The sequence below is a fragment of the Hoplias malabaricus genome, chromosome 3, assembly GCF_029633855.1.
Source record: "Hoplias malabaricus isolate fHopMal1 chromosome 3, fHopMal1.hap1, whole genome shotgun sequence".
In the NCBI taxonomy this organism is placed as follows: domain Eukaryota; kingdom Metazoa; phylum Chordata; class Actinopteri; order Characiformes; family Erythrinidae; genus Hoplias; species Hoplias malabaricus.
The window spans coordinates 13,420,933-13,544,258 of record NC_089802.1 but is presented as its reverse complement, the minus strand read 5'-3'; the positions used below and the strand labels follow the sequence as shown (position 1 = coordinate 13,544,258).

At 38.7% G+C, this 123,326-nt stretch overlaps 8 protein-coding genes across 18 annotated transcripts; 5 read left to right on the top strand and 3 right to left on the bottom strand.

Annotated features, from left to right (window-relative positions):
- Positions 1-24,886: 24,886 nt before the first annotated feature.
- slc38a10 (solute carrier family 38 member 10) lies at positions 24,887-53,703 on the top strand. Of its 5 annotated transcripts, none has more exons than XM_066663029.1 (18): positions 24,887-25,066; positions 25,279-25,489; positions 26,898-27,015; positions 27,177-27,222; positions 27,307-27,400; positions 27,559-27,702; positions 30,142-30,266; positions 34,308-34,410; positions 36,498-36,680; positions 38,786-38,897; positions 40,307-40,413; positions 41,704-41,854; positions 43,419-43,613; positions 43,878-44,294; positions 44,467-44,586; positions 47,589-47,609; positions 48,907-49,071; positions 49,252-53,703. In XM_066663029.1, exons 2-18 carry the CDS (start codon positions 25,400-25,402, stop codon positions 50,337-50,339), a joined length of 3,279 nt encoding a protein of 1,092 aa, XP_066519126.1. In that variant the 5' UTR covers positions 24,887-25,066; positions 25,279-25,399; the 3' UTR covers positions 50,340-53,703. The 5 variants fall into 5 exon arrangements, with proteins under 5 accessions (XP_066519126.1, XP_066519128.1, XP_066519127.1 ...); XM_066663031.1 differs by lacking the exon at positions 30,142-30,266 and adding an exon at positions 29,206-29,330; XM_066663030.1 differs by having other exon boundaries at positions 24,887-25,087.
- An 800-nt stretch (positions 53,704-54,503) lies between these two features.
- On the bottom strand, positions 54,504-57,944 carry ndufaf8 (NADH:ubiquinone oxidoreductase complex assembly factor 8). Its single transcript, XM_066663035.1, has 3 exons — positions 57,572-57,944; positions 56,951-57,061; positions 54,504-56,147 (listed from the first exon to the last, which is right to left on the bottom strand). The coding sequence occupies exons 1-3, from the start codon at positions 57,650-57,652 to the stop codon at positions 56,127-56,129; spliced, it is 213 nt and encodes a 70-aa protein (XP_066519132.1). The 5' UTR covers positions 57,653-57,944; the 3' UTR covers positions 54,504-56,126.
- An 861-nt stretch (positions 57,945-58,805) lies between these two features.
- On the top strand, positions 58,806-65,448 carry tepsin (TEPSIN adaptor related protein complex 4 accessory protein). Of its 4 annotated transcripts, none has more exons than XM_066664761.1 (13): positions 58,806-58,942; positions 59,571-59,643; positions 59,722-59,822; positions 59,928-60,021; positions 60,323-60,390; positions 60,695-60,776; positions 61,290-61,358; positions 61,526-61,714; positions 61,840-62,026; positions 62,566-62,679; positions 62,802-62,880; positions 62,992-63,126; positions 63,545-65,448. In XM_066664761.1, exons 1-13 carry the CDS (start codon positions 58,904-58,906, stop codon positions 64,112-64,114), a joined length of 1,800 nt encoding a protein of 599 aa, XP_066520858.1. In that variant the 5' UTR covers positions 58,806-58,903; the 3' UTR covers positions 64,115-65,448. The 4 variants fall into 4 exon arrangements, with proteins under 4 accessions (XP_066520858.1, XP_066520859.1, XP_066520860.1 ...); XM_066664762.1 differs by having other exon boundaries at positions 59,731-59,822; positions 63,545-65,446; XM_066664763.1 differs by lacking the exon at positions 58,806-58,942 and adding an exon at positions 59,366-59,474 and having other exon boundaries at positions 63,545-65,447.
- Positions 65,449-65,648: 200 nt separating this feature from the next.
- si:dkey-21c1.1 (uncharacterized protein LOC100150256 homolog) lies at positions 65,649-70,150 on the bottom strand. 3 transcript variants are annotated; one of them, XM_066664767.1, is made up of 4 exons: positions 69,832-69,887; positions 69,281-69,392; positions 68,365-68,479; positions 65,649-68,264 (listed from the first exon to the last, which is right to left on the bottom strand). In XM_066664767.1, the coding sequence occupies exons 2-4, from the start codon at positions 69,295-69,297 to the stop codon at positions 68,001-68,003; spliced, it is 396 nt and encodes a 131-aa protein (XP_066520864.1). In that variant the 5' UTR covers positions 69,298-69,392; positions 69,832-69,887; the 3' UTR covers positions 65,649-68,000. The 3 variants fall into 3 exon arrangements, with proteins under 3 accessions (XP_066520864.1, XP_066520865.1, XP_066520862.1); XM_066664768.1 differs by lacking the exon at positions 69,832-69,887 and adding an exon at positions 70,014-70,150 and having other exon boundaries at positions 65,650-68,264; positions 68,365-68,476; XM_066664765.1 differs by lacking the exon at positions 69,832-69,887 and adding an exon at positions 70,014-70,150 and having other exon boundaries at positions 65,651-68,264.
- A 1,270-nt stretch (positions 70,151-71,420) lies between these two features.
- Positions 71,421-74,844, top strand: si:dkey-21c1.4 (uncharacterized). Its single transcript, XM_066666014.1, has 5 exons — positions 71,421-71,711; positions 72,411-73,493; positions 73,690-73,800; positions 74,368-74,484; positions 74,653-74,844. Exons 1-5 carry the CDS (start codon positions 71,702-71,704, stop codon positions 74,679-74,681), a joined length of 1,350 nt encoding a protein of 449 aa, XP_066522111.1. The 5' UTR covers positions 71,421-71,701; the 3' UTR covers positions 74,682-74,844.
- Positions 74,845-76,010: 1,166 nt separating this feature from the next.
- On the bottom strand, positions 76,011-87,426 carry bicral (BICRA like chromatin remodeling complex associated protein). 2 transcript variants are annotated; one of them, XM_066666110.1, is made up of 11 exons: positions 87,276-87,426; positions 84,847-84,892; positions 84,488-84,536; positions 84,183-84,248; positions 82,692-84,086; positions 82,518-82,578; positions 82,336-82,426; positions 79,661-79,806; positions 79,489-79,583; positions 79,272-79,374; positions 76,011-78,705 (listed from the first exon to the last, which is right to left on the bottom strand). In XM_066666110.1, the coding sequence occupies exons 1-11, from the start codon at positions 87,391-87,393 to the stop codon at positions 78,227-78,229; spliced, it is 2,649 nt and encodes an 882-aa protein (XP_066522207.1). In that variant the 5' UTR covers positions 87,394-87,426; the 3' UTR covers positions 76,011-78,226. The 2 variants fall into 2 exon arrangements, with proteins under 2 accessions (XP_066522207.1, XP_066522208.1); XM_066666111.1 differs by lacking the exon at positions 87,276-87,426 and adding an exon at positions 87,004-87,101.
- A 1,294-nt stretch (positions 87,427-88,720) lies between these two features.
- Positions 88,721-90,168, top strand: tbcc (tubulin folding cofactor C). The gene has a single exon (XM_066665788.1). It carries the CDS (start codon positions 88,813-88,815, stop codon positions 89,821-89,823), a length of 1,011 nt encoding a protein of 336 aa, XP_066521885.1. The 5' UTR covers positions 88,721-88,812; the 3' UTR covers positions 89,824-90,168.
- Positions 90,169-93,488: 3,320 nt separating this feature from the next.
- Positions 93,489-95,766, top strand: prph2a (peripherin 2a (retinal degeneration, slow)). Its single transcript, XM_066666550.1, has 3 exons — positions 93,489-94,069; positions 94,641-94,887; positions 95,557-95,766. Exons 1-3 carry the CDS (start codon positions 93,489-93,491, stop codon positions 95,764-95,766), a joined length of 1,038 nt encoding a protein of 345 aa, XP_066522647.1.
- The last annotated feature ends 27,560 nt before the right edge of the window (positions 95,767-123,326 follow it).

Below are 123,326 nucleotides of genomic sequence, written 5' to 3'. Positions count from 1 at the left end.
TCTGTGTCATAAATGTAGTGAAAATGCAGGCTGTGACACGAAGAGAGACTAACGAAGTGTTTTTGCTGGACAGAAAAAAAGTTAGCATGCTACTTTTCAGCATGTCTCAGTTATTTAAAGAATACAAATAACATAATTGAGATCCAGCTTGTTTTTTATTTTATTTTTATTAATTAAATATATTTATTTATGTATTTATTTATTTTATTTATGTGTGAGGTTTGTGATTTTTTATTCAGGTTTAGGGCAAAGTTTGCATAACACGTGACCTGTAAACGTGGATTGTAGTAGCCTACGCACAGATAAATAATTCAACACAGTCAGATTCATTATAGAATTAACCTTTATGGGCATGCTTTATTTTATGGTCAGGTAACCTGTCCACAACTGAAAACTTGCTTCTAGGCAACAATAAACTACATTTTCTAGTTATATTAAAACTCTTTTAAATCAATATGTCCATGCCTTCTTTGAGCGACACCGCGAAGCACTAAAAAGGCCTGCTTGAAAATACGATTTCTGAACAACCGTTAAGCTCTACCTTAAAAACGTCTTAAAACATAACAAGGCCATTTCCTCTCACACGACCAGTTTAGACAATGCATAGAATTTCGGGGGCATGTGCATATCATGATATTATACTGTTAGCAAAGCACTGTATTAGCAATGACGTAGCCTGATCGCTCATTAATAATTTGAAGATTTCTCAATATATTTGCCAAAACTACTTACTTAAATGCAGATTGTGATACTGGCGGACGTAGCAGCTGTTGTCATAACAGTAATTTAGACCATACAGAAATGCATATATTAATATAATTTAGGCATTTTGTTTATGTTACATCCTCTTATGACATTTGTAACCCCAAGCAGATTCACCAGTGTGTGCAGATTAAATTATTATGTTTCACTGCTGTTAACTTAATTTTTGAGGTTAAGTTTGCATATTTCAAGGCAACAACTACATCATCCTTACAGTGTATACAGCCAAGTTATAAATAAAATAAAAACATTCATATATTCAACCTACAGATTTTCTTAAGTTTAAATATGACTTCACATTTCTTATATCTGTAGCAGTCTATAGAGTGTGCAAATAAAATATGAATGAATAGAACAATATCATATTGATTTAATGACCTGGGTTTCACCCATAATCCTCAGATACAGTTTGGAAGATAAATCAAAGGATATCTTCTTGAGGTTTGGGTCTCAACTTTCATTTAATTCATGAAACCAGTGTTGTTATGGGTTTTATATGAAAACAATACTGTTGTATAAAACTGCGCATATATATATATATATATATATATATATATATATATATATATATACACACACACACACACACACAAATTAAGACCCTTGTACTCAACCTCAGTGCAGATGTATAGCCAGGATATGAAACAATTCCTGATGTAATGCCCTAGAACCACCATGTGTCAGCCCTGTCCTCAGGTGGGATGATAGGATGCTTGTTTTCCCCTGCTGCACTTCAAATATCTACTTATTTAATATGGATTAGAAAAGGTCAAACTGATTCCGGAACTCAGGCCTCAAGTCTTTTCAAGTAAAATAGAGATGCTGAGTATTCACCACTCTTTTTTCACTATATGCATAGCAGATTTTGCCCGTGATTACGTGTCTGGAAGGTAAAGTTTCAATATACTCTTTAAATTAAAAATGCCAGTTGGAACCAAAAACAGTTCTATGAAGCAACACTATTTAAGTAAAGAATTTTTTGTCCTCTAAAGAATCATTCAATAGACACTTTCTCTTAAAACATTTTTTGAAACAGAGTGTGCAAGTAGGAAGCCTTTTAAAAGTTAAAATAACTTCCATATAATGTAAGGGTTTAATTTATTTCAAGGACAATATACAGATGAATTCCACTGATTTTTCAAAGTGTGTGCCTTTTTAATTTGCTAAGATGTTAAGCAAGTCATGTAGAATGACTAACCATGGGTAAGGTGTTCAGAATTCAGAAAAGTGTCGATAGAGTTGGACACATTACATGCCCCTTAAATCTATTTCTCGGGAAGTTATTTCATAAAATGATGACCAATACACGTCCTGATGTCTGATGCATTGTTTTAAGACAAGACCTTGGGCTGACATCTGTTTATGGCACTGAAGTATATATTGGTTTTTAAGACAGAAAGGTCTCTTGAAATTGTGTAAAAGTTTTAGAAATGTAAGAAATTGCCATGATCCTTTCATGCTGATGTTATTGTGGTAAGGAAAAAAAAAGTCCATCCTCAGCTCCTCCCTAACAGCTGGTAGGAAGGTAGATGGTCAGCCCTGTGATTTAAAGGGCTCTGGGCTAAACTGTGCTCTCTGGGCTCTTTGCAGACAATACCCTACTGATGTGTAGGCTACTGGCCATATCTGAAGTCTCAGCCCCCTTTCCTCTGCTCTTTGGTCTACTCGCTCCACCTCCAGTGGCCCATGGCTATGAGTGGCAGACAGGCACATGAGATTTCAGTAGAAAATTTCTCCTCTCTCTCTCTCTCTCTCTCTCTCTCTCTCTCTCTCTCTCTCTCTCTCTCTCTCTCTCTCTCTCTCTCCTTCTCTCTCTCTGAGGAATGAGTATTGAATAGGGGTGGAACGGAAAGCTTGTGAGTGCAGGATATGTGGGGGTAGGGAGGAGTTGGATTGGTGCTTATTTAATTGGCTGTCGGACCTCCTGGAGTTTCAGCATTTCCACAAAATAGGATGAGCCCCCTCCCTTACACACACTTACCCCCAACATCTTTTCCACCTAATGTAATTACGATTCCTGAGGTTGTATCACAACGCATCGACTCAACATGCATGCGAAGAATAAAAAACAGTGCAGCACAGAACACAGCAAACCCAGGTTTAACCCTCCCTCTTTTCAGCGTTATGACATTTAGGCCAAGCAGAGGTAACATTACCATCTAAAGTGCCCTCAGTCCTGAGGCTGTTGAAAAAATAAACCCTTCAAAACCAAAGGGCCATGTCTCAGACCAATACCTGCACGACCTTTGGACTGACTGGTTTGCATTATATAAAAATGGTAACTTAATTTGTGGTTGCTGTAGTAGTGAGGGAGCCAAGATAGAGATTACAGGGGAAAGACACTCTTCCAGCTCGTACCGTTCCAACCACAAGATTTCTTAATCATCTCTCAGTCAACTTCCAGTGAGGTATAAGCACATTCATTAGTGCTTTGTTGAGATGGTTAATTCTCTGCATCTTTACATTTTAAAGTAATTATGACAGGATTTCTGTTCTACGTCAGGAAATTACATTTTATTATTAATAATAATACCTCAATGGGAATTGGTGTTTAAATTAAGTTTTAGCTAATTACCACACATAATCTGTGATTTCAGACCGCAGAGAGTCACCTCCTTGCCACTTGAGTTTCTACAAATGTGAAGAGGATGGAAGAAGCAGTTTCTAATATAACAAACCAATCAGCACAACACTGAACAACCTCATTGTTTAAATGTTCATTTGATCATCTGCACTCACCATAAAGGTGCACTTTATATTTCTAAAATTACAGACTGTAGTCCATGTGTTGCTGTACATACTTCATTACCTTGTTCTTTCAAGGTGAGGACCACATCAGGACAACCACAAGTTGGGTATTATTTGAGTAATGGATTACTCTGAGAGCTGCAGTGACAGTGATGTGGTGATGATGTGTTATTGTGTTTTGCGCTGGTACAAGGGCATCAGACACAGCAGTGCTGCTGGAGTTTCACTGTCAGACTGAAAAAAGTCCACTAATCAGAAATATCATTAAGGATTTGGAATAAGTGACAAAACATATACAGGAAAAGACGAGCTACTGTCTCTGACATTAAATCTATTAGGTGGATTTACATGTTAGGTGTGTCTACCAGAGTGTCCAGTTAAAACTCAAGCAGCACTGCTGTGTCTCATCCAGTCATACCAGAGCAACACAAAGTAACACACCACCACCGTGTCAGTGTCTCTGCAGCACTGACAATTATCCACCCTCCAAGTATTATCTGCTCTGTGGTAGACCTGTGGGGTCCTGATCATTGTAGAACAGAGTGGTAGGAGGCAAACAAAGTATGCAGAGCATCAGCTGGATGGCAAGTGGAAAATTAATAAGGAATCAATCATTTTAATGTTTCGGCTCAAGCTGTGTATCACATAAAGCATCTAATACACATCATAAAAGTGGACAAATATCAGATGTAGTTTTAACCTAAACACTTTACTGACACAGATTCTCACATATTGTTGTGGAGGAGAACCACTTCTCCTAAATAGTAATTATTTTTATTATTATGATTTTAGTTAGTGTTAAAATATTTTATTCCAATTTCTCATAATCAGTTCCTCATAAATTGTAAAGAATAGCTACCATCTTCAAATGATGTAGGAATAAAATGGAGATGCATGTTGCTTTTTGGATGATAATGTACTGAGGACTCAGATTTACTGACCTTCTGGACTGACTGGTGATATATGTGTATTTCTCTGTGCTTTAATCCTTCTTTACCAATGAGTGCACTGAAACCCCTACATAAGACAAACAGGAATCTTTTTCACAGGCAGTGGTATGGTAATGTCATTTTATCTAAACATTGTCATTGCACTCATGTGTCTAATGGAAATCAGGCTGCATCTATTGAAGCAACATTTTTCTGTTGGCAGCTACAATAGCAGATATAAATGTATCTTAATGGCTCTTAAACACCCAAATTTCCACAATATTATGAGACACACACTGAATGGGGGGAGGCACACTAGGGGGCAGAGTGTTTTTTCATGGACATTTTCTCTAAGCTCTCTCCCAGACACTGCAAATAAAAGGTTGGAAAAGTCTTGCCTGTGAAGTGCTGGAAGAGATCAAGGGGCAGGTGTGTCAGCCCAAGAGGAAGGAAGGGCTTTGGGGAAATCGGTGAGGTTATTCACAGAGGGACAGACGAAACGGAGATTGGAAGGGAACATGTACGCTATTAAAAATGGGGGTTTCTAAAAAAAAAAAAAAAAAAAAAAACTTTTGGCTTGGCTGGATTTGTTTGGCGTTACCACTGTTCCATCAAACTCAGCATTACATATAGAAGCCCACAAGACATGGGGATGTTCACTGCTCTTTTTACACTGAAATGAAATGGCTTTTTCACATCATCATCACATTGTAAAAATCCAAGGTAGTAAATTTCTCTGCAATGCGCCACTTCTATTCATGCTGCTCTGAACTGACCTTATTTATTCACAATCTGCTAGAACTCTGCAAAATTATTGAAAACTTGATAGAATTGGGTTGGGTTTTTGTTATTTAATTTAATTAATTAATTAATTACTTTTTTATAAATGCATATTCATGGAAAGCATTTCTCCAAAGAACTATTGCAATGATTGGGCCTGGTACTGATCATTTATATCATTTTCACGTCTCTTACTCTAAGGAGTTTAGGGAGTGTGAGAGAGTGTATCCTTTGTTCATTAAAAGGATGTGTGGCGTCATTGTTAAAACAAAACCTAACGTCTCCAAAATGTAACTTTACAGGAGAATCTTCCTAAATGTATGTGTCTCTAATAGTGTTCCTCCAAGTACGTCTATATGATTTCTATTGACACTTTCATCCTGAAATGTTGAGACAATACATAGTTTGTCAGTGTTTTCAAAATCCATAAAAAAAATTTAAAAATGCAAAATTAGAGATACAAAATTCGTATGGATAAAAGTAGTAGAAGAAGCCTAAGGATGGACAAAGCAGATGTTATAGCAGGAGGGGAGGGGGTGAGGAAGGTCATACAGGCTTCCTCTCTTGTCCTTTGAGTTTTTAGACTCATCTCATTCTCCACCCTCTCTGCCGCCTATACACATTCTGTAATGTTTATGTGTGTGTGTGTGGTCTAAATATACAGCACAACGTAGTGGGGACCAAAACCTGCTTACACAGTCACATTGTGGGGACTTGTTCTTATAGGTACAAAAATCATGTCCCCATGACATAAATCATTACATTTTAAGGTATCGATGTACTAAGGTGTTGGTTAGAGTTAGAGTAATAGTTAGGGTTAAGGTCAGGGTACGTTTCCACAAAATGAATAGAAATGTAATATTCCCTTAAACCACAGAGACAAGACTGTGTGTGTTTGTGTCTCTGTGTGTGTGTGCAGTGCCTCAAAGCTCACAGTATCCACAGTTACACATGCGTGTGAAGACATGCTCTTATGACTGGAGTCTGTTCAGCTGCTGGGGTTGAACACGGGCTGTTGACTGAGGGTATATTCACACTCACTGAAGATAGTTCCACCTTTTGTACATGTTACAAGAGTCAGATAAGGATAGAGCAAAGCTGTATCTGCCAAACCCAGTGCTATTGCACCTTACAGCGTGTGAGCTGAAACCTAAAAAATATGTTTAATTATGTATAATTACTCGTAGCGAAAGACTTCTGGGAAAAAGGAGTGAGTAAGTGCGGCTGTGGAGGAAGAGAAGGGAAGAAATAAGGTGGGTGCAGGTAAACGTCTGTATAGACTCTTTGTGTTTTCTCCCTCATGGTAAGACAGACATTGATATTATCTCAATATTTAAAGACTAATAAAGACTCAGTTGTGCTCCAGTTTTGGTTTCGGTGGAGGTAACAAAAAATTTGTTAATTAAATAGATTTACATATCAGGGCTTTTTTACCAAACCTTTTCAACATGGCAGCTGTCCTTCACATTGTGTGAATATTTTAACATGAATGGACGAAAAGAAATGCTACAGAATTACTTGGAATAAAAATGACTTTTTCCATAGACTCCCATTGGAATATAATGGGTTTTTTTCTTTCTTCTGCAAAGTTACTATTTTGTGAGATATGTTCTGTGATATGTGATGTTTTTCAATGGACAGCGATGATATTCAGCCTACAGCAGTTGAAGTCTCCCCATTCAACCCAGACTGCTTTTTGAATGAGCAACACACATACAGCAGGACAGAGGAGGTTTAACAGGATGTTTAAGGATCAAGAGCGGTTTTATGTGCATAAATCCAAACAACCATGACTATTGGATAAAAATAAAAAGATAAACAAAGATGGGAAAACTGACATTTTGTCCAAAAAGAGTTTTTACAAGCTGAGAAACATTAATTTTACAGACCGTAGGTATCACTGGTACAACATGGAAAAGAAAGGAAGCGGAGAATCTGGACAGAGCTTTTTTATCTAGCAGGGACTGCAAAGGTTTTACTACAATCTTAGTAATGGCAGACCTTTGAAGGCTCCCCCTACTGGTGTGATAGCACAGTGCAAGCTTATCAAACACTGAACCACAGTTGATCATCAGATGGAAAGCTGCAGGAGGTCTAAATTTGTGTCTCTTCTGCCCCCAGAAAATTTCATCTGGCCAGCAGTAAAGAGAAGACATTGGTGGAAGCCCCCTTTGGGGCTAAGGAACACATGGGATGAATGGGATATCATATGCTTAAGGAGCTGGAATAGGCTGTTTGAAATGCTAGATATGGTCTGAATGAACAAGGTCTTTATTAAGCCTAGCTGAACCATGTGCAGGGCATAGATAACTGCTGAGGAAAAGAAAACCAAATTCCTATACAAATTTATGATTATAAAAAGGTGATTGTGCTGAATGGTACGATTTTGGAATTGTTTTAAAAATGTAATCAACACACATATTTTCAGACATTTACTCTTATTATGTGTAAGTGATATTTAAAGGATAATTAGGCAGTTGGTTCCTGATTGTGTATGTGGGTTTTGATGTTGATATTCCGTTTTCATGTGCACTAGCAAGTGGTCAACCATTGGCAAATGATCTGCACAGTAGACTCAGCCCAGGTTTTACACCAGATTGCAATTCTTACACAACCCTCCAATTTCACTCAGGCATGGGACTGGCACCAGGAGCGGGAACAAGATTAAACTCTACACAGTCAATAACCTATGATGAAGTTCAAACCCTTTTATATTAGGAAACAAACAAAAAAAAAGTTGTTAAAGATTTATTTTACCCTTTAATTTAACCATAAAAGTTTGTATCTACAATGGATGCCTTATTTTAACTCATTTTGACTGTTTTATCTATCATATTATTTATTTATATGAAAAAAATATTTAATATATGTTTATTTATTTATTTATTTTTGCAGCTTATGTTCGGGGACGTCTTGCTTACATTTTGGAAGGTAGATGTCTAAACCGAGCGGAGCATGCCACATAGAGGCTGAGCTCTGCAGTAAAGAGTAACACCTGCTGTATGTATAATTCATACAAGACACGCATACACCCCAGATGCACATACAAAGACACACATCCATACGTACTTATACGGAAGACACAAACATCTGCAAGGGATTTGTACTGTGAATTGATACCCAATCATAAATAACATGAACATTCGAAACTCATTTGGTTGGCTGGCAGTGACCTCAGAAGGGTTGGGAGGAGTGGGGGCTTCTTAAATGGAACAGAGAGGTATAAATAAGAGGGAGGAGGACCTTCTGAGCAGAGCTGAGTGACTCCAAATGAAATGGAAGATGATCTTTATATGGCAGCTGGTTTGTTTAGAACTGGAGGGAACTGTTCCCCTCCCCCGCCCATTCATGAAAGCAATCACGAATACAGAATGCAGTATTCTAACCGGCCTGCTAGTTTCTATCCAATTAAGGATTCTGATAGCAGGGGCTTGGAAAAAGAGAGAGATATCTGCAAGTCATTAACTTGAGGGTCATTATGAAGCATCTCTTAATATAGCTGCATTTGTTTTTCAGTAAGGATTAAAAGGAATGCCAAAGGAATGCTATCCCAGTCCCTGTTTATCAACAAGTATTAGGTCGGTCTCAGAAGAAGTTAGGATTGCTCCTCTGTAGGCTGATCGTATGTCCGTGTACAGAACACACTTTATGGTGAAGTTGGAAAAGTAAATTCAGTGGGAATGCTTATGTATCTTGCAATTTCCAACAAGTTTCCAAAAACCTTTCGAGCTGTGTGTAATGTTGTTTGTTTATCCAAACCTGGCAACAGTTTAAAATGTTGCTTTCACAAACTCAGCTCACAAATAAAGCTATTTCTGTTCCTATAGTTATATCATATACTGTTTGATACAAGAGACACTGCATTTTGGAAAAGTACAATAAGTACAATAAACCTAGTGCAATATTTCAGCTGCTGTAATGAATGTATTTTTTTAATCCAATATTTACATTTGCCAGTACTTCACATTGCATTATTATAATGTATATGTTTCTTCTTTCACAGTTATTTGCTTCATGTGAATGAATCATCATAACTACAATTGCTCAATGACAATAAAGGAATCTATACTTTTTATATTTATATTATAACTAAGGTATTTACGCTGAAAAAAATACACCTCAATAAAGAGTTACACTGCAGGTTGCAAATGAATTCATTACACTACATTAACACAGTTTTGATGATTGCATTAATACCAGGGTACAAATTTGATCTCTGGAAATTACTTCAGGGTAGTTGTGGTACAAACTGTCAACTCTCAGGCGTTAAATGTGCTTAAAGTATAACGTTCACCATGGGAAAGAGAAAGTAATTTTTCTTTAAAGCTCGTTTAAGGCACACAGTCAGACCTTAAGAAGCAAGTTGTACCTTTGATGGAACATTTCCATAGTTTGTAACATTTACCTGGTTAGAATCCTTATTTCGGAAATAAGTTATTAAATACATTGTGCACATATTTTAATCAGAATTACAGTAATGAGTAAATGAGTAAAATGGTACATTTTACTCATGAAAAACAATGATAATGATAGTGATGCACTATTTAGTAGATATAAGCAGAAGACTATCACAGCAGGTCAACAGTAAATGGGACAAAACACGATTGACTGGGATCTCACACATAGCCATTTTGTTTTTTGATTTTAAGCTGTATGTTGCTGCTATTAGCAGCAAACGCAGACCTTTTTTCTTTTCTTTTACAAGTTCACTTTACGTCCTTTGAGCATTTTATAGCTCAGGGATCAAATAATGAACCCTAAACACCTTGAGGTTATGTGATAATTAGCCCAAACCGAGTAACAGCAAGGTGTTTTTCTTCCATTTTAAAAAAAGGGGTGGTTATGCAGAGCATTTCTCACAACAGCAATGATATTAAGCCTATATTTATATACTTTGGATAATGACACGATTCAGGTTGTCCTGATACTGAGAGATTTGGCTGATAGAAATCTTCCTGCTGTCTCACCTGTCTCCCTAATTAAGTCTTTTGGCCTGTTTGAAAATAGATTTTGTTGCTTGCTTCAGTTGCATCATCAAAGTTTTCTTTCTTGTCAAGCGTTTAGGCAGGTATCTCATGGGGCAGCAGTCATATTCCTGTGGATTTTAGTTCAGCCTGGGCTGTGTGGGCTTAAATATTTTGACAAAGTGCTCTTTAATCTGAATCAGCTTGTTTATGTTCTCGCCTCTGCAAAGGGAAACATACAAGAGGAGTCTCTTTGACCAGATTGCATGTGTTTCTTATCAAGGCATCCAGACACACACATGTCCAAACTGCTCAGAGGGCCAGACATTGCTGCTCCCCCTGCCTGTGATAGGTGGAGCTGTGGCTATAACTATATACTAGGCCAGTTTTGTCAGACCCTGCGCTGGAGGCCCCTCTTGCCAGTACAGTTTAGGGCTTTCCCTGCTTGAACACACTGAACTTATAACCTCATAAACTTTTCTTGTGTTTTACAGCTGGGATAATACAAAAATGTGGAAGGCACAGAATTTCCAGCACAAGAACAACTGCCACAGCATGTTGTAATCTACAAAATACATCGGCTTTGGAGGCTGAAAGAAAATGACACTTTATCTTGTTGTACATTTTCTTTGGTGATTTTGGCTCAATTTGTTGTTAAGACGTAATCAAAGGCATTCACTGCAATTTGTTGTGAAATACTTAATTGTAAAGAAAAAATTCCATATTTCTTTACAATTTTGGTGATGGGAATGAGGGGTTGTGATGTCTACAATGCAAATACTGCTGTTTTAAATGCTATTCAGAATGGCCGGGGAACCTACATGGTTCTGTGTTTACACATAATATGGATGATGACAAAATAGCAACAAACAATGAAATATACAACAGTCTCCATGTGCCATAAATTAATAAAAACAAATAAAATTAAATTAAAACAAATCACTGTCCAAAGAAAAACATGTTTTCCAATTTTGGTCGGTTTTTAGTTTAATACACTGTTGTAACACAGCAGCTGCCATTTCATACATTTCAACATTATTTGGAATTAAATCTTTTTATATTGACTTCTGTTGAAAGCTAATAAGCATTTTCCTTCTGTTGTAAAGTTACTATTATTACTATTAGATATATGTTGTTGTTTGGACAGCGACAATATTAAGATTAGTAATGTCTCGAATAATCTCTTTTTTAATCTCTGCCTTGACCAAATACCAACCCTTGGAAGTCTTTCCCGTTCTGCTTTTATTTTCCACTCCATACCATCCTCTTCCTCTGCTGGTGAGTGAAGCTTTTGCTGTGTTTCTGTCAGTAGCTGACTGGAGGCAGGTGGAGGGGAGGCCATGTGCTTTCCATTTGCACAGGGGGGGCTGAAACAGCCACAATTAAAACCAAATGCGCAACCTGTGGCTCGTGCATGCAGCAGGCAGCAAACCAGCACACACTCACTTTACACAGCCACGCACACACATGGGCAAACTAATGTGAACGAAAGCACTTCAGATTTATTGCTTGGAAATGAAATGATTGCTTGAACTCTCAGAGTAGACGCAGGCAAAAGCTCTGCGCAGAAAGCTGGACTCTTTGAGGAGAGAAGCACAGAATGTTAAAGTTGTTTTTGTCCGGTGCTGGAAGCTCAGGGGCCAGGGTGAGCGAAGGGCCAGGTTGAGGTCACCAATAGAGGTTCAGTTAAAAAAAAAAAAGATAGAAGTTTATACAAGCGAGTGAAGTTTCTGCACTGCAGCCAGAATGTCTACTGACCACACTGCGTAGCTTGAGGACATGGAGGCTGTGATTAGAGCAGAGCTGCTGGGGCAGGGCCGGAGGTGAGGCTGGTTAGGTCGTGTATAAGTACACCCACATGTTCCTGTGCTGCATGTCCATCTGCCCGGTGGGCAAATTCACCCTACATCTGACATCCCACAAGCCCTCTCTCACCCAACACTCTGACCTCACACTGCTCATAATCATGCTTGATCCTCAGCCGCCATCAACCCTAAACAGCCCCACTGTTTTACTGAGATTCACTCTCCTCACCATTAGTGAAAAATGCTAAAAGTGGCATATGTAGACTGGGGCAATTAACTTAACTTTAAATGTGTAGAGGGTGGACAGCAGGGGAGCAGTTGGTAATGGATTCCACAAGAGAAGCAATGTTACATACTGAAAGATGCAGTCTTAGCAGAGGGCCACAAGGCTTTTTTTGTCCCGTAAGGTTATTCTCAATAGCAGTTTTTTTGGGGCCAGTAAACATAAATCTCATCTGTTCAGAGAGAACGTGTTGAGCCAGGTGTGTAAAAGTTTGTAATGTAGTTCACTGCAGTTAACTCCAGGTGGCCTGAGATACTGTACCCTGTGTCTGATTCCCTTACTGCCAAAACAACAGTGGTCTCAACAGACAGTGAATAAGGCTTGTGAGATTTTATTCTTAATCATTAGGTTAACAGAGGGCATGTTTATCACCTTTAAATACCACATTTGGAATGGAACTGAGTTCTGATTTTTCCTTTACTCGGTTCAGCTTTTAGACGGTCCTTTTGGCACCATAGTGTTGAGCTGCCTTCTCACAGAGGTACAATGGGCAGGAACAGTTAATGAAAGCCTGACAGATTTAGTGGTTTCACAGTATTATTGCTTTTTTCTTTCTTCTCCTTCCCTCATTAGCTGTATCATATATTGGTTCCTGAGTGATAGTTGTTTGAAGAGGTACTTTGACTTCTACTCATGCTTATTCATTTTGAAGGTGCAGCACTTCTACCAAACTATAGTTTCGCACTATTGTTTTGTTTGCCTACTTGGAGTGAATTTTAGACAAATGTGGTAGTTGCTTTTATTTGTTTTGTGGCCATCTGTGGTCAATTACCTCTTCAGTAGTTAACCAGTAAAGGTGTTGTTGGTAAAGATGCATGATTCAGATGACGCTGGAGAAAATGACTCTGTCTCTTTGTACCCATGGCAATGCCTGCTCCTTGTCAGTGACAGAGAGGGCCACCCACACTTAACCCAGCACCTAAATATTTACACTCACTGTGGGCATTTTTCCTCCATTGTGTGGTTTTGAGCTCAAAGCCATGCTGAAAATGTGGCCTTGGCGCAGGCTGCACACAGCAAAGCAAATAACTACCATTACAGAAAACAAAAGAGCTGGCAGCCTGTTTCAGGACACTTCAAAAAACAGGGCAGGGAGGACAGTGTAATGACAAAGGGAAGGCAGTTTTATTCTGTAACCGCACTGGTCACCTCTGCCACGCTCCGACCCAGAGCTCTTTACCCTGTCCCAGCTCCTTCCGACAGCCTATCTTCCTCAACAACCAGCAGACATCACACAGCTCCGTTCACACTCCTCACTCAGCCCAAAGAAATCACTAAAGGGCTAGGTTTCAGACAGAGGAGAAGAAAGGAAGAAGAAACTAAGAAACTAATTCAAATATACCATTGAATGTGGGTCCAGGGAGTCCACAAAGACTGCCCTTGATCAGGCCACTGTAAGAACAAAGAGCAGATTGGGAAAACAGTAGTCTTTTATGTGGATGGCTGCTGTCTGTGTGCAGGGCATTCACTTGTGTATACAGTGAATCCAGGGCCATTTACGGCACACAAGCAAGTGGAAATCAACCATTTACAACATATGGATATGTACAGTAAATTACTGTTTGGTAGAGAGTAGTGCAGGGTTCCCCAATAGGCAGCCCATGGGCCTAATGCGGGCCTAAAACCTTTGGCACAGTCACGGTCACATTGGGTTTGTGTCCTCAAATTCTTTTGCCGCTGCTGCTAGAATACCAGCACTCTTCAGATGTGGAACTGCTGAGACAAAAAGCAAAATGGTTTCCAGAACTGTTTTTGGGGGCCTCACACTCATGCACAGCCATTTCACCAGGCTAAAGCTGTCTCTCAGTATGCGTTATTGTGTGTTCTTACATTCTCATGTTCTAGGGAAACGTCATCAGTCGCAGCCCAAGTCCCGTTCTGTTTAAAAGTCCACATCTAGTCAAGCGGAGTCCAAATACCTGAGAGTGTTCTTGCTCCACCCGTATGATCGAGAATGCACTAGGACGAGACTTCTTTAGTAAAAAAGTAAACCAATCAATAAGCACCGCCCCAATTTCAGGTCTCATAAGATGTCTCAATAGTTTCAACTCCTTGCTGCCACTTCTCTCATTGAATGGTGAGTAAAATGAAATAACTGTAGTTAGTTAGGCCTACATATTTACATGGACATAATAATGATTATAATTGTTATTATAATAATATGATTACAGAAATAAAAACTCTGTCCCTTCCTGTATGAAATAGTATGAGAATGACACACTAGTCTTTGACTTTGCAATGTTGGCTGGATGTGTCCCTTTGAGGAAAAGTAATTGGGGACCCCTGGAGTAGTGGCTAACACTGCTACCCTCCATGTGGCCGATTATAGTTTGAATCCTCACTTGGACCAGAACTTCCCACTTCATTCCCACTACAGTTCACATTCTCCAACTTCTATTTGTGTTTTTTACCATTTCTTTTAACATATCCCTCACTTCTGTTCACATTTTATCCCACCCTTATTTACATTTGTTTCTGTGAATGCTGTTTACATTTATTCCCAACATGTTTCAGGGTTTTAGATTTTTCTCCCCACTGTTTGGGGATTTTTCCCACCATGGTTCAGTATTTATTCCAATTGGTGTTTTGTTTTTTCCATCTTTCAAAGTTCAGGTCTGCATACTATTATGTCCCCACTTTGATTTGCTTTTTGTTCCACCTCGGGGTGTATTTTTCCCGCCTTGGTTCAAGTTTTCTTCTGCTATGTTTGAGTTTGAGTTTGAGTTTTTCCCCCACAATTGTTATGGAATTGTTATGGAATTCATTAATATTGTTTGTTACATAGCCCTGGTTTTTTAAATATCTAAAACCACTGTCTATGTGTACATTCAAAATCTGAAACACACACAGCATTCACAGCATTTTTGTGTCTTTGTATTCTTTTGGCTTTTAGGCAAATGCAACTTGAAACTAATTCATGCAATGAATTAAACTAATTCTGTAGTTTAGTTAATAAGAGATAGTAAGCTATCTTTACACAACAGTATACATTTATATAGCTAGGTTACACATGCTCAATGCAATATGCACGTGTTCTCTAGGCAAAATATTTGTAAATACAAATTTTATGGTGAAATATTAGGTTTTACGTATCATAGTGCATTCAATTGTTTTTTTTTTTGTTTTTTTTTTTTGAAGAAGAAGAACTGTACTCATTATAAGGTCAATGAATTATAAACCTAACAAAATAAAATACTTGGTTGATAGGACATTTTGAACATAATTATTTTTGTTACAAATACAAAACATGTTCAGCTTTGTACTAGAAACAAGTGAAATATTAGATAAAACTTTTAAGTATGTATAGCATACTGTAAACCTTTGGGAGAATGAAGTCATATGATGGGTAAGTGTGGGTTGAATGTGTCCCAAACTGTAAGAAATGATCATGAAAAATTCACAGCTGATTTCTTTGACATATCTTTGCAATATCATGTATTCTCAATGTCTGATTATTCTATAAATACTATAATAGAACTGCAATTTATGAAAAGAACTATTTGTCCGCTCATATCAACCTTCCAAGGAAAATGGGGTCGCCGTATCAAACAGACTCCTGGGTTAATAACTGTTTTCTGTATATTATATTTGTGGATGCTCACAATCTTGTATGCCTTCCAGACTAATAAAATACTTATGCCTTAACTGGTTAAAGTTATCCTTTGTTTGTGGTGGATTTATCTGAGCTTTGTTAAACTGTGAGATTCTGTTCCCCGAATTTCTGGACACTTTGAATTTTTTCATCTGTTTTAATTGCATGGGCACTAAATGTGAAGTATGCAACAATACGTGTTTAAGTCCACTGAATTTAACTGATGATGAACAACTTCTTTTGTGATCTGCAGTGCCAGATCATAGCTATTTAAATCATCACAGCTATTTATGATCACATAGAAAATAGAAATAAATAGTATAAATAGTATAAATAGTAAATAGAAAATGTAATATTTGATGCTTGCAAAATATTAAAAATAAGTTGGAACAGAGTAAAATAACAGTGAAAAGCTTATAGAATATTCAACGTACACAGTTTTGAAATATCCCACTATATGCAGGTGAATATAAAATGTATGAGAAACAAACAAAGGCTGAATATGCATAGCTCACCACTTTGTGCCAAACCTTGTGAGAAAAAATTCAGGCAATTCAAAAGAATATCTGTAAATGCAAGATTGCAAAGAATTCAATTTATTTCCTTCACTAATCAAGTATTGTGAAATGACTCAAGACATATGAAATACAATAGTATTCTCTGCTAGACAATGATGAATGTGTATGACCTTCAAGCACTTCATGGCTTTACATGAGAAACTGAGAAAATGTCCTGTAATATATATATTTTACATCTCTATCTAATCTCTATCTAACCAACTGTCTAATATTCATGTTCATTTGAAATGTGATTTTAGGTAACACCCATTCTACTAAAAACTGTACTTCCAAATGAAATTACCAACAATTCACCAACAATTGTGACTTCATAGTTAAAACAATCAACCAAATAACGATCCACTAATCGCTTAATTATCTTGCAATAAATATTGTAACCACATTACAGTTTTACGTAGATTACAGCTAACACATAAACATTCCAAATGATGTGGTGCATTTAAAACAAATCAATTTTTTTTTTTTCTAATCTAAGTGTGAAGCCAGATTTCTGCATACAACATTTGGAAACTAAATATCCAAAAGACTTTTCAAGCCAAATAATTTAGAGTGAAAGTGTTCAGCTGACACAACAGTTTCTGAACCCTGCATTACACTTTACAGGGTTAAACAGTTTTATGTGTGCATAATATATACACTGATTTTACCAGGAAGTTTAAAAGTAGCAACTTCATAAAAATTAATTGCCATGTCAAAATTGTATTTATTGCTATTTTATTTTTTTAAAGACATTTCCTGTTTAGTGTAGTATAATGTGTTTTTCTTTGGCTAACCCCAAACCACTAGCCGCCAGCTGTCCTATAGCAATCTCCTCACATTTCTGAACGACAGAACGAGGGAGGAGGAGGACACAGCAATAAAAAGTGAGAGTGAGAGAATGAGGGAGCATAAGGAGGGGGTCTTAGATTCCAGTGAATCGAGAGAGAGAGAGAGAGAGAGAGAGAGAGAGAGAGAGAGAGAGAGAGAGAGAGAGAGAGAGAGAGAGAGAGAACACTTTGAAATGATGTCTTGAAAATGGATGAATGTTGATTCTAACCTGTCACCACTGTGTGGCCATTTGGGCTAATTTAAAATCCCTGATGTGTCTTTGATTCCTGCTCACTTCTACTGCTGGCTCACTGTGAATGTGGAATAGGGGGCAGGCAGAGATTACAGTGAGAGATATGTAAACTACACAGCAAAGAATAGAGCATGTTTGCCAATGTTTACATTGCAAAGAGAGGAAATGGATGGAAAGAGAGGAGAAAACGATTTATGGATGAAAGAAAGAGAGCAGTGCAGAGAAGCCTGGGCAGATGCCAGCAAAACCAGTGCTAGTACAGGAGTAGCAGATTGTGGCCATGCCAGCAGGTCTTGTTTGTTGGTAATTAAGTTAGTTGAGGTTTGTGTCATCATGTGCCAATGGGCTGTATAACAGGCCCAGAGCTATCCCAGCACACAAATAATGTTGACATAAATCTGTACAAAACCCACGCATCCAACCCATTTCTCATTGCCCTTGATTTCTATCAAGGACCTGACTGCTATTCTATTATAAGGATTTTTTTTAAGTAAACACAGTGAAGCTTCAGAGTGAATCAAAGATGGGCATGTAGTACTTTGTAAAACTCAGACATCACTCTTAATTTATTTCATATCAGTCAAAATATTAAATGTCCTACCATCCATTTACACCTTTAATTGTTACTGGTGTGTTATTGTATAAATTATATTCTTTTCTTTTTTTAGTCGATGCTAAAAATTAACAGCTTGTATTTAATGGCACAAAACATTCTGACTTGTGCACTAAAGTGTACAAGCCCTTCGGGATCATGGACGCAACATTTGTTTTGCCCAGAGTGCTGGGGACTGCAATGAGATCAAGTTCTAAGTTACAGTGCCATTAATCATATGTTTTTATTTTATTTTTGAAAGGCCTCGGTTAACCAACAAGAGAGTAGTATGGTGGCACAATAGATTGAAACAGTACCACATAGCTACAGGGTCCTGGGTTTAATTCTTGCCTCAGGTCACTCTCTGTGAGGAATTTATGTTCTCTCTGTGTCTGTATGGGTTTCCTCTAGGTGCTCTTGTTTAATCTCACAGTCTGGTTAGTAGGTCAGTTGGACAAGCAAAATTGTCCACAGATGTGAGTTTGTGAGTGAAAGGGTGAGAGTGTGATGTCCTGATGCACTAATGCCCTGTTCAGGGTGTGTTCCTGCCTTGTGCTCAATGATTATAGACACTTTACCCACTACAACCTTTATTAGGATGAAACAGTTACAGAAGATGAATGAATGAATGACACAACCAAAGTGAAACCAACGTCACACTGTATTATAATTGGTTTTTATAACCAACAGTTAAATAGAACACATTCCCTACAGTTATGTCTCATTAGAGAAACAGCATAGATAAAGCATAGCTAACAATTGCTCCCTCTGTTAGCCCAGTAAATATAAACACAAATCAGGAAATTCCTAATTCATTGTCATTGCACTTTTTAGCTGTCAGAGCATCATATAAATTTAGTCATGAGGTATGACAGAAGACATCCACTAACATGGTCTAAACTTATTACATATAATACTTTCAAAATATCACACCTGCAAGAGACATGGGGAACAAATTGTGCTTTTAAAAACATGCTTCACACATAAATTACACCACTGATATTAATCCATGTATCTCTCTTCCTAGAATGAGAAAACATACTTAGCAGCCCTTAAAAGTTTAGGAGCGTGATATGCAAATGAAACTGATGGACACACTGAGTGAAAAGGAAAGGGGAAGAGTGCATTACCCCTGAGCTCCATCTGTTCCACTCAGTCAGAATGAAGGAGAGTCAGATCTCAGGGCAGCACAGCTATAGACACCATTCCAAAGAAATGTATTGTATCTGTAGTGTGAACACAGGGAGCAGTAGATGTCGACATCGCTTCTGACCAGCTGTAGGCCATGTTTCATGTTAAAGAGATGCTAAGCCTCACTATGTAAAGGTCATGACAGTGTGTCTGTTCGCTCACAGTAATTGCCAGTGCTCTGGGCCTCCCTCACCTGATGGTCACTTCCTGCACTTGATTACATTCATGGTAATTTTTGAGTGACTAAAAAATTACTTGGGAACCAAAGCCCAGAAGAGTGTAACTAACTACAAAATAGCTCTAGTGATGAGTGGAAATGAGGATTCTTCCATGGTAAATTAATGGGTAAACTGAGCTGAAATCAAAGAAACTTTATAGTAACATATTGCTTCTAAAAATTTTCACTCATAAAGTCCTCAAAGATCTCTTATTTCCAAGCAATCCAATACCTCCTCCGCATACCACCCTTGCACAGTCATGAGATGCCGCCTTTCTTTACGAAAGCCCCCCACCAAGGTCGTATATCAAAAAATCAGTCGGGTGTTGGCATTCAAACACACAACCATGCTTCATGGAAGGATTTTAATAGGAGCGACTCAGCAGGACTCTACACAGGGGCTCTTTTTGAGCTGGCTCCAGGTAACAGGCTCTGCCATTGACGCCACTTTGCATCCCAAGTGGCTGATATATGGTGGGTTTGAGGAGCTAGCTGTATGGAGGCTAGGGTTGAGAAGCTATATAGGTCAGCCCATCAGCACAGCTCTTGTCACCACACCTTGTTTATTAGTTTGTCTTATCCTTCAAAAAATTCACAGTTAGAATTTTTCCTACTTCATGGGTGTTTGAGTGGAGTTTAAGCCTAATTCAGTACGGCGACCCAATTGAAATGCCCACACAGTCCTTATAGTTAAAGAATATGAGAGGGTGGGAAAAGGAGGGAAAAAGTGAGTTAGAAGAGAGCGTAAGTAGCGCTTTGGGTCTGTAAAATAGCTGTCTGTCAGGGGCAGACGCCTGCCATTTTTTGTGTAGAGAGTCCTTTAATGAAGAGAGACACATCTGTTTTCTCATGAAACACTAACTTTCAGCTGCACTTTCTCACACCACTCATGAGTAAACAAGTGATACATGAATATAAAAACTAATCTGAAAAGAAAACTGCTCTATGTGGCAGCCAGAATTATCCTTGTCAAACATTGCATCGGAATACACTTCTTTCCCCAGACAATTATCATCTTGCTTTTAGACTGACCAGGTTTGCAGCAGTGTGAATGATGCAGAGGATTGAGTTGTACCAAATGACGCAAATGTCACGCTGACACTTTTACTGTCCAGTCACACATGCCATGGAGATGTGCAATGCCTGTGTGGGACTTTGGGAAGACAAAATCATGTCAACCGCCTGAACCTTTGTGACTGCGTGGCTTAGTTCTGTTCATGAATATTTGATCTGACTGAATCACATGAAATTAAACATTAAAAATTAAATCAATAAATCAATAAATAAATTAATAAATAAATAAACATGAACAGTCCCTTAGTGCTTAAACATTAAAGCGCCTTTTCCTCATTTTTATATTTTGTGTATTTATAAACAGGCTGTTGTTATTAATAATAATTTAAAATTAATATATGTAAATAATTAGTTAATCTACTTTGTATCTTTGTGTAAAGAAGCTGATGAAAGTTGTATCATTCTATATAACCTCAGTTCAGGATATTAAACTTTAGAATTAGTACTATGTGCATTTATGTATTTAAGTGCATTGGTTTTTCATGAAAAAAATTGGTTTAAAACAGAACACATTTACAGCCTAATTTCTTTACACTGTAGAAATCAAAAATTCAACAACCCCTTAGATTTTCCTAAATTTACAAGTCACTGCTCATCATGACATCAAGCATAGTTCTTAAGTTAAGAATATTCTATATCACAATATAAAAAAGCTGTGCTCATAATAAAATAATAGGATTTAGTGAAGCAGTAAAGAAGCTTACAAATAAAATGGTTACAGCTTTCAGAGAGTAGGATTTGTATAAGCCAGTGTTTTTGAAAGATTCAGCACATCTGCACCTGCAGGACATCACCAATTTTTCACACTGTTTGGGTTTGATTTTGTTTCGCCTTTCTTCCAGGTTTTTCCCTAATCTGGTAACTACAGTGGGTTTCTGAGCTATAACATAGTCATCTGTGATCCTCCAGAGATTCTCTATTGGCTTCAGATCCGTACACTGGGTTGACCATGTTCTTATTTCAGCATTAAAATATCCAGTTACACTCCTTAAATATTTCGTAATTTGAAAAGCAGCATGGTCTTGCATATAAAATGCTTGCTGATTGGGAGATGTTAGCAGGGAAATAACCACGTTACAAAATGATGTTCTGATATGCACTAACAGTTTAAATATTTAAATGCAGTGACTTTTCTTCTCTGACTCTACTGTATGGATTTTATCGAATGCGTGTATAACAATGAAGGTGTCATACCTTGTAAGGCAAAATCAGAAAGTCAACAATCTGGTTTATGTGGACAATTTTTGGGCATAAAACCGTTGTTTCTTTTGTAGGCCTTTACTCATCAGGACCTTGACTAAGGTTATATTGCTTTTGATTGAATTTGTTGCTAACATTCTCTCAGGCTTCCATAATAAATCGTACCGACCTTTGGTTGAATGACATACCACTCTTGTTTAAAAAAAAAAAAGCCTTTGTTCCTTTTATTCATGATTATCAACATAATAGCCGTTATCTGAAGCCCTTTAGTACTGCTGATGGTTACGAGAGAATGCTTTAATAGATTGAGGAGGACAAAGGTAGGCAATGTTTAGCTGGACATGTCAGTCTTTTTTGTGTGCTGAGAAGTCCTGCATTAAAAACCCTTTCACAGTCCTGGTTGATGTGTAATTAAATGTGATTACTGAGGCAGTTTGTGTGTGTCCTTTCTGAGGTCACACACACACACAAATACACTCAAGGGTTGCAGTAGGTTTCATCCCCCTTCCTTCGGTTCCTGAGGGAGTCTGCAAGGTTTGGTGGCTGATGGGAAATTTTGTGCATGCCTGAGCTCACAAAGACTCCCTTTCAGTCGTGCGCATGCTTGACCTCTCACAGTTCAGCACTCCGCTTTGTGCTGGCGTGACCTCGCACTGACCAGGGGTTTCCCTTGGAGGTCAGCAGTTCAATCGAGAGCCTGTGTCTAATTTCATCTCGGCTAGAGTGTACCCCTTAAATCTGCGCAGCAATCTGCCCCACTGGTCTGCAGTCTTGCCCTCTGTCTCCCCTTCTGCTGCAGGGACCTAATTCCAATCTTCAGGGATTAGGTGTGGAGTGACAAGACCCTCCAGCCAATAAGCTGAATTGTCAGTTTGGTTTGGAGGCCGGCAGTACACAATAGCCAGACTTTTCCTGTCTCCCATCTAAACCTGCCTCCTAAAAACAGCCAGTCTCAAATCTTGTCCTCAGAGACTATGTTAATGCGTGGTTGGTGTACACTGGTCACAACCCTGCTCCTCCGGCCGAACCACTAACAGCACAAGAGGAGCCTGTGGGCCGGATTCCACAGAGCTCCTGTTGCAGATCAACATCCCTTATTCCTGCTTCCCTTTTCCTGCTCAAATCTCTGTCCAAATAAAATAACATCATGTTTGATCTGTACAGGGTTGAGGCAATGACTGACAGAGGCTTAGATACTATGACTGCATTTATAAAATCTACATTATATGTATCAGTGGTAAGGTCACAAACTTATAGAGGTACTGACTTAGTGAAGAAAACAACCGCTACTGCAGCATTTCTGAAAATAAAAAAGTGAATAATTAAGTTAGATACTAGATCTAGATTCCGAATCCTAATGAGCAAGTGACAGGAAAAACTCCCACAGAGTATGAAGGAGACTTAAAACGTGTGTGCATCCTTGAGAATGTGCACAACTTAACTAGAAATAGTTTTATGAAGTAGTGCCATAAAATAATTATTTCTGGTCTCTAAGATCCATTCAGCCTATGCTTATTGCAAAGTTATAGTAAATTAAGAACTTTGGTTTGTTCGTCTTGACCTTTGTCTGGGATAGACCCCATAAAATTGTCAAGGAAATATTATACAATTATTACAAGGAGATATTAATAAAATGCATATCTGACATTTGTTCATGATTATGCTGTTAAAAATGTAACTAAATCCCATTTATTAATTGCCCACCAAAAAAGCATTCAGATAACTATGTGGTGTTTCACATGATTAACAAAACACAAGAGTATGGCTTCTCCTTGGGATATTATAGTATTAGACTGCTATCCATGATAGGTGTATTTGCTGGCAGTTGGATTAGTTCTCTGATATCAGCTAAAACACAGTACACTAACGTCAGTGGATGCCAACAACATTCCATGCTACTGGTTATAGGCAACAGTAATGTTTGGCTGAAGATTCAGAAAAATGCATGATTTTGCATCCCCTGTCCAGGCTTGATAGGCAAATCTTGGGAATAGTAAACCATATCACATGTGATTTTTGGTTATGCAGTCTACAAACATTTGCAATGTAGTATGTTAAACCTATCACAAACTTAGAATTTAAAAGTGTAATAGCATAGCACTCAGAACTGGTTACAGGATCGAGTTGAGGCCAGAATCATGGAAAATATATATAATAACTTTTACAACTAGGGCGGCACAGTGGCGCAGCAGGTAGTGTCACAGTGACACAACTCCAGGGACTTGGATGTGGGTTCGATTCCCGCTCCGGGTGACTGTCTGCGAGGAGTTGGTGTGTTCTCCCCGTGTCCGCGTGGGTTTCCTCCCACTGTCCAAAAACATATGTAGGTAGGTGGATTGGCGACTCAAAAAAAGTGTCCGTGAGTGTGTGTGTCTGTGTTGCCCTGTGAAGGACTGGCGACCCCTCCAGGGTGTATTCACGCCTTGCGCCCAATGATTCCAGCTAGGCTCTGGACCCACTGCGACCCTGAATTGGATAAGCGCTTACAGATAATGAATGAATGAACGGACTTTTACAACTTTTAAATGATTAAATTAAAGGTTATGTTGGCTAAAGGTTTTAAAATAGTTTATTTAAATAAATAAGCAATTTTTAAGCACAAAGGAAAAAGAAATACTGGAATTTTATCACAAGTGCAAGCTTAATTGTTTCTCAACAAATATTTATCATTAATGTTTTGTGTATTTATTTATTCACTTTTATTTGCAAGAATATCATTTTTTGACTTCAGTAGCTGTAAATTATTTGTGAAGTACCATGAATCTAATATGGTTATCCAAGCAAAGTGAATCAAATTTTGGTATACCACGCTTCAATATTTTGATGCTAGGCTAATGGTAATTTTATTAATTTTTTTGGGGGGTGGGGATTATTCACTATGGTAAAGATTTGTTGGCACCTTTCCCTCAAAGAGCAATACAGTATAAAATATAGGATGCCTCTATTTTACTTATATAATGTTTTGAGTGGTGAGAATGAAAGTTGTTGACTGACACACATCAGGATTTTAGAGTTAGACTGTGGAGTTTGTTTTGCCTCCTGCCCACAGGAGGCAGCAGATAATAGGGGACTGTTTGGCCGTTTTTCTGTATACTTCCTGCTTTCGTGTTGGTGAGCTTATGTTTGACAGGGAAGCGTGAATATTTCAGAGATTGTTTATTATCTTGGAATACCTGTTCGGGCTGGGTCATATTCTGGAGCGGAGTGAAGACATTAGCGCTACTGATGGTGACATGACAACTGAGAGAGTGATGACGCACCACGAGCTCAAACTGTGGCGGTAACGTTAAGGTCTGTCCTCGAGACAAAGTGGTAACGTTTTATCACAATACCTTTACACACAAAACCTAAAAATACTCGGTAAAACTGAGCCGTTTTCAAGCTGTACATGTATGAAAAGTTATAGTGAACGTCCGCTCTCTAGAGGTTAAAATGTAGGTTGTACTGTGTCACTGTGACTGAGTGTGTGAGAACCTTGTGTGTTTTGTGATTTGTTTCCACAGAGCGCCACGTCACTAATCTGTTGGGACCAAACTAAAAAAGGGAGACCACGTATTACTCCAGTTTAAACATTACTGACGCTGGGTTTTTCTCACTAAAATTTCTTACTTACGAAAAGACAAAATGACGTCGTCCAACTGGGGTCTGATCATGAACGTTGTAAACAGCATTGTGGGAGTCAGCGTGCTGACCATGCCCTTCTGTTTCAAACAGGTAAATAACACATGCTGGGTTTTCATGTGCTCAAGATAGCTGGACAATATGAGTGGCCATATAAATATTTTTTTTACTGTATTGGGTTACCCTCTGTGTGTAAAGGATAGTAATGATATTCGTTGTCCTCCAAGAGGAGTGCGCAGACAAAGTCATATAAAATTTAAAGTGAATTGTACTGAAAATGGACGCCAATCATTGAGATATGAATATTTTTATTTATATGGTGGTTAACAAAATGCAGATAAAGTCATATGTGAACCTACACTTTGTCTGAGATATGTTAATGTTAAAAGTGGGCGGCATGTTGGTGTTGGCTGGCACACAGCTCCAGGTTTCTGGGGTTGTGTGTTCAATCCCTGCCGTAGGACACTGTCTATGGGGAGTTTGGTGTGTTCTCTCCATGTGTGTGTCGGGATGTGTTGCTATGTCTCACAGTCAAAAACACATGTTCGTACGTTGATTGGCTGTGTGAGATTGCCTATGTGTGTGAGTGTAAGTTGAATGTGAATGTATGAGTGTGTGATTGCCTGTGACAGACTTTCAAGGACATCCTCTCCAAGGGTTGCGGCCTCTTTGAACTTAGTGTTTGGGAGGTTCTTAAGGCACCCCTACACTGAACAGGGTGAAGCATTCATTCATTCATTCATTATCTGTAAGCGCTTATCCAGTTCAGGATCGCGGTGGGTCCAGAGCCTACCTGGGCGCAAGGCGGGAATACACCCTGGAGGGGGCGCCAGTCCTTCACAGGGCAACACATACACACACATATTCACTCACACACTCACACCTATGGACACATTTTGAGTCACCAATCCACCTACCAACGTGTGTTTTTGGACTGTGGGAGGAAACCGGAGCACCCAGAGGAAACCCACGTGGACACGGGGAGAACACACCTACTCCTCACCGCAGGGTGAAACAATTACAGAAAATTTAATTAATTATTGATAAGTATTTGTAAAAATTTCTTTGGGCAAAAGCTCACCATAAAATTTAAATCAACCAGTGTCTCAGGCATGAAGGAGCATATGCATAAGTATTTAATAGCTTCTGTGGGACAGCTTTTAAGAAACTGTAGTAACAGGATAAAAATATATATACCAGCGCAACATAAGTGTGACTGTGCAGCACTGAGACTGATCCACCAACCATTTCAAATCTGCTCTGTGGCTGTCCTCTGGGAGTCCTGACCATTGAAGAACATGGTGAAAGTGGGCGAATGAAGTATGCTGAGCAACAGATGGACTGCAGTCTGTAATTGTAAAAATACAAAGTGCTTTTCCATGGTTAGTGGAGCTGAGAGAATGGACAGTGAATGTAGAAACAAGGAGGTGTTCTTGATACTGTAGCTGATCTGAATATAATAATAGTCTAGTTTACTCTCGTCTATTTTTTTTTTTTATAGTGTGGAATAGTTTTAGGCACTCTGCTGCTTTTCTTCTGCTCATGGATGACCCACCAGTCCTGTATGTTCCTGGTCCACACAGCCAGTAATACCAAGCGCAGGACTTACGCCGGACTGGGTGAGATTGACAGATGCGTTGTTGACCTTTAGAATATGACATTTAGCAAAATGACTGTGTTGGTGTGTCTAGTGCAACTGTTGCTCTGCTTGTTTCTTTTTTTGCCCAGACTGAAATGATACAATAGGTATTTAATAAATGTTTTCTCCATTCTGCTTCAGCATTCCATGCTTTTGGCAAGCCAGGGAAGGCCCTTGTGGAATTGAGGTAAAATATTTAATTAGAAATAGTCATGAGTTTTCCTTGTCTGGTATAGATGTGACTACTAATTATCCCTTTCTTTTATTCTAGTATGATAGGATTAATGCTGGGAACATGCATTGCCTTCTATGTTGTCATCGCAGACCTGGGATCCAACTTCTTTGCTCAGCTACTAGGTCTGCAGGTAAGCAGCCCTTTGATACTCGAATGAAAATGAAAAGTTAAATTGGTTAAGTTGGTATCTGATGATAATTATAAAGGTGGCTTAAATAAATTTTTTTGGCATGAAATTCAGTAAAAATAATGTTTCAGATTTGCATGTAATTCTGCTTGTTCACTTAGGTAACAGGAAGCTTCCGTGTAGTGCTGCTTATAGCAGTTTCTCTTTTCATTGTGCTCCCTCTGAGCCTGCAGAGGAACATGATGTCATCGATCCAGTCATTTTCAGCTATGGCACTGATATTTTACACACTCTTCATGTTCACGGTGAGTCGCCTATTTTTTAGCCTCCACAAAAACCGCCTTTAGAGCATCCATATGAAAAAGACATGGAAATTTACATTACCTGCCCTTTTTAAGTTTAACCAGTTACTGGAAGTTTATAACTTTATAATTAAGTTGTTCTGATGCTAGTACATTTGTGTTATTAAAAATGGCATTGTGTCATTATTTTGATTGATTCGCTATGATATTTACAGCCGTTCTGTTTCTATTCTCAATGGTTCCATCCTGGGTCCAAGTGTGTTTTGAGAAAAGGCACCTGTTGTGTTTTCTTGAATGTGGTTTGTGAATTTGCTAAAATAATCTTTAAATCTTTTGCAGATCATAGATATATTCCTTCATAGAAAGCTTTAATTCAAAGAACATTTATCACTGTCAAAGTAGTTGGTCTTTTAAAAGTGGTTGATGTATAATAGTGTTCTTAGTCTTTGTGTTCAAAGGCCTGTTTTACACACACTACTGCTGTATGGTGTCTGTTCCATAAAATATGTAGCTTTACAGAATGGGTGTTGTGTGAATTTAATGTGTTGTATTTTGCTAAAATAATAAAATTAATAATAAATAACAAACAAACATTATACAATTAATTTCCAGTCCCAAGCCAAATAGTAGTTAAATATTTTGCACATTTCTTTCAAAGATCTACAAGCCTGAAACTACTGCCCAATCAGAAAACTGTATCATGCTCTATAAATATAAATCGTGCCAAATTAGTAAGTTTGAAATGGGGCTTACACCTCAACGTTTCAACCATTCCATGCACAGCAGAATCTTAGTTTCCTAAGATAGATTACTGTTTAGAGATGTGCTTCTTTTTAAAATGACCCTTTCTCTGTAGCAGAGTCATTTCAAAAACAGAATTCACCTTCAGCTCCAAAGCTGGATCCTTATGCTTTGAGAAGCCTATTGCCCCTTTTACTCCCACTCCCCCTCAACCACGCAAACCTTTCTAGTGAAAAACATTATGCATGTGTTAGTGCAAGTTACTCTAATTTTCAGCTAAATCCATCACAAGCTAATGAATGTTTCTCTGTCACAGCTAATGCATCTGTTTCATTTAATGTAATGGCCTGGCCTAGCATAAAAGACTCATAATTCAGTCTTGATAATGGTTTAAAACTGCTGTAATGTGCCCCGGCGGTGCTGCCAACTGCAATAACGGCACTGCTACACTATTTTTACAGAGTTGTATTTGATACTTAATGTTAATGTCGTAACATTTTTACGTCTTCAACATAACTGTCACAGAATAATTTGACAGGTTTTTAGTGTATTAAGTATTAATGCGTAGATTCAAACTGCTCGTAGTTGCCTTGTAATGTGCAGGCACTTGAGCCTGTTTTTGTGGGCCATTGAACCCTTCTAGGCCTCTGTTGGCCTGGCTTTTAACCCTCTAACCATAATGTGTCTTCCCTTTGCCCCCCTTTCTGAACCGCCCCTACCCTCGTGCTCCATCTCCCTGACGGGTGCTTCCTTGGCTACTTCTAGATAGTGTTGTCTTCCCTGCGTTACGGCATTATCAGTGGGTCATGGGTGGAGCGAGTGCACCTGTGGCGCCTCAAGGGTGTGGTGCAGTGTCTGCCAATTATCGCCACTACCTTCTGCTGCCACCCGTAAGTAGCCCACGACCTGGACTGGAGCGCATTACCGTCATGGACTCAACCCGATCACTACATTACCTCAGTTCTTCTCTCTTCACCCTCACCCAATCAAATGTGTGTCTGTGATAGTTTCATCTGTTTGTGTAAGGCGTGTGAGTGTGTGTGAGGAACATTCAGGGTGTTCTGACTTTTCTTACCACAGCAAGGGCCTATGGCTTGGTAAACAGGGCATTTGGTTGTGGTTCAGCAGACAGTGCATATTCTGGGAAACTGGTTACCCACTACAAATGGTTAATTCTTCATTTCTTCTGACTACTTTCATTTTCATCTTGTGTTTTTTTTTGTTTGTTTGTTTTGTCCCCTCTGACTTTGACATCCTGAAGAGACTGTGAACCACTGTGTTCCTTTCTCGGAGACCACATTATATTGTCCTCATGTTTGTGTCATTTAGGTTTTAGGCAATATAGTCTATAGTCCTTAGAGTATGTTAAAAGAATCCAAGGCTTTTATTTATTTATTTTTTTACTACTCTTGGCAGATCCACAGCTGACCATCAGTATATGAAGCCTAAAGGTACAGGCTCATTTGTTTGTGAGCCTTGGGGAGTTGCAATGCAGTCTCTGTGGTCAGCATTGCATCATTGGTCATAGTGTGGAGCATTATTTCACCAGCTTGCCATGTCTTTTAGCTTCTCTTTTTTCACTAGGGTACTCCTTTATTTTCATTGGCCAACCTGATGGCCTGGTCAGAGTTCCTTCTCCCTCTCGGCCTTTCTCACTTTATGGGATGCGCTGTAACCCTGCTGCTCTCCCCTCCACCACAGATGGTGCTCTCCTCCTTCAAACATGGCCTCCTCAGTGGCCTGTGGCTCGACAGGGTCATTTACGTACGCTGGGACGGCGTCTTTCGCTGCATCCCTATCTGTGGCATGGCATTCGCCTGTCAGTCGTAAGTACTCCCCCGCCCCCCACCCCCTATTGCTCCATTTTCCTCTGCCTGTCTCACTGTTGGTTTGTCAGGTTTTTTGTGCCTTAAACAGAGAGACAGATAGAAAATCATTATGGTTAGCCAAAAGAGGGGCTCCATTTTCTTTGTGCAGGATGGCCCATGTCTTTGAAGTTGTTAGGTTAAAAAAACATTGTAGAATTAATTTTGAGTATGATCTCAGAATTTACTAAAGATATGACATTATATGGTTAGCTGACACTGTCAGGTGTTTGTACTGAGAAAATGGACCCCGTGTTATAGCTGGGACTGTGCTGATCTCTTGCAAAATTCATTCCTGTTGTCCTCTCTCTCTTTCTGTGGGATAATCTGGTGTTGCACTAATGGTACTAACTTTCCGAATTCGGTAAATCATTTTTGCAAATATTGATTTTTGACATACTCCCACAAACTACCTTTTGTTAGATATTAAACAGTGGTCTAGGTTCATTTGATTTTGAAGAAAGGAACCAGAACATCTGAAAAGGTTTTCTTTGAAGCTGCTTAATGATGACTTACATATTCAATGCTCAAATTGCACATTGCACTTGTGGCTAATTATAATATTTTTCAGTAAACAGGGGAGTAACAGTTCATTGTGACACTGACATAGCAATGCAAGACAGTGACTGTGTGCAATGTGAAGAATAAATATTCAGTTATGCCATTTGCTGTTGATACATTTCTTGGAAACCAGAGTTTGCAAAGTATCATGACTAATCCATTACATTTGTAGCATTTGTTTCAGATGCTGTTATCAAGAGTGATTTTAGAAACTTTCTTTATTGTCTTAGTTCTTGAAAAAATCCTAGCCAGTAAAAATGGGATTAGAGTCCAAAGTACTGTTGAACTAATATACTACTAGATACAGGTGGCAGTGCTAATACTTTAAAAGACAGAAAAAACAAATAAACTTAAGTGCAATACAATAAAGCAGTAATTGCTGTGAAGTTCAGAAGATTGAAGACCAGATGATGTTTTACTTGTGTTGAAGTTTCAGTAGTCAAGCACTGAGATGATTAGACTGAACAAATATTTTCCAAGATGTAGATGAGGAATCTACGTTGCCTAGTTAAGTTTGAAATGAGTCAGGAGCAATAATTGGTCATTCAGAGTTACACCATGGCTATGTGCATGTTTCGAAGGAGACTTTGAGGTCATGCTGAGGACCAATAGGTCCCCGAGATGTACAGGAACAAGGTCTTGCTGGGATTCAGTTTCAAGTGCTAGGCTCTTATTCTTAAAGCAGTGTTAGCCAGGCATGCCAAGATGTGACTGGAAACTTGAGAGGCAGAATGTGAGGAGGAAAAATATTTGTTGAGTGTCGTTGGTTTAGCAGTGGTTGGAGAAACCATGAGAAAATAAGGACATTGCCAAGAGAGTGAGTGTGAAAAGAAAAGGGCAGAAGCCCCAGCACTGATCCTTGAGGGACACCACTGGCGAAGTCTACATTCAGTACTACTCAGTGATACTTTCAAAATTACCTGATAGGATTTCCAGATATGACAGAAAACATTTACAAGGAGAGCCAGGCATTCAGAGTTTGAAGAGAATGATCATGCAGTTGAAAGAGGTTCCGAGGTTGCAGAGTGATCCTTTAGAATCAGGACAGATGAATTTAGCTGCTCTGGCAGCATGAGTCTGGTCCGTCAATGCTTTATAGGCATCACTGTCCAGCACTTTATTTATATCATATAAGTAAATGTAATAATGGTTAAATAGTTGTTTTTGCCTGTTATATGCTACTGAAATTTAAATATTTAGTAGGAACATCTTTTGATTTACAGAGAAAATAGCTTCTGATATCTGTATCTGCCACAAAAAGCTATTATTTATCATTTATTTTATTGGCACAAATAATCCATCTGCACATCTGTCTACTAAAATCAGAATACACTCCCATTGGTAATAACTGCAGTTTATAGTTTTGAATGCTTCCACAAGGCCCTGTTCATCAGCTGGTTGATCATGACTTAATATTTATCTTTATCATGGAGCAACAGTTTTTGTTTGAATGGGATTTACATCTGTGAAATTAAGGTAATTGATGTCAGTGTAAATCAGCATTCTTAGAAATTGTGCTGTCTAGCAAAATTGTCAGATGTATTCACATCTTTTTTTTTTTAAATGTTAGTGTGAACATTTTGTTGAGTAGAGTTTGAGTCTGTGGTTATCTAAGTTACTTAATATATAGCTGTTCATTTATTCTTTTGTCCCTTGCTCCTATTCTCCATCTGCATGTATTTTCACAGCCAGCTTGCCTCTGTCAACATGAGGGTATGTGAGTGCCTGCTGCTGGGAGAGTGTTTGGGTGTGAAAGGTGTGTGTCAGAGTTTTTGGATGCTGGGGGAGTGCGTGTGGGTGTACGTGTTTGAGAGTTGGGGTGGAGGAAGTGTAAATAGTGGATTACAGTGTTAATGAGTACAGTGATGAAGTAATGCAGCTGACTGTTACCTTCTTATGCTCACTCAGAGGGTGATGAGTGATGCTTGGCTCTGGCTCTTTGGACAGTGGTCAGAAAGTGTGTCACACGATGCCACTTAAGCCAAATCATTAGAAGAGTGGGGAGCTTCCACTATGTGAGGACATTCGACTCTGAGCTGACCACAAAACGGCCCTTTCAGCACCTTTTGCATATACATTCAATTAGATTCACTTTTACTAATACACCCTGTGCCCCACATAAAAAAAAAATCAAACCTCTTCTAATGAAACAAATTCCATGACCCTACTTTGTTTGGCTTTAGTGATCAGGTGTCAATAAACCTTAACTTTTTCTTTTAATATATATATATATATATATATATATAAAGATTTTAAGTACTATGAGGTGTTACACGGGCACATAGAAATGTGTGAGTAATGTGTAAACACAGTAATGGTGTTATTTCTGTCATAAAACTGTCATGACAGGTTATGTTAAGCCTCAAGTAACACTTTCTTTTAGAACAGGTGTCATGATCATTTTAATTGTATCCAAAAATTAGTAGTGTCAACACTTTTCCTGATTTTGTAATATAGACACTCTTAGTTCATTTGGTATTTCAGTGTATGTAATCATTGCTGAAATGCGTAGATCCAGCCCACAGCCTGTAATTCTGTAAAGGGGGGTTTTACTAGGTCATTCACCATGTCTCATAAGAGATAGTGAGTGTCTGAATGCTGTGCTTGTAGCATGGCTGTAAAAGCTATTGATTGTCAGTCCTGCTCCGTCTAAAGCCAGTCTCTCTTCTCCTTCTCCTCCCTCCCCTGGTTTTTATTGCTAGTGGGCTCCAGCTACGAGATTGGCTGGCCTTTGGCTCCAGACCAGGCTTTGGCTAAAAAGCACATAACACAGTGCTGTATATTCCAATAAAACCGAGAATGGGCTCAGACTGTGTCTGAGAGAGAGCAGTGAGTGGGTGAGAGAAAGAAGGCCCAAACAAAAGCCCAGGCTGCCAAGAAACTTTATAACGTTCTAAAATCCGACTAGCACTTGTCGCTAATATATAGCCATTGTAAATTCCCCATTTAATGTTTCATTGGCCTCCAGTTTTATTGGTTGTCCTGATGACACATATGGATTTTTTGTTCTTTTTGTGACTTTTTTTCCCCTGTTTCTCACAGATAGTATGCTGTTCATCATTTATCTGTTCTATGTTGTCCTCCATTTCTTCATCTGTTCTACAGATCCTTCGTGATCTGCATTACTCCATCATTCCTTCTGTTTATCTGAAATATATGATGAGCTTCTCTAGCACATTCTTGCTTCACATAGTTTCTTGCATGTTTTTCTTCCCACCAAATGCTTGAGCTCACTATTTACTAAGTAGATACTCTTTTGTATAAAGTAGATATATGTTTGGATTATTGTTATTATATATATTTTATCTAATTATGGTATTTATATTATTTCTAAATGTAAATTTGTTTGCTTGCCAAATGAAACTTCTTTTAGGTTTTGTAGTTCAGTAGTGTTTGTGATGGTGTGTGCTTGTCTGGTATAAAAGCTCCTCTGTTTTATAGGCAAGTGCTGCCAACCTATGACAGTCTGGATGAACCTTCAGTCAAGAGAATGAGCACCATCTTCACCTCCTCTCTCAATGTTGTCACTACCTTTTACATCACTGTAAGTATATGTGCATGTATGTGTGAGTGATTGAGAGCGGAATGATTGCTTATTGTTTTTATGTCATTTGACATTTCAACTATGACACGGTAAAAAAACAAATATATAATTTAGTTCTACAGTAAATGATTGATGAACATTTATTAATGTTATTTATTAAATGTGAGGATTACTACAGTACAAGATTATTACAGTTTAAAACACCACAACCACATCAACCACAACATTGAAAGGTGGCATCAGTAATATTCATAATTTTTTTTACAGTGGCACAGGTTTTGTGGGGTGTTTATAGTGGTCATTCCCTACCAAAGGCGACCAACTGGCGAACCAATCATGGCAGCGCCAAGGCGCTTTGGTTCACCTGGGGAGTGAAGCCATAGTGGTAGAAGAGATAATGTTTAAAAAAAAATAATAATAATAAAGAATTCAAAATTGATGAGGAATGGGGAATTTAAAGGGACCATCTATGATTGTGGCCAATCTCTGTTTCTTTATGTTCAGAAGCTCTGGGTCTTTTAAATTGGAATGATATGTTTGAGGAAGAAAACGTATGCTGTTTTTACATGTCTAAAAAAGCCCCAGATGCTTTTTCTATGCCAGGCAGAGAGAGAAAAAGCCTAGCAAACCAGACCAAGACACTTTGTTTTTAATTTTGAATGTTGCCTTTAAGAAACATGACAGAGTGTTCATAGTGTGGACTTTGCTTTCAAAATCTCAGTATGATTGAGACTTAAAGGAACTGCTGATGGCTTTTGAACGGCTTTGGCACCAAAGCCTGCTTGAAACCTTCAGAGTTCTTGGAGTCTTTGCTAAGGGTCAGGGCCTTTATTCGCACCCTTAAAGAGAACTAAGCTATAGTAAACAAGTTAAAGATAATATAAGTAAATGTGTTTTTGTGACATCACAAAAACTGATTTTTAAGGTGGCTGGGGGGGTTTCAGCTTGTTCTCTATTTGTACACTAGCAATTAATGCTATATTTAAAACTTGAACAGTGTTCACATAATATGTCAATGTTTTTATTAAAAAACATGAAGTATATTTTTTCTAACCTTATTTTAATACTTGAAAACATATACATTCAAGTCCACTTAGGAGCCCAAATGAACATTTTGTCTCTGTATCACGTTTGGTACCTTACTAAAGGAGAAAGAGAGGAGCAGACATGTATTCACCTCTTGTGTCCAGTGATTTCCATCTAGCCCTTCAGGTGATTAGTCTTCCCAGGCTGTGTGTGGCAACTTCATAGTGCACACTGTCTCTTCGAAACACACAGCTGTTATTTCAGGGTAAACAGAGAGAAATAGGTAGAATGAAGATGGCTGGATGAGTCTAAATGGCACTGTCTCCCACCACAAACATCAAGCCACTTCATCAGTCTCAGGTGCCACCTTCATTTAGTCCTTCATAAATATTTTCAGGAGAGCTGTATGTGCAATGCTATTTAAGACACTGCTGGATTGTTCTTTGTTCCTTTCTTCTTTCCAAACGGCAGAGTATAAATGTTACCTTGAGAGCTAATAGTGCTTTCATGTGTTTTCAGCTGTTCCTGCATTCCCACTTTTGTATTTCATTGCCTCTCGCTTTCTTTCCTTGAACAAATGCAGAGGATAGGGGAGGGGGCTGTGTTTAGAGCAGCGAGGCAGCTTTGTGGTGCTCTCAAGGACTTCTGTCTGGTGTTGTTCCTGGAGGATCCCTCTATTTGCCTCTCTGGGTAGATCAAGGCCAATTTGAGGAGGGAGATTTCTACTGCTTTTTCTCTTTAATGTGGGTGTGCAGAGGCTAGTGGGATCAAAAAGACTTTGGAAAAACGTGTGATTCTTGCATAGTTCTTCTCTATTGTTTTGACAAAAACACACATCATTGTACCATCTGTAGAGTTTATAAGGTCATCAAAGAGATATAGCAAAGTGAAGATTATGACATTGGGTCTTTAGCGTGTTTTTTAGCAAGGCCAATATTCTACTACCAATCTGTAATCATTCAGGGAATTTTTTTTTTAATGTAGAATGTGGGTTTGAGTATGGGATTTTTTTCCCCTCTCTCTGCATTCCTTATATTCTGCCTCTTTTTTTTTAAATGCAGGTTGGGTTTTTCGGCTATGTGAGCTTCACAGACACCATAGCTGGAAATGTTCTCATGAATTTCCCCTCTAACCTGGTGACAGAGATGATCCGAGTGGGCTTCATGATGTCCGTGGCAGTCGGCTTCCCCATGATGATCTTACCCTGCAGACAAGCTATCAACACCATGCTGTTTGAACAGCAGGTGAGACTGGGCCTCATCATTGGCTCCATCACCATCTGGATTTTTCTTGCTACTGAAGCAGCCTGTTTTACAAATGATTTTAAGCTTGTTGGCTAAACCTTCGCTTCTCTTCTGATTGAATGCACCTGCCTTGACTTCTACATCAAAACAGAAGGCACAGGTCTACAAATGGACTCTGTTCTTAACATTAGGGTATACATAAATTATGCTGGGATCTGTCTCGAAAAGCAGGAATTTTTGCATAACCTACTGAATTTAAACTTTGTTTATTCAAATTATAGTCAGCAGATTAATTTACTTGATGAATTTCAGTGGCCCTTTGTGCCATAATGCTATTTGAAACGCAGATAATGGTAGGTTTTCTAAATTAAAAAGAAAATTCTTAAGGTATTTAACAGAGACAGACCTTAAAACTGATAATCGTGGAAGATCACGTTTTCTGATCCCTACTTTTTCAGACAGTCTTACCAGGGGCCTCATTTATAAAACTCGTGTGGATTCTGGAGTGAAAGTGTGCGTGCGCCCAAAGCCAGAAAATAGCATATGGCCAAAGAAATTTAGATTTATAAAACGGTGCGTATGCACACCTGAATGCTGTTTTGCCTTTATAAATCACAACCACCTTCAAAACATACGCAGATGAACCAGGTTCATGTTCCGCCTCCGTAACGCCCTTGTGAATATTTAAATATGGGCTTCTTCCTTTCATTTTCACATGAGATAGTGGTGTAGAAAGTATTGTTTCAGAGGTTGAGGCGAGGTAAAATGTGGGCTTTGTGGCCTCAGTTGTGGCGTTACACACAAACGCAAGTTAGTTGAGTGACAACACTGCAGCAGCAAACAGTGTTATATCGGCTTATTAACAAGTCTACATCATCCGCAAAAAATCTTCATGATCTCTGAAAACGTGGTCGCCTTATTTGTCAGTTAGCTAGGTTTTAGTAGTGGCAAAAAAGCCATTAAGACACAGTGTATCAGCCTCTTGCCTGTTTATATAGACCTGTCATTCTGTGTTACAGCTGTTTAAGCTTGTAATTATCTGCAGCTATAACCAGCGATTAACAAATTACTGTGTAACTATTATGGAGCTTAATTTCTTATAATAATAATAAAAATAATTATAAACATATGACACTTATCAAAACAGAGTTTAAAAAGCACCTTGCAAATGAATTTAATGCAGTGAAATAAAACAAAATAATTTAAATGAATAAATCTGGAAAAAATAGTGAACTAAAACAAGCCAGAAAACTACAAATAAAGTAGAATGAAATACAGCAAGCAATGTAACTTTAGCTATTTTTTTATATTCTGCATTTTTTAAAGTTATTTTAAACAAGTGAGTGTTAATCTTCCTTAATTCTTTAATATTCGTTTTTTTTACCTATATTAATTATAGACGGATATGTGAGTATGGTTTGCACATGTACTTGCAATTCTCTATTTTACCACATGGTGTCACTAATTTGCGCTCTCTCCGCAAAGTCTTTTGGCTACACATGGGTCAAACCTTGGTTAAATATACGCTCATTTGTACTCAAAATGTTTCTTTATAAATCACAGTTTCTGCGTGAGATGTTACGTATGCGTGTTTCAGACCCGTTTTTGTGCGTATTCACCCTTAATATATGAGGTCTCTGGTACAGTATCCTGTTAGAAGAACAAGGTAGGCACAAGCACTTGTGTGGCTCCAGACAGCACGTGGCCTGCCAGGCTCAGGGCAGTGATATAAGCAGTTAGACAGCCGCTACATAGCAGACAGATTCAGGAGGGAAATAAAAGCATGGAATTGATGATGAGGGGGAGAAAGCTCCTCCATAAAGCTGCCGAGACATTGGCTCTCAGTCTTGCTGCTGCTGTGCTGAATCAGCTCAGATGCCAACACAAAGATCCAGGCTGCCACGCAAACATGTGGAAAGGTTTTGTCCAATTCAGATAGTTGTTACTCTTAAGATAATAATTCAAGATTATCATTCATATTAAATATACTAGCCTCTTGTACTTTTCAGATCAGTGTTTTTTACCACATATCTAAATCTTTATTTAAGTCCTTGATAAATAGCTTCTCCCTCCTTTGGCAGTTTATCATTTTTGGTGTTTTTCAGCAAAAGGATGGCACATTTGCTGCTGGAGGGTACATGCCACCCCTTCGTTTCAAGAGCATTACTCTCTGCATCGTCTTTGGGACCATGTTAGGGGGTATCCTTATCCCTAATGGTTAGTATCTGCCTGTGTCAGTATGAATTTGTCTTTGTCTTTGTGCCTGTCTGCTTGTTTAGATTTCTGTTCTTCAAGTTTGTCAGTTTGACCTTGTTTCCCTGTCTCTTATATTATTGTCACACTACTTTATTCCATTCATTAAAATAGCTCTACATCAGATACTCCGTCACACATTCTTCGTTCTCTCAGCATTCATTCATTATCACTAAAGCGGGATAATAAAGACGTGCATTTTTAGGCAGAAGATGGCTCTATATTTTATTCATACTTTGGAGATTGGCTGTTGTTGGCATGGGTTCTGCTTGGCTCTGTGGACCCAATTAGGCTAATAGAGTGGGAGAGGGTAAGAGGCACAAAGGAGATTGAAAGGGGAGGCATAGCTCTGTCCTCCATGATGGCTCCACTGCCCGCCAGTGTCCTCATGGCCACAAATCCAGCCATAGGGAAACATACACTGCAGGGCATAAATTTGAGTGAAACAATATGGCTGCTCTTAGGATGAAAGATTCACTATGGGCCCTGTGCCCAGCAGTGTGAGGGCAGCAGAAGAATAGATGGCAAGGGGTTTGTAAAGAAAGCAATAAAACCATGGTAGAATGTATCAGAAGATTAGATTATTTTCTTTCCTTATAGAGTACTGAATCCTGAATTTAATTTTACAGTAAAGTTATTTAAGAAAGTAAGTCACCACACTTAATTTAATAAAAGTCGTTTTCTTTATTGTTTTCATGCAACAGAAAGAAAACAAAGCTATGTTTAGCAGAAAATGAAACTGAATCTTCAAATGAAAGTTAAATCACAAATGTCTGTATATCGTGCCCATCATCACAGCTTCGTTTTATGAAACCTTGTAGAAATATTATTCCACACGTCCAAAGTACAGGCTTCGTTTACTTGTTTTTAAGATCTCAAACTCCTATAATGAAAACTGAGGTTTGGACTCTGAGGTGGCCAGTCTATTGTTCAGCAAACATCAGCAGTTCCTTGGTGTCCATCATGGATTAAGCAATAGGCATCAGGACACATGACACTTGTGGATTATTTAAGTAAAGAAAGCTTTAAGAACGATGTATTAATTAGAGAGGGTTTAATGTTTGAACATATAAACAAACAGTGATTATAATGTCTGAACATTTTTCACTGCACTCAAAATTAGACTGTGACATTCCTCATCTCTCACTAATGGGGACCTGGTCTTGCATGGTTGTTAAGTGTCCTGAATTTTTACCCATCTGTCTATATATCTGTCTTGCATGGTTATTAGGATTTCTTTATTTGTGTCTGTTTGGCTGGCTGTCTGACTGATCTGGAAATCAGATAAACAAATGGTAGCCTCTGGCTTATGCACAGTAGTGTATATTTATAACATAATGTGTAAAAAATAAAATTCTCTATGTGTATTCTAGTGGAGACTATCCTGGGTCTGACAGGGGCCACTATGGGCAGCTTGATCTGTTTTATCTGTCCTGCTCTAATCTACAGGAAAATCATGAAGAATGGCCTTACAGCTCAGGTATATCACACACAAGATCTGATTTGTGCTCATATATTTGTCTCACGTTAGATAAGCAAAGTGATAACAAGTGTATCCTGGTTTTAGATTGATTGTTTAGCTACATCTTAACTGTAATCAATCAATACAGGCTTTATTGAAACTAGAAGCATCAAAACATTGCTGTCTCCTGCACTGCTCTGTAGGAGTTGGAGTAAGACAGTTTGGGTTTTCATCCCATAGTTAACTCACATGCATGTTGCTATCAGCTCAATGCGACAGGGGCAGAATATAAAATGAGATTTTATGTAGATGAGTTTAATGTATCTGCATGATCTCTGCTATTGGAGTGATGAAACTGTGAGTGCACAAGTCTTGAGAAATTAATTTACCTACATACATCAGCTACTTTTTTTTTTTTTTTTTTTTTTTTTTTTTTGGTAGGTTGTCATTAGTTTAGAAGTGCCCACAGTCTTTGACTTGTGTTTGTGTGAGACTCATGGTCGGTCTTATTCAGTGCCTGGAGCTGTTCATTCTCCAATTATTAGCTTTAATAATTCTCAAGTCCATTATAACGGTAAATACAACCCCTTGTATTTAACATACGCTATGCTAAATAAATGGCATTGTATCTTCCAATCTCAACCCTTTTTATTTTTTATTTTCTCTCCCCCCATTGCCTATATTTTGCTCAGGGAGTATGGTCACTGAACAGACAGCACCATGGCATTCATCGTTATTCAGGGCAGGCATGCCAATGTGACAGCACCGTGCCACGAGCGTCACAGGCTGATGGTCACTCTCTGTGCCTCCGAGAATGCCCAGCCGGTAGAGTCTGCCCAAAAGGGTGGTTCTCCTAATTTGGGGAATGCACAAAAGAGAACTGGCAATTGTTTTTTTTTTTTTTTCTCTGCTCCCCCCCCCCCTCCATAATGGCCACAGCAGATGTTTGGGTTGGCATGAGAGAATAATGCCCCCCTGCCAGGATAGAGCCCCTTTTTTATGCCAAGTGGCCTGAAGCGTCTTGTGCCACTGGTGCTGAAAGAATGCCCACAGAGCTTGGGATAGTAGGCCAGGCAAACCTTATTTTAATAGTTTCACTGTTGTGTTCTTAATACTTTAAATGAATATAAATGAAATCAGTGGCTTGGGCCTGTATCTGATAGTGTTTACCATTTATAGATAAAGGATTATTGTTTAGGTTTTTCTTACCTTTTATTAGAATGTTTTATGTTTCATCAGCTTGTTCTGATCTTGTAAATCTATCCATCTCTCTCTCTCTCTCTCTCTCTCTCTCTCTCTCTCTCTCAGCTAGTTTTGTGGGTTGGGCTTGGGATTCTCCTCTTGAGCACCGTCACAACTCTATCCATCTCCAGTGAGCCACTACAAGTAGGACCGCCTGCTGCAAAAATGAACGACAAGCAGCCTGGCTTTGTTGTGCCAGAGTTGCCCAGACACCTTGGTACGTATGTTATGCTCAGAATGTGAGTGAATAACAGAGCAATGGGACAAACATCGAGAAATAAAGAAAGGACTAGAAGGTGACAAAAAGAACATAGCCCATAGAGAGAGCCGGCTGAGCAGAAGTAGGCCTTTCAGCGGCACTGTGACCTGAATGATGCCCTTCAAACCTGAGCGCACGCTGTCCCACAGCAGCAGCGAGACGGCCGCCGGCATTTTCCCGTTGTAGCTCCAGTCAGGGGAGGGGGTGTGGGAGGTCGTCCAAATACAGGAGAGGGCAAAGGAAATGACGGAGAGACTCAAATTCCCCCCACTATATAAAGGGACGAGGAGCATAAAAAAAAGTGCACAAGGGCAGTACAGACATCTTTATGTCCCTGCAACCTTTTTCTCTGCTCTCGGTTCTGTTTCAGTATGTTTCCCTCTCTCACTGTATCTTACTCTCTCACTCACTACACTCCCTCCCATCCCCCTGACTGACACTGGCATTTATCACTGAGCGGACACCCACTTCCACACCTGTTTCCTGTTTACGGCGTGCTGGTGAGGGCAGCTGTGCGGAAACGCAGGACTCAGGGAGTGAGTGAGTGTGAATGGGAGCGTGAGTAGAAAAGCCTGCAGCAAAGTGGAGGTGTTTGTCTGCAGGCACATGACTTTACAAACTCATGCTTTGCTTTTCTCTGTCTTGCTGGCTCTTGATCTTGCTCGCCCTTTCCCTTATGCCATTTTTATATTTTCTGAAACAATGCAGAACTTTTAGGGCTAGGTTTCACTTGACAGTGCACTTGTCCACAGTTCAGTTTTTAAATGATATGCGACCAACTGAAAAATGTAAGATTATTGCATTTGTATAATGGTAATTATAATGTATATTTATAATCTTCAAAATCAATGTTTTATTAGTTTTGCCTAGTGGAATTTCTTTTTCAAATCCTTTTCAAACATAGTTTAATTAATCATACAGTTCTTTTATGGCATTCCACAAGAACAATTTGTGGCACCTTTTTTGTAGGTCTTCAAAATGCGCATTAATTTGATTTATTTACTTATTTATACTTGTATATAAATGTGTATTTACTTTATTATTATTATTATAAAAACACTATCTTATACTACTTCATTGGTGTTTATTTGAAAGGTCTCTGTTTTTACATGCATCAATACACTTCATAGATGTGTTATATGTGAATCAAGCTGATGGAGAAAATATGTGCTACATTATGCTACCCCAGGATAAAGAAAGGCATGGATAGTGTAAATATTCAAAGGCTATTTTGTTCAGGACAAAAGGCAAGGTTATATGGAAAGTGCTATGCATCCATCTATCTTTTATCTCTAGTAGAATTCCAAATGCAGTGCATGTGCTCTGTGGTCATTCATACTCTGCTGCCCTCTGCTGATTGTGTGGTGTGAATAACTGGTCTCTCTCTACTCTTTGCTATGAATTTACTGTTAAAAGATTGGAAGGCCTCTGCTTAAATTTCAGCCGACTGAAATTGTGAACATAAAAAAGCAAAAGCTTTATATTTTGGAGCTGTTATATTGATTTTGCTCTCTTTGTTCAGCTGAAGAAAGCCCCGTGGCCCCTGTGCCAGCAGAAAGCCTGGACAAACTGAAGCCTGCTGTGGACCAGGAGCTGCCTGCAGAGAAGGTGGACCCAGAGGAGAAAGCCCCAGCTGAGCCACCTCAGATTAAAGGGCCCATAGAAGTGCCTGAGAGGAATAAACAAGAGGAGGTACAGCTGGATCGTCCTGAAGCAGGTACTGCAGCATAATTCAACAAATGCAAACATCTTGTAGGGCTGTTTTATTCCACCATACAGACAATTTAATACAATTCAAGAAGGCAAAAAGTATGAATTAAATCATTTAAAATAGTAACACACTTAGACCTGATCTAATATCACTTTTTCCAAAATTGATTTATTTTTTAAGTTTGAAGAACCAAGAGCAAATTTGAAAATTAAATCAAGACCCACAGCAAAAGATTAAATAAACTGATTAAAATATTTTACCCCTTTGCAGAAGTAGCAGTGCCTGATGGAGAAGCCCATCGCCATGAGCCACCCATCCCTCATGATGAAGTACAGATAGAGGAACGTAAGAACCTTCAGGAGCTTGATGAAGAAAAGAAGCAGCCTGCTATAGAGGAACAGCAGGATTTGGCCAAGCAGGAATCGGTGCAGGTACAAGAGGTCCTGCAAGAGAAGGTGGGGGATGTGCCTAAGAATCAAGAACATGTAGCAGACCATTTGGCCCAGAACGTGGTTGGTGAGGCTCAGGAAATGGAAGAACAAAAGGCAGCAGATCCAGTGGTGTTGGTGCGAAAGGATTTAGAAGAGCAATCTTTAGTGAAAGAACAACAAGCTCAGAATGTAGCAGCAGCTGATAAGAATTCAGAGGAGATTGTTAAAAGAGCAGTTGAACCTGAGGCAGCAAACAGTGAGTATAATTTGACAGCCTTTAATTAAAAGGTCCATCAAATAATGCTGATATGTGTTCTTAGAAAGTACTTGAGATCTTAACCTTTGTGGTTTGTTTGGTCTGAAATACCTCAAGCACACTAAGGGTTTGCTGCGAGTTTCTTGACCTCATTCACTGAATCCCTGTGCAGAGCCTGAAGCAGTGGTTCCTGTTGCTGAGGGGCATGATGGAGTTCCCATTCAAGAGCATAAAGAGGAAAAGAGCCAGGATCGAAAGGAGGCCAAGGAGGGAGATGGAGACAAGATGGAGGGTAAGTGATTTTGATCCAGCTGAGAGTTCTCTAAACTCAGAGCAGTAGCCAAACCTTCAGCACACCTGTGACACTCACAGACTTACATAATCTAATCTGTCCTCTATTATGCAGTACTATCCCTGACAGCAGAAAGTAAATGGGTTTAACAGTTTAACAGAAGCACTTTCATACCAAAGCAACAATAAATGTAATTCATGTATAAATGTAGCCTGCTAAACTAAGGTTTCAAGTAGGAGTATCTTCACAGAGGGTTGCAACTAGGGCTGGCCTTGACAACATTTGTGGGCTTCAAAAACTGGAATATTCATTCTCTCCTTTACAAACAGTAAATTTGGAACTTTTTAAAAAGATGTCTGCCTGGCACACATTAATCAGGTTCAACCAGTGCTTTTATGAGAATCACATTGTTTACTTATTTGTGATGATTCATTAAACCTCTTGTGTTTTTATTTCATATATTTACTCTTGTAACACTAGTTCTGCTCAAAGATCTTCTTGTTTTGTCCGAAATTTATTTATTTATTTTAAGAAGCTTCTCTAATATGAACTCTTTTACTCTATGTTCAAGCACTGCTTGGAAAGCTGTGCAATTTATTGCGGTCTGGGGCTAGGTGACATGGATGTGGATGTCAGGCATGAATTTATGATGTATTATTAACTAAACCCAGTGTAATATATTACTTTTTAACATATTCCAGATATTGGCAATAACTTAAAAATAAATTTAAAGGCCTTTGCTGATGACATGTGTTATAGTTTAGGCTATAGTTTGACTATAGTGACTTTAAAAGAACAAAGCACACAAACTAATTACATGAACGCGAATGTGCTAAAGCAAATACTACAAAATTTTATATGTTTGCATCAACCTTAAGTTCAGCAGTGTTGCGTGGGCATGGCCGTCTGTTTAAGCATGAGAGAAGGTTATTGGGAGTCCCCATTTATTTTATTTCTTGTTCCCATATGATCTTATACAAGAACATTTTGTTTCACTGTGCCACAGACTCCTTTTGTCTGAAGGAATGGAATAAGATGTGTATTTGTCTTTACTGAAGACATTTCCTCATAAATGGTAAACCATAGGCAGGCATCTATATTTCCAGTGATTCCCAGTCTGTAATGAATTATTGGCGCATCCCAAAATGGAGCCCATCATAATTAAAGATCCTGTGTCCTTGATGAGGGGAGGCTGTCTTTGTTTTAGACAGGGAAAGAGGAACAGAACCAGAATAGACTCTCACATCCTCAAACACTTTTTGCCCTTTATTGTGGGAATGTTATCAAGAGTTCAGTATCAGTTTAGGCCCAGTGTATTGTGGAACACAGTGCTGTGCAAAAGTCTGATCATTTTATTACATTTCCATTCGAAAAGTGATTAGGATAGATGAGACCTGGTAGACCACTAATGCTGTTATGATCGGATGAACAGTATTTAAGTACACCGCCAATGAATCGAATGTGCAAAATAAGTAGTCAGTGTCATGGCTGAGAATTCTCACTTTGAAAATGCAGTGGGACAGTCTCAAAGACAAGAATTCAAGCAGTCAGAGCATCACACGTTTACAAACCTAAAGAACCAGTCCTGTCATCTTTAGGATGAGGATATCCAAGTAAGCTGGAGGGGTGGATTGAGATGCTAGATGGACTGAAAGAAGGCAAATATTTAAATTTATGCCCCATGCCAGTTTGAATGCGTTAGTTGTTTTCTTACACTTAGTTTGTAAATATGTCATTTTGATGAACAAAGATGAGTTTCTGGATAATTAATTGATGGCAGGAGGGGGACTTGAAAGCAGTTTTTGAAAGCAATTAAATTCTACTGGTGTTTGTGTGCAGTCACACAGCTCCAGGAACCTGGAGGTTGTGGGGGTGACTGTCTGTGAGGAGTTTGGTGTGTTCTCCCCGTGTCCGTGTGGGTTTCCTCCGGGTGCTCCGGTTTCCTCTCACTGTCCAAAAACACACGTTGGTAGGTGGATTGATGACTCAAAAGTGTCCGTAGGTGTGACTGTGTGTATATCTGAAAACTATAAGAATGGCAAAGATCTGGCACTTTCATTCTGGCAGATTGTGGCATATATTTCGTTGTTGAAGCTTCTGTTTAATTTTCTATTAAATAAGATATCTGGGTTTTTTTTTCCTGACATTAATAATTCATAACTTGTACCTAATGTCTGTTCTAAAAGTATATTAAATAAGTGAAAAATTTTCTCTGATTATAGCACTATATTATATTGAAGAGAATTTGAAAAAATGTCTAGATATTTCACAGTGCACGCTTCAAGTACATTAGTTATTAAAATCAGTCCAGTGCACATGTTTGACAACTGAATAGCTGTGTACTGCATTAAGAAAAAAATTGCCAGTATCTAACCAGTTTTTTTTTTTTTTTTTTTTCCTTACAAATTAGAATAACTAAAAATTTTTTAAGACTGGTTTCATTCTTCAGTTTAAAATATTTCCATATTACAGACGTATTGGCCATATCCTGCTATAATTTCTGCAAAACTGTGTCCATTTATGACACCCCTGTGACCGATAATGTAAAACTAATGATTGGGTTTGGATTTGTGCTCAATAAACCCGATACCAATCAATTAAAATATGCCCTGATTGATCCTCATATAAATTTTCAGATTGGAAAAATACATGCCTCTTTGTAAGTACATGTTTAGTTATAAAATGATATAATATTAATATCATTTATTTTTAGAATTTCTCTTCCGTTAGTCAGTCTTTGCACCATGATTTCTTTAATTTGTTTTTCTTCTCCTCATACCCAAAATAATTTTTACTGCCCTAAAGTTGCGTATGATCCTGAGCATCAGCTTTTGGTTTATCTTAATGAAGTGTCGTGCAGAATTCACTGTGAATCTTATTTCTGTTTCACTTGCTTGGCTTGGTTTTTATGAAGGCACTCTTAAGGCACTCTTTGCTCTTTCTGTTTTTCTCTCTCTATTCTTTGCCCCACTGCTCTGTTGCACCATGGACTTCTGCTACAGTGATTAAAAAGATCGTTGCAGGTATGAATCTCTTTCTTTCTCTAGCTTGCTTTAGTTTTTCCTTTTGTTCCTTTTTTCTATGATCTACAGTGTGCAGTTTTGCTCTAACAGTCTGTCTTGGAACCCTGCTGTTATTAACACTCAACATCCTTCTCCTGTAGTTTTTCTCTCTGTAGGGTTGTGTGACCCTGGAAGCAAACTACAATCAAAAGTTATAATTGTGTTGCTGAGATTTTTAAGATTTTTAATTATTTTTCATATTTCAAAAATAATATTTTGGCAGAATATTTTAAATAAGCTGAGATCTTATAATTCATAATGGAATTTGTAAATAATGAAAATAAAGGCAGTTTAAATTTACATTTATGAAAAGGAGCAAGTTTAAATGTACTATATTCAATAATCTCCCAGTAGATGTTGCACTAGAGCACCAGCATTTCAGACCAAAACAAATATTTTGTGTTCAGCCACGCCTCCCCATCCAAAAACAAATAAGTACAATGGAGCTCATAATAATCACAACTCATGCCTACTCCAGCCAGTTATTAAGTCACAACATAATTTAGCCATCAAGTTACTTACACATCAAGGAGAAGGAACGCCAGTTCAGAATCATGTTGGTGGCTTTCAGTAGTACAACAAAGATAAAGTGCCAGCTGGTGTGGTTTGGGACCCAACATTGTTCAGCCAGCACAAGAAGTTCAACCATTGAACATGGAATTAAAAATTCAAATAAGAAACTCGTAAACAAACATTTAAGTGCAGAGTTCTTTAGTACACTCACTAAATTGCAGTGTTAAACCAAGCTTAATGAATCAGATGTTTACAGTGTAACGAAACAGTAAATTTGGTTCAGAGCTTTGTGTGATTTCAGTTTAGCTCTTACTGTTCTTCATCTTTGAAAAGCTAATCCAGTGTTGAGTCTCTCCTTGTTTCATTCTTTGTCAGAGGCCTTTTTTGTCTCTAGTGGAGAGCAAAACAAATCATGGGGATGGCCAAAGTTTCCATAGGGTGGGACTAACATGCACATAGATCTGGCCCAGCTATGAAAACAAGGGGAGAACAACATTCAAAGACATTGTGTGACTTTATTCTCTGCTCAGGGCACATTTACTCCACTATGTCTTTCCATTGTAAATTAGTTGTTTGTTGCTATATTAATGTTTAAAATGTGAGATATATCACCTTTTTAAGTTAAGAATAGTAAATATATTTTATCTAAAGTATCCGCTGTAGTTATGAAATCTGCTTTGACCCGTTCTAATGGATAAACATTGGCCTTTGATGACTGTAATACTTTTAATTGTTCTTTCGCCAGAGGGGGCGCTTGACCATGCCATGCTGCTGCAGGTGATCAAGGAGCAACAGGAGCAACAGAAAAGGCTCCTAGACCAGCAGGAGAAGCTTTTGGCCGTCATTGAAGAGCAACACAAAGAGATTCATCAGAAGAAGGATGAAGAGGAAGAACCCAAAGCTGTTGGGGGTCAGTCTGAAACTAAAAGCATGGTCCAGCGCCTATATTTTTAACCATTTATATCATATTCTTACACAATTTATTTTTACTAATAAATATTATAACAGTTGCAATGTATAAAAGTTTGTTTAGAAGATAAAGTAGGTTTTTATCCAATACAGCTATTATCATGTCATGTTCTGTGCTTAGGTGAGGCTGCTGCAGAAGTGGGCAAAGCTGTACAGCAGCAGCTTGATGTAATAGAGGGAGCAGGGAAAGTGAAAGATCCAGACCAAGGCTCAGAGCATCATCAGGATTCTGCACATTTAGCACCTGTAGCTGAAGCCCCAGAACAGCAAGCCCATGGTGGCAAAAGTGTAGCAGAGGATCTTGACAAACGTGTTCCGCTCAAGCCAGCAGGTGAAGCAAATATACAGGAGAAACAACCTCCTCCCAAAGTGGACAAAGTGGGAGAGGTGTTGCCTGTAGAAGGCAACCCTCAGAAAGAGCTTGGCGCGAGAGGAGTTCCACTGCGGCAACGAGAGCCTGACTCTAGCAAAGAAAAACTAGAAAAGCCCAAAGACAGTCCAGATCATCTGAATCCTGAAGATATTGCTGCAAAAGAAGAGAAAGTTAGACAGAGGTTTGTCCAGCTAAAGGCTGAGCAGGAGAGGATAGAAAAAGAAAGGCTGGAGAAAGAGCGGATTGATAAGGAAGTGCAAGCCAGAGTAGAGAAGGTACGGAAGGAGAGGGAGAGACAAGAGAACCTGGCACGGGAGCTAGAACTGGAACGCGTTCGTCAAGAGAAAGAGCGATTAGAGAAAGAGCGGCTGGAAGCAGAGAGACTGCAGAATGAGAAGGAGAAGACTGACAATGAACTGGTGAAACTGGCAGAGAAGGAGCAGAAGATGCAAGAACAGATGGAGAAGTTGGCCCAGATGCAGCAGGTTATTGACAGAAAGCAGGAAGACAGTCAGAATGAGGTCAATCCTAAACAGGGTCATGCCCCTGAACCTCTGAAGAAAGGGGGCAGGGACCTGAAGGAGAATTTGGTTCCAGAAGGGCAGGAGCCTCAGCCAGAAGAGAAGGAGAAGAAGAGCAGAGAGGAGGGAGGCATGGATCTAAGGAGGCGGCGCAGATCCCTGGGGGACAAGGAGACAGGGGTCCTAGGACTTGAGCCCTTGCTGGAGCTGGGAGGGTCAGACCTTCATGCAGCCTTAGAAGGTCAGCTACTGGCTGGAGCTGTTGTTCACTCCCGCCAAATCAAACAGACTCCAGAGAGGCAACACACAGAATAATTGACTATTGATGACTGAAGCACATACACACACGCGCACACATTTTTGGTTAATTTTTTTCCAGTTAGCAGACCCATCTTTCAAAATGCATTTTTGTTCCAAAGCCTTAAGCAGGTCCCAGTGCAATATTAAAATATATACATTAGTAGAACTGATAGGAATTTTCAGTACAGTAAAGAAAACATTTAATCCACACCTAGGCAGTGATATGAGGTACTTATACTTTTCAGGGGTTCTGAACTTCACTGGAATAAGTCTGTTTATGCTCCTGTTTAAAGGGAAGTTTAAATGTTAGTTAACAAATTGGCTGTTTCTCATTGTGGGTTCTTGCATAATTGTGTTCTTGCTTCTTCCACTGCTGTAGTTCTGTTTCATTACTCAAGAACACACACAACAAGAACGGTTAAAGTACCCAGTTGTTGTTCTCACTCTGCCCAAAATAAGGAGGATGCATTGGTTCTTGACTCGCCAACAAGTAAATGCCATCATTCACTACAGCATCAGGAATTTGCTCTATCAAGGTGAAGAACGTTAATCTGGAGGACACAAGTCAGGTCTTTGTGTTCTTCATATTGAGAAACAGCTATTCTCTTACCTGTTACATTTTACAGAACAAATTGGCTTAATTACACAATCAAATGGATATACTAATGATCTTTGTTCATTTGGACCAAAAAATCCATGCCCATATGAAGAAAATGTGATCAAACGATATTCTCTCTGGCAGAAAATGAAAGGAAGTTTTGAAAGTCAACTGTCACACCTTGTGTTCACCTGCAGTTGTCGCTGAATCCTGTGATTTAGGAGTCAAAATAATAATTGGTACATTCAAGCTTGGACTGCTATGCAGTTAACTACAATTTAAAGACTAGCAACCCAATTTTGAAGCAGGTAATCTGCTTTGGAAATAGTGTCCTTCAATTTGAGCATCTAAAGTTTTACTTAAAGCAACATTATGTAATATTTTTACCCTAAAATTCCAGCTCCAAAATCATTGTGATGCTCCACTGAGCGGTAATAGGAAGAACAGAGCATTCTGAACAGCGCAGAAACTGCACTGTGAAACATTTGCAGGAGGGTAGGATGAGTTAAAGTAGTGTTTGTGATGGAGAACATCCAGTATTAGTGTGTACCACATCTTTCTAATGTTTGTGGCTAAATGCAATCAGATCCTCTCACAGATGTTGTAACAACTGGACTTCTCCTTCACAAGAACAAATGAGTTAAATTTTATTAGAGCAACACTAGAGATGGGTAAAATCTGGTACAGTTACATAGTTTAATACCCATTTACAGCACTGTCATGAAATCAAAAGGAATGGTAGAAACTGCATCGTGCAGTTTCTGGAGGGCAGAACATGGAGTAACCACAACAAAAGCTCTATTCTCCATGTTACAGCTCAGTGGAGTGTCACAATGGTTCTGAAGCTGGAATGTTTAAGGTGAAAATATTACATAGTGATCCTTTAATATTGTTGTAATATTAGAGCTGACTGACATTCAAATGAAGCAAATACAGCTTGCTGTTATCAGCATAATTTGTAATTCAGGTGGAAGAGGAATACACAAACAACACAACATTCCAGTGTCAGATTTTGTTTACAACAGGACACTGTATATTCTGTTTTAAATTGTGTTTTTCCAGTGTAAATATTAGACCCTGAGGTTCACACATTTTTTCCCCAAATATTTCAGAATGACAAAAAATTTGAAAGGTCTCATCTTTTATGAAATGAGGTTTGTTTTCTCCCCTGCAAACATTATTGTAAAAATTACCAACTGAATAACTGTCAGTGTATATCTATGTTGCCATCAGGGATGGAACTTTCATTCACCCTAGAATGGATCAAACTGACATGAAGGTACTGACCTGAAGTTAGGAGACCTCACCTTTCCTAGAAATTAATTGGAACAGCTTGTAATTTCTTTAAAGCAAACATTCTTTGTTTTATTCAATTTAATTTTTACATAGCCAGCTGTGCTCTCTCAGACTCCTGGCTCAGATGGTTGAGGCATTACTGGAGTCAAACCAGCAATCTCCCATGAATGGGCCAATGCTTAAACTGCTGCACCGCTTGTACTCTCACCTTCTTTGATTTAGTACATGTCCCTCCACTGCAACAAAGGTTCACATGAAGATGCTGATGATGATGATGATGATAGTTACACAATGCTTTGTTAGACATTCAACGCAATGTATATTCTCTGGGACATTGGGAAGTTACCTCAACCATCACCACAGGTGGCTGCAGAAGTGTACAATACACACAGACATGTCTATTCTGCTTGTGTACAGCAGACTTTCTTCAGCAGTCCTGACCTAGAACATGTACAGCTGCTGGGACCACATTACTGTACTGTATTACTGTATTTGTCATTTGCTTTCCTTTCTCTGCTGAGCGGTTGGGGCACATTTACTCCAAAGATATGAGTCTAAATTATTAGTATTGTATCTTCATGACCTTAATTGCCTTGGGGCTCCATGTCATTTTAATGAAGCTCCAATATCTTTCTTAAAATGCAAGTTTAATTTCTTTGTTTATTTAATGACATAAGTTGCAAACGATACTTTAAAGGGAGATTTGAGTTAAACTCTATGGACATTGGTTTCATTGAGTCACATTGCCAAAGATGTATAAAGTCCAGCACCTAGCCCTGCAGTTTGCCTTTTTGAGACAATGCTGTTTATATTTTTCTCAGGGGTTGGCCCAGGCCCCTTTGTTCCTCTGAAGGAAAATCTGAATCCCTCAGCATACCAATACACTTTAGACAAGTGTATGTTTCCAAATATGTGGGAACAGTTTCTGGACGGTCCTTTTCTGTTTCAGCTTGACTGTGCCCCTGTGCACAAAGCAAGGTCAATAAAGACACGGTTGGGTGCGGAAGAACTTGACTGGCCTGCACCTCCACCCAGTCAAACATCTTTGAAATGAACTAGTGCATAGACTGAGCCTCGGTCTCAAACATTCAACATCAGTGTCTGACCTCGCAAATATTATCTTTTAGATGAATGGGCAACAATTCTCTCAAACACACTCAAAAATATTTTCGAAAGCCTTCCCAGAAAAGTGGAAGCTGTTACAGATGCAAAGGGGGACCAATTCCATATTTATTCCTATGAGATATATATATTTATTTATATGAGAGATGGAATAACTTGTGTGGGTGTCCTAATAACTCTGCCCATATAGTGTAATATTTAATAGACCTGAATTTAAAAAAAAAAAAGCCCAAGCTGCCAGTAAGAAGTAGAGTGTGCCTTTACTTCTGGATCTCTCTACATTTGGAAGAATAGAAAGCAACAACAGGTGTGTTATCATCCTGTGAAGCCACTGTTGTCTGCACATGATTCCTGAACAGAAAATTAGCCAGTAAATATGGGCTAGAGTTCTAATACACCGCTTAAAGGAAGTTTCTGTGTCCTGAGTACTTAGTGAATGTACCGTTAATGGTTGTAGAAAAAAAATATCACAAATATAATATTGTCCTTGCAATTTTTTATGAAAATTTCTATTTTTATAGCCCTAAACTTTTTAAAAATGATTTTCATCATTCCAAGATAACTATTGAAGAAAGAGTTCCAGATTAGTCAAGAATTTGTTTCATCTATGTGCTAAATGATCTGTGTTCTGTATGTTCATGGGACCTCTGTAGACTGCTATTCCATTTTTTTAAAAACCTATATTGTAATATATTTCTTGTTGTTTTGTTTGGATACAATTAGCAGTGTTTTGTTCTACATCCATTGTTTCCAGTGTCTTTTGAGTGTTTTTGCACCCAAGCTGTGTGAGAAAATTCCTCCAGGCTGTGCCTCCTAAAACTTGTAGCTTGTGGTTTGTTTCCTTCACAGTAGTGTACAGTAGTGAGTGACCCTGGATGTGGTTTTATTTTTTTTATTTTTTTGCGGTCTAGCTCATTGTAAATCTGCATCAATTTGTTGCTCTCTCTCTGCCCCATTTTATATTTATCTAAGTTGTCTTAAACTTTAAAAAGCGATGAAACTTTTCCACAATCACCCAGATCCTTTTTTATTTATTTATTTTTTTAAATATACACCTGAAGGCAGGTTTGTCCCATAATAGGTAATAGGTAAGACATGTTGCTAACGCTACAGTCCTCTATTGTAGAATACCCCTGTGCAGCTGCTGGGGCTTTGATGAGTAGGCCATGTTTGGAGAAGCAACCAACCAAAACTTTCAAATGGCATATTTCTCTCAAATCACCTGTGAGTGAAAACCTTGTCAAAAACATCCTTTTTGTTTTCCATGAATAAAGAAAAATAAGGATGTAATTTGTGTGGTGATCCAATGAACATGCATCATATCTTCTGTGGAATATCAAAACTAAAAAGACCTTCAACTAAGCAATGTTATTTGATTAAAATCTGGTCATTTTCTTGAATTTCTCTGAATGATTGTGTTAAGCAGTTCACATTTATTTGCAGTTTTAATACACATGTATACCAGTTCCAAGTATATACAGTGTAACAAACTCAAAAATTCCTACTGAATTTCAGGCAAAATAAAGGCAAATCAAAAGGGCAATTTTTTTAATAGAACAGATAAAACAGTTTTAACTTTAACTGATGCACATCAGAACATTTTAAAACTATTTATAATTTTGAAGAACAAACAAAAAAGGCAGAGAGTATGACTTAAAACTTTTTGAAATTTTTGAATGTGCACAGGTAACGAAACACTTCAATTACCATTAAGTTTTTGCAAAATGCAAAATATTTAGAAGGGAATTCAAGAGCTCTTTTATAAAGCCAAGGGCCAGGTTTGGCAGAGCACAATCACCTCCACAGGGCCAGATTCTTTTAATTAACACCTTGTACTCCGCTGAAAATGTGTGAATCAACACCACATAAGACAAGCCACAAACAGTGATTCAGTCCAAACACAGGGAGGTTCTGTAAAATTTCCATAATGTGTTTCTCCTATGAATATGTCAAGCAGAGTTACATAGCTATCCTGGTCCTTGGCTGCGAACATTTTAAACTCAAGCCTGTTGCTCATTCTCTAATTGGCTGTTTGGATTGTATGTTGATCCCAAGTCATTACTGAGTCGCCTTTATGGTCACTCCATCAATTAACATCTGGCTAACAAGGGTGTGGGATCTCCAGCAGGGCGTCAGTAATACGGCTGCAGCTTGCCTTTCCATATGTGGCGAGCTGGAGTGCATAAGCTTTTGGGGTGCCAGTGACATGAAACCCATGGCAAAACATTAATCAACTAGCTTTTTATGTCCTGTTCTGACTGAGCTAGGACCAGTTCTTCAAAGCTTTGCTTTTTAATGTATCCCCTAAAAACAGATCCAAGGGCAGCAATTAAAGCTCAGCTATGCCACCCTTAGAGCAGCAACACACCTCATCACTCATCCTGCCTCTACATCCATCCAGCTACCCCCTTTGTCTATCTGTCTAAAACAAATGAACAGTCTGGTTATGTTTAGCTCAATTCTTTCATCCATATCTTGGCCTAATCCATTAAATGAAATTGTGTGACTGTCAGAATTTATTGTGCATACTTTAGTGCAGTAGTGCAGAAATTCACCATGCAGTCAATTTCCTGACACAATTATTTATGTTCACAGAAAATGAGCCATAAAAATAGATTATATGTATGCGTGTAAGACAGTACAAACATAAGATTAATCTTCTATTCCGATGTTTATATAAAAAACAATTTTTCTGGTGAGCCTTTTTTTTAAAACATTGAGGTCCTACAGAAGCTGGTCATTGTCTCTTTGTGTACAGTTCAAACAGGAAGACAGTAGTTCTCTTTTTACTTCACACTCTGTTTTGCCTGCAAAACAAAATAATTAATTAAGAACTTCCATTTAAATGTAAATGCTAAATTGAGGTGTCTTCAAGTCAATGCCACATCTATTTTTTGTTCAGCAACTAAATATTTTGAAATGAAATAAATAAAATGGTTACAAAAAATGTATCCAGAATTTCATTCATTCATTCATTATCTGTAACCGCTTATCCAGTTCAGGGTCGCGGTGGGTCCAAAGCCAGAATCAATGGACGCAAGGTGAGAATACACCCTGGAGGGGGCCCCAGTCCTTCACAGGGCAACACACATACATTCACTCACACACGGACACTTCTGAGTCGCCAATCCACCTACCAATGTGTTTTTGGACTGTGGGAGGACACCGGAGCACCCGGAGGAAGCCCACACAGACACAGGGAGAACACACCAACTCCTCACAGACAGTCACCCGGAGTGGGAATCGAACCTACAACCTCCAGGTCCCTGGAGCTGTGTGAGTGCAACACTACCTGCTGCACCACCGCGCCGCCCTATCCAGAATTTTGTTGTCTTAAATGTACACCCAGTAATGTGAGTAAAGCTTTTAAGGCATACACTTGGCTTTTAATTATTCTTTTAATAATGGGGTAATCTGATGCTCCTCCCATGAGAGTTTGCGAAACATGGATCCCTGTACACTACAGTGCATAGGTCATGAAACTATGGTTTCTACACCTAAACAGCATAAATCTCAAGACAGCTGCATAGCTTTGGCTGAATAATAAATAAAAATAGATTTTAAACTTTTAACTATTGAGCTATTTCTATTTTAGTGAAGTTTTACTCACAGCAGAAACAAAGCAAGTCTTCAGAGCTTCAAATTCTTTTATACATAAATCCTTCTTCAGCTCCTGTTTACCAGAAGCGGTGGCCACCACGCATCTGCCATAAGCGGCTGCCTAAAAATAATAATAATAAAACAATATAATCCGAAATATGAGTCTACATATTAAAGTGGAATATCATGAATGTCCTGGATAATTCAATGCATGAAATCTCATAAAACTCAATGCACGTGTAGTTCCCCTGATTCTTATACATAGTATTGTAAACATTGTGACTTCTGCTGGCTGTTCAAGCAGGATGTGTGTGTGTTAGCTAGCGATAGATGTCATAACCCAGAGTTGAGGACTGTCCAAAAGGAATGTCCCTCAGCTTCACGGACTCTAATGACTTGAGGCTATCTTGACGCTTAACTTGATTATATCCTGCTTTGTGGAATCCCCACATGGTTCCTAACACCACAACTGCCAGTACGCATTTAGCGAACCATATCACATATAACACTCCGAATTATTTGGCTTATTTTTTCAATTATGAAATATGTGGAAACTGTAAAATTCGGTGGAACTTTCCTTTAAGTGTAAGTAAGCTAGAAATCTAAATGGGTGTGTATTTTTTTTTAATACCTCAGTGGTGCATTGGGCAAGCAAGTCGGGGAATCTCCTCATTCGCTCTCGACTACGAGTCCAAACATTTGACCCTGACATTACTCACAGTCTCAACACTGTCCAGAGCACAATGATGTTATCTCAATTTAGCTTTTTAGCTAGCTCCTAGTTAATTCACGTCCTAATCACTGACAGTGAGGATTTAACGGAAGTGTTCCGAGCAACATTTCACCGCTTTCACCCGACAACCATAAACTATCCACAAACCTCACTGCTACGATATCCTTTTAGGGGAATGACCAAAAACTTTTTACGCATAAATTCCTCGTCCTAAACCAAAGCACGCCTGTCAGTTCCCTGCACAACCGTGGGGGGAGCTCAAATGAATGAATGTTCCCTACAAAGTGCACTATGTAGGTTATGGTATAGCGCTCATATACTGAAGCCTTCATTTTATAGCAGATATAAATGCATCTAAATGCTGCATGTCTAACATTTGACCCAGTGTATGAGTGTAGAAACCCAGGTTTTAAGATCTGCATAGTGCACTACAAAGGGAGTAAAGATATATTTCAATTTCAGCCCATGTTGTGCCCGCTGTATGTCTGATACGTGGTTGGTTGAGAACGTTGTTTGGCCCCGCCCCTACTGTTTAAATCTCTTTGTTCATTCGCTATCGCTAATACTTCCGTGAAGGCAATGGACCAATAAAAATGTGCAAAACGAGGCCACCAATTTGTGTGACAGTGGATACAATAAAGTCGATTCGGTTTGGTGAATCGATTCTTTAAACTGTCACTTTAACTGAACCGAAGTTCAAAGATACATTTTCTGTTCACTCCACCTTTTGAAATCATGCGATGTAAGTTTGGGAGTCGTGGGATCGCTGTCAAAGAAAACGACACATCGGAATAGGGAAAGAGTTATCATCGATTACATAAATGTGCAGTATTCAAGCCCAACCCTATAGCTAGCATTTGTATTTGTATCATTAACGTGTTAAAATATGCAAGTTACGCCATACGATTATTTATACACAATACATTCTGTTTGTATATATATTTTATTTGCTTTTTTGTTTGTGTATTAATTACATATTTTCTCCCAAATGTGATCCCCGATTTGTCAGACCAAATTTGCACCCTTCACCGTTAATTTGTTATTTTATTGAATTTAGTTGAACCAATGAATCGGTTCTTTTCAGATTCTGAAAAGAATCTTTTTCACTGGAGAGTCGGTTCCCGGGAATGATTTTTTTAAGGAATCGGTCATCGCTAGGTGCCCTATCATCCGCCCAGTCACGTTCAGAAATGATCCACAGAGCCGCGGCCTCTCGCACAGCGGTAAGAGATGGCCACGTTAATGGAGCGACTGGCTTTCCTTCAGAAGGTGAGTGTCAGTCACTTCATCTATGTGAAGAAATGACGCGACGCCTGTCGTACTCTGGATTTTACCTTGAACATTGTAGCTATAACATGTAGAGCTGCAGCTAAGTGGCTAGCTAGCAAACTCCATGGGTGATACATAAACACCTCTTCTCCAGAAGTCCGCTCGAGTCTCGGAATCGTGAATGTAGCTACGGTGTCACTGTTCACGACACTTGGAAAATATTATCAGAGCAAATTATCAGTGTAGTATTAGGAGTTTTGTCAAAGAAGCATCACAAATTCCCAGAATTGGATTTTACCTCCAAGACAGCTCTGAGGCTGGTTTGTGATGATTAGACAGCAGCTGGAAACACCTGGAGATGTTTTTAACTGTGCTTGTCTGAGAGAACCCAGGAGAGAATTGTTACACACTACATTATATCAATAGCTAATTTGTGGAACTGGCTATTTTCACTCATAGGAAGTCAAATTCAGCTTTGCCCAAAGAATCAGTCATATTCAGTTTAACATCGTGATTCGGCTCGTAAAAAGAGGTGAATTTAATGGTGGTTAAGAGAGAGAGAGAGAGAGAGACGGAGTGAATGAAGGTAGTAAGTAAATGCTCCCTTTCCAATTTCCGGCTGTTTCAGGTGCCAACGCTTATGAAGGCAACAGCAGATGACGAAGCGCCCTGTCCTGGATACCTCTTTGAAGAAATTAACAGTATCCCTTTTCCAGTTAATGGACACTTAATTAGATATCTGTATTCAAGGCTGTCAGACAAAGTCCTTAACTTGTATGATACCTCAGAAATTTCACACGAGTCAGTGGGCTACAGTCAGTGTCTTCTTGAATACCTCCTGGAGCGTCTGCAGGTGGATTCCTGTCATGTGAAACTGAAGGTTAGACACACACATTCATCCACTCTGACACAGATTCGCCCGTGATATCCCCAAGACTTGATGTATTAATTAGTTCTCTTTCAAGCTCTCAAATCTCTCTCCTAGGTTCTGAAGATCCTCATGCACCTGTGTGGCCATGGTCCTCCTCACTTTCTGACAGAGCTGAGGAGAAACGCTACATTCATTCAGGAAGTAACTGGTAAGGAACTTGTAGTAGGGTATCAATAACTTTAGGAAAAGCAGGTCATTATTATTATTTTTTTATATATAATTATTTGACATGTCACACTCAATAAATGTTTTGTTAACACAAGGTTGTAAATTATACTTGGTAGAAATAAATCTGAAAAAAATCATCAGAATTTTATGATGTGTAAATGTATCTACCACTTGTGGCTATCTCTTAATATTAGTCTGTGATTTTCAGTTTTTCTTTCAGTGTCTAAATAGATATATATCTGAGGGAAACCAATGTATAGCAATATGTCTGTCCCATTCAGTTTACAGTGGTCCCCCAGACCCTATTCATGGCAATGCACCCTTTCAGAAAGTCAGAGCCTCAGCTCAGGTGAGATGTGAGCTCTGTTTTACAGATGTCTGATATATATATATATATATATATATATATATAATTTTTTTTTTTTTTTTTTTTTTTTTGAACAGTAAAATCCCTAAAGAGTAAAGAAAAATGACACCCAACTGTGCAAATGGTGTGTGACTCCTAGCCTGCATAGTTTTTGTGTGAAATTACTTGGAGTTGAAAATTAGTAACATCTTACTACCTTTCTTTCCATGAATGTGGCCCTATGGGCAACTTGGGGTTGAATGATATGAATTGAATGAATTGATACATAAAAATTCTGTCTTTATAGGAATTGGCCAGTGTGCTGTTCAATGATACATTGTCCACAAAAAGCGGACTTTCTCCATGCAAAGCTGCAACTATGAGCCTGGGTAAGGGAGTGTGTAAGAACTTAACTCACTTCTTATTTGCCCCTTTCTACCTCAGTTTTAACTAGAATCACAGTATATTTCATGCACTAACAATATGTTTTGTTATGAAATGTTAAAGGAAAACAAACTGGCATCATGATCTAACCTTTTAAAATAAAAATAAAAAACACCTATATGTTGTTCCACATTTAAGTTCCTCACTCATAATTACACAATTTTCATATTTAATTTAACATAGTGGCCAAATAATTAATAGTAGCTCATGTAGATTTATAACTGAATATCTAATCTGCAGATTAAAGAGTTAACCCCTTAAAACATTAGGTTTATTTGTATTAAATTATATATTTGGAAAACTATGCAAACTGGGATTTTCTAAAGTCAGTGGAAATGTGGATCTAAACATTTGCTCTTTTAAGCATGAAGAGGTATTTGATTGTTTTCATTTGATGGTTTATTCTAAGCAGAACTTACTAAACAGTTATTTCCAATATTACAATCTGTTTAATGCAGGAATGGGATCAGACTCTCTCAGGTCGGGTATGCAGGGTTTTGGAAACAGCCCTGGAAGGAAGCCATGCAGTAAGAGAGAGACTAATTTAATTTTTAAAATTGAACATACTCCAGAAAAGCCCGGCTGACCACTCTGATGTTTTAGAATGGCTGTTAAGCACTCTGCTGCTAGTGATAACGTATATTGTATACCTACATTTAGCTCATACAATGTCTCTGCTTTTTCTCATTCTAAGACAGAGCTACTCTTTTGGATAAAATTCAGAAAGCTGCAGAGGTAGTTGCCAGTGCTGTCCTTCCACCCACAGAGCAGCCTGGTATTCGTCTCCATGACAACCACTACCGAGCTGTGGTGGCGCCCTCTGCTGTTGTGGAGGTAGCTGTGCCAGCATGTGCTTACAATGGTGCCTCCCTCGGCCAGAAGAGTAAGCCAAATTCACAAGTATTCTGTACAACAGCTCTTCTGATGAGAAGCTGAAATGCTACAAAACCCTTCAGTTCAGTGATGTGTAATAATAATAGTAATGGCAATCTCTACCTCTATTCATAGTATCTTACAGGTGCCCAGGGCAGGCTGGCGGTGGTTGGGAGGAAACAGGCAGCGACCACAGCTCCTCTCATAACTCTTCTCTCGAGATTGAGCCACCGAGCCAAACTTCCAAAGGGGAGAGCAGCAAATCTGTCGAGACAGGCAGCCACTCGGGGGCCAGCCGAGAGAGCGGAGACTTAGCAGATCGGTAATTATCCTGAGTGCTTGGATATTTGTCTGTTGAACTTTAAGTTAATTATCAAAAAAACAAAGTCGTGAGTTTTTTTGGTGTATTCTCCCAGTGTCTGTATGGGATTCCTCCAGGGCCCACAGACCAAAAACACGCAGATTGGCTATTTAAAATGTCTATATGTGGAGTGTGTGTGGTGACATCTGATGAACTGGTGCCCAGCCCAGTGTAGTTCTCCCATCTGCTCAATTTTTTTTTCCATTTTTTATTTATGTATTTTGTGTTCTCCCTGTGTCCGCGTGGGTTTCCTCCAGGTGCTCCGGTTTGCTCCCACAGTCCAAAAACACACATTGGTAGGTGGATAAGCGACTCAAAAGTGTCCGTAGGTGTGAGTGAATGTGTGTGTGTGTGTCTGTGTTGCCCTGTGAAGGAATGGCGCCCCCTCCAGGGTGTTTTCCCGCCTTGCGCTCAATGATTCCAGGTAGACTCGGGACCCACTGCGACTGGATAAGCGCTTACAGATGAATGAATGAATGAATTTATGTATTTTTTTTTAGTGTCGAGGCCATGCAGTTGGAAGACTGTGGCCAGGAGATGGCGCTGATCAACCGTCTCACTAACGGTTCCAAAATCTTTCTTTCCAGAGATGAAAGCCAGCATTTCATCAAAGAGTAAGCAGATGTGTTCGAAGTTTTTTGCCATTTTTGCAAAATATAACGAAAATGAATTATATTTACTTTATATAGCATTATTGACAGCAAAGTGAATGTGTTTTATTTCTCTCTCTCCTCAGGTGTTCGATTTTAAACTGTGAAGTTGTTTTAGAACTTATTTGTCACAAACTGAATGAGCCCACACCAACAGTTAAAATGGTAGAGTTCTTCACTTTAAAACTTTGTGTGTATCATGGCCCTATTTTATCATATGGCTGTCATTTTAAAAAGCCTTTGATACAACAGAGCTCATTCCTATTTCCTCTACAGAGGGCATTATGTGGCATTGCCTGCTTGATGTCTACAGACCTTCTTTCTCTGGACCAGATCTTCTGTGTCACACATAAGCGCCTTGCCCAGCTGAGTGAGGGAGCAGCTGGACCTGTAGCGAACAAAGCAACCAAGGTATTGTAAATGATATTTAAGAGAATGCCAATGCCTTTTGTATTTTCAGTGAGAGCTGTTTACATTGAAGCATGTGGGTGGAGTGATGCATGACATTGATACTGGTGTATATTATCTTTTTAAATAAAAAATGGCATCAGATTTCTAGAGAATGTGTAGGTGACACTGGTTTACTGGGCTAAAATATCTAAAATGCATTCCTATTACTACATTTGTAACCATTTACATATAATTTAGCATGTCTCCTTCTCTGTTAGTCCAAGTCGAATTTAGTTACATTACTGATTTTTTTATTAACATCTTATATATGTTTTGATATCAGTAGTTACGCATATGAAGAATATCAGACCTGATAATGTCATTAGCCCTGAACCAGTGGTTCCCTGGTGAGACGTAAATGTATTGTCTCTCTCTGTAGCTTCTTAGGCAGTTTAAAGCTCTGTTGGGTGGCCCGTCTCCATTGACTAAACCTGATACTACACGCGATCCAGAATCATCCAGTCCTTCACTTTCAGGCCAGCCATTAAATCCCATCCTCACCAGCCCCATTCTCCCAGCACCACTGAATGCCGTAGCACCATCTAGCATTTCATCCACACGTTGCCCACAAAGTCCCTGTTCTGAACTTGGCCTGGAGCAGGAAGAAGTTGATGCTGTTGCTGGAGAGTGTCCTGATGGAGAACAGTTAGAGAAAAGAGAAGAAGGCCAGCAGACTGTTCATGAGGACAGGGACAGACCAAAAGACACATGCAAGGTCTCTGAACCACTTAGACACCACCCCACACTGTCACTGTTCAGTGGCATGGAGCTGGTAAACAGGGGGAAACCTGTGTGTCTTGTTGAGCCTGTTCTTATGGAACCAGACAACCAGAGAGGAGCAGAAGGCTATTCTGACCTGGCAGTGGAAAAACGGTCAGAAAAAACAACATCTAATGAACTCCAACACAACAGTGAACAAGTATCTGCTTTCTCCTTCCTCAACCTCTGATCTTTCAATGCCTTCTGACTGAACATGATACAGGGTGCAATATAATTTTATCATATAAAGCTGAAAGAAAATGATGTTCCCAGAACCCAGCCTACAATTTAGTGTTTTTTTTGTTGTTGCTCTTCACCAGAGTCATCAGTCCTCTCACTTGTTTGAATGAACTAACATGCAATTTCTAACTTCCAAAAGACGCACCAGAGGTAATGCCACATTAAGGTACGATTTAAAATATCCAAATGCTGCTAGTGGTTTATACCCAGGGAAAGGTTTGCCTGGCAAGAGTATAAATGATACTGTTTACAGTTTGACAGCAAGGTGCTGTACAATGTTACGTTTTTCTGCATTTTCTAATTCACTGAATAATACTGCTTTGGCAACAGTAATCTGCATCCTTCAGACTACAGCATCCTTTGGCCCAAATACAGTGCAGTGCATGAAGTTGACCTGCTCTTCAACCCACATGTATGCTATAATGCTATAATATCAGTTTTAGGTCCTTATGTACCTGGGATTATATGAAAAAAAGAGATTTTGAATCTGGTCTCTACATTTTCAAGCATGCAGCAAAAGCATTGGTTTAAAAGTGTCTTTACAGACCTTTCTGTGTTTATATACACACAAATCTTTACATCACTGTCTGAGTCATGAGTAAAAACTAGTCAAGTACCTTTTGTGTTTAAAGCTGATAAATACCTCAGGATTAGCATTACTAAGTTTGGATTTTGCACTAAGGAATTATTCCTTAAAAGCTCCTGTGTCTTCCAGTTTTGTTTGGCACCTTAAAAGGGATTTCTTTTTGAATTATAAGACGTAAACAAAGCAATTCAGAGTGGTGTAAAAAGCTCCTGTCAATTCTCAAGAAAGCAAGTCAGTGTTATTACTCAGAATGGATATTGTGTATATTCTGCCATATACATGAAACATTGTTTTCCAGTAGATTACTGAAAGAGTGAAATGGCTATTTTATATTTCATTCATAGTAGAGATTCATATCAATATTTAAGTTGTGTAGTGGTTTACTGGTCATCTAGGATTATAAATAGCTATATTTGTACTACATATTTGATTCTATGACCAGCACTATTTACCATCAAACCACTCTGAATGTATTAGTTTACATCTCAACCATTGAATTGTGCAGAAAATCTGAATTTCAATGAAATTTTCCTTTAAGACGACTCTTAAACATGTTAAAGGTACCTGTTTTGCTCAAACATAGACACACAGGTTCTCCAAGAAGGAATACTGACTGAGCACTAGATTCCTGTTTAATACTATGGCTTGTCTGAAAAGATCCTAGATGAACACTGCAGCTATGAGTCTTTCCGAATAAAGGTATTACTGAACTATTATTCAACTGCATCCATCTTTACAAACTATTCTGTTCATTTGAGTAAACACGGATCACCACGGATGTCTGTGAAAAAAACATGCTACAAGTACAAGCTCTAAAAGACACACTGTTGCTCCCATTTCTGCATTTTATGTATGACACTATAAACCAAACAATAAGTAGATAACAAAAACTCTTTTATTTTTAACATTGTTAGAACACGTCTTAAAATAACAATGATTCAGAATTTGTAAATTCACTAGCTATATGTTGTATGTACAATTTACATACAAAACATGAAAGTGATTGTAATGATTATCATCAAAATTGATAGTCTTTCACATGAACAAACCACAGTGTTTCAGAATAGTGCACGATGAGTAAAGGGCTATATCTTTTCCCTTCGTTTACAAGCCAAACTCTCAAACATTTCACTCATATTTTTAATTATGGCCTTAGTCAAAACACATTAATCACACTGTTGTTCTGCTGAATATGAATGGAGCCTGGTTTGGTCAGAATTTGCAGATGCCATCCTTATTTTTTCTCATGAGTGTAAAGTTGTTTTAAAGAAAATACACTGCAGGCCACTGCATGTCATGTCCAAACACAGAAGGCATACATCAAAAATAGCCAGTGTATATGTGGCTCAGCCAAATATACGTGAACATTTAAAGCCATAGGTACTAAAATCATTGCATACTTTGCATGACTGATGGTGTTATTGGAGCCCGTTGGTGCTATGTATTTTAGTGCTGAACGTTTCCATGGTCATATTATTACAGGGAACCCAATGACCTTATTAAGACACATTTCATTTAAGGCCCTTTAAGTTATGTGGGTTAAAACTATGACCAGGTATATTTCAAAACTTAACCAATATTTCACTGTGTAAAAGTAGCCTTTGTATTCCCCATGTCTAAGACTTTCTGAGTTCTTTACTACAGACCTGAGTCTTATGTTTACAAAGCCCATTTCTAGAAAATCTGGGACATGTAAAATACAATAAAAACATGATTCTGTGATATGTTGAGTCTAGTAAGTCTTTATTTAAATGATAAATGCGCAAAGAATCTAATTCAAATGTTTTAACTGCAATAACTAAACTGTTATGTAAAAATAAACAAATTTCAAATTTCATGCCTGTAATATACCAAAGTGGTGGCAGGGGGCAAAATAAAGAAATTTGTGTCAAATTTCATGAAAGAGAATTTCATTTGGGAAAAAAAAAAAAAACCTCAATGCGAGATTGCAATGAATGTGTGTCTTCAGCATTTACTGTACATATAGTTGAGGGGAAAAAATCCAGGTAACCTTGAGAAGTCTCAGTCCATGTAGGTCATTGTCAGAAGCATCAGGTCTCAAGCTTTCAGATAGTAATGCATGAGAAACTATTGTGAGTACAAATAACCACTGTCACTTTAACACAGTCCACTACTGCATCAAAAAAATGAAAAACAAGCCATACATTAACTTTACACAGAAACATTCTCTGAAAAGGCCTCTGTCCAAAACAATGCCTTGGTTCCAACATGAGTATTTTACAGGCATCAAATTGTCAAAAACATTGGAAATATTTTCTTTGTGCCTTTGTCCGTTAAATGTAAGTTTCAAACAATTGACAACTCGCAGATTCCTGTTTTTATTGCATTTTACAAAACATCCCAACTTTTGTGAAATGGGGTTTGTATTTCAAGATATTCATAATCCAGTAACCTAACTGCACTATATTTACAATGTGGTGCGAGTATGTTTTCGTCCGAATACTAAAATAACGTAAAACAATATATTGCACTACACTACTGACAAACCTAAACCAGATATTTGTTTGACACAGGTCTGTACCACAGCTAAACACTTGCTAGTTTGGTATGATGGCTCTCTAGGAGGAAATCCCATAGCCTGAGTTTTTAATATGCAAGACATAATTGAGCTCCAAAAGCTTCCTGAATTAATCAAAAGACTAGTAGAAACTATGGCAACACAATTATCATTCTGAAATTCATCAAATAGATTACAGCGGGTAATTATTATTGTGGAGTGATTCCACAATCTACCACAGAGACTGCAGGAATACTCATATGTGCTTAGGTTTATTTACTACATACTCCCAGAATTCCTTAGAACAAAAGGACCAAAAACATAAATGCATCATTTCCCTGTGCTCTTTCTATGCCCCACTCAGCTCTCTGCTAGTTGATCACCACAAACAAAAAAAATAGCCTACAGACTGCAATTTTCCATTATTAAATATATAATTTAAAATGTAGCACCATGTATATCTGCCTGGTTGAATAAATGGATCAATTTAAGCACAAAACATCACAAGTGCTGATTGAGGTTCTTTTTTTGTACTATAGCACCCAAGTGGAGATCATGATGAACACAAGAATAATAACTAAACTTTGCACAGTTAATGAAAAAGTGCTAGTGGACACAAAAGGAGTCAAGCCAAGATAATAGTTAAAGAGAGCCGCATGTTGTGCCTGGGCTGAAGACATACTCTGTTCCCAGTGCCCTGCTATTTTTGCCCTTGGTTTATGTCAGTGGTGGTCATGTTGGTCCAGGCTGGACACGAGTTTGTAGGCTGCTGAAGTGGGCTTCTCTAAGGATACGGTTGATATGACTATAAGAGGAATCATTTTCAATCAAGGAGAAATTTTGCTCTTCAGCTAGGTGACCAGAAGTGCAAGAGCTGCTGCCACCACAGGAATCCTTTAGGATGCATTTTCCCTTTTCGTCTGACAGCGGGCTTATGGAACTGGTTCCTGCCACACTGTCAGAACTGCTAATGCCACTGCTATCACTGCTGGAAGACTGGTGTAAAAGCAGAAACAAAATCTTTCAAATATCTGATTAAAAGTTATCTAGACTGTATACATTTAAAGATATTGCTTATATCATTTAGCATATTCACCTCAGAGTCCCAAATATCATGGCCCAGTTCAGTGAAGGAAGGTTGGCTTACCAACCGTTTAGCCTCGGGCAGATGTTGCACATCCTCAGCGTCACTTCTGTAACGCCGCTTTCTGCTGAGAGAAAAGAAAGAGATCATTTTCTGCCAAAATAAATTAAACCTATTTAGCCTAAAGCACTTTAGACTTACTCTTTAATGTAAGCAAATGATGTGAAATTATAAGGATATTTCAACCTGGACTACTTTTTAAATTAAATAATTACATGGCTGCAATTATAACAGCAAAACAAGGCAGACAATCACAACAGTGGTAGTGTACATAGGCTATATAAGATTTCAAGGCACTGTGGCACCCTTTTTAATTGAGGGACAGTGTTTACAAACTGGTCATGTTACAATATATTTGGACTCTTTGGTACTTTAAGTCACACAAGCTTTTTTTAGTGTACATCAGGAGAAAAACTTTAAATACATATAAAGCATGGTCATTTTAAACCGTTATGAATCATACTTACAGTCAATAGCTGATACAATTTGGTGATTTAAAAGGAATAAGAGTCATTATATGGCAAAAGTGCAAAATATGTTGACTAATATCCATTAGTTTTTTCACTGCAGTATTATGACTCAGCCCCTTCAACATGGAATCATTCACATATCGACATAAGCTCTCAATGATTTTGTCGCAGACACAAGAAATATTCGTTGTTGTCATGCTGCTTAAAAATCAACCTTTGAACATGGACAGGCTTAACAAACCTATCACTTGACTGAAAAACTAAAAATAGCCATATGATAGCTGTTCGTCGTTTTCAACCATCATGCACGGTGCTAGTTTAATATGCCCTGACTGATAAAGATATATCGTGAATATATAAAAAGGCAGTATTAAATCAGCTCTGGAATGTAATCTTACCTGTTTTCTGTCAGCATCGGGAAGCTGTGTATTTGGCTGAGTCTGGGTGCTAAGACTCGTATTTATCGGGTCCACAAGGTTTCAAATATGCTCCGTTGTCTCAGTTACATGTCTAATAAGAAATATTCAGCGTTACACAAACCGACAGCGTATAGTTCACTCACAACTTCGAGATTTATTAATGACACTTAGCATAAATTATTATCCGATCCAGCTTAAATGTTGCTGCATTTATCTTGAGAAAACACTGTGTTAGCTTTATCTGCTACGCCAATCGAGGTGGAACGGAAAGTCGAGTAAGCCAACTTCGCCCAGCCTCGATATTTACGCTGCATTAAAGCTTATAATGTATGAAATTCACCATAAACCGTGTTCAAATCAGAACATTCAGGTTAACCTACGCTGAGCAGTTACAGATAGTCACAGAGTTAAACCAATGTCCAGAGGGGCATCTCTGGTTAAACTTAAGATATTTTTATACACTGCTCAGTGGTTATGCTATATTGACTATACGTTAAAATACACTGTCGCTTTTATCAGACACCACTGACCTGTTCCAACAGCTCACTCTAAAAGCAGTTAACGTTAGCTTGCTGGCTAACTTGCACAGTTCTGTTACAGTCCCCTGTTCCCTGACTGATTGTTATCTAACTCATTCTTTTAATACTACAAATGACATTTGACTAGGTAACCACTGTAGCAATAATTGTCCAGTAAAGAAATAAATATGTACCACTCAATTGAACAGCTCCGACGTATAGAGTTTCACTATAAACTCACTCCTGACAGCCTTCATGTTCTCTACAGTACTGTTAGCAGGAGCACTGTCGCCCCCGATTTGCGTTCCCTGCCCGATTGGTATTGCGCGTGCGCAGGACTTTTGCGCATGCGTACACTACTGCTGTAGCTTCGCGGCGGAGACTGCTGTCCACAGAAGGAGCTTTTTCCCTAAAGGAACTTTTAAAGTTACACTATGTCAGAATGAACCTGCGTCCCAGCACAGTGTGTACTACGTACTATTGTTATTATTAAATACTAATATTAATAGTGTGAGTTCGACAGGCCAGTACACCAAATATTAACATACTACACGTTTCTTACTAACGGGAATTGATGAACCGTTGCTATGACAACGCACTTCACACCTCGTTGTCTAAAAGCCCCTTAAATGACAAAGCTCTCATAGTATTTCCACAAACATTGACTGTCGATTTAAATGATTAAACGTTACAGATTTCAGCCTGTACATTGATATGTGCATTTTGTGCTACAGAACTGCTGTCAAAGGAAAGTGAAGCACAACAGACAAGAAAGGTCGATGAAACGCTTTTAGGAAAACTATAAGTTAATAAAATTAACAGTCATCATTGCATTCTATGAGAACACCTAAATATGTTTGTGTCATTATTATTATTATTATTATTATTATTATTATTATTATTATTATTATTATTAACCGGCATTTAAAGTTATACTATTTGTTTAAATTTATGATAGAAGAGCTTTATTTATTATCAGATCTGTACATATAGGCTTATGTGATATTCAGGAAATGCGCAGTCCAAATCGAGCACCAAGGCAAATAAAGGAGCAACATTTTCCATCAGGGAGTCGAGCCTAAAATGAGTCGATTCTTCAATTCCTGACATCTGCACACCTGAAGGAGTTAACAGCGGGTAGTCGAGGACAGTTTAGCCTGACTACGCTGTTTAACCAGTCTTGCCTTCCTAAAGTCAAATATAGTTAATAAGGCCGTCTTTTGTCTTTTGTTTTAGGTTTAGTTCCATACATTTTACACAGTGTAATGATGGCAACCTATTATACGTCTAACAGAAAAAATGACATTCAGTCATATTCGTTGTGAACATAGGGTTTCATACGAAATTCACTGTATATGGAGTAAATAAAGGCGTGAGCTTGACTTTTAATGGAATCGACCATAATGTGCAGAATCGAGTCTTTGATTTGATACATTCGATTCAGTCTCATGGAATCAGAATGAGAATCGACTCTGAAGTATTTGCGTGGGATTTCAGCTGTGAGCGCGAATGACGTAGCTAACTTTATCAGATGCGCGGTTCAAGTTTTAACCTACTCTTAAACTGGCAATGGGGACTTTTAGATATTGCTAGACGTTATGCCAATATATATAAATATATATTAATATAAATATAATAAGTAGCACAAAACTTGGGTCTTTCTCATTTATACACAGGCACTGTCAGTACAACCACGCGGGTCTTTCAGAAGTCTCTGCAGAAGATAACGGCACATGAAATAAGTTAAGATGTGCATTCTAGCACTGTAATTTTTATTTTGTCAAACGATTTTAATTTACACTCGCTATTTGAGATTGTCAGAGATAAATGTAATTTAAAAATAGTCCCCCGCTCTACTAACTACCTGCGGTCTTTTTTCAGGATGACTTTAGGTGAGTAATCCCAGAAAAAGTTGTCAAAATAATGGTGGTATTTCTGTGATTAATTAAGCTGGAACAAAAGTCAAAGAAAAAACGTCTTTGCACTAATTATAATTAAAACAGGTGCATCAGAGCATTAGTCAATTCCCATAGAGTGTTATTGTAGCTCACCTGCCTTTTAAAATTTTATTAAAACTTTAAGTAAACAATTGGTCTAAACACAACGACGGAGACAAAATGACATTTTCCCCAGTTAATGGATAGTTAATGTACAGTTAGAACACACAGCTATAAATACCTCAGCTTGCAGCACATCCTGTTTGTTCAAGAAAAACTTCAATGGTGCCTCATTCCTCCAGTGTAGTCCTTCCTAGAGGTCCATTTGGTATTATATGTGTGTTGTGCTTTACCTTTATAACCAGAATATGAGCAGATCTACCTGAGAGGTTTCTTTCAAATTTTTATGTTTCTTTACTTTTTTAAGTCGCATGCAATCTTTGTCACTCTTGGCAGTCCATAAGCACTGCTTTGTTTGGTTCACTTGCAAGAGCACAAGTGGGTGGGAGGGTGGGATGGACGACAGTGTCAAGGCAGTCGCCCTAACTGTAAAGCACTATGGGAAACCCTGAAATAGATTGTCAATCATGGCTTATGGTGTTGTGTTAAATGTTCTGAACTATACTGTATTTTTCTTTTACTCTTTACCAACAGAACAATGTCCATTTTGTGGAAAGCCATTCAAAAGGCTTAAATCTCATCTTCCTCACTGTAAAATGTCCCCTGGTTCAAAGGCCACCAAAAACAATAATGTTCTAAAGCAATTAGTTTCTACTTCTAAAGACACATCTCAGAAGGACAAGAAAAACAAAGTAAATGTTTGTGACAAGAAGCTGAATAAACCTTTGTCCTTAAAAACCCATATAAAATCCAAGTCCAGTATGACGGCTGCAAAGGTAGGTAATGAAGTCTTTGAGAGCACCATTATATCAGCAGAGGGAAGCAAAACAGACACTATGAAGACCAAAAGTAAGTGGCTGGCAAAAAGAGAAAAAGAAATGGAGAAAGCTGCACTTTCGACACTAAAGGGAGCCAAGATTACCTCGGACTGTTTACCTGACACATCACAAGGTCATATCAAAGGAGAAATTTCCCAAGGTCAAAGCAAGAAAGCTCATAAATGGACCACATTGACATCATTAGTGAAATCCAGCAAGAGTGGGTTGAATGCCCTTGACATTTTGGAAGTTCCACAGATGAAAGGGTCCAAGGCTGAGCGAAGTACGCCAAACCATAAAGCAAATGTATACATTGTGGAGGATGTAGAACATGTCCCAAAACCTTTGTGCAAGGATCTCACTTTGGTTTGTAGAGTAAAAGATCAAAGAGATTTCCATTTCTTCCAAACCAAGACTTGTGTGTGGGACCATATTAAACATGCATTTTATAAAAGGAGCTCTGATAGTGTTCCAATTTTAAACCTCATAAGAGAAAAAGAAATATATGTTAATAAGTGTGAAAATACTCCATTACCTCTACATGAGCCTCATGTACTAAATTATCAGAAGGATGCTTTAGAGGCATCTTCACCTTTGTTTTCATTTGACAAAACACCCATCCACAGGCCATCTGAATACATGATTCATTTAAAGCAAAGCCAGACGGTCATGGAATGGACACCTGACATGGCCACAGGTTATTGTGGAAATCTGTTCTCATCATCTCATTCAGGAATCCCCTCTAAAGATGTTTTATTGGCACAGCATCAGTCCTCAAGCATTCCTATACCGAGACAAGGTAAATATATCAAATTTCTTTCAAGTCGGGTTTATCCTACCTTTATGATTTGAACAAACCTCAAAATTGTTATTGTTATTTTTTTCAGTTGCTCAGGGTTAGAGGTCCTTTTTTTAATCCTCACAGGCAGTTTTCTCAATATATAAATATATAATGCCTTCTCCCTTATATATAGATACTTTATCTATCTGTACAGGTGCTGGGAGAGAACAGAGTCTAGGAGATGTAAGGCTCTGTGAGCTTGCTGCCTGGCTTCGAGCTCAGATACCAAAATCACCCAGGGAGACTGCCACCATGCTGAACAAAGGTCTGATTCTAGATTAAGTTTATACTAATACAACCAGCTCCTAAAATGTTCTTAAACACAAGTTCCTCGTGGACCAATTATGAGTTTTTATTTACCCAAATCTATCATAATTATTTTAATGTCCATTTTCTGTCTTCTTTGGAATTAAACAGGCAGTGTTAATGAATGTTTCTTTAAGACATCAGTAGGATTAAAGTGGCACAAACGAGATGTTGAAAGGTGGAAGCACTTGCACTGTTTAAACAAAGGATTTTAACACGTTTTTATCCAAATGAAACATGTATCCAGGGGTTTGCCTCCATTTTGCTACAGCAACAGGTTTGGCTGCAGACATCCAGTACATGGCCTTTTCTTGTTCTTGGTGAGAGGTCTCAGGTGACATAACAGGGTCCTCCTGCTGGAGATACAAGACAGGGGCCTGTCCTGTTCTATTGCTCTGTTCTGTGGAGATTATACAAGTTGTGTGTTTCAATTGAATTCCATGTGTGTCCACAGACTTTTGGAAATACAGTCTGCCATGTTTCAGTTCTGATAAACACCTATGTTCCTCATCTTTGGTATGTTTAGGGTGGCAGTGGTATTACAGGAAGTACATTGACGTACAGAAAGGAGGAGTTGGGGGGATTGCGATGCTGATTGCTGGTTACTGTGTCCTTAGTTACATATGGAGTTATCCTCATCTCAGTGAGTTACGGTTACACACATTTATTCTTGTAGTTAACAAATTTTTTTCTGAGTGCAGTCATGGATTTTTTTTGGTCCCATATCCTGGTTTATGAGTGTATATAAAATATAAAATAACTGTAATGTTATCTAATGTCTATTATGTCTGTAATGTCTGCTATTTTACAGAGAAAGACCGCTGGAGATATTACCACTAGAGGATCTGAATATGCCAATATCTCATTTAACATGAATAAAATGTGAAGGACTGAAAGGAGAATGTAATATATTCATATGGTTATTTAATTTAGCATTTTGTAATGTTATTATTTTAAATAAACATTATACTTTTTTCCCTCAAATAAAAAACGCAAACATGTGTGAAACCAATTTAATGCTCATCACACTCGCTTTTCTAATTTATTTGGTGTTATTCATGTCTGTTATAATGTTATTATTTAAAGAACCTACGTTTAAAATGTACCAAAAGCTGTTTTATGACCAAATATAATGAATATCTTGCTTTAGTGAATCGTTAATGTTTCGTCTTTAAATTACTTAAATTACTAAGTAATAGTTTTATATCATATTTGTTTTCCTTTATTTTCCAACCTGTAATCCATTTGTTTCTCTGCATATTTTCTTGTCCTCATTTCACCCTGCTCTTCATGGTCAGGACCCCCACAGAGATTTGGGTGGGGGCTCATGCTAAATACTGCAGTGACATGCTGGTGATGTGTTAGTGTTGTGCTTGTACAAGTGGATCAGACACAGCAGGGCTACTAGTGTTTTTGAAGCCTTCAGTGTCAGTGCTGAACTGGGAATAGTCCACAAACCAAAAACATTCAGCCAACAGTGTTCTGTGTCCACTGAAGAAGGACCAGAGGACGACCAACACAATCTTTGCTACTGTCTCTAACTTTTACATATACAAGGTGGACCATCAAGGTAGGAGTGTCTAATGGAGTGGACACAGTGTTTAAAAATTTCAGCAGCACTGCTGTGTCTGATACACTTGTACCAGCACAACACAGCCACGCCAGTTCTGAGAATGATCCACCACCCAAATCATACCTGCTCTGTGGTGATCATGTGGGGTAATGACCACTGAAGAACAGGCTGAAATGGGAACAAGAATGTATGCATTTAAACAAGTGGACTACAGTATAATTATAGAACTACAAAGTGCTTGTGTATGGTTTGAGGAGCTGTTAAATAATGAATGAGTGTAGATAAAAGGTAGGTGTTCCTAATCCAGTGATTATTCATATAGCAAACTTTCAATTTTATGAAAAAAAACTTGAAACGACTGCTACTGAATTATTTTTTGCCTATGTGTATATAATGTATTTTTTCTACTGTTTCATTTAAACTCCACAAACTACATATTTACTTAATTTTGATACTTTATTGTGCAATATTTCTAGTTTAATATGAATGAGATTGAGTTTTTAATCCCATGATGTCTCTTCCTTTTAAATTATATAATGAAACAGAATTAAGCAATGATTTAAGGTTGTATTCAAAATGAATTTAATATTGATTGATCTTTGCTGTTGTAGTGAACACAAAAAAAAACCATACAGACCATATATTTCAAATATTGACAAACATGGTATTACCAACATAATAAAAATAACTTCATTTTTGTTTCATTTTTACATTCCTTTACAAAAATTATAAATATTTTGTGTTTCACTTTTACATTTTTTAATATAAAACAAATGTTACAAATAAACTTTTCAATGATGTAGAAAATGAAATGTTCAAAGCATGGGTACCCAACTTCAGTTTTTAGTGGCGTGTTAGGATTAAGTGAAGGCCACGCACACACACACACACAAGAGTAAAATAAAGAATATTCAAATTTGTGTTTTCCCATACACTCTCCTAAGGCAAAGAAGCCCTTCAAACAAAAGGTCTTCTAAATGAATCCCCTCTACACACACAAACACAGCTGAATTCACAGAGAACGTAGATAAACAGAACTTCTCTTGTCCATCATATTTGGTTGAATTGCTAGGAACGACAGGTATGTAGTGTCACTGATGAAGGAAACTTATATTTTAGATACAAACAAACGACATTTCAGCATTGAGAAGTACATAAAAATAAATTAAATCAGCCTTCATGAGATAATCTTTCACACTGCAATGGTCTGCCCATTCCTGCTCAAGTAAACAGTCTGATATTTACTTGTTGCAACCAGGATTAAAGCTAAACTCAGGAATTTCCAAGCCATAGTCTGACAGCTCCAGTACAGTTACCTAAACAATATTCTGTTTACCACCTAGAATTGCTACAGCTCTCAATTCCAAACTTTTAACATCTGTGTTTAGGGTTTATTTGATTATGTTTTTTGTTAATGTAAGAAAAGATGTAATGAATTGTAATAGGTGCTAATTATGGGAATTAACAATGTAAACGTTGCTTGGAAATTCCTGCTCGTGGCTTTAATGTTTTCTTAGAACAAAATAGTGGGAAACATGTAAAGGTTTGTAATAATTGCTGTTAAATAACCATGTTCAAGTGACTTCACCTCTAAATTTCCTAAACACTTAATCTTGATAGGTAGACAACTGGCTGCATAGAACATGGCTATTTTAAAGAGAACAAAACAAGCTGAAATGTGCAAATGCTAGTTGATACTAGTGGCTTAGACTAAAGACTAACTTTCACTAAGAGAGCATAGCCTGTCCAGCAGGGATCACCGTCCACAAGGGAAATGAAAATGTTACAGACCCTATTCTGTGGGCTCACCCAGGTTTATACAACTAGTCTTTCTGTCCAGGGCTAAGAGCAGTAAAGACAAAACGCATTAATAAAAAAAATAAATAAAAACATGAAAAAGTAACAATATACCCTCAATCTGAGGACACAAGTTCCACCTGCACAAAACCTCTCAGGATGAGCTTGTTTCTGTGAGGAGGGTGTTGCATACCTGTAAGGTACAAAACTAAATGCTAAATCAAAGAAATCTGAGCACAATGAATGCCCATACAGCAGTATTCTGTTCCTCAACCAGGACTGCACTAGTTTGTGTCTCCTCCTGATTCGCTCTTAATTCCCAAGAACTGAATCAGCAGTGAAAAGAACGTGGGACACAAATTTGCAGTAATAGGAACTTGCGGTGCTATAATTGAATACTACTGCTGAAATATCAACTAAACATGCCTATGTTTACATGCCTCTTTTGGTCAGAATCTACCAAAACAAACCATTACTAGAGGATTCATCTCCAAAAGTGCAAGAAATATCTGTAAAAAGACTGCTTTTCCAGAGGCAGATAAAGCCTAGTTTCAAAATATAAAGGATTTTCTGGGTTATTTTGTGGCACAAACGGCCAAGAAGATCTCACTCAAATGTATGCTGGCCAAACTGGGTTTCTGTTAGGTCATGCTCAGAAATCCCGAGTTTCAGTTGCCCTGCTGTAGCACCCAAAAGCATAAACAGCTGGCAGCATTTCACTGAGGAAGCACGTTAACCCTCACCGCTCCATGCTGATATTTCAGACATCACTGCCTTATATTACTGTATACACAGGTGGGTCTAGCTGTGTTAAAAAAAAGGCTTTATAACATGAAGATTTTTGTAACAATAGGCACAATAGAGCATCTCAATCAGTCTCTATTTTCTCACCCAAAGGGACGCACAAACCTGTTTTCTGAAGTGCATTCTCCAATCTCACACATCATGGAAGTCACTGTGAGACATGAAATGTGATCTGTTAAGCACACAAATAAAAAACAACAATGATATGGCACTAACATTCTAATATGCTGTTTACTGCAGCTTCAAGCACTGAGTCTGTGTCAGCCAGTGAGACATGACCATGATCTAAAGATAAAGAAGGTTCAGGTAGATAGAGCTGGGCAGTGTTGTGCTGAGACTGGATGGGAGATGTGGAGTGTTGTGCATCATGAAGGCGATGGTGGTGACTGCTGCTGCTGAAGACATTATTGGCCTTTTTTTTCTTCATGTCTATGGTGATCTTGATGGCAGTTTCTCCATGATCCCTCAGTTGCCCACCTCCTGGATCCTCAAAAGCTGAATATGATTCTGTCCTATAAGCAGGCTCCATATATATATCCCTCCCCTCTTCACTTCCTTCTATGTTTTTTAATTCTTGGCTTGGAGATGTTCCCATTAAACTAGGGAACTCATCATGGTCAAATGAATCCATGGCCCCTGAGTTTGAGATCATCTTCTTAGGTCCGCAGCAGAATTCCTCTAGGAAGCCATCTGGGCACATAATATTAACATTTATGAAAACTTCTGAACAATTGTCAACGGCAAAATGTTTAATGATGAATTGATAGGAATTCATAAGAGTAGCTTAGAAAAAGAGTTTGCACTTCTTTACATTAACATTAAAGGGAAAAATTAACACTGTTCCCTGGGGTTTTAATAAAACATCTGTAACATGCTGTGATCAAAGTTACATTTTTATTTTCAGCATAATTTATCAGTACACCTCTCTCTGTCATTCTATCATTTTGCTCTATTTAATCATGTCTTTGCACTTTCACTTAATTGTGGGTCATGAGCTCTGACTGGAGACACTCAGAGCGATTTGTTTTATCCCATGTTTTAGACTTAGGCAGAACACAAAAGAACTGACTGGGATGTTTTTTTCAGTTAGTGAGCTGGTAGATTCCCAATTTACTGAATTAATACACAGAAATTGTGATTTTTACAGTCTGTCCTGTTTTAAAAAAATATTTTTCCTTTTAAGTTATAAAGTGAGCAATACAAGGTTTTGTTACAGCAGCATCAAAATACACAGCAGTTACTGTGTTTAGAATTACCTGGGTCTACAAGTACCGTTCGTTTATCTTGAGTCAAGCTGCTCCGCTCTTCCTGGTTAAATGTCCTGTCAATCATCACTATTTCTGATGATGGGCTGGACCGCTGTGGGACAGCAAACACAGATTTGTAGTTCTTGGCTAATCAAGTTTGAATTTTTTTTTTCTTAATAAAGCTTCATAAGAAGTTTAATAAAAGAAAGCGTTGAAGTAAACCTACCTCCGCCTCCACCATGAGCAAGCGCCTGTATTTGTTCACCATGGCTTGTGTTCTCTTTAACACTTGTGTAGCAGCTGCCTGGAATTCTTCATCCACTGAAAACAGAAAGGACACTAAAAACAACAATTTTTCATTATATTTAAAATAGTGATTTAAAGTGCAGCAACTGTACCTTTGGTAAAATCCTCCTCACAAGGTGGTGCTCCTTGGAACACATGATACGGTAGTAATCTGTCAATGACATCATTTAGTGAAGTGAACGGGCCACGGTCTGTAGACATTACTCCAGTGTGATCCTTTCTTAATTGCTGCAGGATCCTGCAAACATTGTTAGGTTAATTCTGTGGTAAAACACTCATTTTGGTATATAAGTAAAAAATTCCACAATTCTTTTTATAATAAAAGCCTTATTTATCATCATCTTCATCCTTCATAGGATACAAAACAATGTTCAGGATGGTTAAGTGTGGAATATTCCATTCTAAACTAGAGGGAGAAAGTTTGTGAACAAACTTGTCACATATCATTGAAACATTAGCTTATATACTGCTTAATAGCTATAAAGTTATAATTTGTATCAATCCAATACTCCAAAACATGAAATACCACCAGCTTAAAAAGCCTGCCAATATATTTTGACTGCAACCTTAATAAAAATTCCACCACAAAAAATTTTTACCGTTTTATTTAGACTTATTAGACATTAAATAAATAACCATTTCAAATAAACATTCAATCCATAAAAACTGCCAATATATTTTAAATGCCACCTTTAATGGCCACTTCAAATAATCCTTAAAACCTTTAAAGGACTGCCAATATATGTTTAGACTACCACCTTAAAGTTCCACCTTACAACATAATAACCTTATTTAAATTGCCACACTGAAAACCATGCCACCTTAAAAGTACAGCCATTTTATTTAGAGTCTGAACCTAAAATAAACTTCCACATTAAATAAATGACCAAATTTAAAAGACTGCACATATACTTAGTCTGGCATCTTAAAATAAATTCCACCTTAAATTCACTAGTATCTTATAATGTCCCCGTCCACCAGCTGTGCGCATTCTCTCCCTGGTATGTGTGACATTTGCCACTGTGACATCATCATCCGAACATTTTGTAATGCATTTCTATGGGGTGGGATTTTGTATGATAATTGAATGAAAACCATAACTCAGATTGATCAAAAATTTGACATGGCGCATCGTCACCATCTGGAATTCCGTGGTTTTAGCATGAAAATTGACAGAGTTAGACCAGTTTGAAATTTGGCGTGATGCATTTCTATAGGAAAAATTCCTGAAATCTGTAAGTCAAACAGCTCCAAAAAGCACAAGCCACCCGAGTTGGTATAAGATCTATGATCCTGTGAAGTTTTATTTCTAATTTTCATCTCAAAACTGTAGAGGGAGAAGCATTTTACATTTTGAGTGTGGAATAATAATAAGAAGAAAAAAGAATAATAAGTTTTTGAAGAACAATAATTTGGTTTTGACAGGCCAAATGAATTAATTAGTTGAATCAAAGCTATTCTTAAAGGAGCAATCCATAATACTGACACAAAGCATTTAAAATCGGAAATATAATACAGTTTCAAAACAGTGTAAAGAGCTGTCTCACTCCTCCACATCCTCCACAGACGTGAAGCTCGCCCAGGTTGCCAGTTTGAGGTAAACTGAACAAACAAGCAAGAGATGAATTTAAGAACTTTGGACCATAATAGCTAGGAAGAATGTGCTATAATCAACATATTTACACAGAAAAGTGTTCATCATTTCACTAAAATATCTACCTATGCAAGAAAAAGGCAAAAAAGCTGAAAGAATGGCTGCCATTTCCCTGCATTTACAAGGCTTTACTGTCCAAACCCACCTTAAATATTTCAGCTAGACAAGGCTGGTGTTAATTATCGATTTTCCCTCCCACAATAACTGTCGTTTAGTAGGCACAAATTTGCTTCTTTTTCACAATTTTCATATTCAAATATTTTGTTCCACATTACATGTGTCTGTTTACGAGTATTATTGGCGTTATTCGCCAAGTTCTTGTATCCTCTGTTCCACTTTTAAGAGACACCTTAAATAGGTGAGTATGTAAAGATCTTTTTATAGAACACACTAAACACAGTCCTAACACCTTTCAAAAGTAGTACGGATGCATTTTCTTTATTTGAAACACACAACCTATGGCATTTACTCCTTTTAATCTATACATAGGCATCTGAATTTCTACATTTTTGTTTTCAGAAATTATTTACTGATACCTGTTCAGGAGAAAATTAGCCAGCTCTGGCTCTGTTCTGTAGTGATGCTGCTTCTAAACTGCCTTCACATTTCAAACACGAGGCCATTAATCCCTGTCTCTGGTCATTGAGATATTAAATGGGCAATGGGGCTTTTTGGGTCTGGTGAAATATAACATTAAATCTGTTCTCTTGGTCACTTCATGGCTGTAAGACAATACGTTTGTAGACCTGGCAGTGGTGGGGTTGGACTGTAAAATTCTTGGATAGAGGGCGGCATAAATTTCTTAATCTATGATCACACACCCTGGACATTTTATGATTAAGTATATATCTTACAGAATGCTCCTTTATCTATAGCAATGAAACCTCCAAAACATTCCCAATAAACGTATGTCACATTAAACAATGGTTAAAATACACTGTCTGATGCCTAACAAATTGTTATGACAGAATTGATAAAGGTTTTTGCATAGAATATTTTTTGTATTTTTTTAAAGCTGATTTCCAAGGCAAAAAAGTTCCCAAAGAATATTCAAATTTACCAGTTTACCACATTACCATTTCCAAAGATAATTAAATGTATTGGGTCACTCACATTGTTCCCCTAGTGAGCTGCTGAGGTGCAGGTCTTTTTGGAGTCATGGACATAAGAGGTTCGTGGGTAGCAGTACTTAGCGTTTTCATACCTGTGAATTCAAACATGATTTTTATTCACCACTTAAACTTGGTTATCATTAAAAAAGAGAAAAGCAATGCACAGTTAAGATAAATTCATACCTTTGGTTCCAAGAAGATTAACAAGCTGTGTCTGCCCTTTTTGGATTGGTAAGTTGGAGTCCTTGAAAATAATTTTTTTTTTTACTTATTTGGAGGTATTAGTAAGATCTTTATCATAAAAAGAAAAGACTATGTTTAAAACAAAACAAGAAATCATTAACAAATATGTCTCACCTGGTTCAGAGGTACCTGCTGTAGCTCCTGACCTGCAATGTACGAAGAGCTAGTTGCGTTCTGCGTCACAGGCACTAAAAGTCGTGATCCTGAACATACAGATATCTGCTGTTGGGGTTGGAGCCCCTGGGCTGCAGAGTTAACCATAGTAGAATGACTTGGAGTGACTGGACTGGGTGATGCATTCGTGGTCCAAACTTTGGCTGTGACACCAGGCCGTTGTGAGACCTGCACTACAGCTGTAGGAGAGACTTGCCCTATCTGGTTAACTATACCTTGCCCTATACCTTGGTTAACTATCAACTGTCCTCCAGCTGTAAAATTCTGCCCAGCAATAATCTGTACTGTTGTATTTTGATTGGTCAAGATGGAGTAAGTAGTAGTGCTAGTTAAAGAGTCGCCTCCTACTTGGCTGTTGGTTTGAAGGACTTGGCCGTTTACTGCCTGGAAGCCATGGACAGAGCTGCCGGTTGTGAGGGCCAGTGAACTGGGAAGCAAAAACTGCCCCTGTGGGAGACTGGATTGGGCCTGTGGCTGTCCTTGCTGTCCTATTGGGGAATGTACTACTATGCTGGTGCCTTGACTAACTACTTTTACTTGTTGGGTAGTCTGAGGAGATCCACTGGTTGTGTAAGCACTATTGGCTGGATTTGCAGGAGTGACATTGTTGGGCTGGATCCCTATGTTGCTGATATTGTACACAGTTTGTCCACCTGTCTGAAGAGGTTTAGGCTGAATGGGTCTAACCAATGTCTGTGGTGCAGGGCCTCTTTGAATGATAATATTCTGCAATGGTATTGCCCCTTTATTAAAGGGAACTGACACCTGTCCAGGTGCAGATGGACCAAAACCTGCACCCTGGCCAGTATTGCTCGTCACTGCATTCCCACCAGGCCTTAACAGGATCTGAGGCCGCTCCAGGCTGTTGATAGTCATCATAGACGGGGCACCTCCATTAAATGAACCCACTAACTGAATATGTCCAGTTGGTCCATTGGCCAACGGTAACTGGGGAACTTGCTGGATAAAAGCCTGAGGTTGTGCCCCAGCAAGGGGCAATGGGCCCATTACTCCTGCTCCTGGAACACCACCAAATCCCCCAGAGGCCAGCTGTTGTGGGAAGGTGGTAGTAGCAGGGGCTAAGGAAGGCTGGGATTCCAACAAGGCCTCTTGAGCCAATGTCTGCTCTGTGATATCTGCCTCCAGCAAAGACTTTTGGAGAATGTCAAATGGTTGATCTTCACCACCAAGATCAATTCCACTGGGCGAGATATCCCCCTGAAGTTCATCCTCAATAAACTGAAGACTGCTTGAGAGCTGAAGTCTAGCCCCAGCAGCCTCACCAAACTCTTCCAGGTGATTGTGGCCATCTTTAAGACCTTCATCTGAGCCACCCTGGACAAAAAAAACAAAAATAATTTACAAAGCAAATAGTGTCATGTTACACTGGAACCGTATCACTCTACAGATTGAAACTTAAAACATACTCACTGTGTCACTTGTAAAAAAAGAGTCTGCAGATCCATATGTCGCATTTGTCAGGTCATCTTCCTCTATCTGCTCAAAAAACACAAAACAGTGGCAAAATTAAGAGGGCTCTAATCCTAAAAGCCAAAGTACTGTAAAATATTACATTATGTAATCTATGATTATATTAGCTAATGAACTGCAGCATATGTGTTGGACCAAGGAAAAACTGAACTGAATTTAGTAACTTTCCAGGACCAAATCAGGACATTCCTGCTTCAAAGCATTCACCCAAAGTACCACCAAATAATACCAATTCTAAAACATACCGATTTGTTACAGGAGCCATGAAGATAGTCGTTCAAATCTTGTACATCCCTGTTTTGAAGAGAAAAAGCATAAACCACATGTTTGTTTGAGCAGCAAGTTTGTTTGAGAAGTTGACAGCAATAAAATACACTGTATTAAAGAGGTACTTAAATGGTCATAAAGGATAATCTTTGGTATGCATTGCTTTAACAGTGCTGCAAACAATGTACTGCAAACTAAATATTCAACCTTACTTCAATTAATTTGCTTCAAGCTGAGATAAGCGTATTTTTATGTCAAGGGATATATTGAAGCACCCTTATTTTAGTCCAAATAGCCTATTACATATTAAAACTAAAATTTAAATAGCTAAACTTACCCTATGAAATCCAGAAGACGGCGATCGTCTTCATCATCCATGACAACTGTGGTTAGAGAATAATATACATTTACAAATTTCTCAGACAACCACTAGGTACCACTATACCAGTTTTCTACTTTGGTACTTGCTGTAGTTAGTAAAGGAGTTTATAGCAGCTGTATCATTTCTCCTAATAAACATGTTAACATGTTTATAAACAGTAACATCTAATTTTGTACATTTAGTATTTTCTACTTTAGACATATTATTCATATAAACAAAGCCTCTATAATTATAACGTACTGGTTTTTATAAATATTTTAAATATTTAGTGGTTTTGGATGCCACTTATGAGAGCATTTGTACAGAAAAAAGAGTAAAACTCTAAAATGTGTGGCAGACGTGACAAACTTGGATTTTTTTTTTTTTTTTTGGGGGGGGGGGTGAACATAAAGCAATAAAATATATTTGCATTTGAAGAGTTTTGTTCCAAGGATGTGCTGGCTAGAGGGAAAGGTTTTTAAAAACAATTATTACTACATTTTAAAATCTGATTAATGAGTATGACGGCAGTCGTGTTCATCTCCTTGCTCATGTTTCTGTACTGAAAGCGGACACAATACACCTCGTTCTCCACTGAGTGTAAAATGGCGGCGGAAAGCTGAAACTGCGCCATACAGATAGCCGCGGGCAAACTGTACAGAGCTACAGCAGATAACTCACAAATAAGAAAAGGAAATGCTGCCATTTTAATAATAGGGGTGCTGGAGTATGTAATCGAGTTTTTCACAGTTTTAAACAAACATAATGAACTGTGACTAGAGGACATGCGTGTGGGGGATGGGCAAAGTAACATTCCTCTTTATTTGGATATTTATTCGGGAGGCTGCTATATATATATATATATATATATATATATATATATATATATATATATATATATACACACATACATATACACACACACACAAACATGATTATGACAGTCTGTCACTGACTTACAGCCTCATCGACTGACCAAAGCAGTGACTTTTACTTTTGGTGTGAATACATATTTCATTGTTACACCCAGTTATGTCTTTATGAAGATCGTCTTTGTGCGACAGTTTAACCGCCTGATACATCTTCCCATTTTACACCAGAAGGTACAAAACATAATCAGTGCTTTTGTTCAGTTAAAAAATCGTTTCAGGTCCCCCTTGCATATTACGCTCTCTTAAACGGTTTCATTTATGTTCAAAAATGAAGTTGGGCAATAGAGAATGCGGAAATAGATTGTGTGCTTTAGATGAAAATGCCAGTTTCGGACGAACAGCCACATTAAGGACTAAATTCTGTTACACTTAAATGATACAGGTTTAAAGACAACCGTTAAAGAAGCGCATGACTAAGTTACGAATATAATTTACTGGCCAAATAAGGGAGGGGAAAGCATCTTTCCCTTCCTCTCTGAAAGACTAGCAAAAGGTTAGCCGTCCGCTTCGATTGTTGAAGCAGGGGGGGCGGAAAGGAGACGCAGCAAAAAAAACATCGACCCTCGATGTAACGTACAGTCTAATTTAAACTGAGACTCAGAGAGGACAGGGCTCTTCATTCTGCAGCATTACAGTCCTCTGATATAGGGGCGAGTCCGACAATAAAGCTTTATCTGGGTTTAGCTTAGCCAGAAGACTCATAATTTCAGCTCTAAAAGCAAAGGAACACATCCAGCTGGAAACCAGCAAAAAACAAGACTGAATGAACAGACGACGCTGTGTAGATCTGCTGAAAAAATGCCCCGCTGTTTTAGTTGTTTCTGCGGTTTGTTCTGGTCTCGTTCTCGAACACGGGACACTTTTCTCGGCCACCGTTTTACTAGCGGCCGCACGAGTTCACGCTGAGCCGAAGGAAAGCAGACGCTCGGATGAACTGCGGATCTCTCTCTCTCGCTCATCTATCCCGATCCACGCCGACAGCGCCTTCTTTTGAAAGAAGGAAGCAGATTAACCGACGAATCCTGGCGTATTTTTCACAGCTGATGGCCTCCTGTGGCTGAACGCTAGCTGTTTCGCCACCTCTCTTGAAACGAAACGAAATCGACGACAAACACAAGCGAAGTAAACCGTTGTCGAGCCAATAAATATTTATTTCGATTTGCATGACACAAAGACTACTGAAAAAGAGGCAAACCCTTACTCCTGTCTCACTCCTCTTGAAACCCAATATCTCCATTTGGCAACTTTTAATTTGCTCCCCCCCTCCTTCTCCTCCTCCTCCTCCTTCTTCTTCTTCTCCCTCTCCCACTCATGTATTTTTCTCTCACTGTCCCTCGCTCTGTGTCTCACATAGATTTTTCTCTCCACGCTCACACTCTTCCCTCCCCGAAGGAAGGGGAGGAAGGAGGTTGTGTGTGTTTTTTCCTTGAAATTTTTATCACAAAATTATAATACACTCAAAGGGAAACTCACCGTCATGAAAAAGCAGTGCCTTGTCAACGGGGTTTCCTCGCCATGTCCGCACGGGCCGCTGCAGCAGCTCTGCTCCGGCAGCAGAGGCAGCATCTACAGCCCGGAGAGAGGAGAGCATTAGAGAGACCCTCTCTCAGGAGAGCAGTGAGACCCTCAGAGACACGGACACTTACACTCAAACACACTCACATTAACCACTCTCTATCACTCACCATAATGTCAACCTATTTATCAGTGTAATTACTACACTAAGCACCAATTTTTACTCTCATAGCCATAAATGTTAAATCATAGACAATATCCAGCAATAGAGGGCGGGGTGTCAACTCTGACCACACCCAAAACACACCGGTCACACTGTAGACCTGATACACCGTGAACTAGTACTTAAGTTGTTTGTAAACCTTTTAATAACCCTATTAAAATGACAAGATTGTATTATTTTTTTTAACTTTAAAGTACATCCGGGTGTAAGCTTTAATTTATCATGTTTCCAAACATCAATTTCTGTTGGCTCTGTTTAGCTTACTGAATAAAACATATTGTATTATATTTTATTGGGATGTATTAAGGGATATGTGGGGATATTTTTAAGTACATAATATTTACTCATCACAGAACTGTGTGCACCTATTTTGGATAATGTTATTCTATCATTGGACTAATACTCTAAGTTATATTATTATTTTGTAACTGTTATACGTATTGCCATATTGTAAGTTTTTTGTCCTTAGCATTACATCAATTTCTGTATAATCAGATATAAAAGTGGGGAATTACACATAAGCTTCTGAAATTTTTTTTTTTTTTAACATATATTTGTATTATGGGCTTTTATAAGATGGATAACTGGGGAAATGGTTGATTCTTTTTGTACCCACTAACAGGGAAAACACTTATATCATTAGACTACTTATTCCACAAGGTTTCTCAGTTAGCCAGCTATCTTGAGCCTAAATTTTAGGACTGTCCAATAGGAATGTCCCTCAGCCCTGTTCCTATCTGACAGTCTTGACTTGGGGTTTAAGTTAACTGGCTAAACTAAGAAGTCCTGCTTTGTGGGATACCCACAATAGTCTAAAGCTATTAGCTATTATTATCCTATGTGTATTGGGTTGCCAGTAACTGATCTAAATATGTGTCTAGAAATCTCTTATTTAAACCATTAAACAAAGTGCCCTTAGAATACAATAAAGTCAGATTTAAATTATAACTGTTGCAGGGTTTTTCCAGCAAGTTAACACAGGAATAGAACCCAGGAACCTTTCAGAGGATTTTGAGAAGGGTGTTGTGTCCGTATTCCGGGCGCTCTGCTGAGTGGAGCTGAGAAACGGTGGCGCTGACTCGCGGAGCCTCGTGTTCATGACGTCATCGGGCGTTATTTCGCGTTATCCAAGTGTTCACCAATCAAAACGCAGCTAAGAGGAGCTCGGAAGGATTTGTGTCCAATCACGGAAGAGTTTATTTAGTACCTTCGTGAGACGCGCTATTTACTTTGTACCCGGGGAAAACGCAGAAGACGCTCGTCCCTCTCGTCATGGAGTCTCTTTCGGCGGAGGTGGGCTGCACTGAACCGGTCCGTGTCCCGGAGAGCGTTCTCCGCAGAGACCAGGCGAGACTGGAGGAGCTGGAGCGGCGGAAAAACGCCAAAGAGAGCTGCTCGGTGTCCGAGGAGAATGTGGCTTATTTCAGCGCCACTTTTAGCGCGGAGAAGGCCGCTATCGAACAGCTGATATCCAGCTGTTCTAACGCTGACCAAGGGAAGATCACCGAGACATTAGAGGAGACGACCCTCAGAACACAACAGCTCCAGAAGTTCTTGAACGACAGCACCATGTTTCTGACTCAGTACGAACTGAGACAGGCCCAGGCTTCTCTGCAGAAATTACAGGTTTCTATCTCAGAGATTAAGCCCAAGAAAAAATTCGCTTTTAGATCTCGCAATGTCACGAGCCAACAGCCCACATCTGTTCCTGGAAATACAGAGAAAACAACCAGCGTCGATACCACTGTTGCTGATGGCACAATCAATGCCACACAGTGTGGCTTCTCCAATTTCCAAAATGAGGTGCTGATTAAACAACCAGAAGAGATCCAGCAACGGGATGTATTGCTGTCTCATTTGACCAACTGTAAAGTGACTCTTTTTGGCTCCCCAAGCACCTTACACATTAAGAATGTCAGAGACTGCCGCATCCTCAGTGGGCCAGTCTCCAGCTCTGTGTTTGTGGATGAGTGTAAAGACTGCACCCTGGGATTCGCCTGCCAACAGCTCAGAACCCACAACACTGCAAACACTCAAATATACCTCCATGTCACTAGCCGAGCAATCATTGAAGACTGTCAAGGAGTCCGCTTTGCACCTTTAACTTGGACGTATGATGGCATGGACAATGATTTCAAAATATCTGGACTTGATCCTAGTAGAAACAACTGGTCTCAGGTGGATGATTTCAACTGGCTTGCTGCTGGGGCACATTCACCCAATTGGAGTGTAATTCCAGAGTCTGAGAGGATATCTTGGGATGATGGAGAGACAGCCTTATGAAATGGCAGATGTGTTTACTTATCACTTTGACCGTTTTATTGGGCTACATTGACATATACCAGTGACAGATGAAATAAATCCCGTCTAGAAAAAATAATTTGATTATTGAGTCTCTTTTTCATTTTTCTGTTATCCATAATTCTAATGCACAGAGATGTAGTCCAAATATTCTGCCTGTTATACATATTTATATACTAGCAAATCTAAGTGTTGGAAATATTAGATATAAACAGTGCCAATGTCTGTATTTGTACATCACTGTAGTTTTTCATTGTCATTGTTGTAATTAGGACATTGCTGTGGCTACATAAGCATTTATTAATGCTTTATTAAAGACTTAATTTATGTGTTAATTTTTTTGTGGTTCTTATGTAGAACACCGTGTATTGCAGTGTCACAAAAAGTTTGATGTTTACACATATCTGCAACATAAACCCATTACATACTTCTCTACTGGTCTTTACAATAATAAAATTACAAACTTAATCATGTAACATAAATATTGTCATTGTCCAATGGCAAAATATTGTCTCCATAATAACTTCACTGTAGAAAGAAAAAAACGTATATTTCAATGGAAATCAATTTAAAAATATTCAATTCCAAGTAATTTTTAGAGCATTTCTTTTGGTCCATTATTTACAAGACAATACAAAAACTATAAGTACGGGGGGGTCTCTCTCCTTTAGTCCTCGCCTTCAGTCATCATGTTCCTCCAATTAACCAAAAACCCATGTTGGTTTTGTTCACAGATGTTGGTGTGTGAGTGACTGCGTGACCGTGTTGCACCTATTTTATTTTGGATACAACTTGGCTCCACTGCAATCATGATTAGGATGAAGCAGCTAAAGAAGATGAATGAATCAATATGGATCACTTGAAGTTTAATCACTAGTTATCACTTACAAAGTCAAAACAGACCTAAGATGCTTAATAAGTTAAATATTGCTGTTAGATGTTATACTTTCATTCTCTCCACAGCCATGTTACATGGCTGATATTTTGTATTACTGTAGCACCAAACAATTTAAAGTTAATTCTACAAAACACTCCTTACTAGTCTGTAAGTATTGTCTTGAGATACACACAAAATATTTGAAGTCACAGTTTTAGTTTAAACCCATTTTATTGTTGATAAACCTACAATGTGACTGAAGTATGATTCTAAAAATTATAATGGCCAGTTTAGACATAAACAGCAATGTCATTATGATTGTGTGTTATTGTGAAATAAATAAAAATAAAAGAAGAATATTCAGAATGAATTTAATGTGAAGACACTACTTGTAGATAGTTTGTTCATTCATTCATTGTAACCACTTATCCAGTTCAGGGTTGCGGTGGGTCTGGAGTCTACCCTGAATCACTGGGCACAAGGCAGGAACACACCCTGAAGGGGTCGCCAGTCCTTCACAGGGCAACACACCCACTCACATATTCATTCACACACTCATGCCTATGGACACTTTTTGAGTCACCAATCCACCTACCAATGTGTGTTTTTGGACCGTGAGAAGAAAGACACGTTGAGAACACACCAAACTCTTCACAGACAGCCGCCCGGAGCAGGACTTCAACCCACAACTTAAAGGTACCTGGAGCTTTGTGACTGCGACACTACCTGCTGCACCACCGTGCCACCCTAGATAGTTTGTTGTTTAGTAAAATACATTAAATAATATTTCCATAAGCGGCATGGTGGTAGTGTCAGCAGGTAGTGTCGCAGTCACACAGCTCCAGGGACCTGGAGGTTGTGGGTTTGAGTCCCACTCCTGGTGACTGTGAGGAGTTGGTGTGTTCTCCCCATGTCTGCGTGGGTTTCCTCCGGGTGCTCCGGTTTCCTCCCACGGTCCAAAAACATGTTGGTAGGTGGATTGGCGACTCAAAAGTGTCTGTAGGTGTGAGTGTGTTGCCCTGTGAAGGACTGGCGCCCCCTCCAGGGTATATTCCTGCCTTGCGTCCAATGATTCCAGATAGTCTCTGGACCCACTGTGACCCTGAACTGGATAAGCAGTTACAGATAATGGATGGATGGATGAATATTTCCATAAATTCTAACTATTTCAAATGTAATTGTGAAAATACATCAGTTTACTCATAGTTTTATTTCTACTGTAAGAAGTTTGATGTGTTCTTCCTGTGCCTAGGTGTGTTTCCTCAGGGTGCTTTGGATTCCTCGCAAAGCCCAAAAATCCATTTGGTAGGTGAATCAACTGTGTAAAATTTAAATTGCTATGTAAATTATTATTAATAACATCTTTTATAAATATATGCACAAGTGTTTAGTTCCATCCATATTTATTCATAGTAAAACATCTTAGGATTATGGGTCAGGGCACCATCCACATTCACATTCAAACTCATTCATTCATTATCTGTAACTGCTTATCCAGTTCAGGGTCGCAGTGGGTCCAGAACCTACCTGGAATCATTGGGCACAAGGCAGGAATACATCCTGGAGGGGGCGCCAGTCCTTCACAAGGCGACACACACACACACTCACACTTATGGACACTTTTGAGTCCCCAGTTCACCTACCAACGTGTGTTTTTAGACTGTGGGAGGAAACTGGAGCACCCAGAGGAAACCCTCACAGACACGAGGAGAACACACCAAACTCCTCACAGACAGTCACCCGGAGCGGGAATCGAACCCACAACCTCCAGGTCCCTGGAGCTGTGTGACTGCGACACTAAATTATTGGGTTTAATATTGGGTGATCAATATTGGGTAAGCAGCCACTTACATAGTGTTTTTTTTTTAAATGCAGAGAATACCAGATAGTGGGATGCCTTGTGAAAGATGGCTTTTTATCTAGAAATGTGGAAACCTGTGAAAACTTTGCCATAGGAAGTTACATTATTTGTTTTGAGTGTTGGTAATGTAAAACAGTCTCGGTGTTTACCTTGAAAGATGTCCATTACTTTTTGTACCAAATACATGAAAACAAAACCACCACATTTCTCATGTATCAGCAGAGTAGTATGTAATGTTTCACAGCGTTTGCAATACATGCTGAATTTTGTCTTTTTACTATGCATGTCCTTGTTACCATGCCACCTTAAAATATGACACCTTGCTTCTCATGCACTTTAAGACCCTGGAGTGCAATTGGTGTGGTCTTAAGTCCTCGTTAGGTACTTGGTCTATGGTGTCTTTCAAGTGTTGCTAGCCTGACCATGTGACAAATCAAACCAATCACAAACTACGGCAGCAGCTTACTGATAGGCTCAACTGCTGGCAAAGGATTTCTGTAAATGGGATAAGGCTGATTAGCAGGGTTTAGGATGACGTACTGAAACTTTGGGTTTAATCATTTGAATCCTTGTCCGTTTACTTCCTTATGTAGGAAAAGGTCCATTAGCATCTGTACCCGTCAACGCCATTGCTTCCCTTGTAGGAAGAGATTCATTTGTCAAGGGAAGAGAGGACAAAACACGTCAACTTATGCTCATCATTCCATCTGGAGTTCTATTATGGGTGAAGAGAGGACCGTGACAATAACTGATGTGACCCCAGTTCACTGGAATGGATTACAAATTGTTGCTTGAAGAACTGCTTGAAAATATACCTCTTAAGAAGATCTAACACTGGTGGAGGTTGCACACTGAAAAGAAACAGTAGATTTATTTTGACACTATTAGGATAAACATTAGCTGTCAAAGATGGCTCTTTTGAAGGTGAAGTTTGACTTGAAGAAACGGGTAAAACTGGCACAGATGCTATGGCTCATGTACTGGTTCTCTATAATAGCTGGAGTGCTGGTCCTTAGCTTGGGCCTATTTTTTAAAATTGAACTGCGTAAGCGAAGTGAACTTATGGACAATAATGAAAGCCACTTTGTGCCCAACCTGCTCATTGGGGTAGGACTGTTGGCCTGTGGCATCAATGCCTTTGGTGGCAAGATCTGTTATGATTCCTTGGATTCCTCTAAGTTTTCCAAGTGGAAGACAATTATGAAGCCATTCCTTATCTGTTGTTTGCTCTTTAACGTTCTTCTCTTCTTTACGGCACTCTTATGCTTCACTATGCGCATCCCTCTGCAGTTTACACTGGCAGAAGGCCTGAAGAATGGCATGAAGTTCTACAAAGACACGGATGTACCTGGCCGCTGCTATATGAAGAGAACACTGGATCTAATGCAGATGGAGTTTCGCTGTTGTGGCAACAATAACTACAAAGACTGGTTCGAGATCCAATGGACTAGCAATCGCTACCTGGACTTCAGTTCTAAAGAAGTCAAAGAGTAAGTTTCTACTGACTGTTTAGGCACTGTGAAGTGAATGTGATGCTGTTGTCTTTCCCCTTTTCTTATTATCTATGACATTTTTTGTGGTAATTCAGTGAATGATGAATATTATGAAACAGACTTAATGACTTGAGTCTTAATGCTTAAATCTTCACATATATGTTTTACATTGAAATGTCCATTTGTGATTATTTTCACTCTTTGGTTTTCAGTGTAAGTCGTGAGTTAACAGTGTAAAGGTGATCTAGAGGGTTAGTTTGTATTGTAAGTGGTATCAACCGTGTGAGCCAGTTCAGACTTAGTTGATAATCTTCTTGGATCACATTTCGACGTCCTTTAGGGCTTACTGTCCTCTCCAATCACTCGAAGACTGGAATGATTGGCTGGGAATAGACTGGTGTCACGGGCAGAGCCCTTAAGCTTTAATGTTGCTGAAGAATGAATCATGTTTTGATTGAGTGACATTTGGTATTTGATGGTCAATGTTCAGTAACGTTTCAATGATTTCAATGACTTCCTAATGCCATGTTATGGTATGAAAATATCATGATGATTTCATTGTCTGTAGCCGAATCAGCAGCAACGTTGATGGACAATACTTGTTGGATGGAGTCCCATTCAGCTGCTGCAACCCCAGCTCCCCAAGGCCCTGCATTCAACACCAAATGACCAACAACTCAGCCCACTACAGCTATGACCACCACAATGAGGAGTTGAACATCTGGAAGCGTGGCTGTAGGGATGCTCTTGTTTCCTACTATGGGGGACTAATGAACACTATTGGTGTATTGGTGCTGTTGGTTACTATACTAGAGGTAAGTCTTAACTGTAGATCAGTGTACATCAAAGTACAGTGGCATTCCCTTACACTGAAGTATAAATTATATTAATATGGGCTACAGATTTAAAAAAGTACTACAAAGTGTACTGTAAAATGTAAAGGGCTGTCATTTCTCAAGTAGATGTATTTATTACATCATTTATATGAAGCATGTGGCAGCATGTGTCTTGTGGTGAAATCTTCATTATTTTAATCTCTGTATTAGATACATTTGCCCAACCATCCGTAAACCAGTGAGCAGTCCTGGCTCACTCATACCTTAAAGGCCTGTATAAAGAAAGCTTGTATTTTAGCCAAAAAGTGGGGAAAATATGCGTGAGTTGGTCCACTGAGCAGGAGTTTTGATGTTCATTAAATGCACTTAGCTTTTTGTAATTTAATGAGCATTTCATTGTAATCAGTGCCATATTCAGACTCAAATGTTTTTTATCATTTACTTGAGTTCTGTATCTTTGTAAAATATTCATAAGCGATATGTAGTACTAATTAAAATTCAGTGGATTCAGGGTAATTCAGTGCAAATAATATTTGTTTAGTTAGGGCATATTCATCTATACTTCATTAACTTAACACATTTTTAACTACAGATCTGAGGTATAATCCCAAATCTTCTGTCTCTTTCTCTCTCTCTCTCCTCCTTCAGGTTGGTGTGATGGTAGGACTGCAGTATGTGAACACATCTTTGTCCACACTAGTCAACCCAGAGGACCCAGAGAGTGAAAGTGAGGGTTGGATTCTGGAGAAAACTGTCAAGGAAACATTCACTGATATCATGGCCAAAATGAAAGCCATGGGCAAAGGCAATCAGGTAGAGGAGGGGGCAGAAGGGCAGGCTGTTGCCACGGTGAGCTGAGCATATCCCACCCACTAGAGCTTTGGCCACCAGTGCCAAAGGTAAAGAGATATGTGAGAGAGTTCCTCTCTCATTAACTCCAGCACATTGCTCAAACGCCACAGCTTAAACACAGAGTCAACAAGTGAGCTAGAGATGTGCTAAAAAGGTACTCAGAAATCACCTTGCTATTTGGTTTAATGTATAATGAAATGATCTGAATTTGAAACTACAAACTGAAATTCAAGCAACAGTCTTAAATCCCCATTACATTTGCTACTGTATTACTATCCACCATAAATGTACTGTCTACCTGTAGCACTTTGGCTCTGTGTTTATCAGATGTACACAGGATCTTTGTTAGTAGTGTTATTTCAAGATGAAATTTAATTTATCACTTTCACACACAAAACAATAAGAATGTCCCAAGAAGCCTAAGCCCTGGGTGACCAAGTTGTTATTGACATCTCAGACTATAGCAATAAAAGCATATTAAATGCAAAGCTACAGTACTGCATGTGAGGCTGGCTGGAGAAATCTTCTAACTGACCCATTTGTTTTATAGTAGTAAAATATAGTCATAAGGACGATGGCCCTCCAACACAAAAATCAACCTAAAACAGACTGAAAAATAAATACATATAAAAAGCCACAAATGCATCTCTCATTTCACCAGTCTTTCTTCATTTTCTTGCTACATCTTTTCAGAATTCTTTAAATGGGACTCCCACTCGCTCCACAACCAGCTTGTGCCATTTTACCTCTGTTATGTTGGTTTAACTGTGGTGAAACACCTCAATGCTTAAACAGTTTACGTTAGAATGTCAGTGTACAGATGATTTTGCCTGAATCACAGAGAGACATCAGGTACTTTTTTTTCTCAGTTTTTTGATTGACAGGTACAGTAAATGTATTTTATAAATGTATTATCATATTTTTGAAGCACCAACAATGTTCATTGACAGAGTAGGGGCTGGGACTGAGAAGGGGGCATTGATTTGGGTTTTCTTTGGGAAATCTTTTCATCATATTGAGATATTTTTGTCAACTGTATTTTCAGAGTGCTTTCTATTAGATCATTTTAGGGGCTGTGTGCAGATTACATAACTAACATGACAAAAACACAAAAACATGAATGCCATAAAAGGCAGTATTTGTACTTTGTAAACTATCAGAAACAGGGGATATGGCTATTTGTTGTTGTTATATTTTATTTTATTTTTTATTTTTTCTCCCAACAACAAAACAAGAAAATGTTAAACAAATTTAGTAGACTAAGAAGTGTGTGAGGCTGCAGAGGGACCTCCAGTGACAGGGTAGTGTGATGCCTGTGAAAACACCTGGAGTTCAGGAGGACACTTAAAAAGTGGCAGCTATATCCTGAACTCTGGCCTCTGCATTGGGGGGAGCTTACCTGGCTGTTGTTTCATTGGCTGTTGGAAGCTTCCAACATTAAAACCAGCTTTTCTCTATGGTGTCTCTGAAGTACACTACAAATTACTCTACACTTAAATAATCATGTACCCATAACTTTGTAAATAGCATAGAATTGTTATATATTTTTCTTCATTTTTGTAAATATTTTAATTGAAAAAAATGTAATAATTTAATTCCTTGTATAAACATAGAATAATAAGGCAAGGGTGTTTGTGTGTAGCACATATTACTGTAAATAAAAAGTAGCCAATTTTATAGTCTATATTATAATAAAATACCATAAGAAAATGGTTCATGGGTGTCATGGTTTTCTTCTTATTGTATAACACACAGATTAAAAAAAAGAAAAAAAACAAACCTGTTTTAAGAACTCTGCGGGAGGTGTGATTTGGATCAGCGTAAGAATTAGGTGATTATTGCATTAAGGTTTGGCCTGCCCTGTTTGGCACACAGATGTTAGCATAAGAATGAAGGCATTTTCACCTGTTCTTTGTAGTTGGTTTTGTATAAATTGGATATTTGTGCCAGTGTGTCTTTTGTACTTAGACACATGTTGCACAGTAACACCTGCTGATATTACTCACAATAATCTGAAGAAATGCTTAGGATAATCCCATGAAGTTTTTGGAGAAACGGCCCATTAGATATTTGATATTGCCCTCTCCTTCAATGAAAAGGCATAGTTTATAATACATATATATATATATATATATAAAATATCTATTTTTAGTATATATAGTAAAGATTTTAGCTTTCACATAAAGCATTATGAGTTTAGAAAGGATTTTGATGGACATTTACCTGTGTTCAATAATGTACTGAAATTATTACAGTTATAAAGTTCCTTCATACTTCCTATTTAAAGATTCATTATATTTGCTAATTTACTGCTGTGTTATTGTGTTATAAACGTTCAGACATAATTTGTGGATGATACACTGTATATTTCAAGGCTGTTCTGTAGGAAACTGATGTAAGTCGTAAAGGGAAACCGAAGGAGCAGTGAAGGGAGCTAAGGAGGACAACTTTCTTCAGGTATTTTAGTGTGCACCAAAGCACATAAACAGCAGCTGAGCTGATAAAGGCAGTAAGCGGCTTTAGTGTGTGTGCGGCTAAGCCTTTTGGCAGGTGATCTGGAGACATGACCTGGAGATGTGCCATTGGCATCTACCTGATCATGGTACCTCCAGGGATGCCTCAGGGAGAGGACGGATATGGGACAAAGGCACTTCCAGTATTTTCTTTATGGGCTGCATGGAAACTCTATGTAGAATCTTAGTCACACACAGCAAAAATTACATCTTACATCCTACAGCAGCTTTCCTCTGGACCCTGAGTGAAATGTATGTATAAATGGTCAGGTTCCTGGATTGATCTGAGGTTAAATCTTTCCTCCTGGCCACCAAGAATCAATGACAGAACTAGGCCAGTGGGAGGCGAGTTCCTGGAGTTCCAGAGACGTTATTAACACCAGTAAGACAAGCCAATCAGAGAGAGAGAGAAACATATTCATTTAGTCATTCATTGTCTGTAACATCCAGTTCAGGGTTGCGGTGGGTCCGGTGCCTACCTGGAATCATTGGGCCCAAGGCAGGAACACACCCTGGAGGGCGCGAGACAGATACATAGTGGTTAGGAAATATTACATTACAGTAATGTTTCATGTTGTTTCCTATAGTCCGAGATAAATCCTGTTTCTGTCAAAATATTAAACCGAACTGTTCCCTTTAACTGTAATGAGGAAAGGTTAGTACTAATCCATCATCTCATCTCTGATGAATTGTATAGACAGAAGATAACAACAAACTGAGAGATTTTGGTCTTAATTTCCAACAGCAGGAATTTCATTGGAGCGTACTCATCTAGCTTTAAACTGTTGATACCGTGTCCTAACAGTTTATGGCAACTTGACGCTAAATCTGTGCTTTAAGTGCTCCAGTAAACAAACGGTTTAACAGCCAATCAAAATGAAATGATGGTATGCAGCTCCAAATTGCGTTAGTTATCCCAAATACCTTTAGCCAAATACTGCCACCTATGGGTGTAACCAGAGCAGCTCTGGTTACATTCACTCAAGTCTTTTAAAAATAATTTACATTTTCAGAGTATTTTACGATGATACCATTGTAACTTAAACTGAAGAATATTTGTGAGGATTCTTTGTTTTACTTGTTATAACTAAATATATAAATGATTAAAACAGCCTCTTAAGTAACTTTGTTTCTAAACTGAGGGATGCTGGATGTAATATGAGGTTCCCCTGAAGTTACTCAGCATCTTATAATTATTGCTTAGAATCTCATAAATATAATTGATTATTTCCTATAATAATGAGTTGGTAACTCATAATAATGTATATATAATATATATAGTCTAAAGTTTTAGAACACCCGGGTTTTTGCAGTTATTTATTGCAATTCAAGTCGTTCAACTCCAGTGAATAGATTGAAATAGTACAAAGGTAGGTGCTGAACTGCCAGAGGTAGGAAAACAAAAAAGGCCTCTTTCATGGAACATGCACTAAGTTGACAGTATAAAGCTGACCTGCAGCAATGAAGGTTGATCAAGCCTTGAAAGATGGTGCTACAAATTCCTACAGGTGTTCCAACATTTCTTGATTGCTTACAAACTTCTCTGTCTGCATAAAAGCAGTGTGGTAACACACTGTGGTACCATAGCCTCATGAGAATCAGCGGAATAGTATTGTACTGCAGAAAGTAGTGTGTTGTTACAAAAATGATGAGAAAAAGGCAATTAACAATGGGAGAGAGACGCTTAACACTTAAAAATGTAAGTCTTTCCTAGAGAGAAATTGCCAGTAGTATGTATATATATATATATATATATATATATTATATATAGGCGGCACGGTGGCGCAGCAGGTAGTGTCGCAGTCACACAGGTCCAGGGGCCTGGAGGTGGTGGGTTCGATTCCCGCTCCGGGTGACTGTCTGTGAGGAGTTGGTGTGCTCTCCCCGTGTCCGGGGAGCTCCGGTTTCCTCCCACAGTCCAAAAAAACACACGTTGCAGGTGGATTGGCGACTCGAAAGTGTCCGTAGGTGTGAGTGTGTGAGTGAATGTGTGTGTGTCTGTGTTGCCCTGTGAAGGACTGGCGTCCCCTCCAGGGTGTATTCCCGCCATGCGCCCGATGATTCCAGGTAGGCTCTGGACCCCCCGCGACCCTAAATTGGATAAGCGGTTACAGATAATGGATGGATATTATATATATATAAGTATTTATACGTACTACTGATCAAATTTCACCATTTGTTTTGCAACACACTACTTTCTGCAGTACAATACTATTAAACTGATTCAACTGATACATATATATATATATATATATAACTTACAGAATACAGAATCTATAAGCCTCCATGTTGCTGTATGATGTGTGTTTCCTCTTCTGAACATACTGGTGTTTCCTCTCTCCTCTGAGTGTATAGAAATATAGGAGACAATCTTATGATGAGTTGTGTGTTATCTCTCTGGTGTGGGGGCTCGCTAGTTCAGTCATTTCCTCTCAGCTGGAAAATTGCCTCATCTTTCCTCCCATCCGCTGCCTCCAGGTCCTCAGGCAGCACTGAACTGTCCTTCCCTAAAACACACACAAACACACATGCACCCAATCATTATTGCACACAGTGTGGGGCTGACCAGCTTTCTCACATTAATGTGTGCATCATCATGGATTCAAATGAACACTTCCTGCTGAAAAATGTCAGAGTCAAAGAGCTTATTGTCATTTGCACAGTGAGGAAACAGGTTTCTGTGTACAGTGAAATACTTTCTTTGCTCCTCACCAAGAATAGATAGAAAAAGAGAAATACAATGATGCAAGAAATAGTAACTAAAGAGCTAATATAAAATCTAATATTTCAGTTATAAATATATACATAAATAAACATGTGCTGCAATAAAGTAACAGTTTATTATGTTATTTATTAGGTTTTTATGGCTTTTCTTCATGCTGCTACTGTGTATTATTAAACTGATTGTTTATTCCATGTACAGGAAACCATTTACTCTTACTGACTGTCAGTAAAGGAGAAGTCTTCAGCTCATCACAGATAGAGTGAACAGCCCACACACATACACTCAGCTAAATGGGATAATGATCACTGTTAGAATGATACAGGAGCCATTCAGGTGTAGGAGTGTGTGTGTGTGTGTGTGTGTGTGTGTGAACTCCAGTGTCTGTTGACTGCTTTTCACAGCATATGCTCTACTATCTAACTTCTGGTTATTAATGTATACATTTGTAAATCTGAAACTAAATCCTCCCATCCACTATGTAGGTAAACGTTTTGAACATTTAAGGTGTCAAAATTTAGTTTGTCGTCCTTTGCTGTAGTGGAAAGGTTTCTGCACTAGATTTCTACGTTACATTTCTGTGAGAAATTGCATTAAATAATGAGACCATTTTAAACTCATTTTAAAACGACTAAATGACGCCCCGATCACTCAAGAGAATGCTTTTCTACATTTAAACTATGACTTTAAGCTCTTGGCATGTTCTAGTGTTGAAATTAAACTGTCTGAATTCAGTAATTACTAAGGGTGTCTAGAACATTTTGAACATAATGTACATCAGTGGTTCTCAAATTTTATAGACCAAGTACCATCCAAGTACCACAGATAAATCTTATCACAGAAACACACACTCACACACACACACACAACTTGTACATTAGTCATACATATGCATTTGCAGCTTACCATTTCAGTGAAAGGGACTAGATCAGTGAGCTTTTAAGGCAGATCTGGCTCCACACCCATTTTGTTACGCTAATTGGTCTTGCTTTTTTCATCTCATTGGCAAATGGTAAACAAAGTTTTTCATCTGTTTTGTATGAAGAACCTGCTTTAGCTTCCTCAAGCTAGCACTGTTATGTATTTCTAGGGATATGGAAAGTGGGGTGGCAGTATTCTTTATTGAGGATGTGGATGTTTGCCCGCATTCATACATTTCATTCATTATCAGTAAGCGCTTATCCAGTTCAGGGTCGCGGTGGGTCCAGAGCCTACCTGGAATCATTGGGTGCAAGGTGGGAATACACCCTGGAGGGGGCGCCAGTCCTTCACAGGGCAACACACACACACACACACATTCACTTTTGAGTCGCCAATTCACCTACCAACGTGTGCTTTTGGACTGTGGGAGGAAACCGGAAGAAACCCACGCGGACACAGGGAGAACACACCAACTCCTCACTCCTCACAGACAGTCACCCGGAGCAGGAATCGAACCCACAACCTCCATGCCCCTGGAGCTGTGTGACTTGTGTAACACAAATCAATTTTATTTAAACAACATTATGAAAACACAGAGAAATAATTATGGAAATGAAGAATTATGAAAACCTTCTATGCGCTGGTCCTTTGGGGGACCTGACCATTGAAGAAAAACGTGAAAGGGGGCTAACAAGGTATGCAAAGCAACAGATTGACTAAGGTCTGTAATTGTATAAATGAAAAGTGCTCTTGTATGGTCAGTGGAGCTGATAAAATTGATTATGAATGAATAAAGGAGGTCATTTTAAGGTTTTGACTGATTGGTTTTTTAAATATTTGGTTATAAGATTACTCTGTGCACTGACTGCATAATGACCAGCAGATGGCAGTATTGCTGCTGTATTTGTTAAGGTTACTGGGTTTGTATTTGTAATTGATTTATCACCGACCAAATGCAATCTGCCTGAGAAAGAGAGAGGGGGAAGAAAAATACAGTCATATAGAGCCTCACACAGATGTGTGTGAGAGGACTGGACTCCAAAGTAAACTCCTTTCACACGATATGAAAACTGTGGGTTGTGTTTAAAACCTGTTACATGGGGATCAGGTCAGGGTTACAGTACATGACACATGCTGACTGAAGCTAAAGCTATCAGGTCTGTGTTCATAAAGCCTCAGCGAGATGGGGTGTTGATCTAGGATCAGATTCCTTCCTTCGAGTCTGGTGGTCTTAGTCACTCAAACAGATCAGCACTCCCTTTAATTAACTGTATGGAATATGTGCTTAGTTTTCAGAGTTTTCAGATTATGTCTATTCCAAATGACTACTACAGTTACAGAAGATTAAATCTAAAACAATGATTTACCTTCTCAGGGAGACTGCAGTAATGAACTGGCTAGTAGCATAATTATGTATACATGACAATATTACAGTTTGGATTTTCTGCTGCTATTCTATACAGTAGAAAACAGGTGTTATATGTAGCCACTGTTATCCTAAATATTATTTAGAATAAATCACACTGGGGCGGCACGGTGCTCCAGGGACCTGGAGGTTGTGGGTTCGAATCCCGCTCCTGGTGACTGTCTGTGAGGAGTGTGGTGTGTTCTCCCAGTGTCTGCGTGGGTTTCCTCCGGGTGCTCCGGTTTACTCCCACAGTCCAAAAACACACATTGGTAGATGGATTGGCAACTCCAAAGTGTCCATAGGTGTGAATGTGTGAGTGTGTGTGTTGCTCTGTGAAGGACTGGTGCCCCGCCTTGTGCCCAATGATTCCGGGTAGGCTCTGGACCCACCGCGACCCTGAACTGGATAAGGGTTACAGATAATGAATGAATGAATGAATAAATCACACTACTGGGCAGCTAGTTAGAACAGAGACAATTTTACGTATTTTGCTAGGCTCCGGACCCACCGCCAGCCTGAACTGGATGTTACAGACGAATGAATATGCATCTCTCTCTCTCTCTCTCTCTCTCTCTCTCTCTCTCTCTCTCTCTCTCTCTCTCTCTCTGTGTGTGTGTGTGTGTGTGTGTGTGTGTGTGTTAATACTGCGACCCTGAACTGGATAAGCGGTTACAGACAATGAATGAATGAGGTTTTATTAGTATTAACCACAAAACCTTTTTATATAACATTACCATTTGTTTAGATTTTTATACAGTAAACTGTGAATTTTCAAGCTTTGATATCATTTGTCTTTTGTATAATAAAATATCAGAATGATTGGTAGATTATTAGTATTAATAATGGCAGCCAGTCAGTACAATTTTTGTCCCAAATGTGTGTACTGAACACGAATGAAGATGTATTTTACTGATTGACTGAGTGAATAATTTATTGAATGAAACATTGGGCAATGGATGTGATCAATCCAAATACTGTATTGTGAGTTCTAAATGTGCTAAACCTGGTCTTCAGTTTTATATTTTTTCTCATAACTTCATATTTGTGTTTTTGTGTATTTCATAAATATTAACACAGCATTCCTCAGGGGGGCGGCAGCGTCCACATGGTTTTGGTTTGAAGTTGGGCCTCTGGCTGGAAGACATACAGCGCACAGGTATCTACGAACATATTGATTTTCTTAATGCATACGCCGGTGTTTCAATTCTAGGCACCTAATCTAATTCCCAGGTAGTTCATATAGCAGACAATAATTAATCACACGGTCATCAAATATTTAGCCGTCCCTGACCCAGACGCTTCCCCCACTGCTCTGAGCTCTGTGTTTGGCCTGAGTTCAGAGCTGCTCTCATTCTACGTGACTCAGGACGCTAAAGCGAGGATGGAGACAGTGTGTGACACTAAGGGAGACTTCAGGGGAATGCTTCATTAAATGATTTACAGCACGGCTGTCTGCGCTGTACTGCTGACAGAGGCAGTAAAGGGAGGCTACAGCAGTGCTACAGCAGAGGTGACTCCACTGTAATGTTTGTCTGGTGGCTTTCACAGCCATGAGAGCAGTAACCAGGTATTGCTCATGAATGCTTAGTTTTAGATCACACACAAGCTTTAAACCTAAAAACGTTTTTGTAGAAAAATATGCAATCAAATGATACACTGGAAGAGCTACAAACGATCCTAAAAGTCACCATGCCTACTGCCAAATGTGGGCTGGAGTGGCACAGAGATCCCCTGAATGCAATTTCATGTTTACGCACTTTCAAAGGAGCTTAAGAGTTCTTATGCTCTTAATTTCAGAAGATGGAAGGGTCAGTGTCCTCAAATGGTTAGCACTTGCTGGCTTGAGAGTAGAATGTAATATAACTCAGGAAAAATGGCTTACGTAGACAGAAAGAAGACTGCAGTATGTCTCAAGAATCAATCAGGCAGAGAAAAAACTAACACGTATAGGAAGAGTGAAGCATCCCCACTGGAGAGACATGTACCTTCACTTTCATTTCTTACATTAGTGTCCACCCAGGGTCAACAGTGTGAACAGTGAAAAGCTGAGAGAGGCCCACTCTGCAGGAACATCTCTGGGAGTTGTTATCTGGACCTGAATAGCAAGAAGGGCATAACTATCAAATTCCACCTAAGCTCGCAAACACACACACACACACACACACACACACACACACACACATGCAGACAGAATATATATCCTCATAGCTCCATCAATCAATCCCACTGGCAGCCTATATGTCCTATTTCACCACCCACATAACTCAGGTTGCCAAGAAAACAATTTCTGTTTGTGTTAAATGAATTGAGAAAGATAGGATTGTTTGGAGGTAGGGTTGAGGGGGGGTGGGGTTGTGGACAGTTACAAATGTATGTAGAGACCAAAAAAATACTGAGTGAAGTGCCTGGTCAAAGACCACATCTAGTATTTGACAGGAAGGATACTCTCCTTATTGAGCAAATTGTGTAATATTCATATTGCCACTTAAAATTATATCAGACATCTCTGAAAATGATAGCATTACCAAAGAAGCAAAATAAACTCAGGAGTTTCCAAAACTGGTATTTAAAAACCATTCAGTAATACAGAGAAAGCAGGACTCAGTGGCAAACTTACCAAGTGTAAGGCCCGGTAGACCACCAGACCATCACGTGAACAGTACTTAAAGCTTTCATGCTTCAGACATGGGAGTGAACTAAACTTCACACTTGCGTCAGATCTGAATATAACCCACAGATGTTATGACCATGGTTCATCTGTGAGTAAAACGCTATGGGTCTGAAAAGATGTGGTAGTGTAAAGACATTGTGATTAAGAAAATGAAATAAAGAAAAAGTGAAGGAAATGCCATCAAACTAAGACCACTTCTGGTGGTCATCAGAACCATGGACTAATGGACCCCAGAAGCTCTCTCTGCTGAAAATTCTTGTACACTAATGACTGTTTTTGACTGTTAGTAAATAAAAGGTCTGACTGACACCTCCTGTACATGTGAGATGTGACCACGATCAACTTTTGCGTATTTTTATTAGCTCATTCACCATGAAATGTGTATAGAATTCTACAGGACGTATATGTGTGTGTGTTAGAGAGAGAGTGAGAGAGAGAGAGAGAGAGAGAGAGAGAGAGAGAGAGAAAGAGAGAGAGAGAGAGAGAGAGAAAGTATGACTGCAAGAGTGGGTGTTTTACTACTTTGACAATGAAGTCCAAAGACAGCCTTTTTCAGCTCCACTGCATTCATGTTCGATGGCCAATCTCAGGCAACAAAAAGGCAACATATTTATCTGAAAATCAATTTCCTGAAGTTTCCCTCTGATCGCTCTGAGAGGAGGAGTGGTATGTGGTGAGAAGGGGAAAAAGTAGTTTGATGAAAATAAAAACACAGTGCCCCTGGCCAGCAGCTAGAGAGTGCTAATGGGAAATATTGATCTGTCTGCTCTACTGTAGACCTCTATTGTGTCTTATTAGTATGAAACACCATGGAGCTTGTGCAGAAGCTATCTCTCTCGCTCTCTCTGTGTCAGCATGTGTTTCATTCAGGAGGGTTGTCAGAGCATGCTCCTGCATGAATGGCCAGTGATTAATGCCTGTTCTTAACATGACTTAAGTAGTTTAAACATATTGTTGATGTGATACAACATTGTGTCTCAGAAATTATAACTTTACAGGAGCTGTTAAAAAAATCATGGCTAAGACGTTTTGTTATTTCTATGTTTCAGGTATATTGCCTTAAAAACAAATACATGTGACCTAAAGGAAGGCCTGACTGGGGTCTTAGTTGGCTGAGAGAGGGGATGCCTACTGTAGCTGTCCAATTAAAAACATGTTTCTCCATTTTTGTCGAGTTTTAGTTTACTACATCATTTAACACAGCAACTGTTTTCTCTGGCTGGTGTTTTCTGAATAAAGCCAAATACGATAGCAGTAATTGTCTTTAGTGAAAGCAGATACATTTCAAAAGTTTGAATGAGTTCTTTTCATTTTTTAAGACAAATCTCATGTATATTATTTCACGATGGCCCAATCTTCTTGCATTTGGCCCAGAAAGACAAATACTGGAAACATACCAAGACAAAGTGATGACAGAAATCCAAAGCGTGTATCAACAGCAGTCCATTGTGGTCAGCAGGCCTGAATCACATGCAGTGTGTGTGTGTGTGTGTGTGTGTGTGTGTGTGTGTGTGTGTGTGTGTGTGTGTGTATGTGTGTGTGTGTGACCTTCCCTTACCGTGCTCAGAGTGTGCCTTGTCCCTCAGTGACAGTGTGCCCTTCTCAAATGTACCATTGTTGGATGAGCAGAAGAACAATGGGCCTCCTCCACGCAGAGATACCCTCCATACCAGCTGGACGTGACGAACCCTAAACCCCTCGCACACCCATTCGCCCAGTGGACACATAAGACTGCTGTTGTCCAGAGCTGGTCAATGGACACTCAGATCGATTGTTCACACAGCGGCCCTGTGTGCTGAGAATCCAGCTCTGGGGGCAGACGATGAATATTCACATCACCGCATATTTGTCCAGCTTTTCACAAAAGAAGCACACACTGAGACACAGTTGGTCTGGACAAAGGCTGGACAGTGGACAAATAAAGTCATGCAACAAACATGGGCATGTATATGTTAGAGGAACACTGGGCTCTTACAGTATAGAGAAAGCTTATCAGCACAGAATTCATGACATGAATACAAATAAGCGAGTACACATAAGATAAATAAATAAGGCATTTGTACTTTACATTATGCTTTAATACAAGTGACGCAACTGTTATAATGCTTTACATTAGTTACTGGAACATGTGAGGATTTGATTGCAACACAGTTGAACGCTGTTGTCGGAAATCACTCATTATCTGACGACTTTCTGATGTAAAAAGTACAGTGCACATTAAATATTTGTTTTATTACTGACACAAAATATATATTCATGAATAAATGAGTGTATACAGTGAAATAACAGTTTAAAAAGATCCCAGCTTTTATGTCAGTATACAGTTTGCAGCATATATGTATTTTACTTCACACGTCTTTATGTAGTAATTTTGCCTGCAGTTTTGTGCAGATAATTATTTCTTATTCCAGTCATTTCTGTAACAGGTGGAGGCATTTCTGCAAGAGTGGAGCCTACAGACTGTTCACGCTGCACCGAGAGCTTTCCCACAACAGCCTGTAATGGACTGACAAAATAAGATAACATGAAATGTGTGAATTAGTGCATAGTCCCTGCTGCATCGAAATCTCAGTACTCTTTTTTTTGTGAGCAGGTCGGTTACACTGGCTTTTCTTTACATAACTTGAAAATGAGATTTAAATAACTATTTATCTAAGCAGTAAGTGTAGTAAAGAAAATAAATAAATATATATATATATTGTATTTACGTTTGTGTATTCATTGTAATTATAAATAATTTTAAACAATCACAAAGATTATTGAGAAAAAAAAAATCTTGGCCTATGGCATTTGCGCAATATATTACACAATAAATTGACTGATTGACAGGAATGGTCCAAAGTAGTCTACATGTATGTATTAATGTATTAGAATTCACGTATTTGAAATTACAGTTCACAATATTGACATCAGGCTCAGAGTAGGACAGAGGTCAAAGCTTGTGCTCTATCACCGGGAAATTGATAGATTGACCTCAAGTCATGCCTTAGTCAACTGAGGCCTTGAGAGATCACAACTGGCCTCTCACTCTGGGATCACAGAACCACAGTGCTGTTGGTGTAGTTAAAAAAAGATGGTGACTGGCTTTACATGCCTTTGAAGCATGTGCTTGCTTTTACCCTCTCAGGTTGGTGACATTGAGTGCAGGGGAATCCTAGACATTAAGTGGAATAAGCCAGGACTAACAATCTTGTTGATCATATTTAGTCATTGTATTATATATGCAAGGCAAGAACATACCATGGATGGGGTGCTAGTCCAGCACAGGGCTCTACACATTAATCCAGTCACTCACACATTCACACCTATGGACACTTTTATATAGACCATCCACATACCAATGTTTGTTTAGAATGTGGGAAAAACCTGGAGGAAACCCCTGCAGACACAAGGAGAACCCACAAGCTCCACACGAACAGTGACCCAAGGAGCCTGGACCTGTGTGGCAGTGATGCTACCTGCAGCACCACCATGCTGCCTCTGTTTAGAATAATGTTTTGTAGTAATATATTTCAGTGGACACTAGATATCACTGAATAAATATTATTAACATGAGAGGAAATGTTTTAAAGTAACATATAATACAATTCATAGTGATACAGCAGTGATACATAGGTGTAGTAAGGTTAATGTTTTGAAGTGGTGTAATTAACTGAAATGTTAGTATTTCTAATAACTGGGCGAGGGTGCGGTGCACAGTATCCAGTAACGAGCGCTGGAACAGTAGATCCTCAATAATGGAGTCAGAGACAGAGCCAAACGTCTGAATCACAAACTAGCCAAGTTTGATTACTGTGGGCTGTGACATTTGCTCTTTGGAACAGAATCAGTTTCTGTGACTCATTCTTCTAAAGGTTGAGTATTAAATCTGAGTCACCAACAATGAGCCCTTCACAAAGTGAAAATGCCATATTCTGTTAAAAATCTACTGTTTAAACATTTTTCACCCACCGTTTTCCTTCTTTACTGAAGACACAAGGGCCCTGAGTGATCCCTGTCAGATCTGATGACATTGTGATATTGCATAGTGCAGATGGCAATGCTTATTAAAACCACATTTAAAGATTGCATTTTTTATTGTATTAGATGGATGTGTCAGTAACTACAAGGCAACAGAGAGAACAAGGAGACATAGGCACGTTCTAAAGGAGGGACTGACCTTTCATTTCTCAAAAAAAAACATTGGCTGACAGTCTTTCAACATATATATAAACCTCTGCACACTCTATCAATCTATCCCTACATGTTTTATTAATTATCTGTAACACGACTCCCAATTCAGCCGATTTCCTTTTACACCCATACGCACTGTGTCTTCCAAAAATGACCTCAGTTTTAAAAAATCTTTTCACATGGCAGCATTTACTCCAAAGCACTTAAAATCATCAGTCAAACCTTTTCAGAATCATATGGCTTCAGCTGCCGCTACGTCCAACAAGAGGCTCATGGCCTTAGACGATGTTAGCTCGGGACTTCTGCTGATACTGAGTCTTGATGAATTTTACTGTCACAAGGAATTGTTTTTATTTGTTGAATAGGAGTTGACATGCATTTAACCTTGCAACTTGAGTTTTTAAAAATGATCTGACATGATTTTGCCTGCTACATATCACTGTACATGAGTGTGTTTACATGCACACCTATAAATGTTAATGGATTTTGACAGTTATTTGATTATTGAGACAGTAGACAGCATACTCTGATATCTCGGATCAGTTTAAAGGCATTATCAGATTTAAAGTAACCCAAATCAGAGTCCTGTATTTTAGTTTTTAACACCACACACATGAAAAGTTTGTTTTCCCCCCCTTTTTCTTCTTTTGCAGTTTATAAACTCCTGAATAAATAACCTCATCTAACCACATGCACCCGGTGTCAGTAAGATTGATTGCTGGGTGCCTCAGATAAACTCAGAGATGTTTGCTTTTCTGAACACCCGAGGGCTATAACATATGAGGATGCTGTGTGATGCCGTGTGTATGAAATGTGCATGTGAAGTGCAGTGAGATCAGAACTCTAGTCTGAGAGAATCTGACTCTAGCAGATGGCCATGACGTATTGGAACCCAGAGATATTTCCTTCAGCGAGTGTGTGTAATGTGTAACACCCCTCCAAAGAGAGCGAGATCAAGCCAAAACGGCACTGAGCCTTGGATTAGTCTTGTGATTCTGAGAATGCCCATATGTTTCAGCTCTGTTGTTTCAAAGTGGATAACCCTGGAGACAATGCAACATACCAGAGTGTCTTGCTAAGGCTCAGTTTACAGGCCAATAGCAAAATCTTTACCACGTCTCATAGGACAATATTAATATTCCTGCTGCTTCTTACCCAGTTTATATATTGTCACAGTTGGATTTTTGTAATGGTAACAAAACTATATTAATGTAAATTATTATAAAATGATTTAATCCAAGCTTAATCACAGTGTTTTTGTTGATACAGAAGGGCTTTTTTAAAAAAGGAGTTAAGGTTTCAGACTTTAAAATATTTTATGTTCATGAGTCTACTCCTCTACACACTGGAAGTTATAATGTGCTTTACATTTGTTTTATCCAATCTAACTATATTCCAACCCACTTAACTTAAGGTGTGGTGAAGCAAAGGCTACTAATGTCTTTCCCAGCAATCAGAGGAAGTATTTATTTTGATTCCACAAAGCCTTAAATGTTAACAAATGTGTCTGTTGAAGTTGAACTGATTATCAGCAGTGGTAGGGTATGTAATAGGTTAAAGTTTAAGAATTCTCTTAAAAATGAAGCTGTTCCAGAGGGTCCAAATGTTTCTATCTCTCTGGGTGAATACTCTCTCAGAAAAAAAGATACAGTAGATGTAGGTTATGGTCACTATAAAGAGTGTAAACGTGCTTTTAAGGGTACAACAGGTATATTACTTTCTCTTCTCCAGAAAGAGAGTTGAATATTTGAAACCTTTCATTATAGAACTGTGTATAAAAATGGCATGATATAAGTCCTAGAGGCTGTATCTACAATTAGAATAAGGTACAGTTATGTTGCCTAACTAAAGGTACTGAATATGTACCCTTGAGGTTACCTCCACAAAATTTACCACCACAATGACAATGTCAGTTTGAGTGTAGGATAGCCTTCCCTCTCCTCCCCCATCTCTCTAGCAATTCTAACACCTGTTACTTAAAATAACACAACTGAACAGTTGATGTCCTCCTCCAAGTGTGCTGAGCTGTCCAATGGCATTGTTTTTGGCACTCGACAAGAGGAAGCATGTGCTAGCCCTCACGCTCCCAGCTGGGGGGCATTGTTTGATTGGAGGAACTGCTTTAAATGGGTGGAACTAATAAACTAATAAATTAGATAGAAAAAGAAAAGAACAGTATAATTTATTAGACTTTAGTTGAATTTTACATAAGTGAGCATCAACATAGCACCCACTTAAGAAAATATCAGTGTTTCTGATTTATAATGTTAGTTTTGGTTAACAAATTCCAAATTATTTAGATTCACTGGAAAAAAAAACCCTGGACTACTTTTAATCTAGAATGTATTAACTATGTAACTACAACGTGTTGAACATTTAAAGGGGCCCATATACTACAGTATATTATTTATAGGAGACATGCTGGGAAAAAATCCGTTTTTCAGTGTCTTTGTAGATATAGTTGGGTATTTGGAGCCCTTACCCACTTACAAACGAAGACACTTATGTGAGAACGCAAAGATTCAAGTTAAATACAGCAAAACAAACACAACAGGCCTGGAGAGAAAAGAGTACTGTATAAATGTGGTGAAAAGGAGAAAAGAGAACAAATGGAAAAGTCTAAAATCCAGAGCTTCTGCTTGTTGTTCCTCATTCCTGGGCTCTCATGCTGAAGTCAGCTGTGACTCATTCACATTTAAAGCAACAGGTGCTGAAAGTGGCCAATCTGAAGAGGACAGTTTGAGAAAGCTGTTGTATTTCTTGGTCCCTGTGGTGAACAAAGCATGTCACAGACGTTTCATTAAGACCCCAGGGAGCAGTGTTAACTTGTGGAAATTAAGTATAATGTGTACCCTATGTATAATGTTTTCAGGAAAATGAAGACTTTAATAATGTCCACCATCAAATAGCTGAACCAACACTATTAAATCACCAGGGCAAATTCCAGCAGCTCCTACTGCTCTAGCTGAATGTGAGCTAATTCATCACTGGTGATTTTGCTGCATTGCAAAAATGGTCTCTTGGCATGTGAAAGCATCTTAAATATAAACCATTTATCATATTATTTTCATTTTGGTAGAGTGTTCAAACAATATTTCTAACTACCCATCTAAAATAATTTGATTCTGTGAGTCTAATATTGTAATGTTTACCTTTTTAAAATTATTTTAAAAAACTTATGATACAGCAGATAAGGTTCACAAAAAATCAGAATAATTTTGTTTACCATTTAAGAATTATAATAAATTTGAGTTTTTTTCTAGGCTTTCTAGTTGTGTAGTGGTTAATATCACTGCCCTCCCCCCATGAGACAAGGGTTCAATTCCCAGCTGGAGTACCGACACCATACTATATCAGAAAGAATACTTTTATAAGACTCCAAACACTGCAGTCACCTACATCTAGAGGATATCTACAGGCTGCCACAAACGTTATTGAAATAGGAGCTTAGGCTCTGTGACATGATTTTATGAGTCTCCTCCCTTCTTCTGGGTGAAAAGACACTTGAGTGGTTAAATCTAGGGCAGAGTAATATATGCTATTAATTATTGTGAATTAGCATATTATAATGGGGCTGAGTGATTATTATAAATGTAATAATTAAAAGATTGCTATAAGGATACCGTTTTTTGTTTGTTTTGTTTTTGCACAATATGGTTCATGTTTTTCCATCAGCTTATTTATTTTTATTTTTTTACTTTTCCCCCACTTCCTTACATGTCTCTTCTTCCCATCTCTATTACTGTTCTTCCCAACTTCACTGGTTTCGTTTTCCACCACTGTTTTTTTCCCCACTACACTCAATTTTTCCACACCTTTACTCTTGTTTACTGGACCATGGTTTGGATTTTTTACATTAGTTTACCACTTTTTTCCACCACAGTCCAGGATTTTGTCCCACCATGGTTACAATGTGGTTCGGGTTTCTTTCCTCCTACACCCTATCATCCAGACTGAGAGCCATCCTACATAAATTCCTCAAATTAGCATGTGTGTATTGTCAGTAGGATGTGCCATCTTTTGCTTTGTTAGTAGGACAAATTACTACCAAACTTTAAGACCAATGAAATTTCAAATGACTCTCTCTTTCTTTAAAATATAAATAAATACATAAGGCTCTAACCTGACTGATTACATGATTGTACAGAAAGACATCATCCAGGGGTTGTGGCCAAATAACTTCAAATTCAGATACAAGTTTTTTTTTTCTGCAAAACACAAAGAAAATGAAGATTATGGGCCCTTAAAATGATAACAATACTCATCTCTAAGCTTATTTCATGTACTGCTGTATATCAGAAGTCACTTCACCTGGGGTCTCTGATTTTGTGAGGTTTTTGGGGTGGTTTTAACTCTTGAAATTGAAATATAACTGTGTTTGAATCAACTGGCTAATAAAAAAAATCAAGGGCTTGTCTGTGTCTGACAGATATCACAGAGCTCTGTTGCATTCTCCCAGCCCCCATTAACAGCCATCTGTCTCTTATTTGGGAGTGTGACAATGTCACTAGGACCTTGGGAGCTGTGTGACATGCAGCAGAGGTGAGGTGCTGATGTTGGGGGGGAGGGGGGGGTGTTACACACAGCTAAGTATAGCCTCTCAATCCAGCCCACACTCAGTGGCCATAGTGTTAACCAGAACATATTGAACTTCCCTGTTGTCAGTATATCACCAGCAATTACTACAATGCCAACATTTCAGTGGTCTCACAAACACTAAAGACTAAACTATGAATTTAACATGGAATGAGTAAGGATGCTTAATATCCATTTAATACATTCTAATGCTGTTTATTACATGCAATCAAGGTCTGGTCATATTATTATTTATTGTTATATTATAACATATTGTTATTTGAATTTAGAACTTCAAATATTTGAATGATTCATGGTCATTTCATTGATGAAATTTTTTCAGAAATATCAAAACAATGTCATTGTATATTACGTAACATCATTTAACAAGTGACAAATTTTCATGAGAAAGAGTCTCATGATTCAGGGGATAAATTGTCACATGCACAGTGTTGCATGAAGAGTTACATAGAAACAATGATACCTTTATTCGACAAAAAATGAACACATTTAAAATATATGAATATAAAAAAAGTCAGAACATCAAAAATACAGATAAAAACAGTAATACAATGAAGGACTATATATTTATATATGAAAGCTGTATTAAGCCTCTGCAATACAATATAAGAGTGTATTATTAAAGGTAAATTACTGCTTCAAACTTAACAGTTCACTATGAGCATAAAACATTTAAACATTCTTGTGCAAAAACATACAGTAAAGTGTCATGCATAGTGTGCAAGTTGCAGTCCAACGTTTTATCAACAAAGGTTGTGTGTGTGTTGGATACAGAGTTATTGTGTAAGTAGTAGTGGATCCCCAGTCTTGTGGTTCTGCTGTAGAGTAGTTCTCAAACCAGGCTGTGATGTCGCTGGTGTAAAAGTACGCTGAAGACTTTGAAGGTGGTCACTGTCCGTACATTCACCTCACCTCTGTAAAGTCGTGTGTGCGGCCCTCTCCTCTTCCTTGGATCAACATCCATTTCCTTAGTCTTGTCTCAATTCTATATGCTGATTCATCACCTCCAGTGATCATTCCAATTGCTGTAGTATAATCAGTGGTCTTTTTATTTATTTATTTATTATGAAACACTATTACATGTTAAATTTTCAAAATGAATATTGTGGCTGAAATGGTCCAAATCTAAACATCGCGACTGAATTAGTACACATGATTCATCAGAACTATACATGGTAAGTTCATTCTGACTTATTAGTGTTTAATGAACTGGCTCATTTTGGGAATCACTTTGGGGCGTGCTTGTCTTTTATGACCTTCTGCTTTTGTGAGAGGAAGAAGAAGAAGTGTAGTGGACTGTGTGGGGGTATGGTTGCAGGGCACAATGCTGTGTCTATTCCAGGGCAGCCTGTTGAGAAACCCATGGGTGTCTCTCTCTCTCTTCACCCTGCCTCACAGCCTAATGTTCAGTGCACTTAAATTCTCTCTCCTCCTGCTGTGAGCCAGTGCATCAGATATGTTACATTACCCACTATGCATAATGGATTAGCAATAAATCTATTTCTGTAACGGGGCTATGTCTCCTGCATTATGTCTCTGCGGTCTTTATTAGTGAATACCAATGACTCTGTGCAGAGAAAGAGAGAGAGAGTGACAGAGAGACAAAGAGAAAGAGAGAGAAAGTAGAGATGATTCTGAGATGATCAGACATCAGAGTAGTTTTTATTGTTCTCTATAACACTACATCGGGTTTATGTCTGAATATGTTTATGTATTTGTTGCGCCTAGCTAAAACTTTATTTCACTTCCAAATTTGTACTAATGCTGTTGCTGGAGCTGTTTCTGCCATTGGGTCTTAAGTAACTCATAACTCAACACGAGCGTGTGTTAGGTTTCTGGTGCAAAGTCAAAGCACTAAACAAAATCCAAACCTCAATCTCAAGGTACAAATGTGGCATAAATCATTTTCAGTGTCTTATCCATTAAGATCTGACAGCAGTGACAGTTTGAACGTATGAAAAGGGACATATATATATACTTTTGAGTCGTCAATCCACCTGCCAACTTGTGTTTTTGGACCGTGAGAGGAAACTGGAGCACCCGGAGGAAACCCACACGGACAAGGGGAGAACACACCAAACTCCTCAGAGACAGTCACGCAGAGTTTTGATCCCACAGCCTCCAAGTCTCTGGAGCTGTGTGACTGTGACACTATCTGCTGTACCACAATGCCGCCCTGCTTCAAGTTCATTCATTCATTATCCATAACCACTTATCCAATTCAGGGTCGCGGTGGGTCCAGAGCCTACCTGGAATCATTGGGCGCAAGGCGGTAATACACCCTGGAGGGGGTGCCAGTCCTTCACAGGGCAACACAGACACACACACACATTCACTCACACACTCCCACCTACGGACACTTTTGAGTCACAAATCCACCTACCAACATGTGTTTTTGGACTGTGGGAGGAAACCGGAGCACCCGGAGGAAACCCACGCAGACACGGGGAGAACACACCAACTCCTCACTGACAGTCACCCGGAGGAAACCCACGCAGACACGGGGAGAACACACCAACTCCTCACTGACAGTCACCCGGAGGAAACCCACGCAGACACGGGGAGAACACACCAACTCCTCACAGACAGTCACCCGGAGCGGGAGGTTGTGTGTTGAAGCCCACTCTGGATGACTGTGAGGAGTTTGGTGTGTTCTCCCTGTGTCCGTGTGGGTTTCCTCCAGGCGCTCAGTGATTCCAGGTAGGCTCCGTACCTACCGCGACCCTGAATTGGACAAGGGGTTACAGACAATGAATGAATGAATGTATATTTTTGAAGAAGCATGCTGCTTGTTTGTTTGTTTGACCTAATATATGTCAATGAATCAACCAGTATTCACTGGTATAGACCATTTTATAACTGATGTGTCGCAAAGCAGCTTTACATAAATCCATCAGAAGTAATAATAGACAACGGATCAATAACATACAAAAAAACAAACAAACAAACAAACAAACAAAAAAAAAACCTAGGTCAGTAAGCCAAAGATCACAGTGGCAAGGAAAAACTCCCTTGATGCTAGAGGAAGAAACTTTAGGGGGGAACCAAGGCACACAACCAGTCACAGTATCTTTTATATAATCTTATATAAATCTGTTGTTATTTTCTGGTGTACAGATTGGAATTTTATTTGAATTTAAAACAATAGTGGGGATGATAGGAATAATTAAAGTAGTAATGGTTAACGGAGCAATATAATCAGGGGATTGATAAGTGGAGTCCATATGAACTGTATGTAGTGTTGGTAGAGTTGGGTGGGAAGTTAGTCCAATATGGTAGCTGAATAACAACTGCTCACTATGGAATAGCAGGTATGTGCTAATATGGTAAAGTAGCATTTTTTATATTATCTTTGATCTCTTTGGTCCTTACTTAATATAAACTGTAAAATAAATTAGTCCAACAAAAATGGGAATGAGCATCATGTTAAACAAGTATGACAAGAGTATATACCTCCCTAAAACACACACACACACAATCAAGTGCTTCGACATACATGCAAACACAATCATTAGACAGAAGTGTACATGCTGGGGCTGCAGCGTGCTGAGGAGGTAACAGCTTGTGTACAGATGAAGCTGAGATGCAGAGGCAGGTGGGTATGTTTCTCACAGGCATTTGTGTGTGTGTGTGTTTGCCTGAAAGTGCTGCCATCTGTTTTAGCACCTCATGCAAGAAGAAGCAAGCCGAGGGTCCCACCTCACCACCCTCCTGATCACTGCTTCTCTCAAGGCCCATCCATATGGGCAGTAATTAAATCAAAGCAATCCACTTAAGTGGCATTGTTCAGTTTGGCACACAGCAAACAAACTATTAAGTAATAATAGCTCTTGGTTAGTAATGTAAGCGCCTTTTCAACATGAAAAAGTTTATTCTCAAAATGTTGTTTTCTGCATATATTTATTCGACTAATACATTTGTATTACTAGCTTGATTAAAAAAAAGCTCATGTCACTTTTTATACCATACACATTGTTTCACTGGCAAAATGAAAATGAATGCTGGTAGAGTAGCATTAATCCAAGCTTAGGTAAAAGTATTAAAACTTTTAAAAAGATGAGTATGAAAAGTCAAGAACAAAAAAGAGTGAGTTTATACTAGTAACTCTAGGCACTGTAGTTAAATGACTACTTAAAGGAACACAATGAAAGAATGGTGTTTTTGTCTCTTTAGCTCTCCCTACCTGTTGCTGAGTGTAATTAACATTTACAGTGCTGTCTGAAATCAAGTCTCTCTCTCTCTCTCTCACACACACACACACATCTCTCTTTCTCTATCCCACTCTCTTCCTCTCTTACTCACAACACTTCTGGACTAAGGGATATTCACATCAGTCACAAACAGCTCTTGGGGCTTCAACTATAAACACTTGGTGGTTCTAGTGATACGCTCACTACTACCTCATATTGAGCCTGTGTAACGTGTGTAATTGAATAAAATTATGATGACAAAATGATAAAACCCATATAACATCTACTGGACTGTGGTATTACATCCATAAAACCCGATTATAACACTGTCATCAACAAAGCTTGGGTTACACCGGCACAAAGTGTAACTCTGGCCTTTGCAACCACAAAACATCTACAGAACAGCCCTTATTAAAAGAGTTAACGCTAAAAATTTCACTAATCAGGCTAAAGTTAGCAGCCACAAACCCTGCTCAATAACTCTCAGAAACTGGAGTATAACACCTTCTCCAACAAAACTTCTCACTAACACCCCAACAGCTGAAGAAATGCACCAACATGTTATTTATTACTCCAAGAAAAAGAAAGTGTGTGTCTTGTGTCCTTGTGACTGTTTCAGCTCACTCCGCTGAGTAAAGTCAGTCCAATATTTACTATTGAAGAGTCGCTCTCACTCTCTCTCTTCTTCCTCTTGCTTCTTCTGTCATAACTTCCATACTAAGAAAACAGAGCTAGATTCTTCTTGTAGCAGTTCTCTAGAGAGATCTCCAGCCTGTGATTCTGAAGTTGCATGAACCCCAGGAGCAGTGAGAGAGGCACTATTCTCCCTATTACAGGTTGGAGGAGTCTCACAATCATTTTAAAGCTGTCATTTTAAAGTACAAATACTACATAGTGTTCCTTTAACACATTCTGAATATATCAGCAAAGGCACTGAAATTTATGACTATTCTCTTTTTAGAAATGATTGTTTTCTTCTGAAATAAAATAGTGAGGACTTAAGTCAGTGATGTGACTAATCAGAAAGCAGTTCAGACAAGCCACATTAGACAATATCACAGTGAAATAATCTGTTACTCGAGGTAAATGCCTGAGTAAAAAAGCAAATTCCTGACTAACTTGATCTTACTCAAAAAATACAAGTTCATTAAATAGTCTGCATAAATTTGCACTTATGTAAATTATACAAGTATCTACACCTCTCTGAAAGGTGATTAATTGAATGTCCTTTTTATTCAAATGTGTACATAATTTTCACCATACATACACCACATCAGCATCACATTATTTATGTCGGACAATAACTGTGATGGTGTTTTACTGACATGGAAATTATGTACACATCTGAATCTAGCCAATCAGTGTTTCTCTAGCAATTAGTACACAGCTAAAACCCCAACGTTAAATTACCAGCTACAGCACTGAATGAATTATTCGTGTTCCTTTATGTTCATCTGGACTTAGATGTATCACTATGATACAGTGTTCATTCAACACTGGAGATTTTTGCTGTGTACATAACATGAATCTGTGGTGTTGCCTTCACAACCACAGAGGAGAACTGAAGGAAGGAAGGAAGGAGGGGAGAAGGGAGGGAAGGATGCGAATCTATTCATTTGCTAATCGCTGTCACTTCAGCTTGTCAGCTTACAGTAATTGCAGAGCATGGAGCACATGAATAGAGAACACAGCTCAGTGACTCATAGATATTGGTCTTCTTTTGTGCCTTTTCAAGTCTCATATAATCTCTGTCAGAATGAAGTCTACTAAATAAACCCCTTTTTCTTTCAGTTTTACACAGCATCAGTGCCATCACTTTGCCCTGGCGTTGTCTTACTGACTGTAATCTGTCTGTGTGTTTTTTCTGCCTGACTTTCTGTCTCCCTCTCAGAAGCAGCAGTAATGAAACGCGGCCAGAGTCTCACTGCTCTGTTAATTACTTCTCTATTTATTTAGCGGTTGTGCTGTGGTGGAGGTGGGGGCTCGGGGGGATTGTCTAACTCTCATGTTAAATAGCCAGCATTCCAATCCTCTGAAGCCCAGCCTAACGCCATCCTAGTTTTCATCTCCACAGCCCAGCAAATTAACGCCCAACTGACTTCCTCCATGAGAGCATGAGGAGATCATCCTACAACAAATACTGTAACCACTGAGAAAGCAGTGTGGTTTCTTTTGAGGCTTTGTGACTCCCTGATGGCAGTGGGTTTCTTTGCTTGTGATTTGAAACAACATCTATTAGTTCTGTTAAAAACCTTATCCCTGCTTTAATTTTTCTGGTATTTTTTTCACCTTAAAGTCCACTTATGGCATTTGCATGGATTTATGTTCCAAGACATCATTACTTTTTTATTGTTTACCTCATTATTTTCAAACCCTTTCTATTGAATTAAACACACTGTTTATGTTGATTTAACTTAAGAATGACATGTGCATCTGACCTCTAACTGGTGCTGTAGTGTAGGCTAAACTCCTTATAACTTCAGAACAAATGTATGGAGCTAACATTCTACTAAATAGGCAGGTATGTGTAAATAAACAAAAACAGTGTATTCTGACAAAGCTTTCTAGAACACTGTAAACTGGAGAACAACATTCAAGGACTGTGTAAATTAGGGAACCCAATAATCATTCAAGCACCGTGTGAAATGGAGAAAAATAACAGTGTGAACCAAAGAACCAATCAAGGACAGTGTGAATCTATGGGGAAGATCAGTCTAGGAAACTGTGAAATGAAGAACTATTAAAGAGGACTGTGAACAGGGAAACAAACAATCTCAGGTAAACCACAAACCCAGGTGTTTGTATGTGGTAAGTCCCTGAATATGTGGCATGGGCCAAGCAAATAGAGGTCCTTCACTGCCATGATGCCTGTTAACATCTTGCGTTATTATATTTAATATTAATATTGGGTGTTAAGAGGTTTTTTTTTTAACTAGATTTTATCTGGATAGGTTAGCACGGTGGTGTCACACAGTCACACAGTTTCAGGGGCCTGGAGGTTGTGGGTTTGAGTTCCGCTCCGGGTGACTGTCTGTGAGGAGTTGGTGTGTTCCCACCGTGTCCGCGTGGGTTTTCTCCGGGTGCTCCGGTTTCCTCCCACAGTCCAAAAACACACGTTGGTAGGTGGATTGGCGACTCCAAAGTGTCCGTAGGTGTGAGTGAATGTGTGAGTGTGTGTGTTGCCCTGTGAAGGACTGGCGCCCCCTCCAGGGTGTGCGCCCAATAATTCCGGGTAGGCTCTGGACCCACCGCGACCCTGAATTAGATAAGCGGTTACAGATAGTGAATGAATGTATCTGGATATACTTTGGGGGATTCCATTTAAACCTTTTTCATTAAAATGCAACCTGTGTAAAACACTGTAAAACACATCAATACGCACATTGTTTCCATTTTACTTCCTGAAGTCTGCTGTAAATGGTTTCCCATGGGCTATTACCAGTAGAAACCATCTAGAATAGGTTACAAAGTGTCTGCTTTGGCACGGGAGAAGATATTGTTTGGCAACTGCTGTAATTTCTACAGTGTTTAGTGCTCCTACTGTCCAGTGAAGGTTTTGGACATGACAAAGAAGTCAGGACTGCTGGGGGAGAATCATGGCTCATTTCACCAATGAAGAACACCTCCCATTATTTCACGTATGACTCCAGACATTCTACTGAATTTGTGGGAACGTGAGGCTACTTATGTAACTTTATGAGAATATAGAAGACACATTCCATTTTCTTTATACTTAATGTGGTCAGTATCACTGTATGATATTTTAATGATTTTAATGAAGTCCAGTGAAATTTGAACATGACCTAACCACCATGTTAATGCAAGGTTTCACTGCTACAAAAGCAGCAGGTTCACGTGGCCAAAGACAGACTTCACGAAAACATACTGATTTGCTGTGGAAACAGAAGCCGTCTATCATTGCTGTTCTAGGATCAGTTCTTCTCCTATGGGTCAAATCTGCATGGTGGCATCAAATCTGATCCAAATAAAGCACTGCGGTGCGGTGGAAAATATTCCTGAGAACCTCTCACTCCAAGACATCTGGAAAAAAAGAAATACAAGGCGCAGAACGACTGAGGACATACACCCTTTGACGTATACTTTGTTTTTGTCATCTATTTCCTTTCTTTTTTACTCCAGGGCTGGGCGATTTCACATTACATTGGCTTTTTCCTCTCCCGAAAGGCCACCCCACCCCAGTTTTAAACACTGAATAAATTATTGTGTTCACTTTCACTCTAAAAACAAAAAAAATCTTTATTCATTTAAGCCTCTGAGGTAAGTAAATGCCTAGCATGCCAGGGTTTGAGACTATTTCACTTTCAGGAGTATGTTAACAGACCACTATTGTACCACAATTTATTCATTTAAG

Excerpts from the sequence above, each read along its gene's own strand:
- si:dkey-21c1.1 (XM_066664765.1), bottom strand. Across the intron at positions 68,265-68,364 it reads ATGATATTTGGGACTCTGAG|TCTTCCAGCAGTGATAGCAG; the intron begins GTGAATATGCTA and ends CTTTTACACCAG.
- ndufaf8 (XM_066663035.1), bottom strand. The coding sequence starts at position 57,652 with ATGTCAGGGTCAAATGTTTGGACTCGTAGTCGAGAGCGAATGAGGAGA. Across the intron at positions 57,062-57,571 it reads TTGCCCAATGCACCACTGAG|GCAGCCGCTTATGGCAGATG; the intron begins GTATTAAAAAAA and ends TATTATTTTTAG. Across the intron at positions 56,148-56,950 it reads AGACTTGCTTTGTTTCTGCT|GCAAAACAGAGTGTGAAGTA; the intron begins GTGAGTAAAACT and ends TTTGTTTTGCAG.
- slc38a10 (XM_066663029.1), top strand. The coding sequence starts at position 25,400 with ATGACGTCGTCCAACTGGGGTCTGATCATGAACGTTGTAAACAGCATT. Across the intron at positions 27,016-27,176 it reads CAGGACTTACGCCGGACTGG|CATTCCATGCTTTTGGCAAG; the intron begins GTGAGATTGACA and ends ATTCTGCTTCAG. Across the intron at positions 30,267-34,307 it reads ATGGCATTCGCCTGTCAGTC|GCAAGTGCTGCCAACCTATG; the intron begins GTAAGTACTCCC and ends TCTGTTTTATAG.
- tepsin (XM_066664761.1), top strand. The coding sequence starts at position 58,904 with ATGGCCACGTTAATGGAGCGACTGGCTTTCCTTCAGAAG. Across the intron at positions 62,881-62,991 it reads CCACACCAACAGTTAAAATG|AGGGCATTATGTGGCATTGC; the intron begins GTAGAGTTCTTC and ends TTTCCTCTACAG. Across the intron at positions 63,127-63,544 it reads TAGCGAACAAAGCAACCAAG|CTTCTTAGGCAGTTTAAAGC; the intron begins GTATTGTAAATG and ends CTCTCTCTGTAG.
- prph2a (XM_066666550.1), top strand. The coding sequence starts at position 93,489 with ATGGCTCTTTTGAAGGTGAAGTTTGACTTGAAGAAACGGGTAAAACTG. Across the intron at positions 94,070-94,640 it reads AGTTCTAAAGAAGTCAAAGA|CCGAATCAGCAGCAACGTTG; the intron begins GTAAGTTTCTAC and ends CATTGTCTGTAG. Across the intron at positions 94,888-95,556 it reads TGTTGGTTACTATACTAGAG|GTTGGTGTGATGGTAGGACT; the intron begins GTAAGTCTTAAC and ends CTCCTCCTTCAG.
- bicral (XM_066666110.1), bottom strand. The coding sequence starts at position 87,393 with ATGCTCTCCTCTCTCCGGGCTGTAGATGCTGCCTCTGCTGCCGGAGCA. Across the intron at positions 82,579-82,691 it reads AGCAGGTACCTCTGAACCAG|GACTCCAACTTACCAATCCA; the intron begins GTGAGACATATT and ends ATTATTTTCAAG. Across the intron at positions 78,706-79,271 it reads AACGGTACTTGTAGACCCAG|ATGGCTTCCTAGAGGAATTC; the intron begins GTAATTCTAAAC and ends TTATGTGCCCAG.
- tbcc (XM_066665788.1), top strand. The coding sequence starts at position 88,813 with ATGGAGTCTCTTTCGGCGGAGGTGGGCTGCACTGAACCGGTCCGTGTC.
- si:dkey-21c1.4 (XM_066666014.1), top strand. Across the intron at positions 73,801-74,367 it reads TGCCACCATGCTGAACAAAG|GGTGGCAGTGGTATTACAGG; the intron begins GTCTGATTCTAG and ends TGGTATGTTTAG. Across the intron at positions 74,485-74,652 it reads ATGGAGTTATCCTCATCTCA|AGAAAGACCGCTGGAGATAT; the intron begins GTGAGTTACGGT and ends GCTATTTTACAG.